The following is a 144,179-nucleotide window of genomic DNA, read 5'->3' as shown; positions in this document are numbered from 1 at the left end:
TGGCTGCATTCAAAAGAAATTCTGCTCATTCTTTAAGGTTTATATTAAATGCATTCTCCCTCATGGGGTGCTGTCCTGACCAAATCACTACCAAAGATTTTGATTTTTGCTATATTCTCTGCCCCCCTCCCCACTAAACTATGCACAGAAATTATTCTGTAATCAAGGTGGACTTTTTAAAATTGGCATTAAAATTTTATAATTATATCTGAATTTATCAGGAATATGTCTTGGTAAGTTTCAGGAAAATGTTCTAGGTTGGCACAAGTCAGGTTATCTGCAACTCTGTTGTATTCTATGTATGTATGTATGTATGTATGTATGTATGTATGTATTTATTTATTTCTCTCCCCTCCCCCCCCCACCCCAGTTGTCTGTTCTCTGTCTATTTGCTGCGTGTTCTTCTTTGTCTGCTTCTGTTGTTGTGAGCGGCACGGGAATCTGTGTTTCTTTTTGTTGAGTCATCTTGTTGTGTCAGCTCTCCGTGTATGCGGCACCATTCCTGGGCAGGCTGCACTTTCTTTCGCGCTGGGCGGCTCTCCTTATGGGGCGCACTCCCTGCGCGTGGGGCTCCCCTATACGGGGGACACCCACCCCTGCATGGCAGGGTACTCCTTGTGCGCAGTAGCGCGTGTAGGCCAGCTCGTCACATGGGTCAGGAGGCCCGGGGTTTGAACCGTGGACCTCCCATGTGGTAGACAGACGCCCTAAACACTGGGCCAAGTCCGCCGCCCTCTGTTGTATTCTAATAATTATTTTGGCAGGTATTTTTCCTTAATGATTTTAGACTTAAACTGCTTCATCAAGTTTAAAATTGAGGCTTTAATTTTTCTTACCTGTCCCATTCTTGTGTATGCATTAACTCTGTATAAGCAAATCTCTTAATTGAAATTTGAAAACCTGGTTTTTAAGGTGAATGGTTGAAATGCTAAATATGGGATTTCATATTGACTTTCAAGGATTCAGATTTTAGTGGAGAACATAGATTTTGCCTGCTAATAATTTCATAGAACATTAGTAGTTTATAAGATTTCATATGATCCAGATTATGCATAATGGTGATTCTGACTGGAAAGTTGGGGTGTTTTATTGACAGTCCTCTTTGGCAAAAGTGGCATTACATTAACTATTAATGATGAACTTTTAGAACATATCCTGAAGGAATACTTGCATGTATGAACACATTTATATCTTGTTATTGGGTATGAAACATAGGTGAATATGTATATATGGATGTGTGCATGCATATATATTTTCCCCCCACTCAGGAATATTTACAGCTGTAAATACTGCCTGTGCTTATTCTACCCAGTAATTGGGCTATCAGTTAATTGCCTTTGTTTCAAGTGTATAATCAAATTATGTTGAAAATAATTAAGTGAGTACAAATTAGTTCACAGACACACCTGAGCTTATTATGAGTTCTACAAGTCTTCACTTGATTTTGTGAAGCCTAGTAAACCTGAGCAATCTGTTCACCCGAAACAATAGCAGTAATTGTTTATGGTAATCTTGAGAACAATCAAGTCCATAGCAATAAAATGCATTTACTGTCCATGAACACCTAAGGTTTTATAAAACAAATTATATCCACACTACACTCTGAAATATGAGGAGAGTAAAGTTTCTTCCTGGGTAACTTGCTCCCCAGGGTGGATTGGTGTTCATTGTACTTCCTATTTTATGGGGAAAATGCGCATCTACTCAATGCCGCCCTCTGAATTTAAGTAAGGAACTGCATCAGTTCCAGAGACACTTTAGTTGAGTGGTTTACCTGAGTTTCAATCATAATATATCAGGGCTTCTGTTTCCCTATATGCTAAATTTCCTAGATCCTAAACTGGGGATAATAATGCTACCTACTTCGTAGGGTTATTGTGTGAATTAAATGAATTAATAGTAAAAATCATGCAGTGCCTGGTCCAGCTCCTGGCCACATTCTAAAATCATGCAGTGCCTGACACATTGAGTTCTAGGCAAGGTTTTACTATTATTTATTCATTTGTCAACCATTACAGAAAGTGCCAATAACTTGTATCCTTTTCTATGGGCATAAATCAGAAAATGTACTGCAGTTAAAAAGAAACTAAGGTATTTTCAGAGAAAGAGTTCTTGCCAAGCTTAAAACTCAGATGAGACAAATGACTTTCTGTTGTGTAAAGATCTAACACGATTAAATTCTGAGAAATGTCAACCTTTAATTTGAAAAGAATCAAAAATTTTTTTAGATTTATTTACTTACCTACCCCCCCCCCCCCCCCCCCCCGCCACTTGCTCTCACTGTCTACTCTCTGCACGTTTTTCTTTGTCCGCTTGTTCCCCTTTGTTGTGTCATCTTGCTGTGCCAGCTCTCCATGGGTACAGGCTGTCAGCTCTCTGAGGCACGGGCCAGCTCGCCTTCACCAGGAGGCCCCAGGAACCAAACCTGGGACCTCCTGTATGGTAGATGGGAGCCCAATCACTTGAGCCACATCAGCTTCCCAGGAATCAAATATTAAAGATAATGTCTGTCCTATAGTTATTTGGATGGCTGATTTTAAAAATTTATCCATCCATCCATCTATTCATCCGTTTACTCATTTTTAGCTTTTTTCAGACAGCTAATTTTCTCTTCCTGAATGGGTTAGTGGGTCTTTATTTTCATAAAAAAATAAAAAACCTGAGAAAATGTTTCATTTTATCATCTCTGAAGGTTCAGTTGTTTCATTTAGAGAATAATTGATACCACCTGTGATCTTGTTCTAATTCTTAAAAATTATTTTTCAATTGTTTGCTCCTAAATTGGAGCACTAGGAAATATATTAGTAAATTCTATTGTAATTGTCCATTATGATAACTTTGTATTATTAAAAGGAAATTACTTGCTGCCCCCCACTGAATTAAAAAGAATTTGAAATCTGACTGTAACATTAATAGTCCTGAGCATCTGGACTCATTCTTTCTTTCACACTCATTCCCTGAGTGACCTTTGTACTTCCTCTTGTCCTCTCTGTAGAGGTTCTTTGTTAGAAAAGACCAGTAGAACAAGATCATTGAAATTCATTAGATTTCTTTAAATTCACCTTCATAATCTATTGCTTTTACTGTTTTTTTTTTTTAATTTTTAAATTTTTTTTAACTCTAAAGCCTAAACTTCTTTTTAGAATTTTGGCTTATGTTGATTGCTATTAATTTATGCATGCTTCAGTATTCAATCAGCTTTGATTAAAATATACTGTATAGCTGAGGCTTTTAAAATTTCCATTGGTGTTAAATTGAGATAGTGTTAAAAAAGAATCAAAATTGATATTGTTGTGAAATTATAAAAATACCATACCTGATGTTTCCCAGTATAATGATTTTAAAATTTTTTGGAGGCTTAACAGAGTATTGTTTGATTTTGATACCATCCCCATATTATTAGGCTTATACTTATTTGGGGATTTAAAATGAACTTTCAGAGCAGCAGTAAAGTAAATGAAAAAACCAGCCGTCATTGGGGAGCAGATTTAGCTCAGTGGTTGAGCACCTGCTTCCCATGTATGGGCCCTGGGTTAGGTCTGTCTGGGATTGAAACCTGGCCCTGCCATTTAATAGTTCTGTGATTTTGAGCAAAAATTACTTAAGTTTCTAATCCTCAGTAAAGTGGAGATAGTAGTATTCCAAATTTTACTGTTTTGACTTTCAATTTCACAACATCTTTTCTCTTCCTTGGTGTTCACTGGTCTACATATTAAATTCCAAAACCTAAGTTGTTTTGGAGTTTTGCTTGAACCCTCCAAGTATTTATATGAGAAATGTTAACCTTTTATAGTAAAATAACAGTCAGTTATTAAAGATATTATCTGTCCTATGATTAGAGGAAATAATGGATTAAATGTTTGGAAAACTCCTGGCCTGTAAAGGCTACTTATATTTATCATTTTGTATAACTTAGAAGGTATGTTTTAAATTTGTTTTCCCACATTTCAGCTTATTTGCAGTGCTGAAGTTTATATCTCCTTTCTTTTTCCTTACCTGCCCTTTCCAATCTGAAATTGCTTACCTTTGAGAGGAGGCCAAACCAATTATACTCCTTAAGACCCTTTCTAACTATTTTCCTCTGAGTAGCGTCCTGGTGATCTTGACCACCTTTATTCTTCCCTGTTCCCTGTCCTTCCTTCCTTTTTTTTTTTTTTTTTTTTTGGAGGTACTGGGGATCGAACCTGGGACCTCATACATGGGAAGCAGGCGCTCAACCACTGAGCTACACCTGCTTCCCAATGAGATTTGGTTTTTTCATTTGTTTATTTTGTTTTGCAGGTGGGAAGCAGGTGCTCAACCACTTGAACTATATCCACTCCCTGTCAGTCCTTCTTTTGACCTCTGGTTGGTAGCTTTATTGTGGGAGGGTACTAATCATTTGTATTCTTGCTGCCTTTGTTTGAGATGGCACTGTAAAGGGTACTTACTCCCCACTCTTCCTGTGGGTCCATTTCAGTGCCGTTCATGTATTATTCTTCATTTATTTTAATGGGCTACTCTGCTCCATGGGACACCTTTGGTGAGTTATTTTATGGCAAGCAAAACTATTTTTCTGTAATGGCCAGAGAGTAAATATTTTAGGCTTTGTGAACCATTTGGTCTTTGTCACAATATCACTTTGTCGCTATGCAACGCTGCTGTTGTTTCATGAAAGCAACCAATAACAATACATGTAGACAAAATTTAAATGGATGAGTGTTCTGATAAAACTTTATTTATGGACACCAAAATTTTAAATTCAAATAATTTTCTTGTCTCCTAAAACAGTCTTCTTTTGTTTCCCTCCCCCCCAAGCATGTAATAATGTAGAACGTTTTGCTGCTTGTGGGGTATGTAAAACCACACGGTAGGCTGGATTTGGCCCACAGGCCATGGTATCTGATCGCCTCTGGTATCTCACCTTCAGTGCAATGTTGGAAGGGTATCAATAAATCATACATACTATTTTTGCTACCCATATTTGCTTCTTTAAAGCACTTAATTTTATTAACAGGTAGGAGAAGTATAAGGTAAGTGTCATATTCTGGTTATATATTTCTCTGTAAAAAATCACCCCCAAACTTAGTAACTTAAAACATCTGTTTATTCTTATTGCTCACGGTTCTGCAGTAGAATTGCCACACTCCTCTCCTGGCATCCCTTATGCAGTGCAGTCAGCAGTGGCTGGGGCTGGGTTGGAGTCATCTGAAAGCATAACTGGACTGGATGTCCAAGATGACCGACACATGGCTGATAGTTGATGGGGGCTGTTGGCCGAGAATTGACCCTCATGTGGCCTGCCTAGGTGGTCTGGGATTCTAACAATGTGGCAGCTGGGCTTCCAAAATATGTGACCTTGGAGCAGGAGTTCGAAGACATCCAGGTGGAAGTTGCAAGGCGTATTATGACCTGGCCTTTGAAGTTACACAACATCACTTCTTCCATACTATATTGGTTAAAAGCTTGCATTAGCACTAGCCAGGATACAAGGGAGGAACCTACGTGCAGAGGACATGAATGCCTGGAGGTGTGCTCACTGGTGATCTCTCTTTGAAGACTAGCTACAGTATATGGGACTATTCATCACTAAATTCAGGAGAGTGGCTACCTTTGGGGAAGAGAAGGATAAGTGGACAGAGGGGGAAATATAATTGGGGAAACATTGTTTCTTATATTTTATACTGGTGGTAGAAACATAGCTGTTGTTCTATTATTTTTATACTTTTTGTTATGTTTGAAATATTTCATAATAATAACATATACATTTTTTTCTTTTTAGATTCTGTATCACCATCCTTTTTTTTTTTGAGGAGGTACTGGGGATTGAACCCAGGACCTTGTACATGGGAAAAAGGTGCTCAAACCACTTGGCTACACTCACTCCCAGTATCACCATACTTTTAAAGAAGGGCTACCACCTAGAAAATCTTCATCAAAACTAAGTTTGCCTTTTGGGGGTAGAAGCTTTTTTTTTTTTAATGAAGATTTATTTTATTTATTTTTCCCCTCCTCCCCCAGATGTTTCTTTTGCCTGTCAGCTCATTGTTTTGCTCACCAGGGAGTACCGGGAACTGACCTCCCACAGGAGAGGGGAGTGCCCAGCAGCCTGAGTCACACCTGCTCCCTGTGGGCTCCAGCATCTGCTGGCTTGTGGCATCTGCTTGTTGCATCGGGGATATGGGGAGGGGGGGTGTCAGGGGTGGAGTCTAGCTTGTTGGGGCAGGAGGCAGCATCTGCTTGTCTTCTTTTAGGAGGCACTGGGACCCTGACCTGGGACCTCCTATGTGGTAGGCAGGCATCCAAGGGGTTGAGCCACATCCACTCCTCTGGTTAGCTTTTTATTATGGAAAATTTTAAATGTACACAAAAGCAGAATAGTAGAATGAATGCCCATCTACCCATCACCCAACCTTAACAGTAACTAACACATGGCTAATCTGGTTTCATCTATACCCCACCCAGTTCTCCCTCCTTTATTATTTTGAAGCAAATCCCAGCCATCATAACATTTCAGCCCGAAACATTTCACTTTGTATCTCTGGAAGATAATAATTTAAAAAAATAATAAAACCTTATTTAAGCACAATACCATCATCATGCCTAGAGTCATCAGTGATAATTCCTTAATATTATTAAATATCCTGTAAGTTCAAATTTTCAATTGTCTCACAAATATCTTAGTATTGTTTAGTTGTTTGTTTGAGTCAGGATCTTACAAAGGTACATATGTTTCCCAAGTCTTTTTTAGTCTATTGTTCTGCTTTCTCTGTTTTTGTGTGTGTACTTTGTTTTTGTTAAAAATTTCTGTTAGAGAAAGTGAGTCATTTGTTTGCTGATTGCATGCCTACGGTGTCATTTAATAGGTTCTTTTATTGTCTTCTTGTGAATTTGTAGCTAGATTTAGAATATCAAGAAGCTCCATCAGTCAGATCTTTTTTTTTTTTTTTAAACTTCTTCATGAGTCATTGTGTGTTATCCATAGCAGATCTTTTTTATTTGTATTTAATTTCTTTATTTCAGGTAATTTTTACTACATCTTTTTTTAGAAAGCCAAAAGCTCTATATGTTGGTCCATTAAATAAACAACAAGGGAAGCAGATGTAGCTCAAGCAGCATTGGGCTCCCGTCTACCATATAGGAGATCCAGGTTTAATGCCCAGGGCCTCCTGGTGAAGGCAAGCTGGCCTATGCAGCGAGCTGGCCCATGCAGAGTGCTGGTCTGTGCAGGAGTGCCGCCCCATATGGAAATGCCAGCCCGTGCAGGAGTGCTGGGCAATGCAGAGAGCTGGCACAGCAAGATGAAACAGTAAAAAGAGACATAGAGGAGAGACAATAAGAGACATAGCAGAATAGGGAGCTGAGGTGGCACAAGAGAACGATCACCTCTTTCCCACTCTGGAAGGTCCCAGGATTGGTTCCTGGAGCCACCTAATGAGAACACAAGCAGACACAGAAGAACACACAGCGAATGGGCACAGAGAGCAGACAATGGAGGGAGAAGGGAGAAATAAATAAATCATTCTAAAAAAATAAACAACAAAAGAGAAGAGTCTGATTGGGAAATAGATTGGGTGTGGAAAAGAAAGGTAATTATGTAGAAACTAAGATTTGGATAGTATCTAGATTTAAGTACAATATTTATATGAAATTCTAGGCCATAGTACTTTATATCCCTTAAAATAATTTTGAAAAATGATTTTCCTCCTTATCTATTTTAAAATTGGCATCTAACATTTTTACCATAAATTTAAACTGCTGCAAATGATGTGATTACAAATTTATGGTAAATATTGTCATTAAAAAACACCATTACATCATTCATTTAACTGTATCCAATGAAATATAAATAGCATAGCAATTTAAGACCTACTGTCATCCATTAAAAAATATATAAACACGATTTTAACAGCCAAATTTTACTTTATTCCTTAAACTCACTATATATATATTTCTTTCTCCTTCCTCCACAGAATTATATCATCATGAAATACATTTTAATGCTTGATTATTTTTTCACTGATCTCTGTATCATGCTTCCTGGCAATAAAAAATTACATAAATTTAAACTAATTATTTAAAAATTTTCTGTGACCATAAGTTTTTCAGTGCTAAGAAATTTTCTATTCACCAAATGCAATGAATGTCTCATGATGATGGAGGAGAATGTTGCTATGGGGGGAGTTGTGGGGTGAGAGGGGTGGGGGGTATATGGGGACTGCATATTTTTTTAATGTAATATAAAAAATGAGTAAAGACAAAAAAAAAAAGAAGGAATACAGTACAAACACACACACACAAAGAAATTTTCTACTGGATTAGGTATCTGTTTTAACTATTAGCAGCATAAAATTTATCTAAGCAGCATGAATTTATAAAATATTTGCTTATATTTTTTAAAAACTTATAATTATATTTGAATTGTATTTCTTAAAGTGATGATTAAGACTTTATCTTCTTGAATGAATATTATTTATTACTATTACCAGAATAAAACAGTGCTAAACAATTTTATTACCATTTTGCATTTATAATAATAATTTTCAGAAATACAGTTCACACGAAAAATGAATGTTGGTAAAAGGAATTTTGCTGTAACATTGCCGTTCAATTATTTGAACTGATTCTAATTTTTATGCCCCAAATGTTATAGAAATCTTATAAAAAATTACTTTGAATTATCAGCTGACAGCTGGACTATGCCCTCTTTCAATTTTATTCAAAGCAAAAGGGTTTGTTAATCAGGCTTTATAGCTGTTTATTTTCTCAAAATTGATGCTGGTAAAACTCAAACTGTCCCTTTTATTGGTGCCCCAGTGATTATTGTACCCTGATTCCATGCACCCTGGAAAGATTTAGAGTGAGAATTTTGCTCAATGAACTCTGAATGGGATGAACCCAAATAGACAGAGACCATGCCATGTTGTTGAAAAATTCGAGTTCCAAAGATAAAGAGAGAGTTCTGAAAGTCACAAGAGAAGAAATGTGTCACACAAAGAAAGCCTCAGTAAGATTAAGTGCTGACTTCTTATCAGATCGTGGAGGCAAGATAGCAATAAGATTACATATTAAAAGTGCTGAAAGCAAAAAATTCCCAACCAACAATTCTATATCTTGCAAAATGGTCTTACAAAAGTGAGGGAGAGAACAAGAAACAAAATAAATAAATAAATAAATAAAAATTTTAAATAATCAGGGAGAGATTAAGACATCCCCAGACAAACAAAAGCTGAGGGAATTCATCACCACTAGACCAGCCCTTACAAGAGTTGCTAAAGAGAATGCTGCTGGTTGATAGGAAAGGGCAGTAGACAATAGATCAAATCAGGCTCTTCAGTAAGGGTAAAGCCATTGGTAAATGTAAATACCACTATTATTATATTTTTGATTTGTAGCTCCATTTTTAATTCCTACAGACCTAAAATTGAAGACATAAAATATAATGATAAATCAGTGGTTTGGGACTGATAATGTATAAATATGTAATCTGTGGCAAGAACTGCACAATGTTGGGGGACAGAAGGGTCTAAGATCATTGTGTATATCATTGAGGTTAAGTTAGTATTTAAGCAAATGGGATTGCTAAAGATTTAAGACAGTTGGTGTTTAGCCAAGCCTTCCTTGAATGCCAGGAGCTAACCAAAAAAAAAAAAGAAAAAAGGAAAAAATTTAACACCATTCCCAAGCTTTGCAGACTGACCTGTGGGAGCCTTCTCCTCAGAGCTTATCCATATGATGAGTTTAAAGAATAGCTCAAGGCCAATGTATAGGGGCTACCCTTATCCTTTCCATGCATGCGTCTTTTCTTGGGCATGTATGTGTGGCCCTAGGGATTCTCCCTTTTATGCAGACACATATGTCCCTTCTTCCTTTTAAAACAGTTTTTTCATTTTTCTGGGCACTGTACTGTATTTCTTATACCCAGCAGTCCCTTACCTCAGGCAGCTACTTGATTATTGCCCAGTAAAATATTTCAGCAAAGTTAGAATCTGTATGCCTTTTCAGGGTACAGGAAGGCTCCCAATAACAGCTCCTATAAGCCTTTGATGCCCAGAAGCTTCACACATTTACATTTTCCTGACGATTCTCAAAGCTCTTGGGATGCAGCTCTTGATTAAATCACTCAGAGGAGGTGGTAGTCATAACTGGTTATCAGGATGTATTAAATACTTTTTGGTGATTTTCAACCAAGTTTTGGGAGGGGGTGGAGGTTATGGCAGCACTGAACTTATTTAATAGGCAGTTTAGAAACATGCTTAGGCACTTTGCAGTTAGGAGCACCAAAATAACACATCAGCGACAACAAAATCTTCATTCTTTTTTTCTTATTTTGAAAATCTGTTCGGAAAAATTTTGTTTCATATTTCATAAAAAGCATCAAAATTGATTTAGGAAACATTGTCTGTCATATAAATCTGCACAAATTCCATTGTTTTCTGTTATTATCGATAAAATCAGAACTACTTTGGATTTCCTTATACCAGGGATTCTTAACCTTTTTCGTTCCCTGGACCCCTTTGCCAATCAGGTGAACACCACAGATCCTTTACTAAGTCTACACTTACTGTGTATGATTTAGTAAATATATCACACCTGCACCAACACATCCCCACAAAAATGTCTTTTTGAATTTCAGTTCAAACTCTTGGACCCCTTGTTTAGAATTCCTGCCTTATACTCATGGCTCATTATCATTTTTAATTTGCATTGCATATTTTGAGAGGGAGAAATTCTATATAAATCTTATGTCACAGCTCTGATCATCTCCCTTGGTTTCTAGAAAAAAATATCTAACCTATAAAATCACTTCACTGTTCAAGTCTGTAGACTGTAACTGTCCTAATTATTATAATGTGTTGTGACTTTTAATTATATCAAACAAATTTTCCTTTATAAAACTGTTTTCATTAATCTTTTCTAACATAAAATTATTTTGAATACTGTAATGATTGCCTGTGAATATACCAATTAGCTTATGAAGCCTTAACATTTTGTCAGATTTGCTCTAGGTATTTCTTTCTTTGCCCCCTTCTAGTCTGATTTCTTTCCCATTGCTTACCCAGAATAAGTATATCTTAAAGTTGGTATTTGCTATTCTCAAACATGTTTTTATAGAACTACTGCATACAGTTGCATCTGTAAACAAGGTATACAATGGTTTTGCATGTTCCAAACTTCATATAAATGGTTTTATACAGTACATGTAATTCCATACCTTTTTTCTCAATATCCTGTTTCTGAGATTTATTCGTATCTTTATATATAGCTTTAGTTCATTCATTTTAACTACTGTAAATGATTTCATTTTATAAATACAACTTTACATAGGCATCCATTCTTTGTTAATAAACATTTATTTTTTTCCCTTTTTCTGTGTATTACATTTGAAGCTGACAGTCAGCATTGTGTAGGGGCTAAAAGCAGGGACTCAGGCAGTTTTTCCTAGGGTTTAGATTAGATTTCACACTTCAATAGCTGCACAGTCTTGGGCAAGTGACTTGCCTTAGTTTCCTCCTCTCCGAATGGAGGATAATGATATATATATTTTTTAAGATTTTTAAAAAAAATTTTATTTCTCTCCCCTTCCCCACCTCCTGTTGTCTACTCTCTTTGTCCTTTCGCTGTGTATTCTTCTGTGTCTGCTTTCATTCTCGTCAGCGGCACTGGGAATCTGTGTTTCTTTTTGTTGTGTCATCTTGCTGCTTCAGCTCTCCGTGTGTACAGCACCACTCCTGGGCAGGCTGTACTTTTTTTCATGTGAGGCAGCTTTCCTTGCAGGGCATATTCCTTGTGTATGGGGCTCCCCTACACAGGGGATATTCCTGCGTGGCATGGCACTCCTTGTGCGCATCAGCACTGCACGTGGGCCAGCTCACCACGTGGGTTTGAACCCTGGTCCTCCCATATGGTAGGCAGATGCTCTATCAGTTGAGCCAAATCCTCTTCCCGATAATGATATAGTCACACAATGAGGGGTTATATAACAGCTGAAACAAATGAACTACATCAATATGAATCTTAATGATCTATTGTGGGGGGTGCGAGCTGGGGATATATATATGGTTAGATGTAGGTTATTGTCAGGATCCAGACTTCATTGTTGGATACTGAGTTCATGGTGCTTGTTACATCATTATCACAATTAACAAACTAATAAGTGAATGTGGGCCATGCACAGATCTGTAAGGAGATTGTGTCATGAACAAAGGGTATTGATTAATCCAACTTGGACTTGAGGGTCAAAAATGAAATAAAATTAAAAGTAAGCAGATAATTTCAATAGTATTTAACTACATGGGGTTGTTATGAGTATTAAATGAGTTGGTATTTATAATAAACTCAGAATAGTACCTGGCACATAGCAAGTACTACACAAGGATTTGTTATATAAATAATATGCAGCAATGAACAGTATTGGAAAATCTCTCTTCAGATACTCTTGATGGAGTTTTTCGAGGATATGTTACTGGAAGTGAGTAGAGTTCCTATGTCTAAGGATATGCACATCTTTTAACTTTACAAGATATTGCCAGATTACCCTCCAAAGGATTGGTACTAATTACGTTTATCCCCCATCCCCATCCCACTGCCTCCCAAACTTGAGAGATGCCATTTCTTCATAATCTTTTACCACTTGAAGTTGTGAGATTTTAAAAATTTTGCCAACTTTTGATTGTGAATTGAACCTGTTTGTGATTTCATTTTATTTCAAAGTAGATATCCTATTCTATAAACTGCATAGTTAGATCCTTGGCTTTTTTATTTTTTTCCTGTAGGAGTCTTTGTTTTTTCTCATTAAATTGTTGCCATCTATATATATTCAGAATAAAAATCCTTTCTCTGTTTGGGTTGCAAATAACAATTTTCAGTCTCAGTCATATATTTAATCCTTGTTTATAGTGGTTTTTTTTTTAAGCTTTGTTTCTCTCCCTCCTCCCCCTCATCCCCCTGCCATTGTCTGTTCTCTGTGTCCATTCGCTGTGTGTTCTTCTGTGTCTGCTTGCATTCTTGTCAGCAGCCGGGAACCTGTGTCTCTTTTTTGTTGCGTCATCTTGCTGTGTCAGCTAGCTCTCCATGTGTACGTCACCACTCCTGGGCAGACTGTGCTTTTTAAGCATGGGGCAGCTTTCCTTGCAGGGCGTACTTCTTGCACGTGGGGCTCCCCCACGTGTGGGACACCCCATGTGTGGCAAGACACTCCTTGCACACATCAGCACTGTGCGTGGGCCAGCTCACCACACAGGCCAGGAGGTACTGGGTTTGAACCCCGGACCTCCTTATGGAAGGCGGATGCCCTATCTGTTGGGCCAAATCTGCTTCCCTTAAGTGACTTTCAATAATAAAATAATAATAAAAGGTTTTTTACCTTTCCACATAAATGTCTCACACATCATTGTTATAATTATCTCGCAGTTTTTTTCTTTTTAATTGTGAATGGTTTAATTTTTCCTATTAAATTTTATTCTTGTATGCAATATACAGGACTACTATTAGTTTTTATGTTGACATTATCCCTATAAATTTTAATGAACTATCTAAATAGTTCTAGTTGTTTATAGATTCTCTTCTACTCAGAATCCAGAAATGGCGTATACTCTGTTTTATCTTTCCTTTTCCTTTTGTTACTGCTTTGATTATGATCTCTAGTTGACTATCACTGTTTTGTTCCTGACTTTCATGGGAATGCCTTCAGAGTTATACTGTTATATATGTTATCTGTGTAAAATTTTTTTTAAAAAGTTTATTTATTTATTCCCCTCCCTCCCCCCAATTTTTTGTGCTCGCTGTCTGCTCTTGTGTGTGCTTCTGTGTCTGCTTGTCTTCTCTTTCGGTGGCACCGGGAACCAATTCTGGGACCTACAGAGTGGGAGAAGGGTGCTCAATCTCTTCTGCCAGCTCAGCTTCCTGGTCTGTTGCATCTTTTATTGTCTCTCCTCTGTGTCTCTTTTTGTTGCATCATCTTGCTGCTCCAGCATTCCTCATGGGTCAGCTCTCCGCTTGGGTCAGCTTGCCGCCCCAGCTAACTTGCCTTCACCAGGAAGCCCCAGGAATCAAACCCTGGACCTCTTATATGGTAGATGGGAGCCCAATTGCTTGAGCCATATCCACTTACCTGTGTAAATTTTTAATAGATACTATTTATCAAGTTAAGAAAAACTGGACAATCTTAGTTTGTTTTGCTAGATTTATTTTTAGCATTAATGAGTATCAAATTTATTGAGTAATTTTTGTGGATTGAGATGATCCTTCGGTTTCTGACATTTACTCTGTTGAAATAGATATAGTAATTCCTATTCTTATGTTGAATCATCCTTGAATTCCTGAGATGAATATTACCTTTTAGTGATTTGCAACTTGTTTTCATTGCTGAATTTGGTTTCTTAGTTTTACTTAGGAATTTTCATGCCTATTTATAGCTGGGATTAGCATGTAGTTTGCTTTGAGTTTTTTATCTGTTCATTTATTACTTTCCATTTTTATGTGTTTGGAGCAGATGGTGTCAATCAGAGGGTTTGACATCTTCACTAGAGGTCCTCTCTTATTCTGTGCCTCTTTTTTCTAGCACTGATCTCATTTACTTTCACAGTTTTAATTGTCACCTCTGTGTAAATGATTCCTCAGCGTCTGTCATAGCTTACCTAGTGCTGTTTTTAATTCTCCAGTTTGTCATTTTAGGCACTCGTTTTCCATTTCCATATTCAGTTACAAATAACACTATCCATTCTAAGATGTATTATCAGTGCTTTTCAGATTAGCTGAAATTTTGCCAAGCTTCTCTTCATTAGTGTGGATCATTACATGTAATACATCTTTAGCATATGCTAATAATTTAAGATTGACTATACTTTAAAGCCTCTTCCACTAAAGTTGATGCAATTATAAGATCTTTTATCAAGGGACATAAAGGCAATCAGGCATCAAATTTTGTTGGGGCCATTTTGTCTTTACATTGGTGTTTTCACAGATTAGACTTTCTGCCTGTAAAGCACCCATCTCTGAATTTCTGCATTAAGGAAAAGTAAGAACAATTTACAAGAATATGATTTGCTTGTCTGTTCCTCAAGATGATAGGTCTTCCTTTGTGTTTACTTTAAGGCAGCTGGGGCATCTCTAAGTGAATGGAGCAGCTGCATTTTTCGTAAGGATTTTGAGCAGTCTTGCCAAGAAAAATCTAAATGATTTAAAATGCATTTTCTATCCAGAATATTAACCAGCATTTTCCAGTAATTAAGAGAGAGGCATCAAAAACCAGGCTCACATCCATTTACTTGAGCTTTTTTGTTCTCACAATGCTTTGTTCAAAAAAATTAAAATCCAGTGATGAGAATGGCGAGCATTTTGATTTCAACCTATTTAGTGACTTCATATATAAATAGTTTGGTTAGTTAGCATTGCATTAAAAAAAGAACTCATAGCTTAAACTGTTCTTAGGGAATGATGGTATTTCCATGAATTACAAAGAGAAATTATTGACTTATCTGAAGTCCGTATATCAGAGTGAAATTCAGAATGTTTCTAGTCTACTTTTTTTTTTTTTTTGGCAGGGATAAGGGCTGAGTTCTTGTGGTAGGCTGAATATTGACTCTCAAAGACATTCAGGTCCTAATCCCTGTAACCTGTGAAGATTACTTCATATGGGAACAGGGACTTTGCAAATATAATTAAATTAAGGATTTTGAGATAGGGAGTTATCCTGGATAATCAGGGAAGGGGAGATTGTTCAAGTGAGGCTGAAATGTAATCACAAGTGTCCTTAAAAGAGGGAGGCAGGAAGAGATTCTACTACAGAAGATCGAAGGCAGTGTGATGACCTCAGCAAAGAGAGAGATTTGAAGATACTACTCTGCAGGCTTTGAAGATGGAGGAAAAGGCCATGGTCAGACAAGGAATTCAAGGAGTGCAGCTCTGATGCTGGAAAAGCAAGGGAGAGGGATTCTTTTCTAGTATCTTCTGAAGTACTGCTTTGCAGACACTTTGGTTTCAGCTCAGTGAAACTGATTTGGCCTTCCAGCCTCAAGAACTGTGAAAGAGTAACTGTGTTATTTACGCCACCAAGAGTGTGGCAATTTGTTTCCACGACAATAGGAAGCTAATACAGTCCTACACAATCTTGGATGGTGAAGGTGATATAGCTGAAATCAGCTCCCTATTCTCAAGTTTAATTATTTTGATTTTGTTTCTCTTACCACTCTATTCCTTTTGGAGGGTCCAGTGTGGCCAAGTTGACAACCGCCCCAGATACTGTTGGATAGTTTCATCACTTATTGAACACTTTCTGAAGGCCATAAATTCTTATTTGGGTTATTATATATTAACAGCAACCTTGCTAACAAGATATTATCATCAACTTTTGGCATGTAAAAACTATGGCCTAGAGAAGTTATTGCTTGCTTTAAGTTAACATGTAGTAAGTAGAAGAGTCAGCATTAGAACATAGGACTTCTGTTGCACCATTTTATGTGCTTTCCACTGGGAGATGGCTGGGTTGATGTTAACAATGTTGGCTTCCAGAATCTGCCTGCATGACTGTGACCTTGACCTAGGGCAAGTTATTGAACCTTTCTAAGTGTCTGTTTTTTTCATTTGTAACATGAGGGTAATAATGCTTATCTTTGGAGTATTTCCTAGACCCCTGTCATCCTTTCTTCTTTTCTCCTTCCCTCCTCTGCCATGGTTATCGAGGTTTTTACTATGCACCAGTCAGTCTGCTCTTCGCTGGGAAAACAACGGTGAACAAGAATGTTGTTGTCTTGCTCTTATGGAACTTAGAGTTTAGTGGTAATTCTTATAATATGGTGGTTTAAAGGCAATGAAGGTAAACACATGGATACTTTTGGAATACATAGAATGAATTCCTAACACCAGTGAGGCTGATAGGTATGGAAATTTTCTTGAAATGTCAAGCTGAGATTGAAGTATGATTACGAGTTAGCCTGGGGAAGAGGGCAGACAAGTGTGTTCCAGAAAGAGAAGGTACCATTTGCAAAACCTAGGAGGTGTGAGAGATTGTGATGCTTTCCAGGAACCAAAGAAGTTCCACCTGTGCCTGTGTGGGTAGTGGTGAGAACTGAGATGGGAATATTAAGGAAAGACACCTCATGAAGAGTCTTTCTAGTTACAGTAAGAGTTTTGGACTTGGTTCTGGGGCCAGTGAGAATCCACTGAAGGAATTTAAGGACATTGTCACATAATCAGATTTGTACTCTGGTTGCTGTCTGAAAAATGAATTGGAGGAGTTTAAGAATGGAGGTCAGTTTGGAGACAAGGAATGATGGAGGTCCAAAGTAGAATGGAGGAAGTAGAAGTGGATACAAATAAATATTTTAAAGAGATATTAAGATGTAGGGTTGACAAGACATGGATTTGGAAAGCCGAGGAGGGGGAGAAATTGAACTTGGTATCCAGGGTTTGGTTTGGTTAGCTCCTTAGTGCATGGTGGTGCCTGTTAGAGAATTCCAGGAAAGGAGGAGTGATGTTATACTAATACCCCCAAATGAAGCACTTTGTGTGCCAGGTACTATTCTAAGTGCTTTGCATAGTCTACTTTGTTTAACTCTTACAACAGCCCTTGAAGTAGGTAATATTATTTATTTCCATTTTAGAGATGAGGAAACTGAGGCACAGAGATTAATAACCTGCCCCAGAATACATGGTAAGGATGTACTGGTGCCAGAATTCTAATGAGGCAATCTGGCTCTAGACTCCAGGCTCTTGACCACAGTACCCTGCTGTATCTTGTCAGTGAGGAGCATGAGTTCTATTTTGGTCATGCTGGGTTTGAGTCATCTTTAAGACCTATAGATGGAGATACCCAGCAATTTGGAGTTTAGAAAAGAAATTTAGGCCAGAGAGGTAGAATGAAAGGAGGAGAAGGCCTTTTGGGAGCACCAGAATTATAGAGCCATTCGCAGGAGTCTGAGATTAGGCAAGACCAGAGAGTTAGAAAGAAAACCAAGAGAGCATGGGCTAGATATTCAGTGATGTCTTCATGGGGCAAGCGTTTTGAAAAGGAGGCCTCTCTTGTTTCTTCTTTCTGCTTCCCAACATCACTTGGGACTCCTGGGCCACAGTAGCACTCACTACTTTCTCCCTGGTCCCTAGGTACTTTTTTTTTTTTTAAAGATTTATTTATTTACTTTCATTTTTTCTTCATTTATACTCCCCTTCCCCCAGATGGTTCTTTTGTCTGTCTGCTCATTGTTTGTTTGCCTTCTCCAGGAGGTACCAGGAGCCAAACCTAGGACCTCCTACATGGGAGGTGAGGGCCCAATGGCCTGAGCCATATCTGCTCCCCATGGGCTGCGATGTCTGCTGGCTTTTGGCATCTGCTTGATTAGGTGTCTGCTCCTTGTGGCAGATGCAGCATCTAGCTCATTGCTGAGTCTGCTCGTATTCTTTGAGAGTCATAGGGACCCAAGCCCGGGACCTCCCATGTGGTAGGCGGGCACCCAATTAGTTGAGCCATATCCGCTTCCCCCTAGGCACTCTTGTCTTCTGCTTCAGCATGTCCTATCTCTTTAGGCTCCAGTTATATGTTACTGGATTTTTTCATGCCTCAGATCACATTGTTTGTTTGCCCTGTCCCATGCATCATTTTGGAAATCTCAGCATACATACCGTTTGTGGTGCTCATTCAGGTCATCACAATCCCTGTTCTATAATTCCAAGACCTTCCTTTTAACTCCACATCAGTCTTGGACCTTGCCCTATCCCTATCCTAAGCTTTCTCTTTATCAACCATCTCTCTTATACCCTGAAATCCTTTACTCTGTTAACTTCACCCTTGCTTTTCAGTTCAAACTGTTCTCTGTGCTCAACCAGCCAGCCCTCTGAAACCCAATCTTAAATTCCTCCCACTTTAACCTGCTTCCATGTCAAGTCCCAACATTGGATTAGGCCTGTGGTTGGCTGGTTCTTTTATTTTCTTCCTCTGGCCTCAGAACGTTGTTGAAGAAAATCATAGAACTGCATTGATTGATCTGCCAAAAAATCATTTTAGGTTTCTGAATCTTGGAAGTTCTAACTTTGTTTTAAAATTCAATTATCTATAAATGAATAACATAATTTATATAAATATTGAATGAAACAATAATATAATACCGTTTTTGCCAGTAGTTTAACATGATCAGCTATAGCTTTTATAGCTTTTATTTAGGAATGATACTGGATCTATAGTCTGGTAAATAAATACTTTTTGGCATTTTCTATATTAAATATATATTTTTTTAATTCCAAGGAAGAGAAATCCATATTTAGTCTTTAAGCTAGACAGTAAGATGTTTTGTATTTTCTTTAAATATGTTTTCTTAAGTACTGTGTATTTTTATAAGCTACTACAGACTCTTATTTTTTTAATTAAAAAATTTTTTTTGTGACCCAATGTTCTTAAGTCTTGCCCACTAAATTGTTTCTTAAGTAATCAACTTTTTCCCATTTCCCTCCATGGTAAATCCAGTGTAACTTTCAGCATGAGATATCCTGCTTTACCAAGCAGGACAATTTATTTCTGACAAAGGCCCTATTAATTTGTCTTATTATTGGCTTCTGCAACCTCACTGTATTTTAAAAACAATTTCTTTTAGGGTTTTTGATATATGAAAACCAATTCTCAGGACTCTTGTCATGGCCTTCTTGTACGAAGAGAGTAAGAAAAGTATTCTAAAGTGACATTGCCTTTTTCTCAACCTTTGTTTTATATCATTAGTTCACCACCTGTGAGGGTAAAATTACTAGCTCACAGAAAACTTCCTCATTTCCATTTCTTCCCTAACTTAGCCTGGCAGAACACTATTTCTAAATAGGGAAGTCTGAGTGGATTTGGGCAGCCAGGATAGAATTCAGGCTTCTGTGATAAAAGAGAAGTAGAAGTAGGGTCTGGCATTTGGAGGACAGAGTATTGTGTGCTTCTGTATTTAAGGAAAGTTAGTAGGGTTTTTGTTTGTTTGTTTGTTTTTGTAGTTGAGAAAGGATTAGTTTGGGATTTGGTCTCTACATGAGGTTATGAGGAACAGCTTGGCATTTGACAGTCTCTGGAGCCCAAACTTAATACTTCATTGAAAAAGCTGTACTTCCATCGTGCATAAATAATTCAATCCTCCACAGCCATTTCCAAATCTAAGACATTGATATTCCAAAAATACTTTTTTCTTAGAAAACCAAAATGGTAAGGCTGCAACCTTGTGAGCTGCTTATCTCAGTAGGAAAATGAAATATTTAAACTCAGTTTTTAAAATATTATTTGGGAAGCAGATGTGGCTCAAGTGATTGGGTTCCTATCTACCATAGGGAGGGTTGGTTCCTGGGACCTCCTGGTGAAAGCGAACTGGCCCATGTGGTGAGCTGGCCCATGCAGCAAGCTGATGCAAGCTGATGCAACAAAAAAGAGAGACAGAGGAGAGACAGTGAGAGACACAACAAACCAAGGAGCTGAGGTGGCTCAAGCAATTTAGTGCCTCTCTGCCACATTGGATTTGTTCCCGGTGCCTCCTAAAGAGAAGACAAGAAGAGAAGCAGACACAGAAGAATGTGCAGCGAATGGACACAGAAAGCAAACAGCGAGTGCAAGTGGTGGGGTGCAGGGGTAGGGGAGTGTGGGGAATAAATAAATAAATAAATCTTAAAAAAATATATTATTGCATTACTGCAGTTTCCAAATCAAAGATCTTCATTTTCATTCTTCAGTCAATTTTTAAATATTTAAATGACATGTATTCTAAGACTTTGGATAGTAACATGTACTGATTTTTATCTAGAAGAAAAACAGCATTTTAAAAAAATGCTGTATAATTACAAATGCATATAGTCATTCTGTGTTTTTGTCTTAGCTCCTTCTCCACTTGAATGCCTCACTGTCAACACGTTTCATCAAATTGGGATCAGTTCTTTGCAGCAACGAGATGGTTAGAATATTGCTACTTCTGTGATCTAATTTGTTGAGGAGTATAGTTGATCTGTTTTCTCTGGACTATAAATTTACTATTATAGTCAAAGGCACCTACCATAGCCATCCTGTGCACTGGGGACTTGTCCTCAGCCATGAGCCACATCACTATAGCGACATCATCAAACTCAGATATTTGAAAGGATAAGGAATTACTGTGCTCATAGTTTTTCATCATAGTTATATACCTTCATTTAACAACCTTTTGTACGCCCTCTAGTTATTCCTTTTTCAAATGACATTGAAGGAATAGTGATTGTTGTTGATTCCTGGGAGCATATCTTAGCCTGAGATTTGGAACTTATTTATGTTAGTCTTTTATAATTGGTGAATATTATTTTTACTATAGATACACAGAAATGGATTCTCCAGCAAATGTATGATGACTTGATGGTGTGTGCCATGAAGAAGGTTAATTTTTAATTTTATGAGCATATACCTGTAGTTATTTAAAGAGACTGAAGAATAATAAACTTTTACATAAAAGTGATGGTCTAACCCATCTTTAAAAATTGAATAATTGTATTTACACACATACCCTCTTAAGGTGATTTTTATTAGTTTGTTCACTTCATTTTTTAGAGAAAAGGTAAAAGATTTTCAGATTACTTGCAAAATTTATTTGTAAATTTAGTAGAATAAGTAATTTAACTTTTAAATTTTAAATTAGCAACACCAACTATTTTGCCGTTGTAGAATTATCATATATTTATTGATAATATTTTGATGTTCTTTATAAAAATTAAATAAACCTTCCCTTTTGAGGCAGACCCATTTTAGTAATAATTTCCAGTATGTAAATGGGGTAGAAAAAATGGAATATTGTTTTTGAGGTGAACCTCTGCTAAAATTATTAGGGTTGGATATATGAATATTGCAAAGTAACTTTATGTTATTGTTCCATATGTAGGTTCTGGTTTGTTTGTTTTTCCCCACCTGAATTATCTTAATATTTGTTGACTATGTCTCTGGGGCACTGTGACCCCAAATGTGTAGAGAAATTTGATAGCTAATTGATCTTTTTGATTTCTTATGATTTCTTAACCTCTTTTGGGTCTAGGCTTCCATTTGAGAATCTGAAAAAAAAGTTATGGGCATCTCTCAAGAAAAATGCACATGTATTCATATAAACACAAAATTTAGTATACAATTTCAGGTACTTTATGGATATAATTTAACAACTCCTGTCGTATTCATAGATACCATTCCTAATTTCAGAAATTAAGTATCCAACTTAATTTTTTTAAAGTTTTAATTTTTATTTCCACTGGGACTTTCCATTTCTGGAAAACTACTTTGCATTCATTCAGAAAATAATTATTGATCGTCAGTTTAGATATGTATAGATTTTAGGTATTGAGAGGAAGTCAGAGATTCTCAGGGAAACACAATATTATATGATCTGCTGCACAAATTTAGAGAAGGATAATCCCCCCCTTTTTTTTTTTTAAGATTTTTTTACTATTTCTTCCCCCTCCCTCCATTGTCTGCTCTTTGTCCATTTGTTGTGTGTTCTTCTGTGTCTGCTTGTATTCCTATTAGGCGGCTCTGGGAACCGATCCTGGGACCTTCCGGAGTGGAAGAGAGGTGATCAGGCCACCTCAGCTTCCTGGCCTGTTGAGTCTCTTATTGTCTCTCCTCTCTGTCTCCTTTTGTTGCATCATCTTGCTGCATCAGCTTTCCTGTGTGGGCCAGCACTCCTGTGAGGGCAGCACTCCTGCGTGGGGGTGCACTCCTGTGCAGGCAGCACTCCTTGTGCCAGGACCTCCTGTATGGTAGGTGGGAGCCCAATTGCTTGAGTCACATCCGCTTCCCTTGGGTGAACTCTTTATGGAGCCAAAAAGTTCGTGGATGTTCTTGGGTAACTGGGGCTTGAGTGAGGCTTAAGGAATATTGGTAAAATAAGTGGAAGAAATGGATCATGCTGAAAGCAAAGAATTAATAATCATACCTTTAAATCCTTGAATCCTTGTTTTGAAATTACCAGGTCTAGTTGGATGAATGTGTAGACTAATGTTTTTCAGATAGTAACATAATGACTTCCTTTAGAAGAAAAGAAAATTATTGTAGCTTTGCCAGTGTTGTCTTAAATTATTTTTATTTAGTGTTACCTAAATATGCAAAAGCATAAAACTTGGCCTGAATGGTTTATGCTTGTATCTCTTGTGCAACTATAAAAAACAAAATTGATTTACAAACTCCATACAAATAAAACCGTACAATGATTCTGACATGTCGCTGCAAACAAATTGCCTCTTAAAATGCAAATGTGGTACAGACCATTATGGCATAGGTTCTTTGAATTCAGCGTGTTCATACCACCAGGATTCAAATGAATTGCTTGCACTTTGGTTCTTTTTTTTATTGACTTACAAATGTTTGAAATATTACTACCTGATGTCAATTTGACTGGAAATCTAAAATGGGTACAGTAATTGGTTATGAAGCTATCATTAAGATTATAATTGGTATATACTGATTGTAATTTTAAAGATTATAATTGGTTATATGAATCAGAACAGTGTGCCTCTATGGAGAAACTGCAAAAGGACCCAAAAGACATTTCTAGGGTGATGGAAGTTTTATGTCCTTATTTGGGTATTGCTTTCTTGGGTGCATACATTTATCAAAACTCATCAAATTCATATCATTCTATCTAACTTTTACCTTAATAAAGAAAAAAAATTATAATATGAGTTAAGTCAAAATTTTAAAAATTCTTTTTAATAAGAATTCTCATATTCTGAGAATAGGTCCATGAACTTCAATTTGGGATGAACAGTCAAGGAGGACACTCGAGGCCACTGAATACCACTGCATAGGGCTTTGGCCCAAATCTGACTGCTCTTTCCTACCCTGGTAAACTAAACTTGACCATGCATGAACAGTGAAGACTCTACCCTGGAATAGAGGCAGCCTAAGCAGATCACTTTATACCACCAGGTCCCCTGTGCCATCTTTATTCTCACACATTTTAATTGGAATATGCCTGAGCATTCTGTTCTTCCCTCCATCTTTGGAAACACATGGTGGAAGACAGAAGAGAGTTACCTGAACTGTGCAGAAGGAAAGGGATTTAAGAGAGCAGCAGTCAAAACAAGGTTAGAGTTTATTAAATACTTCTGTCCTTAAAATCTCTATTTTCTCAGTGAACTCTTGTGGGGCTTTATCCAAAAACTTTTCTACGGAGATATCATAATTAAGGTTAGACCTCTTACCCTATGAGTCATTTCCTTTTCTGTGGGTTTCGCTTCTCGATGAAGCAGTGTGGTGGGACCTTATTTTCACTCATGCGTTCCCTACCTCTATGCATATTCAAAACAATTTCTTTTGAGCAAAACATGCTTGAGGCAGAAGTCTTAAACAATATGACAATTATGTCATTATCCTATGACATGAACTGCTTTAAGTTTTCCAGGTTTTAGGTAGGTGGTCATCATGTACATGGAAACATGATTTTTACCTAATTGTAATATGAGAAATCTTAGTTATCTATTATTGATCCCCACTCTTGGCAGCTTAAAACAATAAATATTGATTACCTCACACGGTTTCTGAGGGTGAAGAATCCAGGAGCACCTTAGCCAGATGTTTCTGACTCAGGAGCTCTTGTGAGGGTGCTCGTACAGTGTTAGCTGGGATTGCAGCTGCCTGTGAGCTTGCCTGGGGGTGGCTGGCAAGTTGGTGCTAGTTGTTGGTAGAGACCTCAGTTCCTCACCATGTGGACTTATCGATAGGGTGCTTCAGCATCTTCACAACATGACCTCCACAGGGACAGTGAGTGATTCTAGAGAAAAACGGAGATGGCCATGTCATCCATGACTTAGCCCCTAAATCACACCCTGTTATTTCTGCAGTATCCTGGGGAGGACTGGATCCTGAGATATGGTGAGTAAGAGACATACACTCCTGGCTGCTCGTGGCCAAGTGGTAGGCCAACATGTACACATTGGTTCCTATTAATGCAGTGATGAAAAAGAATATTTTTAAAGGGAAAAAGTGCTGCAATGAAGACAAAAAGGGTGCTGAGTTAGAGTGTAACTAAGAGGAGTCACTTAAATAGAATGCCAGGGAAGACCTCCGAGAGGAGGTGACATTTAAGCTGAGACAAAATAGAGAGCAAGAGCCAGTCATGAGAAGGGCTGGGAGAAGAGGGAAGAGCCCGTGCAAAGGCACTGAGGGAGGAAAGCACTTGGCTTGTCGGAGAATTGAGAGGAGGCCAGTGTAATTGAAAGGTAGTAGAAAAGAGGGTGATGAGTCAGAGTTGGAGAGGTAGGCTGGAGCCAGATCATCCAGGGCCTGGTGGATCATAAGAGTGGACTTTAATATGGATGCATTGGCATATTTGCATTTAGATTCCACTGCTTGTAACTTTAAAACCCCAAACAAGTAGCTTACAGGAGATGAAAGTTTAATTCTCTCTCTTATGAAAGGAGTTGTCTGGTATGAAATCCAGAGTAATCTGAGATCTAGGCTCTTATGGATTCATTTATTTTTTTTAATTTTTTAATTTTTAAAAGATTATTTATTTATTTATTTATTTATTTATTTATTTATTTCTCTCCCCTTCCCCCCGCCCCCCCCACCCCAGTTGTCTGTTCTTTGTATCTGTTTGCTGCGTCTTCTTTGTCCGCTCCTGTTGTTGTCAGAGGCACGGGAATCTGTGTTTCTTTTTGTTGCGTCATCTTGTGTCAGCTCTCCATGTGTGCGGCACCATTCTTGGGCAGGCTGCACTTTCTTTCGCGCTGGGCGGCTCTCCTTACCGGGTGCACTCCTTGCGTGTGGGGCTCCCCTACGCGGGGGACATCCCTGCGTGGCAGGGCACTCCTTGTGCGCATCAGCACTGCGCATGGGCCCCCTCCACACAGGTCAAGGAGGCCCGGGGGTTTGAACCGTGGACCTCCCACGTGGTAGGCGGACACCCTATCCATTGGGCCGTGTCTGCTTCCCTGGGATATATTTTGGATTTAAAATGTACAGGTCTTGGTAACAAGTGAGGTGTGAGGAAAGGAGAGGAGTGAAGAGTGAAAGCAATGTTCCTTGTTGGGGAACTCTGCAGGTAGTGGTGCCATTTATAGAGATGAGGAAGACTAGCAAGGGAGGGTGGAGGAACTGGCTTGGAGGGAAAATTAGGAGGTTGTTTTGGGCATGTTAGGGTTGAGATATCTGTAGAAGGTATCTTGTAAGCAGTAGTATATACATTTTGGGAGGTGAGAGCCTATATGTTGTATTTTTAGCTGAAGGGATATTTAAAATCACCTAGGCAGAGTATATAAAGAAGGAAGAGAAAAGACCCATGACCAAACTCCAAGGAATGCTAACATTTAAAGGTCAGATAGGGAAGGAAATGTCAACAGAAGAAAGTGAGAGAGTCGCCAAGGAAAACAGGAAGTATGCTGTCCTGGGGAATTGGAATGGCAGGCCTTTAACATGGAGTGTTTCAAGCATCCAAGGCTGCTGAGAAGTCAAATAAGATATGGTCAGAGGCAAGCGGACTTGGCCCAGTAGACATTTCATAATATCATGCTAGGCCACAGTACTGGGGAGTGGCATTTTCAGAAAGTGTTAAAAGTGTGTGTGGGGAAGCAGACTTGACCCAATGGATAGGGTGTCCACCTACCACATGGGAGGTCCGTGGTTCAAATCCCAGGCCTCCTTGACCTGTGTGGAGCTGGCCCACGCACAGTGCTGATGCGTGCAAGGAGTGCCCTGCCATGCAGGGGTGTCCCCTGCATAGGGGAGCCCCACGCTGCATAGAAGTGCGCCCCGTAAGGAGAGCCGCCCAGTGCGAAAGAAAGTTCAGCCTGCCCAAGAATGGCGCTGCACACACACAGCGCTGACACAAGATGATGCAACCAAAAGAAACACAGATTCCTGGTGCTGTTGATAAGGGTAGAAGCAGTCACAGAGGAACACACAGCAAATGGACACAGAGAGCAGACAACTTGGGGCAGGCAGAAGGGGAGAGAAAAAATATATATATACGGTCAGAAAAGTGTCCATTAGGTCTGGAGCATGGAGGTCGTTTGTGACCTTGATAACGTTTGTGCTAGAATGGTGGAGATTGAGGCTAGATTGAAATAGGTTCAAGTGAGGACCCAATAACACCTAATTTATGGGAGGAAAGCCTCTGAAATATGAGCATTCACCAGGATAGGAAAACCTAAACCTCCTTTAGATAATTGGGAGAGGCAGGTTGGAACCCATTAAATGAGTTTAACTAGGAGTTATTAACAAAGGGTTAATGAGCTTGAATGTAAATTAAAAAAAAACATTATTCTTGTGGGGACATGTTGGTGCAGGTGTGATGTATTTATTAAACAATACACAGTATAATGTGGACTTAGAAAGGGGTTTGTGATTTTTACCTGACTGGCACAGGCGTCCATGGGACAAAAAAGGTTAAGAAGCCCTGGTTTAACCTCTTGCCTGCTAGAGTGGGGTTGACGAATAGCTCTTGGAACAAAAGAACAATTTATAAAGTTATTGAATACTGAGCTTCTGTACCGACAATTGTCAGGTGTTGTGAGGAAGCTCTACTCTGCTATGTAGCTCATAAATACAGTCAGTTCAGTAAGCTCCTAAAAGGAGAAAAATCTGTTTGATATGTATGTGAAGACAACACAGATCTGATGGAGCCATCATTTGGACCCTCTTTAAAACCAGGAAATCCTAAGTGAAACTGGTAAAATGACCCCCAACTTTATAAGACATCATTTCTTGTGTTTGAAAAGATTTTAAAGAATAATAACCAAAGCTTTCTTGATGGTAACCAGCTGAGCCCGGCTAAAGTACACCTGCTTGAAACCATTTTTTTTCTGGGGAAGAGAAGGTCTCTAGTGTTTTCTCCACATTTTTTCTATCTAGCAGAAATGAGTAATACCCCTATGTTGAAGAAATCCCTGGCATCTGGTTGCAAGAGGAACCAGCCCCCTGATGCAATGATGTGAAAATAGTCCACCAGATCTTTATGTTGTAAAGCTGGTACTTATTTATATCTGTGAGCTAGCCGGCCTCTGTGGATTGCTGTGTCCCTGAAGTACTATAATCAATGCCACACTGTAGTGGTCCCAGGTCCCATGGATAGTTACTTCCTGAGCAGCTTGTACATTTCAGGGGCACCTTCTCTATTCAGAATCTTAATGTTCTCATGACTAATTGGGGAGAGAAGGCAGGACAGTTAGACCTTTAACATGATGTATTATTTCCTGCTCCAGTGGACAGTCCATCTTGCTGTGGAGAAGGTGAGGCCTTATGTTCTCCTCTGAACTTCTTTCTTCTCCCTCTTTTTAAGAAATGAAACGGGGATATTTAGAATAGGCCAAGCAGCAGGAACGCACATTTTCCTTAATGCAGTGGTCCTCAGAGTCTCATCTCCAGGTCAGCAGCATCAACATTATCTGGAATTTGCTAAAAATACAAATTGCTTTATCCCAACTCATGGCTCCTGTATCCAAAGTGGAGTTTGGGTCTGAGTATTCTGTTTTAACAGCCCTCCAAGTGATTCTGTTATATACCACAGTTAGAAAAGCACTATCTTAACCTGGGAGGAGAGAGATTTCAGACCACCAAGAATAGGGAAAATTGGTACAGATGAATGGGCATAGAACTCAGCCTGCGGTTGACTATGTTGTACATCAGTACAAATCTGCAGACTCTGAACCCACATTCTGAGGCCCTGGAGATGCCCCCAGTTTACTCATGTACTCATTGGAAAAGAAAGAAGGAAAAAGGGGGGTAGTGCTGCTGGAAGTGTGATTGGGAATGGAAGAGATATCTTGAATAAGACAAGTTAGGTTATAAAAGGGGAACAGAAAAATGACAAGATGGTAAAGTATAAAAATATATGATATTTCCAGAGGATGATAAATGTTCTTATTTTCTTATATCTGAGATCTTAATGTCTTTTTAGAGATAGAGTGCGACGGTTTGCTCGGTCGGTAGAGGTGGGGTCTGGCTGCGGACGAGGGGTCGGTCCCACTTGGGACCAGCGGTCGGTCCGGCAGCAGACGAGGGGTCGGTCTCACAGGGGTTGCGCGGTTCGGCTGATGGGGTCGCCCGGCAAAGCCGGCGACGAAGGGGTCGCCCGGAGAAGCAGGCGACGAACTGGGGACAAGGGAGGCCAGGCCCTTGTCGGGGGCTCTCAGGACTAGAGGGCGCATGGCAGAAGAACTACCGCGGAGACAAGGTAAACACGCAAGTCCACTGTTGAGGGAGAGGCAACAGTTTTATAGGGGCTGGGGAAGGCTGATTGGTTGAAGCCACGCCCTGTTCTGATTGGTTGCCGGCAAAAGGTCAGTGGGCGGTACTGGACGGGGGAGGGGTGGTGATTAGGGATTGGCTGTTGCTGTTGCTGGGGGAAGTGGCAGGGTTTAGTGATTGGTGGCTGCTGTTGCTGGGGTAGAGGGCAGACTTGAGTTTCCCGCCCACGCCTGGCTGTTGCTGCTGTCGGGGGGAGGGAAAAGGGCAGACTGGATTTTTCCGCCCACGCCTGGCTGTTGCTGCTGTCGGGGGGAGGGGAAAAGGGCAGACTGGAATTTTCCACCCTGCGCCTGCGCAGGGAGAAGGAAGAAGAAGGGTGCCGCCCCACAGGCATTGTGTGGCGCCATCCGGGAGGAGGGGCGGCCACGGAAGCATGGCTGCCGAGAAGGGGAGATCCGAGGGCACTCTGCGCCCATGCCGAGCTTCCTTCAGGGGTGGCGGTGGGCCCGACCAACCACCCTATTATGGGGGCAGCAGTTTGGAATTAGGCCTACCGCGGCCGCCGCCCCTCGCCAGGCCAGCAAACCACACTTCAGCCCGAGGGGTGACCGCAATAGAGGGCTTTAATTTTTATGCAATTTTCATTATTTCACTGTTTTGGTTTCTTTTTGACTCAAAAAAATTTTAAGAATCATTTTTTTCAGCAAAAATAGCCTTGACCATGTTAATTTTTCATTTAATTCAGTAACATTTGTAATACATTTTTGTTTTCTTTATTTGTGTTTAAGAACACTCCTGTTTGAATATTTGCGCTTTTAGGAGTGGACTTTCTTATATTCTCTTAGTAGGAAATGGGGAATTCCTATTCCTTTATATCTTTAATGTTTGGCTTTTCCCTGGAGTGGATTTGATGACTCTACTTTCAAGAGTCCTCAGTTTCTTCTTCCTCCCCATACATTGAAGGGTAATAATCACATGCATGCCATTTTTTAATGGGTGTGGCCAGATCGAAACCCCACTCCAATTATGTAGGGACCTATCACAAATGGAGCTGCACTTTTTCAGGGGTAGGGTGGGGTAGGGAAGAAGTACATGGATTTCCTAACAGTATTTCCAATGAAATCAGCTTTTTAGGGATCTCAATAACTTATTAAAAAAAATTTAAATTGGTAAATCTAAATTTAAAATTTTGAATAGGCACTTTTTATTTTATACCCAGAAATCTAATCCAGAGCTAAAAATGAGGATGTGTTCTTGAAAAATATGCAAAGTAAACTTTTATTGTTAAAACACATATGTATATTGTGCTTTTATAGTTCCACATCTTAGTACATGCAGTGTTGTTGTATCATCACTTTGCTGCTTTTCATTTGCTGAGTATAACTCATGTGTTGTTGACATCACATGCATGGCTTTCATGTGTAACAGATGGTTTAATTTCTTTTGATCTTTTCCTCATCAAGATTTTTATCATAGTATAAAATTAAGAAGAAATTGGTATAAAATTAAGAAGAAATTGGGGTAGATTTGCCAGATTTATCAGATAAAAATACAGAATACCTAGTTAAATTTGGGTCTCAGATAAAAATGAGTCGTATAAGTATGTCCTATGTGGCATTATGGCTATAGTGTAAGACTGAAAAAATTATTTGTTGTTTATCTGAGATTTATGCTTACTTGGGCAGCCTGTATTTTACCTTACAACCCTAAATTTGGTACTCACTTTAAAATTATAACTTCTAAACTTCAGTTGTTCAGAATTGCCCCAACTGTTAACTAAAAATTGTTTGATTAGTTACGGTCTTAGATAAAATGTGCAGTTTTAGGCACCCTGGAAATAATGCTGCTCTTTCTTCTCCTACTCAAGAAATCACACTGAATCAAGTGAATGAGAGTGAATAGACTTATAGGGATAATTTTCAAGACATTCTATATTTTTTCATCATAATTTTTGAATAGGTAATTCAGGCATATCTTATTTTTTAAAAAATCAGTAACAAATTTAGTACTGCATTATCAGTAACCAACTGTTTGATCCAAGTGCACAAGTGTGTTGCCACAATATAGTGGAGAACTGCTGTTCTGTTCCTGTGATGTACTGGGCTAGAAGGAGAAATAACACTGAGATTAGATGGAGAAACTGGATGACTTTTCCAAAATATCCCAAGATAATAAAATGCCTTCTTTATTTTATTTCTTGCAAGTTTCCAGGCACGTTGACTGTATTTAAAACAAATATTTAAAGCACAGTCCACAATCAAGTGCTAATGAGTCTGCTTTGTCTGAAGTGCCACCCTTCCCACCATGGAAGCGTGACAGCCTCCAGAACAGGATTCATGTGTCAAAGGATCTGCTCAACACATATTTAAGGGGATCTTCTTCATGCCAGGCACCGTATTTGGTGTTAATAACTCAACAAAGAAGCACATTTTAATTGTACCACCTGCTTGGCTTATGAGTATGTTTTAGGTTCTCAGAAGATACTTTTTGAATAGAATTACATTTTGTTATTTTTGCAATTTTGTGCTGTCTCCAGTAGTTCAAAAATGAGAGAAAACTTTATTACCTCTTGCTATTTCTTTAGGTAGTAGCACATTTAGAAAATAACTTTATTTTTTAGTGTTTTGTACCCTCCCGCTGTCCTCAGAGAGACCAGGTATTCCTATCATCTTGCTGATGAGGAAGCAGTGGCTTGGTGCTCCGTGTATAGGGATATAATCTGAGTGCCTGACTGGGTAGGGGAACAATCTAGTACTCCGAGTAAATATTCTTTCTCTTTCCACAGAGCTTCTTCTTCTGGATAGGAAATACATTTTTGCTCCTATCTTTTACATGATCCCATAAAAATTTATGATTGAATCTATGGTTGTTTTAAGGCTTCTTCTTTTTTTTTTTTTTAAGATTTATTTTTTATTTATTTTTCTCCCCTTCTCCCCCTCCCCCCCCAGTTGTCTGCTCTCTGTGTTTGTTTGCTGTGTGTTCTTCTGTGTCCGCTTGCATTCTTGTTAGCGGCACTGGGAAACTGTGCCTTTTTTTTCTTGTTGCATCATCTTGCTGTGTCAGCTCTCTGTGTGTGCAGCGCCACTCCTGGGCAGGCTGCACTTTTATTGTGTAGGGTGGCTCTCCTTATGGGGCACACTTCTTGCGTGTGGGGCTCCCTTATGCGGGGGACAACCCTGCATGGCACGGCACTCCATGCACGCATCAGCACTGTGCATGGGCCAGCTCACCACATGGGTCAGGAGGCCCTGGGTTTGAACCCTGGACCTCCCATGTGGTAGGCGTACGTTTTATCAGTTGAGCCAAGTCTGCTTCCCTAAGGCTTATTCTTTTTGTTTGTTTTTGTATTACCCGAATTTCCACTGTCCTTCACTTAAGAAAATAAAGGATGGGAAGCGGACTTGGCCCAGTGGTTAAGAAATCCGTCTACCACATGGGAGGTCCACGGGTCAAACCCTGGGCCTCCTTGACCCATGTGGAGCAGACCCATGTGCAGTGCTGATGCACGCAAGGAGTGCTGTGCTGTGTAGGGGTGTCCCCTGCATAGGGGAACCCCATGTGCAAGAAGTGTGCCCCTTAAGGAGAGCTGCCCAGCGCAAAAGAAAGTGCAGCCTGCCCAAGAATGGTGCCGCACACACGGAGAGCTGACACAACAAAATGACGCAACAAAAAGAAACAGAGAATCCTGTGAGGCTGACAACAACAGAAGCGGACAAAGAAGAATGCGCAGCAAATGGACACAGAGAACAGACAACTGGGGCGGGGGGGGGGGGGAGGAAGGGGAGAGAAATAAAAATGAATAAATCTTTTAAAAGAAAAGAAAAGAAAGGAGAACTAAGGTCAGCATTTTGGGGGAAAGTATCCATTTTTAAAGGTATCTTTTTAAAAATTCTTAACTTTTTATTTTGAAATACTTGCAAATATACAGGACAATTATGAAAATAATACAAACACCATAGAGTATTCTGACATATTCCTATCCTCCCAGATACCCAGATCCACCAATTTTTAATATTTTGCCACATTTGCTGTATTATTCTTTCTCTACAACAATCTATCTATCCATCTATCTGCCTGCCTGCTCACCTGTCTTTTATCAGTCCATTTTCTGAAAACTTGAACGTAGGTTGTATATAGTATGTTCCTTGAACACTTACTTTTTGCATTACGTAACCATCTTGAGTGCATTTATCAAGTTCAAGAGCATTAACATTGATATAAAGCTTGCAATCTGCATTCCAATTTTTCATATGTCCCAATAATGTTTGTGAGCTTGTACATTCTCTGACATTTTCTTTGTATTTACCATGGGACTTAAATTTAACATCCTAAATTTATAACATTCTCATTTGCTTAGACACTAACTTAACTTCAGTGGCATACAGAAACTATATCCTGATACCCCTCTGTCCCTGCACCTTTATGCAGTTCTTGTTACAAATAACATTCTTATACTTTGCGAGTCCAAAATTACGGTTTATCATTACATTTTTTAAAAGAATTTTTCTATTTATTTTTTATTTTATTTATTCCCCACCCCCCTGAGGCTTGCTTGCTGTCTGCTCTCTGTGTCTATTCACTGTGCATTCTTCTGTGTCTGCTTGTCACCCTTTGTTGTGTCATCTTGCTGCACCACCTTTCTGTGCACGCAGGCTGGCATGGGCCATCAGCTCTCCATGGACACTCACCGTCAGCTCTCCATAGGTGCGGACCAGCCTGCCTTCACAAGGAGGGCCTAAGGTGCAAACCCAGGGCCTCCCATATGGTAGACAGGAGCCCAGTTGGTTGAGCCACATTCACTTCTCTATCATTACATTTTATGCCTTTACCTTTTATGTCCTCTAGGAGGTAACAGGAGTTTCAAACCAAAAATACACTAATACTGTCATTTATATTTATCAAAGGATCCCTTACCAGAGATCCTTATTTCTTCATGCGGATTTGATATATTGTCTATTATCCTTTCCTTTCAACCTGCAGAACTCTCCATAGACTCTCTTGTAGGGCCAGACTAGTGGTGATGAACTTCCTAAGCTTTTGTTTAACTGGGAATGTCTTAGTCTGTCTCTCAGTTTTTAAAGTTTTGCCATATATAGAATTCTTGCTTGGGAATTTTTTTACTTTCAGGATTTTAGATATGTCATCCCACTATTGTCTTGCCTCCATGGTCTGATGAAGAATTGGCACCTAATCTTTTTGAGGCTTTCTTATATGTAACACATTTTTTCTCTCTTCAGACTTTCAGAATTCTCTGTTTTGGCATTTGACAGTTTTATTATAATGTGGTATGGTGTGAGTCTATTTCAGTTTAACCTGTTTGGAGTTTGTTGAGCATCTTGAATGTGTATGTTCTTGTCTTTCATTAGATTTGGGACGTTTTCAACCACTATTTCTATAAACAGACTCTTTGCTTCTTTTTCTCATTTTTCTCCTTCTGGGAATCCCACCTTGCCTATATTGATATGCTTGATGGAGTCCCACATGTACCTCAGGCTCTGTTCATTTTTCTTCATTCTTTTCTCTGCTCTCCAGATTGATGATTTCAATTGTTTTATCTTCAAGGTCACTGATTCTGTCTTCTGTTAGCTCCGATCTGCTGTTTAACCCTGCTAGGGATTAAACCTCTTTGTCTGGCATGGTCCTCCTCAGTCAAGGTCACTAATGCTTTAATCTTCTCATTTGCCTGGACCATAACATCCTTTTTCTTTGCAATTTTGTAATCTTTTGTTGAAACATATGCATATTGATATTTTAATATGTTATCACTGAAATTTAGAGTGCAAGGCATCTCTATCTTAAGTGTGTATCCAGCTAGTGTTTTGATAAAGCTTTCCTCATATTCCCAGAGCTGATGACAACAACAAAAAAATCCTTTCTTAGTCTGTGACGATTGACTTGTGCTAGTGCTTTCCTTTAGAGCTTCTCCATATGAGTTAAAAAATGGCTCAAGACCAAAGCATAGGAACCACCCTCCTTTCTGTGCATGCATCTTGTCTTGGCCATGCACATGTGGCCCTAGGGATTCCATTTGCATGGATACAAATGCTCCTTCTTCCCTAAGAAATAGTTTTCTTATAGTCCTGGGTACTGTACTATGTGTTCTAAGCCAGCAATTCTTTGCCCCAGGCAGCTACTTGACTGCTTTCCCACAATGCTCTGTGGACAGTTCTGGGAGCTACATTCTACATGTAAGACTTATGCAACATGTGAGTATGCAAAGTTTGCTTTGGTTCATTCCCTGAGGTCACCACCAGACAGATTGGGACCGAAACACATTCTCTAGTATATGCACAAGTGTTACTCTGGTCCCTTTAGAACTGGGAACAGGGTTCCATACTGGGAACATGGCCCAGCTCAGTGCTTAGGCAGTGAGGGGTGGGGAAGGACCAGACAGGGTGCTAGGAGAGCCTACTGCTTTAAAGTGCTTTTTTCTTGATTTGGAATTTATCCTGTTACTGCAGTCCTTTAACAGTTTTCTGGAGCTTTGAGAAAATTGTTTCTGCCAGTCCTTGCTGGTTATTAAAAGCTTCTGTGGAGGGACAGAGCCCCGAAACATCTCATTTCACCATCTTGATCAAGTTGGGGTCCAACGCTTTTTCTTTTTTAAGGGGGTTGAATATTGGATATAGAAGTAATTTCAATTCTCATATTTTCCTCCTCTTACATTGTATTAATCAGCATTTGGCATCTGTGGACTTAAAAATATTTCTACTTCATATCAAAGTTAATTATTACTTTCTAACTAAATTAAGCATTATCTTCAATACTACATGAAGCAAATGTCTATGCAATACATTTAAAAAATATTTTAAATACTCCTTATTTAGTGGAGGCTGTTGTTGGAAGTTTGAGCTGTATTTATGCTTTTAAATGGATCCTGAGACCAATTCTTTTTTAGTTTTTAGGTCTGTCTTAATTCCAAGCATTCTACTAACCATTTTTGCCTACAGTAGTTTCTTTTAAGCTAATTTATTCTCTTTTCTCTTTGTACTTTGAAACATTAAATGACTAACTTTGTTATGAAACAGGCTTGCACTAAGACCAGGTAACTGCTGTCGAGGTGACTGATTCTCAACTCATTTGATTAAACTTTTCTTTCTCAAATGTTCTCTGCTGTATTTGTACAAACATACATACTTTTATCTGGTGTAATATTTTGTGTCTTAGATTTAAGATGAGGTCAGGTTTTGGATCCCTGTTTCATAGACTGTTGGCAGTTGTTGTTTCAGGCACAATTATGAAATCATGCCCAATAAAACCTCTTTTTTACTTTACCCCTAACTTGACAGTATTAGGACAAGCAATTTTACACTAAGCTTTTCTGGTTTATTAATCTCCAACATCTAGGTTAGACATTCTTGGAAGTGCTGGATTGGGCTTTAGGCTGAGGAAGTGTCAGGGTTGTGTTGTTTCACACGTCCTGTCTCTGCCTTCCTCCTTAACAGAGCCTGTAGGAAGCTACGTGGGTGGGAAAGCAGTGAACTGCTCTTACGTTCTCAGTACAGCTGTTGGTTTTGCCTTGTGAGATAGACAGAGCCCAACATTAGACATCAGGTGGCCTAAATGCATTTGCTTTCGGGGGGAGCCCTTTCATCTCTTGCCTTTTATGTCTTAATTATAAATAGTAGGATCTGCTCTATTCTAACTCACTCTTGATTATTGCCAGGATAAATCTGAGATGATTTTTGAAGGTCCTTCCTAAATTCAAAAGCCTTTTACAAAAATAATCTTTTATTGGAGAAATGGGTTAATGGGCTTTCTACCTGAGGACAAAAGAATTAACATATTTTTAATTGGTATTTTTACAATTTAAAGTATTTTTTAAAACTATGTCTCTGAAATAGGGAGGTATCCTGTTGCTTTAAAATTTTTGCTGTGGTAACGTATATACAACATGGAATTTTCCATTATAACAGTTTTAAGTGTACAATTCAGTGGTATTAATTACATTTACAGTGTTATGCTGCCATCCCCACCATCTATTTTTTAAAAGATTTATTTTTATTTATTTATTTCCCCTCCCCTTCACTCCCACCCCCCGTTATCTGCTCTCTGTGTCCATTCGCTGTGTGTTCTTCTATGTCCGCTTGCATTCTTGTCAGGTATCACAGGAATCTGTCTCTTTTTGCATTATCTTGCTGTGTGAACTCTCCATGTGTGTGGCGCCACTCCTGGGTGTGCTGCGCTTTTGTCATGTGGGTGGCTCTCCTTGTGGGGTGCACCCCTGGCCCATGGGGCTGCCCCATGCAGGGGTGTCCCCTGCGTGGCTGGGGACTCCTTGCATGTGGCAGCACTGCGTGTGGGCCAGCTCACCACACAGGTCAGGAGGCCCTGGGTACTGAACCCTGGACCTCCTATATGGTAGGCGGATGCTCTATCAGTTGAGCCACATTTCCCCCACCATCAATTACCAAAACTTTTCCATCTCCCCAAACAGAAACTTAGTGTACCTACTAAGCAACAACTCTCCATTTACTACTCCCCTCAAACCTCTAATGTACTGCTATCTGTATGAATTTGTTAATTCTAGATATTTTATGTAAGTGGAATCATGCAATATTTTTCCTAGTTTATTTTACTTAACATTTGAAGGTTCATTTACAATAGAGCATGTATCATTCCTTTTTATGACTGAAGAATATTCCATTCCATCTTTTGGTTATTGTGAATAATGCTGCCCTGAGCATTGGAGCACAAGGATCTGTTCAAGTCCCTGTTTTCAGTTCTTTTGTGTATATATTTAGCTGTGAAATTGCCAGGTCATATGGAAATTCTATGTTTAACTTTTTAAGAAACTGCCAAACTGTTTTCCACAATGGCTGCACCATTTTATTTTCCCACCAACAGTGTATACGGATTCCAACCTCATGGTATACTCACTAATACTTGTTACTTTTAATTTATAAAATAAATAAAAGCCAACCTAGTGGGTGTGAAATGGTATTTCATTGTGGGTTTGATTTGCATTTTGCTGATGACTAATGATGTTGAGCTTTTCATGTTGTTATTGACCATTTACTTACATTCTTTGGTGAAATGTCTATTCAAGTCCTTTGCCAATTTATCACTTGGATTGTTTGTTTTGTATTTGAGTTGTAGTATCCTGATAGTATTCTGATAGTATTCCCTTATCAGATATATGATTTGCAAGTATTTTCTATCAATTTGCAGGTTGTCTTTTCACTTTCCTTATAATGTTCCTTGAGGAACAAAAGTTTATAATTTTAATGAAATCCAATATATTTTTCTTTTGCTGCTCGTGCCTTTGGTATCATAGCTACAAAATAACTACCAAGTCCAAAGTCTTGAAGATCTCCCCCTATGTTTTTTCCTATGAGTTTTGTGGTTGTAGCTCTTATATTTAGGTACTTGATACATTTTAATTTTTGTACATGGTGTAAAGTAGGGGTTCATCTTCATGGTTCTTGCGTGTACACAGCCAGGTTTCCCTGCACCGTTCGTTGAAGAGACTATTGTTTCCCCATTGTGTGAACTTGGTACCCTTGTCAAAAATCAGTCGGTCAGGGAAGCGGCAGTGACCCAATCAGTTGGGCTCCCGTCTACCATATGGGAAGCCCTGGGTTCGCATCCTGGGGTCTCCTTGTGAAGGCAGGCTTGCCTGCATGCTGCAGAGAGCTGCCCAGCCTGCAAGTGCTGCAGAGCGCCACCCGGTCCGCAGGCACCACGGAGAGGCGACTCAGCAAGGTGATGCAACAAAAAAGGGAGACAAGCAAAAAAAAAAAAACATAGAAGAGTACGCAGCGAATGGACACAGAGAGCAGACAGCAAGCAAGGGGTGAGGGGAAATAAAAAATAAAAATATAAATACAGACACAGAAAGAACGCACAGTGAATGGACACAGAGAGCAGACAGCAGACAAAAAGCCCCAAGGTGGTGGTGGGGGGATTTAAAAAAAATCAGTGGCCCATAGATATGAGGGTTTATTTCTGGACTCTCAGTTCTAATCCATTGTTCTTTATGTCTAGCCTTATGCCATAACCACACTCTTTTAATTACTGTAGCTTTGTAGTAAATTTTGCAGTGTGGAAGTGGGAGACTTCCAATCAGTGGGGGGTTTTTTGTTTGTTTTTAACACCCTTGTGAAGTAGGAAAAATGTTGTTATTATCAGTCCTATTTTGTCAATAAGGAAACTTAGAGTTATTTTTTCCCCTGACAGTCGCAGGGTCAGGAGGGGTAGCGTCAGAGTGACCCCTACCTCTGCTAACTCTTCATGCTCCTATGAGGAAGTCATAACCTTGGGCAGATCTGACCCACCAAGGTTTCATGTTATCCCATTTTAGCTGAGGCTTGCTGTGATTTGATACTGTTAAATATATTTTTAAATTAATTTCATACAGGTTAGCCCATGGAATTTTTTTTCCAAAAGGGAAGTATATGAAAGCCTTTGTAAAACAGGTAAAAAACAGAGCTGCTTGAATTGAAGCAAGAGATGAGGGGCTGGAGCCATCTTAACGAAATCTTTGCCCTCTCACTGGTTGTTAAGTGAAAACGACCTGCTCCCTACCCAGATAACGCTTCTATTAGCTTCTTGTCTCAGAGTTCCAAACTTCCTGGTGGCCCATAGTGTGTACCTAAGAGGGCCTTAGGGGCAGCAATCTGGTGGGGTGGGGGAGGGGAATGTGTGCTGTTTGCAAAGCAAGCTTCTTATTTTCACATGGATTGCTTGTTTATTTGGGAGGTGGCAGGGTGGGGTTTGTTCATACAAGGGGAGGGACCCAGAAAACTTGGTATTACAATGGAGTCTTAAATTATTCGACTTGACTTGTTTCCCCAAGTATATTGCTGTACAGGACTTCTCAAAGACCTTATGTAAGTCTTATTTGTATATCCCAGGAGGTCCTACACAGGTGCTCTGTAAATTTCCTAGTGAGCATATAAATAAAACATAAAGGAAGGTCCTTTAAAATAAAATAGTTTATTTTAAAGGCCAGTTTAGTGGTGGACTGTACTGTAAATATATTCTTCCATTCAACTAAGATGGTTTAAGCACCAACTACTTGTCTAGCATATAGTATTCTAGAGACTTGGGGTACTGAAGCAAACGAAACAGGCTCCTATCCTCTTGGCGCTTGCATTTATGTTTCAGTTGATAGAATACACACACTGGCTGTCACACACATGCATATGTAAACATTTAGAAGGATTAGTTAGTAAGAGTGTTTATTCTCATTAATACTTGCTTGAGGAAATTGTCAGTACATTTTACATATTTATCTTAATGAATGACTTAAAGCATATGTTATGAAATGATTGATAATGAATGTGCATGTAAAGATATGTACATATTCACTAGTTAATTAGATTGTTAAGATTTGGTTCCAGGGATCATACAGCTTCTCCCCTCCCCAAATTTTCTCCAAAATTTTGTGGCAGAAAGATTGGTAAAGGATTAGCTATGTTCTATGATTTCCATGTTCTACATTTATCTTTCCTGTGTAACAAAAATATTAATCACATATGAATTAAGCACACATTAATAATTTAGATCGCAATAAGTCAATGGGACAGTTGAAACCCTTTTTTAACATTCCTTCTTATTGCAGTGATCCCATAATTAAAATTAGCTAGATAGGTCATTGGCTTTCTTAATCCTTTACTTTCTTCATTTTTCTCAAAAGACTTATAATAAGGGTATGTATAAAGTGTGTACAGAATTTTCCTGATTTGTTTAAAATTCATATCCTTTTGGGGTATATTTTAACTGATATAATAAAAAAATTTCACGAGATTGATTTAAGGTGTGTCTTTAGCCTTGGTTCCTACTCTTTATTGCCGTATGGTATAGCAATTTAGAGCAAAGACTCGGGGGCCAGATGACTTGGTTCACTTCCCAGTTAGTCTTTGTTTGGGGGATAAAAGCACGCACTGGTGTTAGAGTCAGCTCAAAAATTGAACTCAATAATGCTTTTGTAATCCACCTGAGCCAGATGGAAGGTGAGAGTGCCCAGGGGCTCCCCGCGGGTGGCAGGGCATCCTCATGTCGTTCTGGGATGCTTTTTCTTGCAGCTGCACCTGGAAACAGACTATTAGCTCTTCATCTGGGAAATGGCTGCTTGGGTCTTTTAAGTATGCAAGGTTACAGAGAGCAGCAGATTATCATTGCGTCAGGAGTTTAGAACCCAAAGGTAAGACACTAGGAACAGACAACACAGAATGAAAGTTAGTGGAAACTTCCTGGAGTTACTATCATCCATAAGTTAAGATGTGAATCGACTGGGTAAAACAATGAAGTTTGTATACACTAAGGAAAAAGAAACTAGAAGTGCAAAAGATCAGGTGCTTTTAGTCAGTATCTCTGGTTATGGTGCTGTTTATAGTTTGAAAAGATTCCCTGAAAAGCCTTATCTTGGTAGAAGGAAAAAGAAATACCTAGAAGTTATTAATACTTTTATTACTGGCTCTCATTCTTTCATTTTCTAAGAAATTGTTTCTCTGGTTTTTCGATTGAGGATTTAAAAGTAGAGATATACTATTTTTAGTAATGTTTACTTATGTGTTTAGTTATTTTGATAGGTGTCCATGAAACTGCAACCTAGACATTAGTTACAGTACATCATAGGCAGCCTCCCAGGAAAAAACACCTTCCCCTCTTTGCCCCTTCCCAACCCTCACTACTTTGCCCCCACATTCCTTCCTTCTCATTGTCACTGGTCATCTTTTATGGTTATGTTGCATTTTTGCTCAGAAACCTTTCTTGGTGGCTCCCTTTTTTTCTAAAAAAAAGTAAAGCCTAAATTCTTAGGTTTATTTTCCAAATTACGTGTGTGTGTGTGTGTGTGTGTGTGTGTGTGTGTGGTGTTTTTAATACTCTGGCATATTTGCTCCTTTTCTCCTAAGCTTTTGAGGCAAGATCAAATCCCTGACTTAACCCTTACATGCTCACGCTGTTCAGCTCATACCATTTTCCTGGCCTCGAATGTCCCCCCTACCTTCCCCATTTCTCTGTCTAGGAGTATCTTTGCTTTAAGACCTAGCTTAAATATCACCCGTGAAGCCCCTGTGGTTCCACTCCAGGGTCAGATTTAATTCTCTTTTCCCTAGTGCTTCACAGCTTGTTACTACTGCTGACACAGAGTGCTCGTAACTATATCACTCAACAGGTGTTTTAGGTAGTTGAAGCTTGTTGATACCGCTCACCCTGACTGCGAGGCAGAGATGCTGGCTGCTGTGTCCTTGCATCCCTGGAACAGTGCCTGGGGCAGTGCCACACCCGCCTCACAGCTTTACGTGAGCAGTTGACTACTCATAAGGAGGTATGTATATTCAAAAACATTTTAGTGCTTTTATGTGCTGGGAGCTTCAGTGAATAAGAAGACAAATAAAAGAGGGTCCCAGTCCGGAAGCAGCTTGAAATTTAATTTACAAAACAATTATCCTCTGTGGTAGTTTGAGACTGTAAGTACCCCCCAAAAAATTCATGTCCTTTGAGCTAATCCATTCCTGTGGGTGTGAACTATTGTAGGTGGGGCCTTTTGATTAAATTAATTCAGTTGAGGGCTTTTAAGTAGATTATTTCCATAAGGCATGACCCAGGATGAATTTTTTTTTTTTTTAAGATTTATTATTTATTTACTTCTCTCCCCTTCCCTGCCCCCCACCCCCCAGTTGTCTGCTCTTTGTGTCCATTTGCTGTCTGTTCTTCTGTGTCCACTTGTATTCTTGTCAGCAGCACCTGGAACCTGTGTCTCATTTTGTTGTGTCATCTTGCTGCGTCAGCTCTCCATGTGTGCAGTGCTACTCCTGGGCAGGCTGCACTTTTTTCACCCTGGGAGGCTCTCCTTGTGCGTGGGGCTCCCCTATGCGGGGGACACCCCTGCGTGGCAGGGCACTCCTTGTGTGCATCAGCACTGCGCATGGGCCAGCTCCACACGGGTCAGGAGGCCCCGGGTTTGCACCTTGGACCTCCTATATGATAGGCAGACGCCCTATCCGTTGGGCCAAATCTGCTTCCCGTAGAATGGATCTTAATCCTCTGACTGAATTCCTTTATGAGCAGGATAAATTTGCAGAGAGCAGGCCACAGAGAAAGAAAGAGACTTGAGAGAGAGAGACTGGAGGATGGAATTTGCAGCGTGCAGAGGCAGAAAGAGATGAACCCAAAGAAGCTGGGAGATAAAGCCACAGATAGAGCAGGGGGAAGCTGAAAGCAGCGGACCCTGGAGGAAAGGAGAGACCAGCATATGCCACCACCGTGACCTGCCATGGGACAGGATTCCCCTGATGCCTTGATTTGGACATTTTTCTCAGCCTCAGAACTGTCAGCTTCTAGGTTAATAAATCCCCATTGTAAAAGCCAGCCCATTTCTGGTATATTGCCTTTAGCAAATTAAAACTCCCTCTATCGGAATGACAGGTACCACAGGAGAGGCATAAACTAAGGGTCCAAGGAGTACAGAAGCAGAAATCTACCTACCTACCTACTTTTTCTCTGATATTACTAAGGTTTAAGAGTAGGCAGGCCAGTAATTAGTGATTAATGTAGAAACAAATCCTAAAAGATTAGCAGAGAAATTTGGAGATAGTTTCCTAGAAACAAAAGTTTCCTATAATCAGAAGACTTTGCAGTCTTTCCCCATCCTTTTAAAGCTCTCTCTTAATTTGGTTTTGTGTACTGTGCATTCAGTTGCCTTTTCCAGCTCTCACTTTTTCTACTAATTTTACGCTTATAACAATGTGCTTTAAAGCAAGAGGAAGACTTTTTCCCATCCACTTGAATGATTATTACATCTTTTTCATTTATGATAGCTAAGAATGTGTGGTTTTTATTAAAGGTGTTTAAGTCATTTTATTTGCACCACTATTGTGAGTTTTAGAAAGCCCCAAGTATTTATTATACTTTCAGGCTAAACTTACATAAGTGCCAACTACTTCTGGAGTTAAGGAGTGATGTGGCCAAACAATCCTTCTTGTTCATAAGAATGATGATAACAGAGTAAAATAATAAAAAATAACAACACCTACAGCTATTTAAAGATACTGGAAAATGTCAAAAAGCAGACAGAAGCCTAAGAAGTGTTTAATCTCAAAAACCTGTGATGGAGTAGATTAGAATTGTGAGTTTGTGACTTACTGGCTCAATGGCGCCTTCTACTTGCCATAACTGTGGTGAAAAATCTGCAGTCTTGCTGACTAAATGTGACACCTGTGTGTGGGAGACCCTAGAGACCCAGGCCAAACAACAACAAGAAAAACAAGGTAAAGATCAGAGAGAAAAATAGGAATCTCTTAAAAGAGCTACCAGGAGACAGCTTTGTACATTTGCTGCTTGTTTTAACTAAGTGCATACTCAATAGTATTGAAGTGTTATGGACTTGATTTGTCAAAAAACAGATCAAAGCCAGGAAAGCAGTTGAAAAATTAGGGCATGTAAGGGATTGAATCATGTCACCCACAAAAGGCATGTTCAGCTTCCCACTCCCATTCTACAGGACCTTTAAAGGTGTTATTAGTTAAGATGTGCCCAAACTGAATGAGGTGGGCCTTAATCCCATATAGTAGAAAATATCTGTCATATCTGTTAATATATCTAAGGACTTGTATCTAGAATAAAAAATTCTTACAACTCAATAAGACAAAAAAAAAAAAAAACAATGAAAATGAGCACACAATTTGACTTCACAAAAGGAAGACTTTGTAAATGAAAATATACGAGTGGCCAGTAAGCACACGAAACATTATTATTAGGGAAAGGCAAACGTGTAAAGGTCTGTGCTTGACAGAACTTTTTCTAGTATCTACTACTTACCTGTTTTCTAGAAACTTCTGCCCAAACTTGTTGTAGTGCAGTTTTTCATTACTGCTTGGTTTTTAATCCTGCTTTCGCCTTAACTCCTAGATACTTCCTGGCTCAACACCCTCAGACTGAAGTTGGTCTTATCCCATTTCTTTGCCCTGTGTAGGTTTCTGTACATTCTACCTGGGATAGACTGAATCCTACAGACAAAAACATGGTAAACAAATCAGCACTTCCTATTCTCAATGCAAACTTTCCAAAGAATTTCAGTACTAGGCTGTTATTAATTTTAATTGTTATGCTCCCATTTATGCCTCTGTCTTCGTTTCCTTTTCTCCTTGGCTTTTGTAGTCAAAGGCTAAATCTATTTGGTCTTTCTCCCAGTAAGACTTTTTTTTTTTTCAATTTCTTTAAGTCATCTCTCCTTTTAATTCTATTAGAGCTTTAGACTTTAAACTTATTTAAATGATACTAGTTTGTCCAGAAATTTTCTTAGTGTTTTTACGGGTAGAAATTAAACAATTGTGGGTGAATTTATTATTTTTCTGAGTATCTTATATTTTATAAGGTTTTACTGTCTAGTTTTAACTCTAGCAGTCTTTGTACTAAGTGTGCTTCGAGTATTTTCTTGTGTGGGATAGTGCCAAGTGCCTATATGGGTAGGGTCCACTGTTGCATTTAATTAACCAACACATGTATAGTGCTTACTGTGTGCCAGGCATCAGTTTTAGCACTTATTGCAAGTATAGCTAATTTAATAGTCACAAAACCCTGTAACCTAGATTACATCGTGATCCCCATTTTATCAATGAGGAAACTGAGGCAAAGAGAAGTCAGGAAGTTTGCCAACGTCAGACAACTAATAAATAGCAGAATTGGGTTTGAAGGCAGAGGCTGATTTCTGGATCTATCTAAATTGAGCTGTGTTATATATAACAATAACATGCATATTAGTTTACAGTGTTATTACTGAAATGGATTAGAATGGGAAAGATACCTGCATTTTACTTGCAAATTAAGTGTGCTTCTTGTGTATGCCCTGATTCTACCAAATTAAATGTCTCTGTGAAATTTTTAAAGTTTTGGGCCTTATGTGATGAGTATTTTTATACTGACTAAGGCTCTTGCTAAAACAGTATGACAACTTTCTTCAAGTAGAGTGTGATAGGCTCATTTATGTCAAAATCCTGAGCCACAACTGAACTTGATATGCTACCCTCTACCATATACAAAATGTCTGACATATACCTATGTCACCATGTAACATATACAAAAATAACGTTTTTTAAGACTATTAATTCTACCATTAGCACTAGAAGCTAGTGTTCTTTACAGAAATAAATAATATTTGTGAGCTTTCAAAACTCTGAAAATTTCAAAGGTGGGTAGAGAATAACAAAGTTATGGTAAGGTGTGCTTATCTGGGCAATCTACTGGGCATACTTGTTAGCTTAGAGACTGTCCCACAAAACAGCCTCTCTGAGCTATAATCCAAAGTTCTGCCTCTATAAAATTTCAAATTGTTCCTGATGGCCTTACCAGATTTGAGAATAGTCATGATAATGGATATTAAAACTACAGATGCTAATGGTCTTTTGTATTTCACTCATAGATCAAATTTTGCTTTGTATTTATTTCTGCAAACTTAGCACCAGGTCTCAAAGAGAATGGCTTTGCTCCTTTGTTTTCTTAGCAGCATTTAGCTAGCATGAGGCTTTAGAGCTGGGGTCAGCAAACTTTTGCTGTAAAGGGCCAGATAGTAAATATTTTAGGTTTCCTAGGCCACACGGTCTCTGTTGCTCCTCTTCTAAGGTAGCTCCAGAGCAGCCTCAGACAAAGTGTAAATGAAAGGGTTGAGTTCTACAAACAAAACTTTGTCTGCAAGAACAGGCAATAGGCTGGATTTGGCCCCTAGGTCATTGTTTGTTGTCCTCTGCCTTAGAGAATCAGGTTAGCAAATTATTTAGCAATTTGAACAATCAGAAAGATAGGCTGCTTTGTTTCAAATAACCCCAAGATCTCAGTGGCTTCACACACAAACAGTTTATTTCTTGCTCACATATTCTAACCAGTTGGAATCAGCAAGAATTTCTGCTCATTCTGGACACTCAGGGATCCAGGCTGCTGGAGCCTCCATCTAGACTTGTGCTTCCGTGCAGCAGAGGAAGGGGGATTGTAATGATCATGAGCTGCCCCTTAAAGCTTCCACCTGGAAGTGATACATTTCATTGGTTAATGGCCATACCTAATTTCAGAGGCAACAGGGTGATGCAATCCTATCATGAACCTAGAAGGAAGAGAAATGGAATATTTGTGAATAACCCAAGAATCCTATGAAGAAGTCCAACATAAAAACAGATACATGCAAAGTTGCTAGGGTAGAAGGTGGGGGGGTGGGGGTGGGTAGGAGGTGTGTGTGGCTAGAAAGTTCTCTCAGGTACCCTCAGAGGTCTCCTAGAGCTCATGAGGTTGTAGATTAAAGCCTCTCATTGGAGAAGACCACCAGACTAGCAATTGGAAGTTCAGGGATTTGAAGGTGTGTATCAGAATGTGTTGAGCAGAATTGATTTCATTTTAGAGGTTGTAATTTTTGGAGCAATTCAACAATCTTGCTGAATTTTTATGTTCTTACCCTTAGTATCTTAAGAAACTCTTCTAGAATTTTATAGGAAATTCCATTCCTATGGAAATATTAAGAAGTTATCTATGCTCTAGTATGTTAAACGATTACACTGGTAAAGTGATAATACTATTAAAAGAACTGTGGAGACATTTCTTTTGTAGTCTACATATTAGAGATGTGTTGGAATATAAGGTCTAAATGGGGCAGCCCCTCATTCTTCGATGTGTGTCTTGCTACCAACAAGGTCTGCCAGATCTACTTAGAAAGTGGGCCAGGAAGGGCCGTTCTCAAGAGGGACAGAGTTCCTTTGCATAAACCAGGAAGAGACATGGTGCATGGTTTTGCACCTTGTTAAGGCACATTAACCTGCCCAGTTACGATTGCCCTGGGCTCTGAACAATATGAGTATAACAAATTCTCCTGGGTTGAAGAAGGGCGAGTAGGTGGAACTCAGAAATGGGTGGCGGAGTGGATCTAGTGTGGGAAGGACAGAAGCAGCACTTCCACACAATATTTTTAGGAAACTTTTCCCAAAAGGCAAACTGTTTCCTTAAAATTCACAAAACCTTTTGTCAAATGAAAGATGAAAGGTTTTCCTCTCTTCTGTGATATATAATGTGCTTTTTAAGAAACGAAGGTTAGTTTTCACATAAAAGAAGAAAATATTGATTAATGTAACCTGGCAGCCTACTGCCTCAGTCTCCCAATCCCGGGTTAAACAGCAACAAAGGAAACCAACTTAAGCCAGTCCTATAGGCAGTAAAAAAGATGCCCAAGAAAGAGCTAAGTCAGTACCAATTCAGCACTAAATTCCATTCCTTATTTGGCAAAGGGGAGCAGGTAAAAACTAAAATGGTTGAAATATGATGGGGGAAGTGGTTAATCACAAACTTTTGCATGGGAAAGTTAGATCTTCTCCGATAGGCTGTAACTTCTGAAGTATCCAGTCTATGGAGAAACAGAGGAAGGGCTTGCATGCTAGGCTTAGGGGTATAAATTGTGTCATTTTTCTTTGTTCGGGGCACCAGCCATGTTTTCTGGTTGTGCGCCCCTTCTTGCAAGATTGAGAATAAATTCTTTTCTTCTCCACAATCAGGTGAGCCTTATTTCCTTCCAGAAGAAGAGTTCTTTCTAACATGTTTGACATATTTTAATCCCATAATTTGTTACTTTATGCAACTGATAATTAGGAGCAGTGCTAAAGATATATTTTACCCTCCCTTTTCAAAGACCACATGTTACATGTTACCTGTTAAAGGGCAGTAAAACTTTCTCACAGGTCATTTTTTTTTCTCCTCTGTCTTTGGAGTGCTATGAATTTTAAAACTTATTTAAGTATATAAAACTTATCAAGTTTCTTTTGCAACATCTAAGATTTGTATCTTTTATGCTTAAATTTTGTTACATGTCATTTATCAGAAGTTTTTCCCACCTGCCAACTGAATTGTTTAAAACAAGCCACTAAAACATCAAAGAAAATTTTAGGAATAGGCAGTAGGTGGCAGCGTGGCATTGTTCTTGAAATAAAGCTTTGCAAATGACTGTATTGCAGCAGCAATTTGGCATTATTAAGGCAAAATGACTTCATATTTCATTTAGAATACTACATGTTAATCTACAACCCAATAGCTGTTAAGTGAGTTCTGAGCAAGCGATTTCTTTCTTTGTTATATAACTTGTATTCTATCATTTCAAGTTTTGGGTTTTAGCTTTGCCTTCTAGACAGCTAGTTTTCTGAGGTTACAAGTACTGCATCAAGCCTTTATCTCTTCTCTGAGCACAGTACTTAGCACATAATGGTGCTGCTAATTGATCATGAGTAATTTAGCTCAAAACAGTACAAGTGTTTCTCTATTTCTATTTCTGAATGTCTCTATTCAAAATCTAGTCCTTTCACTTTTCTGTAAAAACACACACGTACACACTCATATATAGATATCCCCTGATATCTTTGCTGCATATTATAAATTTGTTGTTGGAAAGCTTCATATTTGAGCCTTTCATGTTCTGCTTCTACCCCTTCTCACCTCTGCTTTCAGCCAAACTTACCAACAGTGTTGTCTGCTTGTTCTTGGCTATACCTCTTGCATTCCACTCACTCTGTTTTCCTCTTCTGCTAGGCTTTTGCCCCCTTAATGCCACCAAAATTACTCTTGCTAAAGTTACTGGTGATACCCATGGTGCTAAATCCAAGGAACACATTTCAAGCCTCATCTTCCTTGCCCTCGCAACTTTCCACTCTGGCCTCCCTTGGTTTGTAATGGGCCGTTCCTTATTTTCCTGTTTCTTCCTCCTTCTCCAGGGGTAACTTCTTAGTATTCATTAAATTCCTCCTCTTCTACTGTCTCAGCAATATGTAGGAGTTCCTTCAGTGGCAATAATCTCTGACATCTTTCTTTCATGTCCCACATTCAAACCATCCATTTCTCTCTATCACTGCGACGTCCACCCCAGTCCTAGCCCCTGACTGTTTTTGCATGGCTAATTGCATCATCTCTTAACTAGTTTGCTATATCTAGACTTGCCTTCCATCAATCCCTTTCTCCAAAGGGAAAAATCTAGAAAAATGTTTTGTTGTGTGTGTGTGTTTTTTTTAAGAATACTAAGTATATTTTTAAGAGATGGCTGAATCTTTCTTTTCATTTGGGTTGAAGATAAATAATTTTTTGTAGGATACATGTCATAGATTTTTATGTTTCTGTAATTGCATGTATTTGTGGTCAATGCCGATTAGATGGCGAAAGAGGGTTTCTCCAGAAAGCTTTTCGAAAGCAATTTGAACATGCCATTTCCCTGTGTAGAACACTTCCAAGGCTCTTCACTGCTCTGAAGTCCTAAATGCTCACTTAACGCCGTAGGCCTGCCTCTGTTTTCAGCCCAATCTTGGGCCATTTCCATGCATGCAGTGTGCTCCAGCCAGTTTTCTTTTTTTCACTTCCATGAAAGCCTCAGCAACCTGATTCCAGATGTTGGGGCATAGTGTTCTCTCTGCCTGACAGTTTCTTGCAGCTCCCAACCCCAAGGTCAGTTTAAAGGTCAATTTCTCAAGAATTCCTTCCCTGTGCCCACAGATGATAATAGATCTTCCTAGGTCTTCCTCCTGTGACGAGCTCTCACTTCATGTTGCATTTACTTCAGAGCATTATCACAACTCTAATTAAATAAAATCTTATCTAGTTATGTGTTCCTTACTAGACTGCAAACACAGTGGAGACTGTGTCTACTTGGTTCTCTGTTTTATACTGGCTCTTAAAATTTCTGAGTCATACTAGGCTGTTATAAACATACGATAAGCTGCTTTATTAAATGTCTCTGGATTCAGAAAAAAATTATTCTAGATGTCTAAAGTAAAACTTTTCATTGTCATAGATTATGCATCAATTTAATACATCAAGAACTTTGGGGAAGTGGACTTGGCCCAGTGGATAGGGCATGTGTCTACTACATGGGAGGTCTGCGGTTCAAACCCCGGGCCTCCTTCACCCGTGTGCAGCTGACCCATGCACAGTGCTGATGTGTGCAAGGAGTGCACTGCCACACAGGGGTGTCCCGGCTTAGGGGAGCCCCACACGCAAGGAGTGCGCCCCGTAAGGAGAGCTGCCCAGCGTGAAAGAAAATGCAGTCTGCCCAGGAATGGCACTGCACACACGGAGAGCTGACACAAGATGATGTGACAACAACAACAAAAAGAAACACAGATTCCCGTGCCACTGACAAAAACAGAAGCAGACAAAGAACACGCAGCAAATAGACACAGAGAACAGACAACTGGGGGGGGGGTTGGGGGGGAAGGGGAGAGAAAAAATAAAAATAATAAAATAAATCCTTAAAAAAAAAATTTTGGTTAAGACTATTGTTCCTAGAAATTTGTTTTAAATTATTCATGTCTCAATGAATTTTTTAGAATACCAACTATATTTTCAAGAGCTGGCATAATTTTTCTTTTCATTTGGATTTAAGATCAATAATTTTTTATAGGAAACGTCACAAATTTTTATTTATGTATTTTTGTAATAGCATGTATTTGTGGTCAAAGTTAGATGACAAAAGGGAATTTCAAATTCTAGGCATCCAAAAAATCTCATTATAAAAATAAAGATTTTGTTTTGTTTAAACCAGGATATCTGAAAATTATATATGACTTAGTCTGTATTTCTGTTAAGTATTCTAAAATTAATTTTTTGGAAGATTTATTTATTTTACTTTATTTATTTGCCCCCCCCCAACCCCGCCACTGATTGTTCTCTCATTTGCCTGCTCATTGTTTGCTTGCTTTCTCCAGGAGGCACTGGGAACCCAGGACCTCCCACATGGGACACACGTGCTCAGCAGCCTGAGCCATATCCGCTCCCCACAGCCTGTGTCGTCTACTAGCTCGTGGCATCTGCTCATTTAGGCGTCTTCTTGTTGCTGTGGGGTGTGGTGGGGTGCAGCCTCTGGCTTGTTACAGCGAGGTGCAGCAGGGTGCGGCCTCTTGCTCATTGTGGTAGGTGTGGGCATCCAGTTCGTTGTGGCAGGTGTGGGAGTCTGCTCGTCTTCTTTAGGACCCACCGGGACTGAACCTGGGACCTCCCATGTCGTAGGTGGGTGCCCAACTGGTTGAGCCACATCCACTTCCCGTAAAATTAATTTAAATAATAAAAAAGACATTAAGATATTTGCAGAAAAGTCTCATCATTTTAAAGTTAATAAATGTTGATCCTATTCAACCTTTTAAACTATAATTACTTCTATAAATATGTCCCAGTTTATGTTTAAATTTGAACACAAAGGAATATAAAAGATGGCTCATCATTATTATTTTTTTAAACTAAAATGATCTGTAATTCAGGATTCAATCTGAGAGTATTATTTTTTAAATATCAATTTACCTGGGTAGTTTTTCTTATTGATCTTTAAAATTCTCTTTTGGCATAAGTATCAAGTACATCCGTGCTACAGACCTCACAATTTTACTTTTCTGTAAGATACGTGATCTCTTCTATTATCTAATCTAGGGGGAGAAAAAGAGAATGGGTGAGGAGGATTTAGTGCGACTGGTGGAGAATTATTTGCCAAGAATTGTGTAACCAATCCCATAAACCAAGCTAGAATATTCTAAGGAAACTGTTGTGATGGTGATTAGACTTATAAATCTCTTTGCTCTAATTTTTTACAATAGAAAAATATACTTTAAAAGATAATTATTCATATACTTCAGAGAATAATATAGAACCTTCTGAGTTTTATTTAATGGTTTATTTATTTACCCAGAAATCTAAATGACATGTAGGAAAAAAACCCTATAGCCTTATAGTGGGGAAAAATTTTTTAAATCTGGTTTCATGCTATATGAAAGTATTTAATGAATGAATAGAAATATATTTTAAATGAGTAGAATCTTTGTCTATTGGTTTTGTTAGAAACCATGTTCTTATTCTAGAAATGGTTTGTTTTCTCTGGGATCTTCTGTTAAGAGATTGGGTGTGCCTGATAAGACAGTGTGAGCATGGTAAGCATAGATAAAACCAAGGGAAGGGACATCATTTTCTTTTTGTTTTTCAAAGGAAAAACAGATGGGCAAACCAGAAATTAGTTGAGATACTATTTTACATTATTTTACATTAATCAAGGTTCTTTTACTTTCTTCTAGCAGAAACCAATCTCAAACTAGCTTAAGCAAAAAATGGAAAATAAATGGCTCATGTAAACAAAAGGTCCAGGAGAAAATATTTTAGGTAAGGCTGGATACAGGGACTCAGATAGCTTTTCATGTGTGTGTTTCTTTCTCTGTGTTACTCCGCTTAGCTTATCTCTTCCAAGGCTCTTGCTTAGGTAGGCATTCTCCATGAATGGCATAGATGTTCACACGGCGCTAAGACAGAGAGAAATTTCTTCTGTTTTCTAGCATCCATGTATATCCCTGAACAGGGTGCCTCATTAGCTCTGTTTGGGTCACTTGCCATTTGTGGATTCATCATTAGTTCTAGGAAGATGGTCTACAGTAATGGGTAAACCTGGCCATATGGTTGCCCCACCACTGTGTGACCCTCAGATGAACAGATGTATTATGCGAGGTAGGGGTGAGTCCCAGAAATAAAAATGGGTATTCCGTTACCAGACTAAGAAAGTGTTGAGAGACAAAGCAAGATGGAGCCAGTACACAGTAATTATTAACATTTAATATGCACTTGTAGAAAATTCTGAACATACAGAAAAATATAAGGAGAAAAAAAAGCTGGTTTACAGCTTCACCATCTGGAGAAAATAGCAGTTAACCTTATATTTTATGTTTCATTTGTGTGTGTGTTTCAATTCCATAGTTGATTTTTCTGTTTCCTTTCAGTTCTATCAGATCTTGCATCATGTATTTTGAAGCTCTGTTATTAGGTACATAGAGATTTGAGATTGTCATATCTTTTTAATGAATTGACTCCTTCATCACTATAAAATCTCATTATTCATGATAATATTCCTTGATCTGAATATTCCTAGTATTAATTTAACTCCTTCAGTTTTTTCTTTTGCTTTTTTTCTCTTAGCATTTACATGGATATGTTTTTCTGGTCTTTTAACTTTTAACCTATTTATGTCTACAAATTTCAACTGAGTTTCTTACACACAGCATATAGTTAAGTCTTACATTTTTATCCAGTTTGACAACCTCTGTTTTTTAGTTGGAGTATTTAGATGATTTACTTAAATGTAATTATTGATATGATTTGGCTTACATCTTTCATTTTGCTACTCATTCACTCTTTGATACATCTATTTTTTTTTTTTCATGTTCTTTTCCTTCCTTCTTTTGGGATAATTGAGTATTTTTTTAAAAGATTCTGTTTCCTCCACTAGCTTGTTAGAATCATCTCCTCGTTTTATTTTATATTATTTTAGTAATTTTTACAATGTGCATATTTAATTTATCATAGTATGTCTTTCTTCAATTAAGTATTAGAACGTTACAACAATGTTTTCGCTTACTCCTCTAATTTTTGTGCATTCATTGTCATATTTTATTTCTACATATGTCATAAACCCCGCAATATATCATTATTGTTTTTGCTTTAAAGTCAGTTATCTTTCTGAGTAGATCAAACTATTTTAAAAACTACCTTTATTTTCTCATATATTTACCACTTCTGGCATTTCTTTCAGTTATATCTAAATTTTTATCTTTTAGTGGAGATCTAGTCATCATAAATCCTCTCTGTCCTTTTTGGTTTTTTGTTTTGACCTGAAAATGCCCACAATGCCTTTATTTCACCTTCATTTGTTGAAAATATTTTTTTGTTGTGTATAGAATTCTATATTGACTATTTTCTGTTTCAGAGCCTTAAACTAGCATTCCATTATCTCCTGGCTTAGTTTTAGATGAGAAGTCTGCTGTCATTTTTATTTTTGTTCCTCTGTATTTAATGTGTCTTTTTATCTCTGGTTGCTTTAAGGATTTTCTTGTTGCAACTGGCTTTTAGCAATTTTATTATGATGCGTGCTTGTGTAGTTTTCTTTTTTTTAAGTTCTGTTTGAGGTTTGTTGAGGTTCTAGAACCTGTAGGCTTTCATCACATTAGAAAAACTTCAGTCATTTCTCCAAATATTTTTTTATTGGCTACTGTCCCCCACCTTTTGTATTCCAATAACACATATTCCATTTGTCACTGATGCTTTGTTTACTTTTTTTTGGTCTTTTTTCTTTCTGTGTTTCGATTCTGCATAGTTTTTATTTATTTCTTCAGTTGGCTGATCTTTTCTTCAGCACTGTCTAATTTGTTGTTACTCTCATCCAGAATATTTTGACTCTAAATGTAATCCAGCATATGTATCATCTCTTAAGAATTCTGTTTGTATCTTTATATCTTCTTCTATTTCTATCTTTAATATTTAATATTATGGTCATGTTTTCTTTGATATCTCTGAGCATTATTATTATTTTTGTAACAGCTAGGGTAACAATTTGTCTACCAATTCTATCATTGATGTCATTTATGGTTCTGTTTCTACTGACTTTTCCCCTCTGGTTATGGGTCATATTTTTCTGCTTCTTTGCATGCCTGGTAGTTTTTTAATAGATACTAGACATTGTGAATTGCACATTTTCGAGGGTTGAATTTTGTTTCATTGCTTTAAAAGGGTTGGACTTTTTGTTCGGGCATGCAGGTAAATTACTTTCATATCACATTGATTTTTTAAGGCTGCTTTAAAGTTTTGGTATGGCAGGTCCAGAGCAGCCATTATTCTTAGGCTAATTTAGCCCCACTGCTAAGGCATGACCCTTCTGAGAACTCTACCCAATGCCCCCTGTATTACAAGGTGTTTCTGCTCTGACTGGTGGGAACATGAACTATTTCTACCCCTGTGTAAGTTCCAGGGATTGCTCAACCTAATGTTTCTTTCCTCTACCACATGACGTTTTACCCCGTGCATGCACAGATCAGTACTCACTGAATGAATCAGGTAACCTCTCTGCCACTGTCTGTGCCCCACTGCAGGTCCCTCCTCTCTGGAATTTGGCTCCACAAATTCTAGCTGTCTGTTTCTTCCACTCAGTAAGACTGCTGTGCTCTATTTGGGTTCTCCTTTTCTGCCCAGGAGCCTGAAAACTGCCTCCAGATGGTGAGTTGAAACCTCCTAGGACTGACCTCATTTTTTCCCGTTTTTTCAAGGATCGATGTTCTACACTGTTTGTTGTGCTGTCTGAAAACATTGTTTCATGTATTTTGTCCAGCTTTCTGTAATAGTTGTTTATGGCAGAAAGGAAATCCCCATAACAGAAATAAAAAATATGATGTAGTTGAGACCCTTTTATAAAAGAATATTTTCATTTAACGTTATAAATTTTATATCTATGTCATTAGTGTCGTATTACAGCCTAAGAACTTTCTATAATTTAACTGAGTCACTGTTTTTAGAATATTACACTTGTTCCCAGTTTTCCACACTTTCAAAGAAGGCCATGTTAAACATCTTTGGACAGGAATCTTTGTTTTGTGCTTCCATTTTTATTTCTTTGTGCTATATTTCTTGAAGTGATGTTATTGGGTCAAAGGATTTGAGAGTTTTAAGACAATACATCTACATTGCTGTTAAGTACTTTCTGCAAATGCTCCAATTTCCCATTGGCATTGTGTGATAGTGCTCATTTCCCCACACTCTCAACAGCATTATCATTTTATTCATTTTGTGGACACATATTGAATGCTTTTACAGTAAGGTGTGAGGTCTATTGCCAGGAGGATTATATAGAACAGCATTTTTCCCCAAAGGGCTCTTAGGTGGGTGATGGAGAAAGACAGAAAACAGAACAGCAGATTGTGATAAATTCTGGGTCCTTTAGTAGCATGGAGGAAGTGGTGATCAAATTCTGCCCACAGAGGTGAGGTTTTCATTAATATTTGAGGATAATCAGTTTGTAATAAGGTCAAAGGGAGATAAAATGTTAATCAGGATTAATGGGATAGCAAAGGTAACTAAATTGTGAAGCAGCATGGCATATTTACTCGTTTAGCTGGTACTCAGAGTGTGCTGGGTATGAGAATGTAGGAGGAAATAAAGTAGGACTGGGAGTTAGAGCGCAAATTGTGAAGGGATACTATGCATGTTCTTGAACAAATGAAATATACACCCCGATCTATGTTTTCTGGGTATACTGAATCCTTACATGTGGTAAAATTCTGTTTCTAACCTTTGACTTTGTTTTTCTTACTCATTCAGAGGTTTCCAAGGTCTTTTCATATCTTAGGTCCTATTTAATTGAGAGTTAGCATCTAGCAACAACCCTTTATAAATAAATACTAAATATGGCAACAAGTCTTTTTTGTTGTTGCTCCTTTGTTTCTTAAGCAAACAGGTTGAAGCATTGTCTGCTCTTATTAAATTCAATAGGCTGTATTCTTTTTTGTCTTCCTAAACAATAGCCAGTGTGCTTCTGTTGCAGCCCAGACCTGCCTGGAGCAGTACTCCTCCAGCTAAACCCAAGATCACCTCTCTCTGGGCTAGCTCTTGCTAGCTGAGGCTTCTTAGAATACAGGTCTCATCCTGACCATGTCTTGGGATTTTGTATCATAAAACCAAATGTGTGTTTGTTTTTAAAATTTTTATCTATCTATCTATCTATCTATCTATCTATCTATCTATCTATCTATCTATCTATCTATCTATCTATCTATCTATCTATCTCCCCCCCCCCCCAGTTGTCTGCTCTCTGTGTCCATTTGCTGTGTGTTCTTCTGTGACTGCTTTTATCCTCATCAGCGGCACTGAGAATCTGCGTATCTTTTTGTTGCGTCATCTTGTTGTGTCAGCTCTCCATGTGTGGTGCCATTCTTGGGCAGGCTGTGCTTTCTTTTGCGCTGGGCAGTGCTCCTTATAGGGTGCAGTCCTTGCGTGTGGGGCTCCCCTATGTGGGGGACACCCCTCCGTGGCATGGCACTCCTTGCGTGCATCAGCACTACTCATGGGCCAGCTCCACACGGGTCAAGGAGGTCCGGCGTTTGAACCGTGGACCTCCCATGTGGTAGGCAGACACCCTATCATTGGGCCAAGTCCGCTTCCCAAAACCAAATGTGTTTTAAGCAAAGTTGAGTGCATCATACAAACAGGGTCTTTGGAGCTAGTTCTAGTTTTGTAGCTTGGCTGAGTGACTACCAGTTTGAGTGATTTTGGTCAAATCACTTAGCTCTTTCTTATGCTTCTTGGTTAATGAAATGGTCTTCATATTTTCTATTATTTTTAAATTTCTATGAGGGTACAAGCAAGAATTTTAAAGAAGTTAAAAAAGATAAACCAAATTCCTTCATTGTGAATATAGAAATTAATTTTGTGTTTCCTTTTAAAAGCAACAATAAGCTATATTTCATAATGCTGTAATTTTCCAGCTTACCAAAGTATCTTGAGTAAACAAAATTCAGATTATTTTAACTAGTTAATTATTTTCTCACCATGATGTGGCAACTTAATTTCTAAATAAAATATTTGGATTACTTTTCATTTATCTTATATGCTTAGCGGATTTTAAAAGTTGAGCTGTTTTACCATGAATATAGTTAAAACAGAATGCTTAAATTGTTGTGGAATTTAAGAGAAGTTCAATTATTTGAGAATAGAGAGGCCAGGACTCAGGAATGATTTTGAGAAGGAAAAATGGTTTATTGACGGCCGGCCGGACTCGGGAGCTTTCAGTTTGAATCCCGAGCCCCGAACAAGATTTTCAAACGTCTTTTATACAGAGAGGAAAGGCCAAATGGTCCCTTTGTTTCAGTTCTCAATAGGCTTCAATTAGCATATATCTCTTTCACATCTTAGGTAAGCTTTTAGCAAGGACTCCAGACATTTTAGATAAGCCTTGGTTTTTGCATTTCCCCTAAATACTTAAAGTTTATAGCCCTTGCTTTGTTAAACATTTCCTGGGACTGGAGCCTGCTGGCCATGGGCTGTAGTCATTGCCTGATAAGGTGTAAAAACTCTTTAATTTATTCTAACTGGAGGAAGATGGATCTGGCATTCTGTACGAAATTGGATGAAGTTTTCATATGGTTAATAAGATGTTCACTCTGAAAGAAACAAACTTAATTAAAATTTTGGAATACCTGTTTTTAAAAGAGGACACATTGGATTACAGAGGTAGACAAGGTTAGGTGCCTATAAAGATGGCATTCCTTAAAAGCTGGTGGGAACAGCATATATATTCTTTTTTAAGTTATCCATCTTTAGAGAGAAATTGCAACAGACACTTAGCTTTGTCTGAAGACACATTCCAAGCTGTTCAATGATTGACACTCATTCACTCTGTCAGATGCTCCTGGTGAACTGGCACTCCTTGGGCAACTGGCTTCACGCAGGATTAGAACACTAATTTGGAAATACTCTTAGTTTTCACCTGTGGGAGTGATCAGAACTACAGAATAAAGATTTTTACACCTTGGTTTTCATTGTACAATTTCTAGCAATTTTGACTTGTTCAATAGGTGACTCACCATCAGCAAGCAAGCCTCACTTTTGCTAACTTGAGACTGGCTGAGACTGCCACCTTATTCTATAGACATGTTATTAACTGTTTAGAAAATGATTTTACCAGGAATTTAACATGTCTAATATACTTCTGCACTTGATCCAAAATAGAAAAGATAACATTACAATTATTAGGCATATATTTAGTACAGGATAAAAGTACAGCACTTAATATTAACTAATGTATTACTTAATGCATAAGGATTCAGAGTTGCCATTATTAGTTTTGAGTTTCAGGTTTGTAATACTTTACATGTTATTTCTCCATGAGAGCAGGCCATAATGCCAATTGTTTTTAAGTTTTACTTACAGTCTCCTGGTATCATGGCTCCACTTAGCATGTTCTTCAACGCAGTGAGCAAGTTGCAGCATCCTTCCAGTTTTCCAGAGATTTTCCAGTATTCTACTAGCCTGGTGCATAGTGCTCTCTGGCACCATGGAACAGTGCCAGTCTGGAGGCGATATCCATTGTACACTTGGCTGTACCGAGTCATTATTGGCTGCAGGAGCTTGAAACTGCAATATAGTTTCCATCAACTTCAGGAGCAGAACCAGAGACTGATATAGCACATATTTTCAATTGAGGGGTCAGTGACCAGCCTAGCCAATAACTCACATGGAGAGGCCACCTGTAATGTATACAAGGCCTGGTTCGAATGCACAAGAGTTTGACAATGTTAAAGTTTATTCCTTGTTTTATATATATTTTAAACAACTTAACGCAATACATATATCAAATGACTATTTACTTACACAATTTTACTATGAAGATAACAGTAGGTGCTTTACTTTAGTAATAGAGGAAAAATATTATTTTTCATTGTTAGAATGAAAACAATTTTTCCAATAGAATCAAGACAACTTTTTATTATCATTTACTTAAATGTGTATTTTGCAGTGGCCTTCAGACAGGTTTATTATCATGAAGTTATTTCTGCTACCAATACCAATCCAAGTTTCTTTAGTTAACAATGACTTCTACAACTAGAACTATTTAAACATTTTCAGTTTGGAAGATGTTTTACAAACTCTTTATAATTGACTATAACCGCATTGACTAGACACCTCATGTTTAAATAAACTTACTAAATTACAATTACCAATGAAAGAAATTTACTCTTTATTTAAGAGAGCATATCTACAATCTTTTCCCTTTAGCCTAATTTCACCAATGTGAACTTACAATTTTCACTTACAATTTTCATTACCGTAAAGATTTGTACATATGTTAATTTAGTTTATAAATTAACTATGGGAGATTACACTCAAGTTAAATAAAATTGAAACCATAATAGTTTATGCAAGGAATGTTCTCTTTTTCCCTTACAGGAAGCTAAAAACTTCTTTTCTTTAAGTTATGAAAATTATTAATTTAAAAGCATAACTGACTACCAGGTTTTAAAACACATGCATACTGACTTCCAGGTTTCAAAACACATTACACAATTACTTAATTTTTTTAAAATCATAACCCAGGAAAGATCTCTCCATAGTTTTTATGGACTTTCCTTTACTTACTGAAATTTGTTAATAGAGCCACTAATTACCTTATTTTGTTGGAAAGAAATCTTCTGGAAGAAAATAAGGCTCACCAGATTGTGGAGAAGAAAATACTTTATTCTCAATCTTGCAAGAAGGGGCGCAGAGCCAGATATGGCTGGTGCCCCGAACAAAGAAAAATGACACAATTTATACCCCTAAGCCTAGCATGCAAGCTCTTCCTGTTTTTCCATAGATTGGATACTTCAGAAGTTACAGCTTATCTGAGATTTAACTTTCCCACGCAAAAGTTTGATTTAACTGCTTCTTCTATCACATTCCAACCATTTTAGTTTTTACCTGCTCCCCCCCTTTGTCAAATAAGGAATAGAATTTAGTGCTGAAATGGCACCGACTTAGTTAGCTCCTTCTTGGGCATCCTTCCACTGCCCATAGGACTGGCCTAAACTGGTCTCCTCCACTGCGGTCCAACCCAGGAGTGGGAGACTGAGGCAGCAGGCCGCCGGGTTACATCAACATTTTTCTTCTGTGAAAATTAACCTAATCTTTGTTTTGTTTTTTCCGATTTATGGCTGACAAAGGTTTAAACTGGGAAATTACCAGGCAAACTGATTCTTAATTCCCTAGCCTAGTAGATAGGTTTAATCTGCCACACCTAGTCTTGCCTTAAAAGCTCTTGCAAAGAGGAGGCCCTTTCCCAATTGTTTCCATAATCAGATTTCTATGACTTTCTCATCCTGCTTAGTTCAATTTGGGCTTTAAGAATATTTATAAATATAACTGCATATTTAACCTCAACAATTTGAGCAAATAGGCAGACATGAATAGTTTGGCACAACAACATGACTTTAGTTACTTTAAACTTTTCAAAGACTTTTGAAACTCTTCTTAATTTGCACTATGACCATGCGCAGTTTACCACAAGAATTTTCTTTCTTACTTAATGGATTGTAATAACCAAAATGTTCTCAATGCCTTAGCACCATTTTGTTTTAGAACTTTATATTTTACTTTGAAATTAGCAGAATTTTGGATAAGTAACAAGATTAATTTTATATATATTTACTGAGGCTATTTGAAGCCTCAGGGAGACAGACTGCTTTCTCTCATGAATTGCCACTCTTAGGAACACTGACCGTCAAGGCAGGAGACTTCTCCCCCTCCACCCCCCTTTGTCTTTGGAGATAATAAAACTCCAGTGGCCATTTAACCTTATTCTATCAGGCAGCAATTTATTTAGTTTACACTTGAATTCATGAGAGAAAGGGTTACTAATACCAGGAGAGGAGACAGTGATGTCCCAGCTCTTCTCAATTATGAAATAACCATAGGCAAAGGCAAAGGGTGAGGTTAGGCTTGAAGTAACCATAAACAAAGGAAAGGTTAGTGTAGAATTTACACTTAAATAATAGTTTCAGGCTAAATTCACCCAGCTATAATCTCAGTTATTGTCTTTCCACTGTTTTACAATATAAATGCATTTATAAATGATTTTAACTCTTAGTTACAGTTTTTATTAATTTTTTAAAACCTATTAATTTTATAACACCTTTAAATACCTTTCATTCAACTTATAACATATTAAATGAACTTAACCATTACTTTAATTTTTCCTTTAAAGTGAAAGAATAAATCTCTTGCAGTTAGTTTGAAATAAAAGGCTACTTTTCAGGATTTGATTTCTAGAACATAAAATGTTCTTTTAAAAGAGGTAAGACTCTTCATCAAACACTGAGGATATGATGAGGTTAAAGCACAAGAAGCTATTGATAAATGATTTTCTTTATATATTGATCTTACTCAATTTAATCATAAAAATTTCTCTTCCACAAACCTTCTACACTTTCAGTATTCATTCAGGTTCTGTCCCACACTCTACTCTTTCCAATAATCAATCATTTTATCTTAGGACAAAATCATCTTCTGTTTCCTTAACAATAAAAACACATTCCATATATCCCACATACTAAGTTACCAGGCAAACTTCTTACAACATATAATTGCCATTAATACTAACCAAGTTTGTTAAAATAATGAACTTTTCTTCACTTTAAATACTTAGTAGCATGTAATACCAGAAACAGTTTTTTTGGAAGCAAGTTGGCAGGGGAGATTGGCTGCCGAATAAGTTTGTTATAAAATTGCCTTTTATTATTATTATTATCAATTCAGTTTTGTTAAATAATGACTTTCTGCAATTAGCCACTTAAATACCTTAAACAATGCTTTGTAAAACTTTTATAATTATTTATACCCTTAATACAAAGTTTACCTTCACAGAACACATTCTCTTACTTAAGGTTACTACAATACCTTCTAAGAACCTGAGCAGAATGCAAACGTATTTTGGCTTTGACACCCTAAGGAGGGAACTTTACTGCATTTATTCTGATTCTGCTTTTCACCTCCTTCACTTCCCCCCCTTCCAGGCAGTCGGGTGCACAACAAACAGGAATGCGGCTTATGAATAGAAGGGTGGACTCACTGGAAAGGGGCAAGCCGCTCCCCCCTTTCCAGCTTTCAGCCAAAATGGGCAGACAGAACCTACTCAAATTTGGCAACTCTCCCAGGGACCCAGCCGCCCTGACTGGGACATTCCCAACAGACTTGGGTGCTTGGCGCGGACACAGATGGCCTCCAAGCCGGGGCAAAGGGCCAGACCAGAGACAAGACACCAGAACATGCACAAACATCTAGACTCCTCAGCTTTTGCCCCAGAATCATTTCACCCCCTTGCCAATGGCAAGGGAGGGCTCCAGCTCAGCTGTAATTCTACTTCATGTAAGGACACAACTCCAACACTAACATTGAGCTGACACAGACAGAAGCACAAAGGTCACTAATCTGACTCACAAGTTTATATATTTATTTTCACCACGGCTGCCCCCACAGCCATCACAAACCTCAGAACACTTAACATTTGGTATAAAGCAAATTCATTCACAAATTAGCACCATAACAAAAGATTTCAGCTAGACTTTTCCACTGTTTAAACTTTACACCCAGACCAAGCTCCACCAGAAAAGCCGATCCATTTTCCTGTAACCAAGTTTTGTTTTCCTTAATCTAGACCAATTTCCAGGACATTAGGACTCGAACCTATAAATGCCCTTCCTATTAAAATCGAGACTCCACTCCTTTAGTGGACATAAGACAAGTACCAGATTCTAACATGCAGTTAGACAAACCCAAAACACCAGGGCTTTTCCCCGGTTTTCCTCCTTTTCCCAAGCCTAGAGAGAACGGCTTCCCCCCAGCCTTCTGGGGCTACTAGGGTTCTCTCGGGAGGTGATCAGCCTCCCCTTCCTAGCAATTAAAGCTAGGGCCTTCCAGACTCTGCTCACCCGGGGAGTCTTACCTTCTTCCCTGTTCGGAGCTCTTTTTCGTTCCCAGAATCTTTCTCTTCAGACCTTCCATTGCCCCTTGATTTTGTCGGGAAGATTCTGGTGGAGCCCACATCTTTTCTGGATTAAATTTAATCCAGGGGCGCCCAGATTTGGGGTTCACCCGAGTCCTCCCGGCTTCCTCGGGGATTTGGAAGGGGCAGCAAAATGCTACCGTCTCTGGCCTTCATTTATTGTCCCTTCGTGGTCGCCATTAATGTTGTGGAATTTAAGAGAAGTTCAATTAATTGAGTATAGAGAGGCCAGGACTCAGGAATGATTTTGAGAAGGAAAAAAATGGTTTATTGACGGCCGGCCGGGCTCGGGATTCAAAAGCTCCCGAGTCCGGCCGGCCGTCAATAAACCATTTTTTCCTTCTCAAAATCATTCCTGAGTCCTGGCCTCTCTATACTCAATTAATTGAACTTCTCTTAAATTCCACAACAAAATGAGTGTCATATTCTTCCTTAAAGGAACTCAAGTTATAAGAATTAAAATCAGGGGAAGTGGGACATGACTCAACTGATAGAATGTCTGTCTACCATATGGAAGGTCCAGGGTTTGATACCCAGGGCCTCCTGACTTGTGCGGTGAGCTGGCCCACATGCGGTGCAGTGGCGCACAGAGTGCTGTGCCACACAGGGGTGCCCCCACATAGGGGAGCCCTATGCACAAGGAGTGTGCCCTGCATGAAAAAAAGCGGCAGCCCACGCAGGAGTGACACCACACACACAGAGAACTGATGCAGCAAGGTGACACAACAAAAAGAAGCAATTTCCCAGTGCTGCCAAGAGTGCAAACGGACGCAGAAGAACGAACAGCAAATGGACACAGAGAGCAGACAATGGGAGTGGGGAAGGGGAGCAAAATAAATAAAATAAATCTTAAAAAAAAAATGTATTAAAATCAGATTAGCTTTCCTGGTCATGGACTCCCCTAGCCTCTTTTTCTTTCTACTTCTGCCATAATTCTAGAGCTTTTACTTGTTTTGTAATAGGAGATAAGAGAGAAAGTCCACAGAGGCTGTATATTATAATTTTTGGTTTAAAGTACTATTAATCTGATACTTCAATTGGTTTTTGTGGTTTGTTTTTTTTTTGGCTAAAATGAGCTTTTTGTGTGCTATTTTGAGTGAAAACCACTAATTTTTTTTAAGTAACTAAGTACATTTCGAGTCCTAAATAACAGATTTGTGCTTAAGTTTTGGGCAAATGTCTCTGTAAAATTTGGAGACTTAACTTGTATAAGGAGCGTATTTGAAGTGTCACATGAATGGTTTATGATATCAGTTATGGCATTCAGAGACAATTGATGAGGTTAGGTTTACTGGTCCTTAAGAGAAAGTGCCCCTAGATTGTTGTCCTTACAGTTCTAATTTTATAGATTTTTCTGCTAGGACTTCCTGCTACTCTCATCTCACATTTTTATTAACTGATTCTAGTATGATGTGTGCTAAGACTTCATGAGTTTATTCAAAATAGAGATAAATTCGTAGATGAAGAATCTGAGGAAGTCTCAGAGAAAGGGCCCTGTATGTTAGGTAAACAGGATTTAGGCATTTCCAACATGTTGAATGAGGAGAGGCCTTTCCACCAAGTCTGTGTGTGGATGTGGAGTGGGGCAGATGATTGGAGAAACTAGAATATGCTTGAAATGTGACCCCTGGGGGAGCGGAGGGGTCTCAAGCCATTGGGCCCACATGGGAGGTCCTGAGTTCAGTTCCCTGTGCCTCCTAAAAAGAAGACAAGAAGCACAAAACAGACACAGAGAGCAGACAGCAAGCACAAACAACAAATGGGGAAAAATAAATAAATAAAATAAATCTTTAAAAAAAAGAAAGAAATATGACTCCTGGGTTACAGAGATTCTAAAAACACCTGCACTCCCAAAATTACATATTGAAATAATCAGATTCCTTATTAGCTGACTTTTTTTACTCCGGGTAAAAGCCATAAATAAAAGTTGGTTTGTGAAAGAATTTTGGGATATTTGACTATCATTTGTATGATTTCCCTCTTTTTGGTCAATTATGTATTTTAGAGATTTCAACCCAATCCAACTAAACCAAACAAACAAAAAACAAACATAAATAGGAGGCCAAAATTTCTAAAATAATTTCAAGGATTTTACATTATTCTGTAGGATGGAAAACTTGTTACCCAGATTGTCAAGTAAATTGCAGATAACCACTCCCCACTCAAATAATTAAATTTGAATGTAATGCAAACAATATTATAATGGAAAGATACCTATTTCATTTAGGTTCAAATACAAGAGTTTATAAAAGTTTCATGAAACTTAGCCTATTTCTTTGCCCATCTTAAGTTGAAATACGCTCCCCTTTGTCTTTGATCCCCAGACAGGAAAGATGGACAAAATTTGTTAGGCAAAAAGACAGCCAACACCAAGTGGCAAGCATGGATGTTTCAACTCGAGAGAAAATGAACATCTGAAAGTTAGAAAAAGGTAGAGAGAATCAGATGTGGACCCTTCAACTGGTGTGGACTTTTAGGATATTGTTCTGATAATGCTTTTTTTTTTCCTCACCACTTTGCATATTTGTAAATATCACCTAAAGTTACCCAGAAAACCAGAGCGCTAGAACATCATTGCCCCACCCCCACCCTAGCTCAATTTCTTTATCCTAGCTTGGTTTCATTGGATTGGTGAGCTAAAATTTAAAGTAGCAAGTTATGACCATATTTTGGATTTTATCTGAATCTATGCATTTGTTTATATTTACTTGAATATTTATGTCCATATTGCATAAGTTTACATGCTTTGAACTTCTCTATTTATTAGAGCATTTCCTTTGCATTAATCAACTTAATATTTTCACTTATTATATAATCATTATATAATGATTTCTTGTGTTCAATAAAAATAATAAAACAAAATTACAGCAATCCAATGCATCTAAGAACATAAATTATTCTTAACCAAAGAGTAGCACTTAAAAATAATTTTAAAGGAGCCTTGTGACTAATTTTTTTTCAGTCTGGGAGAGTATATTTTCACCCTTTGTTTAATGTGCAGTTATTGCATGAAATAAAATATCTTTGGCATTGCTGTATTTAATTAGTTTCTCTAGTCACATTAATGAATATCTTTTAAAAAGTATTGTGATGACAGCATTGTTTTGCATACCTGCATAATTAGATTATAAACCCAGCTAAAACCATACAATCTAGGTAAAAATCCCATTTGATCCTTTTTTTGGTTAAACTTTAAATATGTATTTTCTTTGAACTTATTTAATTTAGGCTTAGTGTAGAATATATATATACTGTTCTGTCAGGAAATACCAACTAGAGATGATAACCCCCAAATCAGTCATTAAAAATTCCCACAGCTTTAATTTTATATAATAAACACTAGCAAGGTAATTGTATAGTTTTAAACAAAAATACACTATCTTAAAATTCATGCAGTTTTAAGTCTTTTATTTTCTTTCTCTTAACAGGTGACGGTTTTATTAAAAAGCAAATATTTTGTACTCCATTGAAGTATGACATAGAATTTTAAATGCTATATAAAGTGTTGCCATAAATAAATTAGAAGAGATTGAAAACATAGTTGAAGGGTTAGTGTCTTGCGGGTTGTGGGAACAATTTGACTTTTATCTAAATGAATATATGGTATAAGAAATATAAAGTAATATAGCACTAAGTTTATTTTTTTTCAAGTTCACTGTATTTGAGCTGAACATTTAATGCAGTATATACAGTGTTTGAAGGTAGTAATTGGTGGTGGTGGTGGGGATTAGGTGTTTGCGAAGTCTGGAATTACAGCAGGTTGGTTGGGCTCTTCACAAGGATCCATGTGTCTGAAATTAGAATCCTTGGCTGAAACTGGAGTCTGAGGCACTTGATAATATTTAAGGATGAAGGTGTTATTCCCCAGTTCGTTTACATACTTTTGGAATGTAAATTTTAACTTTCTGCAGCTTTACCCAAACTAATTAAACACCAAGTTGAAAAAGATTTATATTTTAAAATGTTAGCAGAGTTTATCATTGGATGATAAGATTACAGGAAATTGTTACTTTTTCTAAACTTTTCTATATTTTCCAAAATTTCTATAGTGGATATATATTAGTTTTACCATAGGAAAGGCAGTTACTTAAAAATGCGTCATTTATTTTGCTTTTTTACTTTTCTGTGTTCTTTCCTCATCACACAGGTAGTATTAGTCTAATCTACTTCCTGCCCGCCCCTTCCTGCCACCTCAAACTTGTTCATATCTTAATATTTCCCATAGTAGAAGATGGCATCATCTGACACCAATTGTTTATGTCAGAAACTTGGGAGTGATAATGGATTCCCCTCACCCTTATCTCCTTTATCACTAAATCTCTGAGCAAATTCTATTTTTTCTACCTCCAAAATCTCCTTTATATTTGTCTGTTTCTTGTTGTCATCAGTGCCAGTTGTCCTGGCACAAACTATGTCCTCTCTCACGTGGGTGACCCTGGCCTCCTAACTGGTCTCCCTGCCTTACCCATCCTCCACTCAGTCATAAGACCATGTCCCTCTGGTTAAACCTCATTCTACTAGTCATGACCTTAACATTTTTACCATGACCACCCTTTGGGCCTGCCTCTCTCGGTTTTCCTGTTCTTCTCTCCCCATTCGAGACCTCCTTGCAGTTTTCTCCAACACACTAACCAACCTCTCTCTTACTTCAGGGTCTCGTGATTGCTTCTCCTTTGCCTAGGATGCTCTCCCTTCTCTTCCGGTGCTGGCTCCTTCTCAGCCTGGAAGTCTCACTCAGAGGTCCTTCCTAGACAGGGCTGACCTGGAATGCGACCTAAGCCAGCCCATCTCGTCCCACAAAGTCTTTTTAATCACTGCACTCTGCTTATTTGTCCTGTGGCACGTTCACAGTCCTTAGTCATGCTTCTTTGCTTATTTATTTATTTATTTTATTAATTTCTCTCTCCTCCCTGCCCCCCATTTTCTGCTCTCTGTGACCATTCGCTGTGTGTTATTCTGTGACTGCTTCTATCCTTATCAGCAGCACTGGGAATCTCTGTTCCTCTTTGTTGCGTCATCTTGTGTCAGCTCTCCGTGTGTGTTGCACCATTCTTGGCAGGCTGCACTTTCTTTTGCGCTGGGCGGCTCTTCTTATGGGGCACACTCCTTGAGCGTGGGGCTCCCTGATGCAGGTGACACCCTCGCGTGGCAGGGCACTCCTTGCGTGCATCAGCACTGCTCATGGGCCAGCTCCACATTGTTCAAGGAGGCCTGGGGTTTGAACTGTGGACCTCCCATGTGGTAGGTGGACGCCCTATCCATTGGGCCAAGTCCGCTTCCCTATTTGCTTATTTATTATCTGACATTTTCTTATAGAACATAAGTTCCATGAATGCAGGGACCTACCTCTGTCTTGTTCATTGCTGTGATGCCAACGATATCCATCATAGTAAGTGCTCAAGAAATAATTGTACATCAAAATAGTTTGTAAGTGCTTGCATTTTTACATGGATCTCTAACCCAAATATTCTGTAATAAAAATATAAAGAGGAATATTTAAACATGTCTTTTCTTTAGCTATGACAGTATATTGATTTTTTTCCAGAGTCCTCATGTATATCCAGCACATTTCACACCAAGCTGGTAATCAGAAAGCAGATATGATCTTCAACAGATAAGAAACTGATATTCAGATTAAATGGTTTATGCAAATTCATATGCTGGTAAATGCTACAATAGGAATCACAGAGGCTTGTAGGTCCTTTAAATATACATCCTTCTAATGCAAACCAGAATCAGAGGCTTCTAGAGCTTAAATGATGAAGGTTACACAACTAGAACTCTTGACAAAAAGTAGGAACTAGGAAAAAATAAAATCTGAACAGAGTGTGCAAGTCACTTCTAGAACTCACATTGCATTATAGCATGTGAGTCTTCTGCAACTGAGGAAAATATATATCCATTTTTGTAAGAAAAAATGTGATTCTCCATTTTAAAAGTATGTACTATATATTTTCACATTTTATAGCACTTTGAAATCTATTCTTGTAGTGCCACAGGCTTTTTTTCAGAAAAGATTTCAAATATACCTTTTAGGTTTTTTTGTTTTTAGGTAATTTGCTTTTGGACACTGATCATGGTTGTTAAATATTCAAAGACATCTATAACGTTTGTGATAAATATTACATGAGCTTTTTGGTCTCCAGACATCACCTCTTTAACTCTCTGTTGCTATGGATTTTCATTAGTATTCCGTGGAGCTTGGTTGCCATAGAAAACATGTAGTTGTAGAGGGGTTGCCATGGCAACTTTTCACCATTATATATTTTCCAATATCAGCTAGCTGGAGATGATAGTGAATCTGAATGATATTTATTTAAAATCAAATAATGAAAAATAAAAGAAACAGATTACTTCAATATCTTTGTTATCTCCAGTTAATTTAAATATGATGCTGTTACTGTTTATTCAAATAAATTAAACAGAAATGAAAGCATATTAACTTGAATGCAGTCATTTCACTTGAACTCTGGAGATAGTAAAATTCTAAATTGCCTTATGTGTTTGTCATGCACATAAACTCCCATGTAATAAAACTCCTTGTCAAATAAGCGTTAAGTATGGGTTTTACCTGATTCCTTCAGGACCTTGAACAAAGCAGCTTAGGTACACGTGAAGAGACAAAGGCAGGAAGAGAATATTTTATCTTTGAAGTGGAATTCAGAAATAAAGGAAATCACCTGGTAGCTCATTGCTCCATGTGGCCTTTCAAATGAAAAAGAGGAGAGAAACTATTTTCAGTAAAACAGCAAATGCCTTGGTTAAAGAAAAGTTTTAAACATGTTATTTGAAAACATTTTGATATATCCAACCCTTTAGCAATCATTTCAAAATTCCTAACCTGTTAGAAACATTAGGCATATTATGTCAGTTGTCTATAAATAACCTTCCTTATTTTTACTGAGGAGAAAGAAACCTGGATAGTGACTCATTATCATTTTTTTCACAGGGGTAAATAAAAAAATTCTATCAATTTAGCAAATTATACCTATGGATTAATAATAGAGTTGAGTGAACTTCAAGGTTTACATTTTAATTTTGTGACCCAGCTTCCATTTTCTTTTAATTGGAAAGGTTTGCTCTAAAGTTGTGGGGAAACCTATAGTTAGGACTGCTTACATTTGTTTTCTTGAAGCTGGATAGCCTGGGAGCTCTGCAACTACCTTCCCCTGAAGCTGGATGTTCTCGTGGGACTTGTAAAGATAGCCCATTCTACAGTAGCGTAGAGCCTGAACACAGAATCATAATTCAGCATGTCAGAAAACTGGAGAGCCTATGAATTTTTCCTGGATAATTATGGTAAAATGAGAAAAAATGGTGAAATTAAATAGTGTTTTATCAAGTACCGCTTGCATAGAGGGTTTGAGAGGAATCATTTTAAAAAGCTGATCTTTTCATCCATGGTGTTATTGTATCAAGTAATCCTCTTGTAAGGAATGGCTTTAAGTAAAATTGAGAGTAAAATACCCTGAATTGCTGAGATATGGTATTCTTAGTCAATGCTGTTCCCTATAAATGGCATTTGACAGAGAGCTAATGGCCCTAATAGTTTTACAGATTAGAGAATTAGTAATGTAATGGGTATTTTCAATCTAGATATAGGATGGGATATTTAATTTTGGAAGTAATAAAATGAAATCTTTGGCATTTAGGGAATTAAGGGTTTATTGTTGAGAATGCATTCAAAATGTTATTGTATGTGGTCATTTTTTTCTGACATAGGATGTCCCGGAGCCACAGGCAGCAGTGTCACAGTTAAAAGCATGGGCTTTGGAGTTAGACTGTCTGGGTATGAATCCCGGCTTGGTCACCTACTAGCTTTGGTGATCTTTGACAAGCTAATTGACCTCTCTGGGCCCTGGTTTTCTCATTAATAGAATGAGGATAATAACAGTAACTATGCTATAGGGTTGTTATGAAGATTAAATGGGTTTACATTAGTAAAGTACGTACAACAGGGTCTGGGACACAAAGTGCTATTTAAGTAGCTGTTAAAGTGGAAAAAAAAATTAGTGAGTCCTTGGGCTGATTGTTGATGGCTGATCAAAGTGTGAACTAAGGACCAAGCCAAAGGCTGATTCATGTTAAAGAAGTTAGATAAACAGTATCATGAAGAATTAGCAAGTTTTATTTTTTTTCAGATTTAAAATTGAATGCAAGATGTTGAAACAACAATACTAGCCTTTAATAATGTAGACAAAGTTTCCATTTCCTACCAAACCTGCTCAGCAAGGTCCACTAACCTTGATTATGCTGGTTTTTGGCTCCTAGATAGAGGTTTCTGGTAGCAGAATACAGGTGCCTTTCTTTTCCCCCAGGGCCCGGAGGTAATGAAGTCAAACAGAGTTTATCCTTTACTTGATTTTTGTTCTCCTTCATGGAGTCAATATTGAACAGAAAAATAAAGCTCATAGAAATTTCAGTCTGATTTAATAAGTAATGTCTTGCTGTAGCTAAATTCCTTGTGTGGTAATAGACGAGAGTTGCAATTTAAATTGGATGCCATAGCTAATTCACAGAGAATTTCCAGCTCTCCTTTTCTTTTCTTTTTTCCTTAAAGATTTATTTATTTATTTCTCCCCTCACCCCGGTTGTCTGTTCTCTGTGTCTATTTGCTGCATTTTCTTCTTTGTCCGCTTCTGTTGTTGTCAGTGGCACGGGAATCTGTGTTTCTTTTTGTTGCGTCATCTTGTGTCAGCTCTCTGCGTGTGTGGCACCATTCCTGGGCAGGCTGTATTTTATTTTCACGCTGGGTGGTTCTCCTTACGGGGCACACTCCTTGCGCGTGGGGCTCCCCTATGCGGAGGACACCCCTGCGTGGCAGGGCACTCCTTGCGCGCATCAGCACTGCGCGGCCAGCTCCACACGGGTCAAGGAGGCCCGGGGTTTGAACCGCGGACCTCCCATGCGGTAGACGGACGCCCTAACCACTGGGCCAAGTCTGCTGCCCCAGCTCTCTTGTTTCTTGTTTGATATCATCCTGGACTGTGTGAACCTTCTACTATTTCTCTGTTTTCTTTTAAAATTTCCTGTCTACAATCCTTTGCCTCTCCCTTAAATTTGATAAATCCTGAGGCACCATTCTCCTCTGTCTTCCTATATTTTCTAGTTCTTTTGGTAGACTTATCCAATCTCATGTCCCCACTTTTATTTCTACATGGGTATTTTGAAAATGTAAGTCACCACTCCGATATTTCTCCCCTGTTGGTCCTCAGTCTGACTGCATGCTAATATTTCTACTTGATAATCTGCTGTAACTTCACATAGGTTTGTGGCCCTAAGCCCTTTGCACCCCTTAATTTACCCAATTCTGTCATTTCATCCCATCCCAACAGGGTCCTTTTTTTTTTTTTTACTAGTATCTTGTTTTATTATCTTGAAATAGTTTCCAATTTAACAGAAAAGTTGCAAAAGTAGTACAAGAATTCCCATATACCCATCACGCAGGTTCCCCACGTTAACGTTTTAATTGTGTTTGCTGTTTTGTTTTCTATGTGTGTATATATATATATTTACTCTGAATGGAGTGCAACTTACAGATACATTTTCCCTTCACTCTGTATATTTTGTATTAATAAAAACAAGGACATATGTTATATAGCTGTAGTACAATGATCATAGTCAAGAAATTAATATTATACAGTGTTTTTAATCTATAACTCATACTTCAGTGAGACTGTCTTGACTAATGTTCTTTATATATATGTGTGTGTGTGTGTATATATATATGTATATATGTTTTTTTAAAGCTTTTTTCCTATTCCAGTTTCTTGTCCAGGCTCATGTATTTCATTTAGTTGTCATTTCCTTTTAGTCTACCCCAATGTAGAACTTTATTTAAATTTTCTTGTAACTAGATTTGGGTTATTAATTTTTAGCAGCCATATTCCAGAAGTGATATTGAGTCTTCTCAGTGCATCATGTGAGGGAGCCCATCACATCTGCTGTTTGATTCCTGAAGATACTAACTTTAATCACTAGATTAAGGTGGTTATCTGCCAGATTTCTCAACTGTAAGTTATTGTTTTTCCTTTTTTAACTAATAGGTATCTTTGGTGGAAATAATTTTGAGACCAAGTTGATATCAAACCATATTGAAATCAAACTTTCACCCAGTTAGCTTTCTCATCCATTGATGATTCTTTTGTTTTTTATTTTATTATTTTTAATTTTTTTTATTAAGATAGTTAGATTGCTTGAAAATTTTAATAGTTATGATTGTTACCAAATGATAAATTTTCTTTTCCTGGCATTCTTTTTGTTTTTATTAGTTCGCTTTTCTTCTGTAATGATATTTCCCTTTTTCCCTATTGACTGTTTTTAATCCTTGCAGATCCCTTACTCTCTTGACCGTTCTGTGTGCATTTAAAGAGTCTTTTTTAAAATAGCATATACCTCATTCTCTTTGTTTTTATTGGGTTATCTTATCTGTTATACTTGTGGCAACTGGCCCTCCCACTATTTCTTCAGGCAACTCCTAGTAGGTTTTCCAGCCCTCCCCAAAGCTATTGTCAAAATTATCAGCTACTTCTATCTCCATCTTTCCAGATCCAAAAGTTTCCTGCCTTTACCTTTCTTTCCCTCTCAGCAACATTTGCTACAACTGACCTCTCTACCCTTCTTGAGGCACTTTTTCTCCTTGGCTCTCTGACACCATTCTGTCCTCATTTTCCTCTTGTTCCACTGGCCTTCTCAGTCTCTTTTGAGACCCCTCTAAATTCAAAACTTGGTCACTCAGAACTCAACTTCGTAAGTCAATCTTGATCACTCTCTTGCCATCACCATGTTGTAGCATGCATCAGAATTCATTCATTTTTATAGCTGAGTAATATTCCATTGTTTGGATATACCACGTTCTGTTTATCCATTCATCTGTTGATGGACACTTGGGTTTTTTCTACCTTTTGGCTATTGTGAATAGTGCCGCTATGAATATTGGTGAACAAGTTTGCGTTTCCATTTTCAGTTCTTTTGGATATATACCTAAAAGTGGAACTGTTGGATCATGTGGTAATTCTGTTTAACGCTTTGAGGAATGGCCAAACTGTTCTCCACAGCATCTGTACCATTTTGCATTCCACTTAGCAATATGTGTGGGTTTCAATTTTTCCATTTGCTCACAACACTTATTTTCTATTTTCTTTCTTTAAAAAAAAAACAAGCCATCCTAGTGGGTGTGAAATGATATCTCATTGTGATTTTGATTTGCATTTCCCAAAAGGCTAATGATACTTAGTATTTTTTTCATGTGCTTATTCACCTTTGTATACCAACTATCTTTTAAAAACAGTAGCTCGACAGCAGACTTTGCCCAGTGGTTAGGGCATCCGTCAACCACATGGGAGGTCCACGGTTCAAACCCCGGGCCTCCTTGACCCGTGTGGAGCTGGCCCATGCGCAGTGCTGATGCACACCAGGGGTGCCCTGCCAGGTAGGGGTGTCCCCCACGGACAAGGAGTGGACCCCATAAGGAGAGTCACCCAGCGCGAAAGAAAGTGCAGCCTGCCTAAGAATGGCGCCACCCACACGGAGAAATGACACAACAAGATGACACAGAAAAAAAGAGACACAGATTCCCGTGCCACTGACAACAACAGAAGCGGACAAAGAAGATGCAGCAAATAGACACAGAGAACAGACAAGTGGGGTGGGGGGGAAGAGGAGAGAGATAAATAAATAAATAAATCTTTAAAAAATTAAAAATAAAAATAAAAACAGTAGCTCCTCTTACATTTAAATTCTACTGGGATGTTAGCATCTCCCAGGCACCAGGTCTTAATACTTTAGGAGATCTGCAAATTCAATATAATTAACAATGGTTATGTCTCATGCTTTACTTCAGGGGAATTTTAATACTGTTATAAGGTTTCTGAACTTGGATGGTAAAATATAGTTCATTCATTTCTAAATCAAAATTTAGTGTTTCCTTTAATTTATGAATATAGAAAAGAACCTCGTATATTAGATATTTTGCTTTGTTACCAATAATAATTATGAATATTTTCATAATACTTTATAGTTGTTGTAGATACTTTAAAATATCATTTATGCTCATACAAGTTTAAAATTACTATTGTTCTTTAACATGCCACTAGATCTTACAATCTGATGCATTAATAAAGAAGCACATTTATTACTTAATTACAAGTATCTTTTAAAAGGATGTTTTGATACTTTATTTCAATATGCTTAGTTTCCATCTTATTTTATTTTATGTCTTTAAAAATATTATTCTGAGAAGGAGTACAGTGGGTTCATTAGTCTTCCAAAACAGTCCTTGGGCCAAAAAATGGTTAAAAAGTTTTTCTTTTCCCATAACATGTCCTCCTACAAAGGTTAACGGCCATTATAGGCTTTGGAAGGCACTGCTCATCTATATGTTTATTTATTCATTCAGTATTTCAAAGGTAACTATTTCTGTCTTAGGCATTATTTCAACCAAAACATTATCTTACTTTTTAGAATCAAAATGCCATTGTTTTATACCAAGAGCCATGGGATTCTTTGGAAAGCTTTTAAATAAAGCAAAATAAATGTAAGGAAAAGATAAATTTGTACATGTGTTACCTTCTAGTATGCTGGCAAATGACACAGAACTAAATGAGTTTGCCAGCACTTTATCAAACAGGAATAGAGTAAAGATATTAATAAACTAGAGAGGGGAGATAGGAAGTAAGGGGCGAGAATGAGCCAGGTATTATCAGAGACCTGCTTGAGTACATTATCCCTAGTGGCTCTTTAGGTATAAACTAGGTACTTTGGAGAATAAACAAATTTTGATCATCTGTAGCCACACAGAAGAATGTTTCCAAGCTCTTTCTGTCATCCATGATTTTAATTGATTATATTTCTTACCTTTCGCCTCTATATTACTTTCTAAATAAAGGAATTACCTGGGCAAAAATGATTTAGTTGAATTACATTTACCGTCTTGAAATTCATAGAAGGTTTCTTGGTTTTCTTTTGCTGCATAACAAACCACCCCAATATGTAGTGTCTCGAATGGCAATGTATTATTCTCTATCCTGGTTGGGTGGGGTTCTTGCCTGGGGTCTCTTGAGTGGTCTCAGTCATGTAAAGACCCCACTGCTCTGCATGTCCAAAGTGCTTCTGCACTCACAGATCTGGTGCTTCAGTGCTCCTCCTGTGGCCCCTCTTTCTGCAAAGCAGACGGGACTTTATTTTCCTTTATTTTTATTTTATTTTTTAAATTTTATTTTAAAATTTTAAAAAATTAAAAAAATATTTTTAAAAAAGTTATTTAGATTACACAAAATGTTACAGAGAGAAATATAAAGGATTCCGATATGCCCCACTCCCCACACCTCCCACCCTTCCCCACATTAACAATATCCTTCATTAATGTGGTACATTCATTGCAATTGATGAACACATTTGGAACATTGCCAGTAAGCGTGGGTTATAGTTTACATTGTATTTTACACTCTCTCCCACTCAGTTGTGTAGGTTATGGCAGGATATATAATGGCCTGTTTCAGTCATTGCAATGTCATTCAGGACAATTCCAAGTCCCAAAAATGTTCCCATCTTATACCTCTTTTTCCCTTCCCTGCCTTCAGAACTTCCAGTGGCTACTGTCTCCACATCAATGATATAAGTTCTTCCATTGCTAGAATACCAGTAAGTCTATAGTAGAATACCAGTAGGTCTGCTCTAGTCCATATTTTATTCCCCAATCCTGAGGATTCTGGGATGGTGATGCCCATTCCACCTCTAAGTGAAAGAGGGCTTCTGTCCCATATGGCTGATGGATGGGGCTCTCTTGCTTGCAGTTGTAGACTTTCTTGATTCCTTGTTGTGGTGGTTGTGCATCCTCACCTCCTTCTTAGTTGACCTGGGTGAGTCCAATGAACTGGAGAGTAGGTGTTACAACACTGCTTAGGCTCAGGGCCCACCTGGCACATGGACAGACCAAAGATTCAAGTCTCTTGGACATACACATACCAACTCCAGCACCAACTATAGGTTCAAATAGAAGGGACAGAAGATGTACATGGAGAGAAGTCACATCTGTGTAGAACTCTGTCACACTCAGGAGTACATACTCCAAAGTAGGGCCCACTGGCGAGGCACCCAACTCCAGAGCTATCTGCTGTGACTTTAGGACCTGGGTATCTCCAGAGCTCTCAGGAGCCCCACTATTTGGAGTAGTATCTACTTTGGCTGTCTATGAGATCCTGCTGAGACATGCATAAGTGTTACCTCTGGGATGACCTTCTGACTCACTTTGAAGTCTCTTAGCCATATAAATGCATTTGTCTTTACCTTTTCCCCCTTTTATTTAAGGTCTTTTTCCAGTTGCATTGTTCATTGGTGTTTGGTAGTAATCCCTCAGTGCCAGGGAGGCTAATCCCCTGGAGTCATGTCCCATGGTGCAGGGAAGGTAATGCATTTATATGCTGAGTTTGGCTTAGAGAGAGGCCACATTTGAGCAACATGGAGGCTCTCAAGAGGTAAATCTTAGGCACCCTGCAACACTATGCTAAGTTGCAATTTCAAGAGCAAAGGCTTATAAGCATTGTTGTCAATATCAGGTGCTCATCAATGGACCGTTCTTCTTCACTAGCCATTGCCCTGCACCTGGGGGATTGCTGCTGTTCTATTAGAGAATGTGGCAGAGCTCCCCAGGATGAGGAATTCAATGTTCTTTTGGTTATTGTGTGACTCTCTACTCACTGTGATAATGCCCCATGAACATCTGAACACATTTACGTACCTTATGTGTCTACCCAGGTGAACTTCCTCCCATGCATCCGCCATTTCTTACACCCCACACCAATGATCCTCCCTTGCCACAGTCTTAACCTACTGTGGTCCATAACTTCTTTCAAAAATGAAGCCAAGAGTATCGCTAAATACAATTAATAGGAAAATGAAATAATGGTAGGTTTAAACATAAGATATAAATATGTAATAAATTAGGAAAATTAAAACTAAATTAAAATTTAAAAATTGGGGTATTAAAAAAATGAAAAAATTTTTTTGACATTTTGCCTTTCACTACTGTGATATCTGTTATCCTATATGTACACTTTCTTCCATTTCTTCCCCAGTGTCTTACTTTTTTTCATTTTGTCCTGAAAGAAGTTTTACCTCACAGTAAAGTCACATACAGAAACTCTGGATTACTTATATATTACCTTGAAAATATAGGAAATTCCCATAAATACTCCTGCCACTTTCCCCCATTAACAACATCTTTCATTAGTGTGATACGCTTGTTACAATTGATGAAAACATATTGAAGCATTGCTACTAACCATACGTAACCATAACGATGGTCTATAGTTTACACTTTACACTTTGCACTGCCAATTTGATAGGTTTTGGCAAAGTCTGTAATGACTTGTATCCATCACAGCAATATCATGCAGAAAAATTCCAGTGCCCCAAAAATGCCCCGTGTTACACCTATTTTTCCCTCTCTCTCCCCTCAGAACCTCTGGTTACCACTGTCTTTGTATCAGTGCTACAGATTCTTCCATTACTAGCATAATAATGTCTACTTTAGTCCATAGTTGCATTCCCCCCTTAGGTTTGTTTGTTCCTCAGTCTTGAGGATTTGGGGATGGTGATGCCCACTTTGTTTCAATTTGAGAGGAGGCTTAGATCCCATGGGGCAGATGGATGGAACTGTCTTGCTTGCAGTTGTAGATACTCTCTGTTTTTTGGGATGGGTGTCGTCCTTTTGTTAGTTTTCCTGGGTGAGTTTGATGAGCTGAACTGGAGAGTAGGTGTTGGCTGCAACTCTGCTGAGATTCTGGGCTCAACCAGTATATGAACAGACCAAAGATTTAAGTCTCTGGAACATATGTTTAATGGGTATAGTGCTAATTATTGGTTTAAATAAAATGGGCAGAGAAACCATGTGTGGGAAAATTATAAACAAGTCTAACACCTTGATACAGAGTTTTTGTTGTTTCATTGGGGCTTAGTCACATAGGCATGGTTAATCACAGAGCTATAACTGACTGCCTATGTGTGTAACATTAGGCTCCAGTTCCTCCAGAGATAAAGCTGATAACACACAGTCCAAATGTCCTACCATAAATCACATTGTTAGCATAGGCTATCCAAGTGTGTTCCAAGGCCCCCAGATAAACAAAGACACTCTTATCAAGCAGGGTATTCCAAGGGCAAGAGATCACCTTTAGGAGCTGAGGGGAAAGCCAGATCTTTCTAAGGGCAAGGTTAATCCTTTACTACATGGTTGCTTTATCTTTTTCTCTCTTCGTTCTATCCAACTTGATGTTCCCAGACAAATCTTTCCAATGCATAGTCTTACTCATGTCACTTTACTGTTCAGCAATTTACAGTGACTTCTTAATATACTTTTGTTCCTGCATTCCATATGTAGCATTTGAGACCAGTAAGCTTTAGAAATTTAACCTAAAGGATCTTACTGGGTTCTTCTGGTTCGAATGTGATAAATAATCTGGTAGAATTCATTTATTAATAATACCTGTTCTATACCCACTTCTCTTTCCCATATAAATCCCCTCCTTCCCATTGCCAGGATTCCAGTAGGCCATATACAGAGAAAGATGACATTTTAAAAATATTCCTTCATATAATGAGCTAACATATATTTAATAAGCATGCATTTATTATAAACGTGGTCAGGTGTTAGGGATATAGTAGTAAAGAAAGAAATAGTCCCTGCTCTCATTTTCTTCCTTAGGAGAGATTTTAAAAATCTAAGGCATAGCTCCTGTTAGTTTAGTTAAACTCTAACTTATTAATTTCCCTGACATGCCTGTCTAATTAGGAAAGCTAAATTGATAACATCAACAGCTAATATTTATTGTGTGCTTACTGTGTGCTGAGCCCTTTACATCCATCACCTTATTTATTGTAACAGACCTTTTGGTAGCAACGTAATCATCATTAGGTCATAGGTAAGGAAATTGGGGCTAAGTTTCAGGTTTTCCACCTTTGGAGTCTGCATTTTTCACCACTGTGTGATAGATTAATACTACACTGAGTAAACCTTACCGCCTTTTTGCTGCAAGTGACTTTACTCTTGCATTGTTAGTTTAGTCCAGCCCTGTGATCAAACATAGCTCTTGCCTGTCTATGCTTTAAGTTGCCCCTCTGTTATCAGCTGAGTGAATGGATCAAAGTCATTAGCCACCTAGAGCCATAGCACTTATCCTTGTTCTCTGCTTTCCAGAGCCTCTTATATTGCATGACTGTTATCTTGGGGGAAAAAGGATAAAAATATTTTTAAAGTGAATACAAGTTGCTAACAAATATTTTACTACTTGGAATTTTCTAGTAGCTCATTCTAAATATATTAGTTGGTTTGAGTTCAACAAGTGAATCATGACTTTTCACAAAAGTTGTTGACATTATGCTTCTTAAACCTGCAATGAACTGACATGTGAGAGAGGAGCAGTTATTTGACAAGAAGTCAGGAGAACCATTGATTTGTCAGTGAGGAATTGTTTCACTGCTCTCTAATGCAAGAATATTGTGAATGTCGAACATCTCAGTTTATTCAAGTGTCTTTTAAATGATATATTTTGAAGTCTATATGCTTTCTGAGCTTTTTAATAGACTTATTTTCTGAAGGAAATAAAAATTGAGTGTCAAACTTAGCATAAAACATTCTAGATTTTTAATTATCTAAAAGAGTAAAGGAGGGAAGCGGACTTGGCCCAGTGATTAGGGCATCCGTCTACCACATGGAAGGTCCGTGGTTCAAACCCCAGGCCTCCTTGACCCATGTGGAGCTGGCCCATAACACGCAAGGAGTGCCGTGCCACGCAGTGGTGTCCCCCGTGTAGGGGATCCCCACGCGCAAGGAGTGTACCCCGTAAGGAGAGCCGCCCAGCACAAAAGAAAGTGCAGCCTGCCCAGGAATGGTGCTGCACACACAGAGAGCTGACACAACAAGATGACTCAACAAAAAGAAACACAGATTCTCGTGCTGCTGACAACAGAAGCAGACAAAGAAGACGACGCAGCAAATAGACACAGAGAACAGACAACCGGGATGGGGAGAGGGAAGGGGAGAGAACTAAATAAATAAATAAAATAAATCTTTTAAAAAAAAAGTAAGTAAGTAAATAAATAAATGAGTAAAGGAGATTGCATTGGTTTCTATAATTTCTTACTGTTCCTCACAAAAGTCTTCTTTAGAGTTTCATTCCAGGAGACAATTCTCTTTGCATGTAATGGTGGAGGCATTTGTGTGTGTTAATGAACACATTACTGTTGTGTTGCCTTGTATGGTTGCAGTAAAGAAATATTTACTCAAATTGATTTTCTCTGATTGAGCCAGTGTTAATTCAAAACAGTAGGTTGAAGGATAGGTTAATAGAATGACTAGAATATGACTATGAAAACAGACTTGGGTTTGAATCTTGCCTCAGTCATGTCTAACTCATGTAACTTTGGGTAATGAGTCTCTCTAAGCCTTAGATTCTTTGTCTAATCTCTGATTCATTTTATTTGAGGAATTAAATGCCTACTAGCTCTAAAAGGTTAATTCTTGTTTTATTTGTTATCAGACAAAGTATTAGTTTTTTCTTGTTATTCATTTAAAAATCACCACTTTAAAAGAATAAGTGGTCTCCATAATTAGCATTATTGCTAACTACAAAATAGGCACTGCAAGGGAGAATAAAAAGCAATTAAACAAATGATGATTCTCTTAACAGGCTGATTCTGGCATTCAACCTATAAAAGTTTTAAATTCACATCTGATTTTTGTTATCAAATTTCAAGTCTTTGGAAAATACAAGTTATTGAAATTCTGCAGACACTAAAGCCTTACAACCTGGATTCAAATCTAGGCGCTGTTCCTTATTTAAGGTGTAATTTGGGACAAGTTTCTTAATTTCTCTGTGCTTGAATTTCTTAGTATATAAATTGGGCATAAAAATAGTACTTACTTTACAGGATTGTTATTGAGAATTAGATGAGATAACACTTGTAAAGCCTTTAAAACAGTGCCTAACACATAGTAAGCATTGTACAAGGATTCTCATATTTTATATCCGATGCTACAGATAAAACTTGACTTCACTTTTTTTTGACTTGACTTTTTTTTGAAATAGAGCATTATTTAAAAGAAACCACAGTCATAGTAAAAGACGTTTAATCTTTTTTTTGATCTAGTACATATGTAAATATAATAATGTTCAATCCTGTTTTTATAGATTCAGACATGATTTGATCTATATTTCCCTGCTTGTTACCATAAGAGATTACTCAAAGAAGAATCCAATCTTACTTATATTGGGCCTTTGCTCTAACAGATACCTGTGACCTTTATGGGTCTGTAGAGAAGGAGAAGGACAGGAGGGGCCATGTAAATATTCTATTCTGTGACGTTGTCTTTCTACCCTACTTTCTACCACAACCTTCATCCCATCTGCTAACTACTAAGTGTTTTCTCCAAGAGTTTTTATTTTGCTTCAGATTCCTGCCCTTGTCTAGCTTTGTGTTTGTGCCTTCAGTGGCCCAAAGCTATGGGATTTCCTTTTTCTCTCTGTCTAGTAGATGACTGATGAGAAGTCCTAGTTATATCTCTGGTATGTCACACTGAATTTAATCTCTCATGGAAATGTTGATGAAAATAGAAATATTTCTATGGGCGCAGTATGGGCAATCTACATTTCTTCAGTGAGCTGAGAAACCAACCATCCTTTATTGCAATGCTTTTATATGATATTTTATAAGATCTAAACAAAGAAGTTGTATGCCTAGTTTGGAACAAAATATATTGTTGGGTTGGAGACTGTAGTGCGTGGACGTAGCATGATTGCAATGGAAAATCAGAGGCCCTGGCACAGACAACTTGACTGTGACTCCAGGCCTCACCGGTAGCTAGGTGTATGACTTTGGGCAACTTATTTTACCTCATTAAAATTCAGTCTTCTCTGCTGGATGGGGATAAAAATAGCTAATCTCAAAAAGCTAAGAATAGGATACTTTCTGAATATTACAAAGTGAACCTATTTTAATCCAATAGCCAACAAAAGACCATAGAAACTTTGATTTTCTAATTAGTTAAAAGACAAGGATATGTGTTTTCACCATTACTTTATTTTTTTTTAATTTTAATTTTATTTTATTTATTTCTCTCCCCTTCCCCCCCACCCCAGTTGTCTGTTCTTTCTGTCCTTTTTGCTGTGCTGTCTTCTTTTGTCCACTTCTGTTGTTGTCAGCAGCTTGGGAATCTGTGTTTCTTTTTGTCGCATCATCTTGTTGTGTCAGCTCTCCGTGTGTGCAGCGCCATTCCTGGGCAGGCTGCACTTTCTTTTGTGCTGGGCGGCTCTCCTTATGGTGTTCACTCCTTGCATGTGGGGCTCCCTACATGGGGGACACTCCTGCATGGCACGGCACTCTTTGCACGCATCAGTACTGCGCATGGGCCAGCTCCACACAGGTCAAGGAGGCCTGGGGTTTGAACCGTGGATCTCCCATGTGGTAGACAGACGCCCTAACCACTGGGCCAAGTCCACTTTCTTTCACCATTACTTTAAACATTGCTTTGGACATTTTGACCCAGATAATAAGGCATACTCTCCCACTCCCTGAACAGAACAAAGCAAAACAAAACAAAACAAAACACAAAGTTATAACTGTGGGAAAAGGACATCCCAGGAATAACTATAATGGCAAATTATTTGGATCCATATTAAGAACAAACAGATATGAATAACCAAGAAAATTTTAAAAAAGAAGTTGGAGACATTTTTCCTACTAAATATTGTATGTTTGATAAAGTTTACACTTGTGGGCACAAGAATTGACAGATGGATCACAGGAGGACAGTGGAGATTCAGGTCTATAGTTGTTGGGTTACTGAACAGGTATGTCGTGCTTAGGCCCTGAAGTGAGTGCTTCTTGTACATTATCTGGTTTAATCTTTACAGGGCAGCGACATAGGCATTATTAATTATCCCATTTTAAAAATCAGGAAACTTAGTGTTAGAGGAGTTAAGATAAAAGCAAAAAACAAAAACAGCAAAACTGCCCAGGTGTTAAAACTGATTTTAGAGCTCAGGTTTTGATGCAAAACACTTGCTCTCAAAAGCAAATCTTATACAAATAAAAGAGGCAAGGATGGCTTATTTCACCAATGGTCTTGGGAGTAATGACTGGGAATGGAGGTGGTCAGAAATCACTCATCTCACTCCATACCCACAATAAATTCTACATGGATAAAGGGTAAAAGGTGGTGGCTAGGGGCAAGGAAAAGAAAATACAAGTGAATATTAATTAATATTGAACTGAAAAAGAACTGTCTAAGCATAAAAGCTGTGGAAGAAACCACAAAAGAAAAGATTGATAGGTTTGACTACATAAAATTTAAACTTCTGTACATCAAAATCATTATAAACCAAATCTAAAGGTTAATAACAGTCTGGGAAGGCAAATGAAAATATTTTTACAATCACAATATACAAATGATTATTATCTTTAATGTAAAAAGAGCTCTCACAAATCAGTAGAAAACCACAAATATCCTAAGTGAAAATGGCCAAAGGCAAGACAGGAAAATTACCATAATTAATTTTAAAAATTGCTCAGCTGTAGTAAGAAAAAAATTAAAATAAAAATACCATTTTCACTATGAAATGAAGTTTTTAATGAAAATATTAAGATACATTTGTGAATGTTTAGAGAAGTAGATACTGTTATACACTAATTGTCCTTTTAATGGGCAGTATGTAAAAAGTGCCATGAAAAACGGTCTTTGTTCAGAAATTTCATTTTGGTGAATTTCATTTAAGGAAATTAGCAAATATAAAATCAAGTTTTTTTTGTACAAAGATATTGTTGCAACATTAGATGTGCTAGACAAAAGAACCCAACCAACTTAAATCTTAAAAAATGTTTGAACAAATTTTGTCATATGACTATGAAGGTTAGGATGCAGCTATTAAGATTGTGTTTTCAAATTATAATGTAAAACTGATTTTAAGTAAAATGTAAATGTATAAATTATTATAATTATGTGCAAAAATGATTCATTGTTAAGGGGAAATGTCAATATACACTGAATATGTGGCATAATCCAAACCCTGCTTACTGTATGTGTGAACATGTATATTGAAAAGAGAACCACACAAAATATTACTTTTTCTCTAAGTGGTGAGTTTAAAGAGCTCACTGCCTCATGTGCACAGAAGTCAATGCCATGACATCAGTATTTTGAGAAAAGAAAGTGCTGTAATGCAAGGTTGCCTGGCATGGAGATAGGAGTGCCTGCTCAAATCTGTCTCCCTGAGTCTGAGGAGCTTAGGGTTTTCTTGGGATTCAAACAAAGGAAGGTGGAGGGATCACATTGATATTGATTGGTTATGTTTTGCCTGAGAAGCACTTGAAAACTGACAAAAGCCAGTTGGGGTATGCATTTGGTTACAGGTTACTATAAACTTGTAAATTGCTCAGTAAACATTAGATAACAAGTAAAGGAATGGATAAATTAACACAAACTGTATGTGAGGGGCAAAGAGGGCATTTGGATATAGGGATATTATAAATCCCTCAGTTAACATAAATTACAATAAGTAAATCTGTTGTAGTCAGCAGTTACCATAACTCCACAAACTGGTTTTCCTGTCCACGATTTCATTGTGATTGTTTTTTTATTTTCTGTATTTTATAGATTTTCTAACAATGAATGTACCTTGCTTTTATGTTTACAGCTATTAAAACTACTGTTTTAGAAGTTGTGATGATACAAACTTGAAATTTTAGATCTAATTTTTTATGATTTGATAGTGAAATTTTAAATTGGCAAGATAAATAATTTTTGTGGTGTCAATTTTAATAGCTTTTGGTAAAGTTGAATTAACTATACACAAGAGTAGTTAGTGCTGAAGGTACAAAGTAGAATGTTCCTTTCTTCACATTCTTCATATTTAAACTTTGGTACCATTTGGAGTAATTTTTATCTTGCAGATATTGCTATATAACCTAATAAGAAATGAGGTGAATACATTTTTTTTTTTTCTGATGGAAAAAGTTAGCATTCTGTAAAAGCAGATAGCTTTCATCTTCATCTTGGGACACCTGGACTCAGAGTAGGCCCTTAGTTTTGTATTTTGAAGTTGTACTATTATAGGAACCATATCATCTGTTGCATAATCAGGCTTTTGACTTTTACATGACTTGCTATTCTGCCCTTGGTAAACAATATTTAGGGGAATGAAATTTGAAGTAAAATGGGTTTCTCATAATAGCTGTGAAGGATGATGGTATTGGAAAGATGCCAGCATTTTCACAAAGAGGAATTTTCTTTTCACATTATCTTTATTTTAACTGTTATAGTTGCGTCTCACAGGCATATTCATTTCAATTTCAGGCTCATACTTTTTTTGTATTTGGCCCAATTTCACTTAAAAAATTCTGTTCTGATTATTGATGTCATTGATTTGATATACAGACTTGAGGGGTTTTTCTTTATTCTGTAATATCTAAAAATTTTGTTTAGAAATCGTCTGTTATAATCTACCATGTTTATTTACTCTTTTTCTTTGTGTCTCCTTTTAAAGCACTTGCTTATGTTCATTAATTCATTAAATATGTCTGCTTTAAAACTGCTTTCATGGTAAATATATAACATTCTTTCATGTCTACTAAATGTTTGTTTCTTTGTTTTTAGGATGACTTTGGATCCTACTATTCACGAAGCTCTAGAAAGGTAAAAAAAAAAAAAAAAAAAAAAATTAACCCCGAACACTGTACACATGTTTTTTTCTCTGGACAAGTTTTTCTTTCTTTTATGCACATGTAATGAAATGAAATGCCACTCTTTAACCACTTTATTTTTACTTTTTAATTTGAGAACAGTTTGAAGACTTGTAATTTTGCCACCTAGTCACTTAGACAAGTGTTCATGGTAGGATGTTACCTTGGGGTATTTACTGTGTGCCACATGTGGTCTTCAGCTGTGCAGTATGAGCCTTGATTTTTGTTGTCTAAAGAATAGCTGCATCTCCTGGAGATTGATACAGCATCCATTTCTCTCTTTATGATGCCATGAAAACTTGATGTTTGGTTTAGCTCACCAGCACATTCTCTCCTGTTTGAAAAATGTACATGGGAGTTGTCTTTGTTTGCCAGGGCCTCTATGGCAAATACCACACACTGGTTGGCTTAACAACAGGAATTTATTAGATCACAGTGTCAGAGACTAGCAGTCCAAAATCAAGGTCTTGATAGGCCATGCTTTTTTCCAGAGTCTGTAGCATGCTGGTGCTGGCTAGCCCCAATCCTCGGGGTTCTTTGGCTTGCATCTCAGCCTCTGTCACGTGGTAAACTCTCTTCTCTCTGGCTTCTACTGACTTCCTGTATTTGAATTTCCTTTGTTTATAAGAACTTCCACCATTTGGATTAATGCCCACCTGATCACTTGGCTTCATCTAAATAGGATCTTGGAAAATTCTATTCACAAATGAGTCCACACCTTAGTTAATGACATCTTCAAAGGGTCTTATTTACAAATGGGTTCATACCCACAAGAAAGCAGTGTGGATTAAGACTTAAATTTGTCCTTTATAGAGTATATAATTCAGTCTGCAATAGGAATGCAATTATGATCAGATGTTTGTTTGATAGAACTGAAATTGGAACAAGGAGAGCCAATTTGGTCATTGTAATACTATAAGACATTTAGCTGTGATAACCTGATATGTCCGTCTCACCTCAAGGGATGTCCTGTTTAAAGGACTGCACAGACTATCTTTCCCCTATAAAGTGATGGGTAAATGCTGCAACTCTCTCCTCAGTTACCCATCTTCCTGGAATCTCCACCATGTATCTTTTCATATGCTTGTTCATAACATCTACTGTACTTTCTGCTTTTGTTTTGGGAGGTATCTATTCTTTTCAACTGGCGTGATAAGGTAAGGGTTAGGACAGACTGAATTTGAATGCCAGCTCTACTTGTCCTTGTGATCTCGGACAAAGAGCTGAATTGTTCTATGTTTCATTTTCTCACATGAAGATAGATGAACATCTACGTATAGGTTTGTTGTGAGAATTTACTGAGATAAGTAAAAGAAGCACTTAATTCAGTGATAAATGTCAAGTAATATAATTCACTTTGTTATGATTAGTGTTTTTTCCTCAGGTGACTTCTGCATTTATGTGTGTAGATTTATTAGGTTGTACCATGTGAAATTGCCATTTTGGTAGGTCAAAAATAGTCGGGCACCATTTATTTCATATGATTAAACCCAGTAATAATTAACTTATAGTTCTGTTGCTCATCTATAGAACCTTTAGTTATTTTGTTTCTTTAACACATATCACTACCCCAATGCTTTGAAATATATATACATTTAAATTATGTTCCTTAAATATGCTTTTTTATTTAGTGAAATGACTGAGTAATACTGGTAATTTTCATGAACTACTCCTAAGAATGAGAATGTAGCCTATTGAGATATCACATTGATTCAGCAGGCATTTCTCACCACATCATCAGTAGGGTTCTAGATCAGCAAGATGTTGTGATGTTGCTGATTGCATGCTTTGTGTTTCAGTTGGCAAGCTGAAACCAAATTTAATTGAGTGCTATACATAATTTCTTCTTATCCAGGTATAATATGTCTTACCTTTCTAAGTACTTTTGCATTTTTAGTGTATTTTCTTTTCCCAGTAATTCAAAGGGGGAGGCTTACTGTCTTTTAATTTTAAAAATGCATCATATATTAAATAATTGGACCAAGGCAATAGATCTAGGTAGTGGCTAAAGAGAGAATTGAACAGAGACCTTCATAATTTCAAAACCAGGTGGAGGTTTTTAGAGGTCACATCCAAAACTCTCATTTTATGTAGTTAGATAAATAAAAGTCTGAAGAGTTTGTTTGAAATAATACTGGCAGAATCAAAACCCAAATGTGTATCTCCATACTTCACCACTCCTCTTATATTTCCAGGATTTCGTGGTGGTTCAAAATCATTCTTTGATGGAGTTTCAGAATTCTAAATCTAATATAGATAATAACTGATATGAAATTTGGAATGAATGGAGCATGAATTTTACCAATTCTCTGACAAAGAACAAAAATATACATTGTCAAATCTCAAGATGGAAATAGTTTAGCTTATCTTGAAAGATGTTTAAACCTTATACGAGAATGAAACAACTATTCATGTGTGAATTTAGAACTTTTTCTCCTGTTCTACCTCCCCTATGTACATGCAGACCAACCTCTTTTGCCTAGTCTTTATTCATTTAAACAACTTCTATAATAAATCTGTGATTATGCTACTGTCCATAGAAATCTTTTCCAAGTGTTTTACATGCTGTCTTTACTGAAGTACTGAGATCCCAGAAGACTCGGGCAGCTCTTGGGAAGGCCAAGATGAAGTTATTACTTTAGAGACTTGAGCACCTGGAATTTAGTACATCGAAACTGTCTAGGACATAAAGAGGCAGGAAGTTGATGCCCTTTATTTTCAAAGTGGAGAGTTTCTTGTGCTTTACCTTTTTGGCATCTTGGGAACATCTCTTCTGGTCTTTATCCAGTGTGGGCATAAACTCAACTGTCTGGGTGCTGTGGAACACTGTCGGGCCTGCCAGCTCAGTTTGCCTTCTTTCTTCCTTGTCACAGTATCAAATAATGTACCAGAAGTAAGGGATCTGAACTCTAGAGAAGTAGCTCACTGCTTGGCTCCCACCCCAGCTCATCCCCCTCCCTTCGTTTAATGGTCCAGCTCAATTTGCCAGCTAAATGATGTCTGGGGTCTGAGGAGGGTAGACAGAATCATTTTCAGAATCTCTGTCATTGAATCCTCTCACCCAGTGAAAATATTAAGGTTCTCCTGGCATCAGAGAATAAGGAGATAGGACTTCATAGTGTGCAAATTGCAGGGGTGACTTGGAAGAATTCTGAGTTTAATAAGATAAGAAAAACATCAATAAAAACTAAAGGAAAACCATTTATTACATGGGGCATCTGGTTCTTTATCATTTTCTCCTATCATTTTGTATGAATCAAATGGCAACATTTAAGAAACCAAGGTCACTTTCTAAATCTTGTATGCTGAAGGCTTGCCTCGGCTAGCATTTGATTTAGATGCTTGTAAATGTAACTTGACATCTGTAGATAGGTGTGCTGTCGGGAACGTTCGATTTACTTAATTAGAAAGGATGAAGAAAAGCGTGAACCTCTGATAAAATTCTTTTGTCTTTGAATTGTGGAATATGAGTAATCAGGAACAATGCTGCATCCTGTCAGGCAAAGCCTGAATCCTGATGACACAATTCTAAGAACTGTCAGATCTGACTCATGCCCAACTTAAGGTTATAGGTTACAACGAGGCTGCCTAAAAATACGTGGATGATTTCTATTGTTTTGCCCAAGTTTGTTTTGTTCTACATTAAGAACAAATCAGTTACTGATGCCCACATGATGCGCAGTGATGCCGTCCTTAAGGTCTTTATGTGGCCACCTTGTCCCCTGGATGAGACAGATTTATATCAGGTTCAGATGTGAGAATGCTCTGGTGCATCTGCTGTCATTTCACTCAGCCCCAGGACTGATCCAATGGCTCAACTCTGTCCCTGCCTGTTTGCTTCTTCATGTGGGTCCTTCTTGAAGGTATGTGGTTAGTAGGAAGAAAAGTCTCCCATTTCATTTTGGAATATCAGTCTCTAAACACCATTCCATGACATGCAAGGAAGACATGTTTGCACTGATTTCTATTCTAAAGAGAACAATGTTATTCTAGGCCCTTTACAAACATGTTAGTGATGCAAATGAGTGTGTGTGCGAGAGAGAGATTTGGAAGATTAAAAAATTAATATAACAGTCAAAATAGAGTATACTATCTATCCATTTACAATTTTAGATCGGAGTCTGACTGATTGGTTACTAGTTAGGAATCATGAACAAGTTGCTTGACCACTTTGTTCCTCAGGTTTTCTTTTCTAAAGGATGATAATAACAGGTACCTACTGCAGAAGGCTTGAAGTAGTTGGTAAAGAGCAGAGCCCTGATTTGAACTGAGATTGAACCGGCCCCCAAGGCTTGCCCTTTCCACAGCCACACCGCCTGCTGATCCATGCGACTGAGGATAGGGAAGTCCAGGAAAATGGCTTAATGATTTCCAAGTGAGACATTTGAAGTAACGGCCCTGGTTGGCCGCACCTTGGGAAGTGAGCTGATGGCTGCGCTGACGATAAGGACTCTGCGAGGCAGGCCTTGCCCCAGCCGGAAGATTCTCCTCTCTCAGGACACTTTTCTGGCTGTTCTCTGATTTAGGTCTAGCCTTGCTCATCGCAACACGTCCACAATCCGACTTCTACCTCACCTCCTATCACCCACCAAACATTTATATTCACTAGATTTGCATCGGAACCACTAAAGCCATATTGGTGAAAGTTATTTACTTTGCTTGTTTATTTCAACTTTGATCCAGTGTTTTGAATATCCAGCTATAATTTGAGGCGTGTATAACCTTCTGAGGGAAGAGTCGGCAATTAAGATGTCAGCCTTGTCAGGCTTCCTGAGCGCTATGCTGATAGGTACTTGGAAATGATATACATAGAACATATGCTAAATCCTTCTGGCATGTAAATATGTTGCTCTTTAGCGGAAAGTTTCCAGGATTGAATAGGCAGCCTTTTGCAATGATTTAGGTCTTCTGGGCAGGAATCAGCCTCTCTTAGTAAGATTTTTTTTATATTAGAAAGGGAGGCTGTGTGTGGTATAAGGAAAAGTGAGCTTGAGAGTCAAACTGACACAGGCTCAAAGTTTCATCCCATCTCTCCCTGTCTGAGTGCCCCCAGACAAGTCAGTTTACTTCTCTGAGCCCTGGTTACCCATCTGTAAAATGGGTGTGATGCTTACTTCATGGGATCCTTTACAACCTCAGCATGGTGCCTAGCACAGAGCATTGATGAGCAAATGTCAGTTCTTCACCTTAACCTAGAAGCGAATGCTTTAAATTCTTACTTTCAACGAATGCATATATGGGGAAAGATCCTAATTAAAGAAGCCTTTTCTTATATAAAGACTCATTTCCCATTACAGTCCTATTTCTGTTGCACTTTAAATAAAGGTTTATGCCTTTCCATTTCCCCAGTACTTGTGCATGAGATAAGACTTAAACTCAACATATAACAGCTTGTCGGGTGGGCTCCATACATCTGTTACGTGGAAGTGTTCTTCCTGCTGGGTCTGGGGTGCAGTAAGAGTTACATTTTCTAGTAGACTTAGCTGTTGATGATTCCAGGTCAACTGTTTATGACATAGGTGATGTGTTTGAAATTGTGCAGTCAGTTGAAATGACTAAGGTGGCAGGTCAATGCTTAGAGCCATTGAAGAAAACACTTGTAAGCTGCCTAGGGCCTGCATTCCACTGCATTTCCCCCCCCCCCCTTTTTTTTCTTCCCCTCCACCTCCCCTGCCTGCTATTTTTGCTGTCTGTGTCCATTCACTGTGTAATCTTCTGTAGCTATTTCTCTTTTTGTCTTCTCTTCTAGTCTTTCTCCTCTAGGATTCAGAGGGATTCGATCCTGGGGACCTCTGATATGGAGACAGGGTTCCTGTCAGTTGCGCCACCTCAGTTCCTGGTCTCTGCTGTGCTTCACCTTGACTCTTCCCCTAGTCTTTCTTTTGTTGCGTCATCACCTTACTGCGTGACTCACTTGCATGGACACTGGCTCACCACATGGGCACTTGGCTTGATGCTCTGGCACTCGGCTCACGGCATGGGCAGTTGGCTCACCATGTGGACACTCAGCTCTTTACACAGGCACTTGGCTCTCCATGCAAACACTGTCTCGCCGCGCAGGCATACTTTCTCTTCTTCTTTTTCTTTCTTTTTTTCTTTTTAAATGTAACATTAAAAAATATATATTTATAGAAGAGGTCCCCATCCCCCTCATCACACTCTTCCCACATCAACAGTCTCTTTGAGCATCGTGGCACATTCATTGCATTTGGTGAATACATTTTGGAGCACTGCTGCACCACATGGATATTGGTTTACATTGTAGTTTATACTCTCCCCCAGTCTACCCAGTGGGCCATGGCAGGATATAACAATGTCCAGCATCTGTCCCTGCAGTACCACCCAGGATAACACCAAATCATGAAAATGTCCCCACATCTTATCTCTTCTTTCCTCTCCCTACCCTCAGCAGCTACCATGGCCACTTTCTCCACATCATTGCTACAGTTTCTTCCATTACTAATCACAATAGTTCCATAGTAGAGTATCAGTAAGTTCACTCTAATCCATACTGTATTCCTCCATCCTGTGGACCCTGGGATGGTTATGTCCACTCCACTTCTATATCGGGAGGGGGCTTAGATTCCACATGGATGATGAATGCAGGCTGCAGGGATCGAACCTAGGTCCTCCCACATGGTAGGTGGAGGCCCTATCACTTAAGCCACGTCCACTTTCCCCACATCTCCCTCTTCACTCTTCTGTCAGCTCTGTGCTTCTCTCTTACCTACCTGCTGAACGCATAAACGTGAGTTCTGCAAATGATGTCAAGCATGCCCAAACTCTAACAGTTCATGAGTACCATCTTAGCAAGGGTTTTTATATTAACTAATCAGCTACTAGTCATACTCTCCAGTGTCTAAAATTGACAACTGTTCTTTCACTTTTAAAAAAAATTAATATTTATTTATTTTAAATTAATTTATTGAAATATGTTACCCATACACAAACATACTTAAATAATAAGTGTATCATAATAGTTTTGAACTTACAAAACAAACATATATAATATCATACAAGACTCTGATAATTCACCCTACCACCACCACCTTACATTGTTGTTAAGCCTTTTTAACTAATGATTAAAGAGCATTGTGAAAATATTACTACTAAACAAAGTATTTTTCCCACAACCCTCCCTATTATTATCTTTATATCACTTATACATGAACATACATAAACAATTAAGTTTATAGTAAAAGTTAGGAACTAACAAAGCAAACATCCATAACATCAAACGGGTCCCATACATCAACCCTCCACCAACACTTTGCAGTGTTGTGAGACATTTGTTACAAATTATGAAAGAATATTGTCAAAATATTACTACTAATTATAGTGTTTATTTGATATTTGGTGTACTTTTTCCCCAACCCACCCTATTATTATTTTTTAAATATATTTTTTTATGACAGAAGTTGTAAACTTACAAAACAATCATCACATGTTCAGAATTCCCAAATAGCACCCATCTGTCAACACACCACACTGTGGTGGAACATTTCTTACAGATAAAATATCATCTGATCGTTACCATGTCCATAGTGTACATTTAGCACACATTTTCCATACTGCCCCATTATCAACACTATATCTTTGGCATAGATGCAAGTATATAACATTATTACTGCTAACCACAGTTCATAGGTCACTCCAGCTGTATATTTCCAGTGCTTCTCCACAGTCCAACTACCCTGCAGTAGTGATATACATTTGCTCTAGCTCCCAAAGGACACTCTTGCATCTGTACCATCAACCACAATATTCACCCACCTCTTGGTTTACGATGCTATTCAGCTCCTAGATTATTCTCTAGTATTCTGTCAATTCGCACTTACATACCTAGACTACCATTTTCAGCCACATCCCTTTTTATAAACTAGCTATTATTAACTATTCGTTACCATCCATTCTATACATTTTCACATTTTTACAGTAAAGCTAATTAAAAATTCTACATACATTAAACATCAGTAGTCCATCTCAGTCCTTCTCTTATGTCCTTCAAGAATCTACCACCTACCACCAGGTCTTGAAGATATTTTCCTACAGTTTCTTCTAGAAGTGTTATGGTTCTTGCTTTTATTTTTAGGTTTTTGATCCATTTTGAGTTATTTTTTGGATAAGGTGTGAGATAGGGGTCCTCTTTCCCTCTTTCAGCTATGGATATCCAGTTTTTTCAGCACCATTTTGCTGAATGGACTGTTCTGCCCGAGCTATGTGTTTGACAGGCTAGTTAAAAATTACTTGAACATATGTGTGAGGATCTGTTTCTGAACCATCAGTTTGGTTCCATTGGTCTATGTGTCTGTCTTTAGGCCACTACCATGCTGCTTTTACCACTATAGCTAGGTAATATGATTTAAAGTCTGGAGATGAGGGTGCACTTTTCCTTTTTATGATGTTGCTGGCTATTCAGACCCCTTATCCTTCCAAATAAATTTGATAATTGTGTTTTCAATTTTTAAAAAAAATTCTGGTGAAATTTTTATCAGGGTTGCATTTAATCGTATATCAATTTGAGTAGAATTGACATCTTAATGATATTTAGTCTTCATGGAATGTTCTTTCAGTTATTTAGGCCCTTTTTTATTTCTTTTAACATTGGGTTGCAGAATACAAGTGCTTTACATTGTTGGTTAAGTTTATTCCTGAATATTTGAGTTTTATCTGTCATATTTTATTGTCACCACTCTTTTGACACTTACAGTTACTTATATTGATATAATCTTCATTTCTAGACTCTCTTCCAGTCCTCTCTCGCCTGTTTTTTCTTTTCAGGCTCTAGCACACTCTTTAGCATTTCCTGAAAACCTGGTCTCTTGGTTAGAAATTCTCTCAGTTTCTGTTCATTTGTGAATATTCTCATCTTGCCCTCATTTTTGAAAGGCAGTCTTGCTGGATGTAAAACTCTTGGCTGGAAGTTTTTCTCTTGTAGTATCTTAAATATATCAGACCACTGTCTTCTTGCCTCCATGGTTTCAGGTGAGCAGTCAGCACTTAATCTTATTTAGTATCTCTTATATGTTATGCATTGCTTTTCTCTTGCTGTTCTCAGAATTCTGTCTTTGTCTTTGGCCTTTGACATTCTGATTAGTATGTGTCTCAGAGTTGGTCTATTCAGATATTTTTGGATGGGAGTATGTTGTGCTTCTTGGACATGGATATCTATATCCTTCATTAGGGTTGGGAAATTTTCTACCATTATTTCTTCAAATATTCCTTTTGCCCATTTCCCTTGTCTTCTCCTTCTGAGATACCCATGACACATATGTTTGCACATCTCTTACTGTCGTTTAGTTCCCTGAGACCTTGTTCAATTTTTTTCTTTTCTTTTCTTTTCTTCATCTGTTCTTTTGTATGTTCACTTTCTGAGGCCATTTCTTCAAGCTCACCAATCTTTCTTCTGCCTCCTCAAATCTATTATATGATCCCAGTGATTTTTTTTTAATTTATTTTTTTCCCCTTCCCTTCCTCCCTCCCCCCCCCCAGTTGTCTGCTCTCTGTGTCCATTCACTGTGTGTTCTTCTGTGTCCACTTGTATTCTTGTTAGCAGCATCTGGAATCTGTGTCTCATTTTTGTTGCATCATCTTGCTGCGTCAGCTCTCTGTGTGTGCAGCGACATTCCTGGGCAGGCTGCACTTTTTTCATGCTGGGCAGCTCTCCTTACGGGGCAATCTCCTTGTGCATGGGGCTCCCCTATGCAGGTGACACCCCTCTGTGGCACGGCATTCCTCACGCGCATCAGCACTGCATGTGGGCCAGCTCACCACATGGGTCAGGAGGCCCTGGGTTTGAACCTGAGGTATCCCATGTGGTAGGCGGACACCGTATCAGTTGGGCCAAATCCACTTCTCTCCAATGATTTTTAATTTCATTTATTGTGCCTTTCATTCTCATAAGATCTGCTATTTTCTATGTATGCTTTCAAATTCTTCTTTGTGCTCATCCAGTGTCTTCTTAATATCCTTAATCTCTTTAGCCATCTCATTGAATTTATTAAGAAGATTTGTTTGAATATCTATGATTAGTTGTCTAAACTCCTTTATGTCATCTGGAGGCTTATCTTGTTCTTTTAACTGGGCCATATCTTCATGTTTCTTGGTGTGGACTGTAATTTTTTGTTGGTGTCTTGGCACCTGGCTTACTAGAGTATTTATTCTGGGTGCAGTTTTTCTCTTTAGTTTAAGGCTTCCTGCCCTTTTCTCCTTGCTGTTTGTGCAGTAGGAACCAAGGATGTAATTGGTGCTATAAGCTGTGGGGACTCAAGCTGCCCTCATTGACTCAGGGACCGATGAAGCTTCTCCCAACTTTCTGCTTTGCCAGGGGTAGGGACAGAGTCACAGCTGGGGTAGGGACAGAGTCACAGCTGTGTGGAAGAATCCAAGTCATGCAGGCCTAGACTGTAGTTGCCCAGAGAGACTGATGAAGCTTCATGTGCCTTTCTCCCCTGCCTGGGATGGGGATGGAACTGCAGGTATGGGCAGCAATCTATGCAGTGCTGGTCCAAGATGACCACAGTTGCCTGACTTCTGATTATTCAGTTTGTGCCAGCCAAAGGTACCCACAGTTATCTAGATAAGCTGGTACAGGGCTTGCCAGCCTCCTCTCTGCCAGAGGTGGGCTGGCCTAGTTTAGGACTGCAGGCTGATCTGGGTGAAAGAAACTGGTTCCTGTAGTCACTGTGATTTTCGGTCAGCCCGGCTTTTCCTAAGGCTGAGGTGGAGTCAAAATCATGGCTACCAGCCTCTTTCCAACTTGGGCTAATTCACACCCTAGCTGTTCCCAGGATTATATCTTAGCCAGCCAAGTCTACCAATCAGAGGCTGAAATTGCCAGTCAACTGTCTGCTTCTCCCCTACTTTTGGGAAATGGAGCTTCCAATTCCAGCCACAGAACAGCTCCTGGAGTGGCTTGTGCTTGTTCTTAGGATTATACGTTAGCCCGCTGAATTTACTCATCAGTAGCTGAAGTTGGTGCCCAACTATCTCTTCCTCCCCTGTTTTTGGGAAGTGGAGCTTTCAATTCCAGCTGCAGAACAGCTCCTGAGGCAGTTTGTGCCTCCAGTGGAGGATGGGCACCGGCCTCCATGGTGTGGAGCACTCTACTAACGAATCTTCTCTGCAGATGGGCAGTCTCCTCCTTCCTTTCCTTCAAAGATGTTGCAGGCTGTCTTTCTGACCTCTTGAAGCCCCCAAACAGGTGCTTCAACTAGCTGCAGAGAGCTCTGGATGTTTACTAACTGCCCTATAGGAGGAACTGATTCTAGGAGCTCCTTAATCCGCTGCCATCTTGCTGGTTGTTTTTCTTTCATTTTTAATTCAACAGATACCTGAGTGCTTTTAACACTCAAGGCATAATTTTAAATGAGAAAGCAAATATTTTAATCACCAATGAGAGAAGACTTTTCTCTCTAGAAACATACACCTTGGAAAGAATGCTCTGTATTTTTTAAAAAACTAACTCATGAGACCAATTACTTTGATTAATCAAAAAGTTTTGAAATTATTTTTAGTGCTTGTGTAGTTATGTCTCAAAAGAAAATGTTCCCCAACCCAATTTATAGTTGTGTTTACTTTTACTTTTGTTCTAACTCCACCATTGAATTACTAAGAAATACATCATTTTTTAAAAATCCGAAATATAGGGAACTAAGTAATGACTACCCTTCATTTTTATGTTCCTTTTCTAATTTTCAATGTTGTTACCTATTAACACCTAGCACTAAATTCCTGTTAATATGAAGTCTAATGATAAGTTTGCATTTTTATTTTCCCAAGTGTTTCTTTATAGATGGAAATAACTTGTAATTTCCTACTTTCTACCAATAATTTGAAACACTGCAGACAATCTATAGCAATATGACATTGCTACTAAATGACTTGAAGAAGCAAAGTGTTGTATAAAGGGAGAAAGAGAATTTAGCAGACTATGTAGTACTTTCTGTTACTTTAGGTGACAGTATTTTATTTGTATTTTTTATTTTTAAAGATTTGTTTATTTATTTTCCCCACTTCCCCTCCTCCCGCCCTGCTGTTTTTGCTGTCTCTGTTGTCTTTTCTTCTTATTTTCTCCCCTCTAGGATTCACTGGGATTCAATCCTAGAGACCTCTGATAGGGAGAGAGGTTCACGGCTAATTGTACTACCTCAAGTTCCTAGTTTCTGCTGCATTTCACCTTGACCCTCCCCTTATCTCTCTTTTGATGCATCATCATCTTGCTGCGTGACTCATTTGTGAGGGGCACTGGCTCACCACCTGGGCACTCGCGCAGGCACTGGCACACTTTTTCTTCTTCTTTTTCACCAGGAGGCCCCTGGGATCAAACCCAGGTCCTCCGTATGGTAGGTGCTCTATTACGTGAGCCACATCTGCTTTCTGTATTCGATTTTTAGACCATCTGTATGAAATGGGCATTGGAATTCATATTAATAAAATGTAGGGATAAAGAAGTTGGAGTTTGGCTTACGTGACTTGCACAAAATCACATAATTGACTTACCTGTGACTGGATTCTGGGCCTCGGCCTGGTGCTTTTTCCACTGTACTACTCTCTGATTCATTCATTTTAAAGACCATATGTCCCTATGCATGTGGTTGCTTTGAGAGAAGCAAGCCAGCCCTGTTCCTTGGTGGCTTGGACATTAAACAGTAATGGGTAGAATTTGTAATGAAGTATTGAGAAGCTAATTCCAGCCCACTAATACCTATGAACAATTCTATGCATGCCTCTGCTTTTCCCTTCCTCAAGAGCTTTTGAATCTGCGGATTCGCCACACCTACTAATGTTTATTGTTGGTTTATATCCTTTGAGGAACCCGGATGAAAGTGAGCTTGTGTCAGTCAGTTGTGCTGATGCCAGATAAGTTCACTGACCATGCTTACCAGGTTCACCTTTTTCAAATGAGCTTCTACTGAAATGAATCGCTCATATTAGGGACTTGTCCAGTGCTGTGATCAGCTCTAGGCAAAGGATGCTGGAAGATTTAAACTATAACAATATGTTTATTGGAAAATTAAGATAGTAAATCTTAAAATTTTCCCTCTTATTCAGCAACAATCTTGGGAACAACATAGAGGGTAGACTATAAATGGTGGTACTTACAGAATGAGGTTCACTGTCTACCTTCAGACTCTTGAACTTAGTGATTAACTTGACTTTGGATAAAAGGGGGAAATGGAAAGGACAAGTGAGTTTATATGGCTATGAATCTCCAAAAAAGAGTTGGGAGGTCATCAGAGGGGTGATGCTTATGCACACCTCAGGAGAGTACCAGAGACAGCCAAGGTAGATGGAAACCCAGGTGCTGGTTCGCTTGAGGGCTGCAGTGACCCACAGGTTCTATGGTCATGGCAGATGGCTCTGGAGTTCAGGGCCATGTGAGTTGGAACTAATTTGGAGTTTGTGTTCCTGAGTGTGATGGAGTTGGACGCAGATATGACCTTTCTACACATGCCTCTTCTGTTACTTTTACCGGACCTGTGGTTGGCATTTGGGTTTGTGTATACTCAGGAGACCTGAATCTGTGAACTGCCCATGTGACAGCCAGGCCTTGGGACTCAGCAGACTTGTGGCTTCTACCCTCTGGTTTGTTGGACTTACCCTGGCCAGTTGACAGGGAGGTGAAGGGAGCCAAGAGTGCCTACAGCTGAAAGCAGGAGAATTGCATCCATCATCCATGTGGAATCTTAGCCCACTCTTGATGTAGAGGGGGACTGGACATAACCATCTCAGGGTCCACAGGATGGAGGAATATAGTATGGATTAGAGTGGTTTTACTGGTGTTCTGCTGGGGAACTATTGTGATTAGTAAGGGAAGAAATTATGTAGTGATGTGGAGAGGGTGGCCACAGTAGCTGCTGATGGTAGGGAGATGGAAGAAGAGATATGGTGTGGGGGCATTTTCAGGATTTGCAGTTGTCCTAGGTGGTGCTGCAGGGATGCATGCTGGACGTTGTGTGTCCTGTCGTGGCCCACTGGGTGGACTGGGGGAGAGTGTGGATTACAATGTGGACCACTGTCCATGTGGTGCAGCGGTGCTCCAGAATGTATTTGCCAGATGCAGTGGATGTGCCGCAATGATGGAAGAGGTTGTTGATGTGGGAGGGGTGGGGTGGGTGGGGTGGGGGGTATATGAAGACCTCATAATTTTTGAATGTAACATTTAAAAGAAAATAAAGAAGAAAAAAAATAATAGAACAAAAAACTTCTGTGGAGATTAGTTCTTTGGCCTCAACAATAAAGCACACTGTTCTTCCAGTAGGTTTTGGAGTCCTTGTTTCCTGTATGGAAGATGTCTAGTTAGAGTATTGGTGGTGACTACTTATAGAAAATGTTGTAGAGGGTCTTACAATGTTAGAGGCTAAACTAAGGAACCTCCTTCCAGATCTTTGGTCCTAGAAGCTCTGAAAGCATTATTCTATCTTCCTTGTTTGCTTTTGCAAATTTAGGTAACCTTGAAAAATATACTGAGTAGTTAGCTTCTATTTCCACAGCTCTGGCTTGAAATTTCTTACAGGCTAGAATTGCTGCTTAGCTTGGTTGCTATGCAACCAGGAGAGGAGTTCACAGACTTTGTTATAAGCCAGCAATCAAATAAGAGGCAATATTTTCTTTTTATTATTAATTTTTTTTTTGATCAGCTCTTGTTTTTTGGTATTTTATGTTTTATCCTTCGGGAGTTTTTATTTGTAAAAATGTGTTTTAAGAGAAACTTTATTTGTTAAAGGCAATTTGGTTTATTTTGATACATAAAAAGGTATGCAATTGGTGTTGAAATTAGTCTTTGAGGCAGAGAAAACAGTTTTTATAAAAACATGATATAGTTAAACACTGTTCTAGGTAATGTTTTATTAAGAAAACACACAAATAGCTTTGCATTCTTCCTATTCCAAGTTTTTATTTATTGTGTGCACACTGACATAAATCAGTGACTTTGAACCTGCAGAACATTTGATTCTCTTGCCCTTGAAAGTCATCACTGAATAGATCTTTTAGATCCTTGTTGTCAGGATTTATTCTGACTGAATTTGTTGAAAGCCACCTCTTAAGTAAATCCTTTTTGACCTTTACAGATTTTGTTTTTTTGACTTTTGCTGATTTTGTCTTTGAAATATTAATGTATTAGCTTTTAGAGAAGTGTTTGAATAAATCTTGTAATGAGCATTCTTATTTTCAATTATCCATTGATGTTTATTGGATGAGGTTTAGTGGAATGTCTCAGAGCTTTTCTCAGTACTCTTTACAGATGTAGAACTGGAGGTGGGGGAATAGGATGATATAAATCTTGTCCCAGTGTCCCAAAGGACACAAAGATGGATTGTAGAAATGGCATATCAATGAGCTTGATATTGATATCTGGAAAAATTGCAGTCTGAGTTATGAACTAATAGCTGGTGATGACTTAGATGTGCTAATAATTATAGGCCAGCATGATTTCATTAGGAAAATTCATGTGAAACTAAACCCATTTTCTTTCTAATGGTTTTACTCTACTGGTGGTTCATGTACTACTGCAGCCACCAGATACAGATTTTAGTAACACAACTGATGTCATTTCTTATGCTAATCAATATTTTGCCCTTGCAATCTCTACTTCTTATGCTTTAGAATTAGCACTTAGCGTGTTTTTTTTCTTGTAAGTGGCTTTCTTATTTGAGGAAATGAAACAGAAGTTTGACATGACTGTAAATGTTTTTGAAACTCAGGAATAAAATATTTCCAGATAAACATTACAATTTGCAATTTCCTCTTTTAATTTTTCCTTTTGCTTTTTATCTCTTAAAGATAGTATTTACCACTTTCTTGCATTCCGCCATGCTCACATCTTAAGAAACAGTGAGTAAGCATATTCAGGATGCACTATCTTTACCATTTGTGCTCTCCCAAAGTAAGTGGGGTTCAGGTAGGGCCTCTGACACTGCTAGAGGTATGCATATGCTCAGTGATCCCGGGGACAGTCCTAATCCTTTGTCTTAGTTTCAGCATCTTCTTTGAGTTCTTTGTAGAAGAATGGAGAGAGAGCTGTTTACATCAAACCATAAATTAAAGAGTAGTTGGGAATGCTGCTTTCTTTCATTCCTGCTTTCCACAAGCATTTGCTGAGTAGAACCCTTAATTAGTTTGAAAGACAAATGGGGCAGATGCATTCTATATCACTGGCTAAACTCTTATACTGACCTTTTTTTTTTAGATCCATTTTGCTGTCTAGTGAAGTCTGTGTACCCTTTGTTAGAAGACTTTAAATACATAAAATAAAATACATTCTAACGAGGTCAATTACATTGAAATAGTAATCAAAAGATAGAACAACTTGTGGTAAAGTAATAAACACAACTACTTATTAACGAATTAAGTAGCAAGATCTAGCAGAGGGTCTTATACCAGTTATGTTTTTGAAATCATTATGAATTTAAGCAATATTTTGAGATAGCTGCCTAACTATAATTTGATGGGAAAATACCTGTGATTTTTCTCAGTGACAAAATCTCTGGCACAGCTAATATTACTGTGGCTCATACCATACCTATATTTATAATTGAAGGAAATGGCAGATTTCGTTAGATGTTGATGAAAATAAAGATGCACTTTTTTACATCGCAGGTCTATCCACAGACCCACTGGGAAGAGTCCATATACCCCAATTTAGGAACCCCATTTCCATGTTCACCATTGACACAAAACAAAAAGTAAAATACAGAGTTACAGTACATTCCTCACAGACTGTAGCTCTTGAGGGTTATAATCTTTGGACTTGTTTCAATGGTATATGTAACTCAAGCTATATTTAGCATGTAAAATAGCAGAGATAAATAAGTTTCCAACATATATCTTCCATGTGTCTTAATTATGAATAGAGTAGAATAGTAAATCTCTACAGAAGATGCCAAGTTGGCCGGGCCCTTTGCCAGGCTTCCATTATGTTGCTGAAGAAGGATAAGAAATGTAGCCACATTTAAGCAGAGAAATGTCATCCAGCAGCATAAGGGGCCAAGGGGAAATGGTCACTTCATTAGTGCATAATGCCAATAGTCATCCTGACAAACTTCTGTACAGATAATAGTAGCAATTTCATAAGTGAGGATTAAACATGCTAATACATATATTGCACTTAGAGTCAGGTACTCACATATTTTGAGACTTTTTACCCAATTAACAGATATTTATTGATCTTCTACTATGTTCTACGCGTTGTTTGGTGAGTAAGACAAATCAGACAAATCTACCGATTTGTGTAAATCAGTAGGAGAAAGAACATCTTTGGTAGTATAACAAATTCATAAAGATTTATCTGGGTAAATGTTGATATTGCTGAGAAATCTTTGGCCTACTTATACTGACTAATGGTACGTTTTATAGCATCTTTCTTACTGAAAAATGTCTTTGTGGCATTGTAGGTATTACATATCTAATTGTTGGAATTTCTATTCAGTATATGCTTTCTTTTTTTTCAGAAATACTAATTTATATTGAGAAAGAATTGTAATAGAAAGTCCATGTGGTTAGCTTATTCTTCTCCCTAACGTTAATGTATTTGTTAATATTCTACAAAATTTAATATTACGTGTTACAAAATGAAGGTAGCATAATCAGCATATTCTACCTGTGGACAGATTGTGTGTGTGTGTGATATCTGTTGTCTGTGTACACACAATTGCTTGCTGAATTGTTCTTTAATCCCCTTGCCCTGTTAATATCAATTACATTTTTGCCTATATTTTCTTTTTTATTCTCCAAAGATTTATTTTTATTTATTTCTCTATTCCCCCTTATTGTTTATACCCACTGTCTGCTCTCTGTGTCTGTTCATCTTCTTTTTAGGGGGCATTAGGACCTAAACCTGGGACCTCCCATGTGGGAGGGAGGCACCCAATGGCTTGAGCCACCTTCACTCCTGCTTGTTGTGTTTCTCATTGTGTTTCTTTGTTGTGTCCTTTCGTTGTGTCATCTTGTCATGTCACCTTGTTGCATCAGCTCACTGTCTTGCTCATCTTCTTTAGGAGGCACTGGGAACTGAACCTGGGACCTCCCATGTGGTAGGCAGGCATGCAAATGCTTGAGCCACATATACTTCCTTATATTTTCTTTTAACTTTAAAAATATTTAACACTTAACTCCTTAATGTCTGAAATTTATTTTGTAGTATGATGTATAATAAAGCATCACAATTTTTGTGAATTCTTAGCAGAATACCCAAATAATTCATCATGTATAAATTCATGTCAGGGAACTAACACTCACAAAAAGGTTTATAAACAAATATTTTTATTGCAATATTATTTATGATAAGAAAAATTATGGGTGGATCGTCAAATAAATTATGATACATCCATAATTATGTAAGCGTGAGTTTAAAAATGTTTGACAGGGTACCTGATCCCAGTAATATGATGGTAATTGAGAAGCACAAGATACAAAACTGTATAAATGATATCATGTCTTTTATTATAAAATCTAAAGAGATGTTTCTTGCATTTACTTTACTTCAACTTTACATGGGCAAAGGTAAAGAAAGGCAGGAAAAATAGATATTTAGGTAATGTGGCTGTTCGTTCATTACAGTCAATGAGCAGAGATCATGAGACACGAGTCTGCCTTTTCTTGGTCAGTCTCAGTAGCTGTGTGCCTCCTCCCTCATGAGGGTCTCATATTGCAAGCATGATATGAGAGGTTAAAGAGATGTATATTCCAGACAGTATGGCACCTAAATACAAATCAAGTACAACTTCTGGTGCTTAACCAAAGAAAAAATAATTTCCTGAAGAAGTAACTGGTTTTGTTGGACTTCTTAAAAGAAAGCCTTGTATTGTGGCATTTTGTTTTTGTTGTTTTTTGAGGTACTGGGGGATGGAGATTGAACCCAGGACCTTGTATGTGGGAGGCTGGCGCTCAACCACTGAGCCACATTGGCTTCCCTGAGTTGGCTTTTTCATTTGTTTTGCTTGTTGTTTGTTTCTGGTTTTTCAGGAGGCACCAGGAACCAAACCTGGGACCTTTCATGTGGAAGGCAGGTGCTCAATCACTTGAGCCACATCTGCTCCCTGTATTGTGTTTTATTGGTGATTTAATAGTTTATTATGAGTCCTTTTGACAATTCTCAACTTTAGCCTTATACCACAGAACCTAAACTTTGCATAAATGAAACTCCAGTTTTATATGTATGTAAGTACATGAAAGGCTGGTAGGGAATACATAAAAATCTTAATAGTCCATAACTTTGTGTGGTGGGATTATACATTTTTATGTTTAATACTCTAATTTTCTTATATTGAGCCTATATTCTAATTATACCCAAATGCTATTTAAAAATAAATGTGTGAGGCTTTTTTGGTACTTTAGAGTAGGAGATGGGCTTTGAATACCTTTTATATTCATCTTTTCCAAATTACTTTAAATTCAATCCAAATTTCTAATGGTTGACTAGACTAGGCTTGATTTCCAAGTGCTATATTTAGATTTCACAGACTGAAGCTTAGTATTTTCCATATGAAATTGGTCATTTCAGTTTTTGAACACTCAGGATGTGTTGAATGGATGTAGGTGATGGGGAAGTGGAAAGAAAATGCTGCATATGTATTTGCTCCGTGGGTGGCTGTTAAATGCTGAAGAGTGACCTTTCGGCCAGTCCTGTGCCATACCTGTGCTCAGAGTAAGCCTTTGATATTTCAGACATTAAAAATCTTTGGAATAATAGGCAACTTCTGTGGTAATAGAAAAACAGCACAACGATCAAGTGTTTTGGTTTTAGCAGTAGTGAACTGAAATCTGTTTTGTGCACGATCATAATGAAAGTGTACTCTAGTTGTCTAATATATTGCTAGGAAGATGAAACTCTTGGGAGGAACTGAGGATGATAAAAGACTGAGGATTCAAGAACTGAACAGAAAATGATAGGAATTCTATTGTGAGAGGGGTCTTTTCACATTGTTGCTCAGCATTATAATGTTAGTTAGGAAGGGAGGAGAGGGAGACTACTCTAGGTGTGGAAAACAGCATAGTGAAAGATGCAGGTGCAGGGAGGGACATGGCAAATAAATTGAAGACCAAGGAAGCTGGCCTAGGAGATGGAAGGGCTCAGTTTTGAGATCCATAACCAAAGGAATGGTGTCTAGTAGTTGGTAGGGAGTTGTGCCAGTCAGGGTTGTGGCCAAGAATAGCTGGCACACTCAAATCCAGGGAGAATTTAAGGGGCGTTTTACAAATATATTGACAGGAGGGAGAACCAGCAAGATGGTGGCGGAGTAAGGAGCTTCTAGAGTCAGCTCCTGCTGCAGGGCAATTAGTAAACAGCCAGAGCTATCTGGAACTAGCTGAAGCACCTGTTTGGGGTCTCCAGGAGACCAGAAGAGCATCCTACAACTTCCTTGAAGGAATGGAAGGAGGAGATTGCCCATTTGCAGAGAAGATTCATAAGTAGAGTGCTCCATGCCACGGAGGCCAGTGCCCATCCTCCACTGGAGGCCAAACCACCTCAGGAGCTGTTCCATGGCTGGAATTGAAAGCTCCACTTCCCAAAAACGGGGGAGGAAGAGACAGTTGGGCACCAACTTCAGCTACTGATGGGTAGATTAGTGGGCTAAAGTGTAATCCTAAGAACAGCCAAAATTTGAACCTGTCAAAGTCAGAAAGAGGCTGGTAGCCACCATTTTAGCTTCACACCTGGCACCAGAGGAATTGGGGCAGATTGAAAATCACAGTACTGATGGGGACCGGCTTCTTTCCATCCAGATCAGATTGCAGCTCTAGCTGAAGCCCCAGCCTCATCTCTGGCAGAGAGGAAGCTGGGGACACCAGCACCAGCCTCTCTGGAAAATTACTGGTCAAGCCCTGGAGGCTGGTGATAGTCCTACTTTGGCAGTACAAGCTGCCCCAAGAGTTATTCTGTGGCTGGAATTTGAAGCTCCATTTCCCAAAAACAGAGGAAGAGGAGACAGTTGGCCACCAATTTCAATTACTGATTGGTGGATTTGGCTGGCCTAAGAACAGCTAAAGTTTGAACTTGTCCAGATCAGAAAGAGACTGGTAGCTGCCATTTTGACTCCGCCCCCAGCATGAGGGGAAGCCAGACTGACCGAAAATCACAGTGAAGGTAGGAACCAGTTTCTTTCACCCAGATCAGCCTACAGCCCCAGCCTAGGTGTCAACCCCACCTCTGGCAGGGAGAAGGCTGGTGGGTCCTGCATCCAAGTAACTGCAGGTACCTTTGGCTGGCACAGACTGAATAATTGGAAGTTATATGGGGCAACCTTGGTCATCTTGGACCCACACTGCAGCATAGGTTGCTGCCCACAGCTGCAGCTCAATCCCTACCCCAGGCAGGGGAGAAAGGGATGTGAAGCTTCATCAGTTTGGGTAACTAGAGTCTAAGCCTGCACAAAAGGGGTTATTCTACACAGCTGTCACTCTGTTCCTACCCCTGGCAAAGGAGAAAGTTGGGAGAAGTTTCATTGGTTCTTGGGGTAATGAGGGCAGCTTGAGCCTCCACAGCTTATAGCACCAATTACATCCTTGGTTCCTACTGCACAACCAGCAAGGGAGAAATGGCAGGAAGCCCTAAACTAAAGAGAAAAACTTCACCCAGAATAAACACTCTAGTAAGCCAGGTGCCAAGACACCAACAAAAAAATTACAATCCACACCAAGAAACAGGAAGATATGGCCCAGTTAAAGGAACAAGATAAGCCTCCAGATGACAGAAAGGAGTTGAGACAACTAACCATAGATGTTCAAACAAATCTCCTTAATAAATACAACAAGGTGGTGTATTAGTCAGGGTTCTCTAGGGAAACAGAATCAACAAGAGATATCTGTCAATAGTATGCGATTATATGAGTTTCCCATGTGACCATGGGGATGCACAAATCCAGGTTCCACAGGCAGGCTGCAACCAGGGGCTCCAATGAAAGTCCAGTGAAGGTTCTCGATGAGTTCTGGGAGACATTGACTGTCCAAAGATGATCTCAGAAATTCTCACTCAATGCTGGAATCACTTCCCCTTTTAAGGGATTCTAGTGATTGGATAAAGGGTCACTCATTGCTCATGACAATCTCCCTGATTGATGCAATTGTGATCAGCTATTTATGATTTACCACTGCAGTAAAGCCAACAGTGCCTAAAGTCCATAAATGCCCAAGTATTAGTTAACCCAGTACTTGCTTGACCAAACAAGTGGGCACAATTACCTGGCCAAGCTGACACAATAGCTAACCATCACAGATGGCTAAAGAGATTAAGGATATTAAGAAGACACTGGATTAACACAAAGAAGAATTTGAAAGCATACGTAAAAAATAGCAGATCTTGTGGGAATGAAAGGTACAATAAACGAAATTTTAAAAACATTGGAATCATATAATAGAATATTTGAAGAGGTAGAAGAAAGGATTGGTGAACTTGAAGAAATGGCCTCTGAAAGTGAACATACAAAAGAACAGATGAAGAAAAGAATGGAAAAAATTGAACAAGGTTTCAGGGAACTTAATGACAGCAAAAGACATTCAAACATATGCGTCATGGTTGTCCCAGAAGAAGAAGAGAAGGGAAAAGGGACTGAAGGAATATTTGAAGAAATAATGGTAGAAAATTTCCCAACCCTATTGAAGGACGTAGATATCCATGTCCAAGAAGCACAATGTTCTCCCATCTTGGGCAGGACAGTCCATTCAACAAATGGTCCTGAAAGAACTGGATATCTATATTCAAAAGAAGGAAGGAGGACCTCTATCTCACACCTTATCTAAAAATTAACTCAAAATGTATAAAAAGCCTAAAAATAAAAGCAATAACCATAAAGCTTCTAGAAGAAATTGTAGGAAAATACTTTCAAGCCCTGGTAGTAGATGATGGATTCTTAAAGGAGATAAGAGGAGGACTAAGATGGACTACTTATGTTTAATGTTTGTAGCGGTTTTAATTAGCTTTACTGTAAAAATGTGGAAATGTATAGCATGGATGATAACACATAGTAACAGCTGGTTTATAAATGGGGATGTGGCTGAAAATGGAAGTCTAGATATGTAAATGCCAATTAACAGAATGCTAGAGAATAGTCTAGGAACAGAATAGCATAGTAAACCAAGAGGTAGATGAGAATTGTGGTTGATGGTACAGATGCAAGAGTGTCCTTTGTTAGCTAGAGCAAATGTACATCACTTTTGCAGGGTGGTGGGAATGTGGAAAAGCACAGAAAAGATACTTCTGGAGTGACCTATGGACTGTGGTTAGCAGCAATAATGTAATATTATTGCATCTATCCCAAAGATGTACTGTGTTGATAACGGGGCAGTGTGGAAAATATGTGCCAAATGTGCACTATGGATGTGGTTACAATCAGATGATATTTTATCTGTAACAAATATTTCACCACAGTGTGGTGTGTTGATAGATGGATGCTATTTGGGAATTCTGCACATGTGCATGATTGTTTTTTACATTTACAACCTCTGTCATAAAAAATATATTTAAAAAATAACAAGGTGTGTTGGGGGAAAATACACTAAATATAAGGTAATGACTATAATTAGTAGTAAGATTTTGACAATATTCTTTCATAATTTGTAACAAACATCTCAGGACAATGCAAGGTGTTGGTGGAGGGTTGATGTATGGGAATCCTGTATGATGTTACACATTTGCTTTCTAAGTTCACAGCTTTTACTATATCCTTATTGTTTATGTATGTTCATATATAAATGATATAAAGATAATAGTAATAATAAGGGGTGTTGGGAGAAAATACTTTGGTTAGTAGTAATATTTTGACAATGCTCTTTAATCATTAATTAAAAAGTTTTAACAACAGTGCAAGTTTTAGTGAGATTCAATAGTCCTGTATGATGTTTATATGTTTGTTTTGTAAGTGTAACTGTACACTTATTGTTTATGTATGTTTATGTATGAGTGATATACTTCAATAAAGTTTTAAAAAAATTTAAAAATGTATTGACAGGATATAAGGAAACAGGGCATCTTTACTGTCCCTATGTCCACAGCGGCCAAGAGACTGAGCAGTTCCTGGCACCCAGAAAGAAGTTCCAATGACTATGGAGATGGCCTGAGAGGAGCTCTGCCTTCAGAGAGGAGTGCAGCCCACATGCCCCACAGGGAGGGAACCAGAGGAATAAATCATCCTACTCATTCTCCTTCTCCCTCTGGTCTGCTGCTGGTGTTCTCCATTGGCCAACTGGAAGGCAGAGGCCCATGGATGATCCATACACCCTCCCCGGGCCCAGAGCTGTGTGGAGAAGGATGGAAAATGCATTTGCAGGGGCAAGGGAAGAGATCTGGCTCAGGGGTCACAGTAGGGTTTGAGCAGGAGAAGGATTTGACAAGTGTATTGTTTTATGAGATGAGCTTGTGAACGGCAAATAGAATTAGGTAGGGTAGAAACTGGAAGCAGAGAGAATCATTCAGAATTTGTTTCAGGACCCTTTCATTAGGATGGGGACAGTGGGAATTTAGAGGAAAGTGCTAAAACCTGTAGAATTTTAAAGGAGGAAATAAGAGAATTAACATTTTTTCTAATTACATTCTTATTAAAGATATTAGACATGTTCTAATATATCTAATATTTAAGCAAATCCAATATACAAAAGTACATTTTTGAAAACAGTAAGTTAAAAAACTTATTTACATAAAGGAAAACAAAAAAGAATCTGTATCATGTAAATGGTTTCACTTTAAATATGGAATTTTCCTGATTGAAAAAATGTAGCTGTTTAAATGTATTCTCTAAACTCTTATTAGCATTCCTAACACTGAAGTGAGCACACAAATAAAGGAAAATAGTAACATTTTAAATCACCTCTTCTTTTATAGATTCCTAATGAGTGGACCAGGAGACTAGAAACGCAAAACTTATATCAAGAAACTAATTTATTGATACCTACTTTTTTTCTTTCAAAACTATGTTATCAAGTCTTTCATAACCACACATTCTGTAAAACAACATTAACTTACTCACTATCATAGTTTCTACATTTTATCTAAAAGGATAAGACTTGTATTTTATGTGTAGAAAAGTTACATTTATAGCAGGCATATTTTTTGTTTGAGGTATATCTTTGGACTAGGATGATAAAGTAAAAGCCTCACCATGATGGAGTCTTTGTAGCTTACTAGGGCTAGTCTGTTGATTTTATTTTCAGTATGCGTGCTGTCTGGTTTCTTTGCAATCACCTTTGCAGGAAATGGTAATTGCTCCTTTTAGGCCACCATTAGCAATCATAGGCTGATTCTGGTTTAATGGCATCTTTTAAATCATCCTGCTATTTTCCAAAAAAGCTAAGAACCCACTGAAATCTCTAGTTTCTGAGGCACCAGAACTTTAAAGAGAAAAAAATGAAATATGCAGACCTTGAAATTAAACGTTGGCCTGTCAACTCAATCAAATCCTAGGAAGATCAATTAAAGCAAAAACAAAACAAAACAAAACAAAAATGAATAGGTAAAGAGCTCCACATTTCCAAGTTACTGCCAACCAGAGAGACATGGAACTTAAAAGGCAGGAGAGGACAGATTGACAGTTCACACTGAATACTTTCTTTACACGTAATTTTTCAGCTTGAGCTCTTAACCTTTTTAATATTCCTAACAGCATGCCTGCAATATCATGTACACATCCCTGCTAAGAAGCTCTGCAAGAAAAAGAAGAGAAATTTGAGAGAAATGCATGGATTTTACCCGACATGAATAGGACTGTAATGCAAATAAGAATGTAACACTTCTGGGATTGTCAATTTTGCATATGTGAATTTGTTCTACATACTGTGTGTTCTCTTAATAATTAGATACTGGGGAACTGTTCAGAAGGAAAAACAAATGCTTGAAATAGATTTTTAACAAGCTGTGAAATGGCTGAACACTCAACCATAATGAAACACTATCACTGAAATTAAAATTTGTCAAAAAAATCCATTGTTATGATAGTTACTAACTGCAATATTTTATATATCAAAAATACTTCTTCCAAATAAACATGGAAGCAGTTCTAAGCTCTATTACAGCAATTAGCTTATTGTGGGATACATTAGAATGAACTTATATTTTTACATTTTTCTTAGTTTGAATAGAAGTGAAATCTGTAGTCTAGGAATTAGCCTTAGATTTTGTTGTGGCTATAGACCCTCTTTAACTGTCTTCAGATAAAAATCTTGAGATCGGGACAGAGACTGAAGGATAGGTAGAGAGAGTTATGTAGGTATATCGACAGGTTAGGAAGAGAGAAAGAAGAAATTTTAGATTATCCTCATGTTCCATATACAAATTAAAATAGGTAATTCCATGATAAACTTAGATTATATAAACCCCCTCTATGAATATCAGTGATTTACCCAATGCAAAGATAAAGGGAAGAAATCTCAATGAAACTTTGTACCCCAGTGATTTATCCAAATTTGCATAGAAAATAGGTATTGGTTCTAGGTCATTGATCTTTAATGGATAAGTAACTTGTTTCACTGTAATAGCGTTTGAGTCAAAGGTTACAGCCATTTCACTCTGAGAAATCCATATAGACACCTTCATTTTTCTTGATATATATGTGTTTTTTTATCAGCTGAAAAATAAAGGGATTAAAATTTGAGTGATGAGAACTGAATTTTACCACAGTTCCCTTGAACAAGAGTATTTTTCTAAGAATACTTCCAGGAAAAAATTTCTTTAGTATCTACTTAATTTCCTTGCAGTCAATACACATTTGGCCAGCTTTCACAGTCCTGAAGGAAATTAACAAGCATTGTTCATACTTGAGGAACTATTGAGGATGAACGGAAAACAATAGAAACCTAAAAGGTTATAATTTTTGTAGCATTTTCCTTTTCCTGATTATGGATTAGAGAGTTTTATTTGCTACATGGAAATGATTTGAAGGCTGTAATTTACCCTATAGCTGCATTGCATTGTACATTTCTACAGTAGCTTCAAGAATTCAATTCTCTTTATTGTGTGTCCTTAGAGATTAAGACAAGACATCCTGAGAAAGAGATCTATGAATAACATTTTACATAAGGCAATAATTCCTATGTTCTGATGAAAACATGCTCCTTCACTTCCTGGCTACAGGACAACTACAATGTTGTGTAAGGTTGGGGAAAAATTTTTGTCATTTTCTTGGTGAGAGTTAGTTAGTAGGTGTATAAATATCCTTGCGATTGTTACATTTATTAAGTATCAGTTATTTTTTCTAGGAACTTCTGGAGCCCTTGGCAACAGCTTTTACATGGTATTCATCTCAGCGAAGAGGTCATTCATATCTCTTAACTAAGAGAAATGCTAAGTAGATTCCAAAGAGAGGGAAGGAAAAGGAAAAGAGTTTCCCATTTTCTTTCTACCCCTCCACCAGGATCTGTGCTTTTGGAAAGGTTAGAGGGGATTTTACCTGCATTATTTATGGTGTTACCTTTGCCTATACCTCTTTGTAGTATTTAGTCAGTTAACAGTCCAGAGCCTACCAGAGCTGTTGGAAGGAGTGTGTGAGGGGAACATTGTCGTATGCTTGTCTGTCTTGAAGTAGTTAAGAACAAATTTTGAGTAACCCAATGGCTCAGTTATTCACTTGACTCCCCTCTGATCCCTGTGTGCTTTACTTTGTATGTGGACTTTATATGTAGATGTCATGCACATTCAAGTTTAGTAATCTTGGTGTTTACCTTCTAGTTCTTGGCCATATACATTCTATAATCTAAAATCCTTTAGTATATTGTTCTTGGATGCAAAGAATAAAATGATTCTGGCTAACTTAGACAAGAATCTATTTGAAGGATATCATTGCAGTTTGTAAACTGAATGGAAGTCTGGAGAACAAGGCTTGGAAATATGGAGGAATCAAGGGAGTGTGAGCAAGCTGAGTATTCATAATATAGCCATGGTAATGTGACAGGAAAAATTCCAATTAGGACTTCACCAATGGAAGTTGTCATGATCACTGCTGGACACCAAACCCCATCATCACTTCTGTAAATAGTATGCTTCTGCCCTTATGTTTTTTCTCTTGCTCTCTGGCACACATGTGTCTTATAAGGCATCTAGGATATTTGCTGGGTCTTCAGCTCCATACAGCAAGATGTTATCAATGTGTTCAACAGTTGTGCTATCTTTTAGCTTGGTGAGATGGTCAAAGACCTTGAAAACAAAATGATGACACAGAGCCAGAGAATAGATGCAATCCTAAAGCAAGATGCTGAAGTTGTTACAGCTGTCCTGACCAGGTAAAATAGACTGCTTCTGGTGTTTCTGCTTATGGAGGTCTAGCATTTGCCAGATCACTTGTTGAGTAGTGGACTCCAGGGGCTGAATGTTAACTTGTTCTGGTAAGCAGACCATGTCTGGAATGATAGGTGGCAGCATAGTCACCACCTGGATAAATATATGATAATCTTTTGCTGTTTTCAAGATCTATTTGTTTTCTGTACAATTTAGGAACCAGCTTCTCAGCACCTCTCAAGTCTTTCATGCTGTCATGAATCTCTGCCCTTCCTTCAAGGATGTTGTAGTACCTTGATTACTGTTTTGTTCACAAGAAGGCCTTCCCTTTAGGAGTTCCAAAATAACTCCTACAACTTGGTTGAGTGAGTTTTCTTCTGAGAATATCATTATTAACTCTGCACTTTAGAAATTAGGAAATAACCACTGGATGGGTTTGCGGTCCTGTGGGGCTTAATGTGAGGTAAATTTGGTCAAGACTTCACTTATACCTTGGTCCCTAGAAACCTCCACCCTGATTGCTGAGCTACAGTGCTTTGTGCCTAGACTTAGGGTTGGCTCAGAGCTAGTGTCTCGTAATTCTGAAGAGATCTGTGCAGTTTCCTTTCTTCAATGCCTTTGTCTGCTATATGGACACAGGTTCCTTTGAGGAAGGCTAGACAGAAGATTGATGAACTCTACTTAAGATGTTACTGAAGATTGTTCATTACTCTAAAGTTGACCCTAAAATATAGTAAAATAGAACCACTAAATCTGAAATGTATTGATTTAAGATTTTTATATTTCAGATCTATTTTTATAATCAATTTTGTTGAAATGTATTCATAGACCATACAATCCATCTAAAGTGTACAGTCCATGGCATTTGGTATAATCACAGAGTTGTTCATTAATCACTGCAATCAATATTAAAGCATTTTCATTACTTCAAAAATTAAAACTCCCTACCCCTTAGTAGTCATCTCTCAATTTCTCTGTCCTTCCCCTGCCATACATAAATGCTAATCTATTTCTGCCGCTATAATTTATTTTTATTTAAATTTTGTAGAGATAGAGTCAAACAATATATAGTACTTTTTGTCTAGTTTCTTTCACTTAGCATACTTCCTTTATTTTATTTTTTTTTACCATCAGTGGAAGATTATTGATATATTACTGTACGCTACTGTCCATAGTTTATTTTGGTTGTATAGCCAACCCTCTTGTGAAAAATAATTATGACTAATAGTGCATATATACTAATGTTTTTCTCTGAAAGAAAAAAATGTATGTTAATATTATAAAACATTAATAATAGGGTGTTATTTGGGCAAAAATATTTCAGATCTATTTGTGTGAACTGATTGTCATTTCCATTTATTTTGGCCAACCTTCTATTCAAATCATTCTTAATATAGGATCTGCTTTCACTCTAGCCTAGAAGAGGCAGGAAATTACATATTTATTTCCTTTCCCTCCTCCAAATAGGCTGGATAGGTATTATCTTCTGGGGATGTGGTACTCTCCATTCCTAGCAAGTGAATAAGAAACTAAAAAGTACACGAGATGGAAACCACCAAGCTGTTCTCTGATAGGTTTTAAGTTGCATCTGTAGTGTTAAGCTGAGAGTATGGTCGACTGCCAGGCTTTGGATGCCAGTTTTACTATTTTCTAACTGTGTGACTTTAGACAAGTCATTAAATGTCACAAAGTCATTTTTAGAAAAGGCTGTGGTTTCTTTAGCAATAACATTATTTCCAGACTTCGGTAGGGTTCTGATCTGTACCCTTCCAGTTAGTTCTATGTGCCAGTAAGCTTACCCAAAGGTCTGTGAAGATCTACCTGTCACACCTTATTATTTTCATGGCTTCCTCATTCCCTGGGCTGGCTCTCTTATTCACTGGTGGCTGTTGGGAGGCAGCTTGAGACACTAGAGGCAAGGCCTTGCTCTTACTCTGATCTTTGCCCCAGGGCTGAACCTCAATGGTCCTTAGTTCCTCAAAGCCTTTCCCAGGCTTCTCTCTTATTGTTTGGGGTCCTGAGGCGCTAAGCTTTACTATTCTGGCAGTTTTCCCCACATTTCTGGACTTGCTTCCACTCTTTGTTCTGATAATTATTGCCTGAGCGCATGTCTTTCTTCCAAAACCTTGCTGAGTGCTGCCAATAACATCCAACACACACAAAGCATTGGGGCGCTGTAGGCATGCGATCTGCCTTCCGGGTTACCCAGGTGAGTTTTACCAAGTGTTTCACCACTACAGACGCCAGGGATCTCCAGGTTTCCAGCCTCCAGCATCAGTTTCCTGTCTTCCTGCTGCCTGACTTCTACGCCAATTTTAGATTTTTGTTATGGCAGCACCTCGCCTGAAGGTACTAATTTCTGTATTCTTTAGTATAATACTAGCTGCTGTAATAAAGACAGTCACAGAATTAGAGAATTTAGAACTAAAAAAGAACTTTAGAGATCATGTAGTACATCCAGCTCCTCTTCATTTTAGGAATCAGGAACCCAGACAAGAAAAACCTGAGGCTTACCCAGAGTCATAGTGGCCTAGACAGTGCAGATACCAGCCCTGAGCTTAGTTCCTGGCATATACTTAAAGGATATCTTTTCAACCCAATTGGGAATGTTTAAGTTAGTCTGTGTTAGGGCATCATTAAGGCTTACATAAAAAAGAGAAGAGGGAGCCAATTGGAAACAATTGGAACTTCAGGAGAAATGCACCCCGCCTCCGCTCCCCAGTAGGAGTAGATGGGAAAATCCATATGACTTCGTTATGTCCTTTTTGTATAATTTCATGCACTTAATCTTAATAAAAATGTAAGGGACATTTTGATAATACCATTCTGTGACAGCTTGTTTTGATGTGGTCTTAATAATAAACCATTTAAAATTTAGCTTCAGAACACTACCAAGTATTATAAAGAAAAAAAATTAAAATTTTGCTCATCAAAAAAAAAAACACAACGAAACACGACACACAAAAAACCTACTACCGAGTAATTGGTCCAACAGATGTCCTTTTATCCCTAATTCCCAGTCTTCCTCTCACCTCATCTCTGAGCTTCCAGGGTGGGATCATGACTGTGAGGAGATGGGCAAAGGGTAAGGAAAAGGATGGGTTGAGGAAATAAAAGCCACTGTCTGTACATTTTCCTGCAGCATGGGGGCGAACTGCCGAGCTTTCTGTGTCAATGCCTTGCCCACAGTGAGACTTCAGGTGTTGCCTAGGATGACACTTTTGGTACAGAACAATTTCCAGCATATCACAAAGCTCCATAATGCTGCTGTTCAGTAATTCAGGGGGTACTTAGGAAATACTTTTTCTGTAATAGGGGCTATGGTAGGTACTCAGGTACAAGCTTTGTTCCAGGAGCTTATAGGAAAAGTACTTTATTACATTTCACAGTATCATGCTAGGCCACAGTACTGGGGAGTGGCATTTTCAGAAAGTGTTAAAAGTATGTGTGGCCATAGATGGAACCCTGATGGAGTACTCTATCTTCTCCATACAGACAGAGATGACAAGCTTGGAGTCTGTTCTTCGGGATTTTTTCTATCCTCCAAGTCTAAGGAAGACCTGGTCAGAGTTCCAGGGAATGTGTTCTATTCTCTTGTTGGGGGACTTTTTCAGTTTCTGGATGAGCATATCTCTAGTTTTTTAAGTTAAAGTTGGTATGAAAGTTGGGTTTTCTTTAGAGGAAAATTTTTACAGCCAGTATGACTGCAGTATAATGATGAAGAGATTAAATATTGGGAGTGCTTTCTTAATAACTTTGTAGGATGGTAGTGAATATTCCCAAAGAATACATTTTCACTTAGAATCACACAATATAGGTTGTCTCATGCTAACTTTAATTTATATGGAGCAATTATTAAAAATATGTTGTATACAAAGGAAGTAAGAATTGGAATTTGGATGTATTTATAGTAACAGTGCTAGATTTGAACTTACTAAAAAATGGTGTGTTTATGCTGGTTGTCGTCTGAATAGGACTTTAGAGAAACTAATTTAAATATCACTTGGAGTTTTTCAATAGCTTATTCATTTTTTATTTTAATTTAGTATAAAGGTTTGGGTTTTTCAGTCCTCCATTTCTTAGACCTAAAAATAAATTCTTCATTGATTATCCTGATAAAGTGAATATGGTCGTGAAAGTAACATTCACAAAATAAGAAATGAAAATGATCTGTAGATGTGCAGAAATTCAACCTTTCTACCAATAGAAGAAATGCAAATTAAAATACAGCATATAGGGAAGTGGACATGGCTCAACTGATAGAGCATCCATATACCATACGGAGGGTCCAAGGTTCAATCACCAGGGCCTCTGAACCATGTGGTAAGCTGACCCACGCTCAGTGCTGCCGCGTGCAAGGAGTGCTGTGCTACGTAGGGGTGCCCCCGCATAGGGGTGTCCCATGTGCAAGGAGTGCACCCTGCATGAAAAAAGCGCACCACTCAGGAGTGGCCGCACACACGAGAGCTGACACAGCAAGATGATGCAACAAAATAGAGACGCTGTTTCTCAGATTTGCCAGATAATGCAAGCGGACACAGAAGAACACTCAGCGAATGGACACAGAGAGCAGACAACCAGGGGGGACAGGGAGAGAAATAAATAAAATAAATCTTAAAAAAAAAAAAAAAAAGATACAGCATATATTTTTCCTCTTCTCAATTTGGCAAATATTACAAAAGACTGATGCTAATTCATGTTCATGAAAGTGCTAGTAAACACACATCCTTAAACATTGTTGAAAAATGGTTAAATTGATAATGAATGATAAACTCCAGAGTTTTCACTGCTTATTGATGTTATGTTCTGGATCATCTTATCATGTCTTAGATTTATAAACCATTTAAAATTAGAAGAGTGGAAACAAATATTGCTCCAGCAGTTAAGTGCCAGCTTCCCACATGGGAGGTCCATGGTCCAGTTCCTGATGTCTTTTAAAAACAACATCCCCCCTCCAAAAAAACAGCAAGCAAACAAACAAAAATATCAACTCAGGGGAGCTGATGTGGCTCAGTAGCTGAGTGCCAGCTTCCCAAGTACAAGGTGCCAGGTTCAATCCCCAGCCTTGGTACCTAAAATATATATATATGTGAGTGTGTGTGTGTATGTATAAAAGAGTATTTTGGGGTCAAAACATTGATACTAAAAATTATTCAAGGGTGGGGATTGAAATGGTGCAGCCACTGTGGAAAGGAATATGGCAGTTCCTCAAAAAGTTAAATACAGAGTTACCATATGATCTAGCACTTCCACTTTTAGGTATATACCTAAAGAAAATAAAAATAGGATCTCCAACAGATACTTATACACCAATGTTATAGCAGCGTTATTCACAATATATAAAAGGTGGAAATAACCCAAAGTGTCCATCAGCAAATGAATGGATAAACAAAATGTGATAAATTCACACAATGAAATATTATTAAGCCATAAGAAAGAATGACGTTCTGAGACATGCTGCGACATGGAAGAACCTTGAAACATGCTCAGTAAAATAAGCAAGGGACATAGGACACATATTTTATCATGTCACTTATTAGAAATGCCTAAAAATAGTAAATTTGCAGAGATCTGGAGCTAGAAAGCATATTAGAGTTTACCAGGGGATGGGGTTTGAGGGAAGTATATTTGGTGGATATGGAGTGCTTGTAAATAAAATTAATAATAATTTTCAAATCAAGAATGATTATAAAAGGATTTGCATCACTTCAAGAAGAATGTGTTCTCACTTGTCTTGGTTGGAGTAATATGGGTCAAGGGACATGGCAAATCCAGAGTATCATAGCAATAGGTATAAACTTATTTTAAAATTAAGAATGTTGCCTTAATGTTATAATTATTACTTCCCAGTAATCTGAGGATTAATCAGGGCATGATGAAAATATCATTTGCTGGAGCCCAGATCTGGCTTTAATTCTACCATAAGGTTATGTGAAGCAACATCCTGTTTCACAGGTGTGCCTGCAGGTAAACCAGGAGCCTTCTGGAGCATCTGTCATGATCTTCAGTCCACAAACTCTCCTGGCAATACCAGTTCCCCTTTCATTGTAATTTTGCTTTCACTTTCTAATTTTTGCCACAAGAAAAATTTCTCAAGTCCATTACTTTTCCTGTTCGATGAAAATAGTTGTTTCAGACCTTTATACAACAATGATTAAGCAAAATGAAATAACAGACAGGAGATATGCAAACATACTTATCATTATATTATGATGATTTTAGTTAAGGTACCATTAAAATTAGGGTAAAGATTTGAGATCCTGTGATATAGGGCTTATATCAAAAATTTTAAAAATTAATTCCTTTTCTAATCCTTTTTATTGTGGTAGACAGAAGAATAAGGGTGTCAACATTTTGGTTGGAAAGTGGAGAGTTGAGAGGTTGCTATTGTGAGTGGATGTTTGATTACAAGGATATCAGTAGAGCTGTATCTGGATAGCTTTTTTTCCCCTTAAATTTAATATAATGTAATATTTATTTATTTATTTGTATCTGGCTAGCTTTTGTATAACTTTTCCATGACCATTAAAGAAAATCTACCAAAACTCCTAAACCCATTTGGGTGTGGACTCAAACGTTAACATCCATACTTCTCGATCATTTTAATGCTAATGTTACTGGAGATTACCTTTCACAAAGTAAGGCAATGTCTTTAGAATCTGTCACTATGGTTCTTTTAAAATCATTTAGGATCTTTATTGTTAATAAGTAAAATACATGGATTTAGGGAAGATCAGAAGAATGATTCATTGGTCCATTGCTTCACAAAAGGATGCCTATCTGGCACGGAAATATCACCAGGCTTCTAAAGAGAATTGTTAGCTGGTGAAAGAAAATCATACCCATGAAAATGCAAAGGTTCAGGGGAGAAAATAAACAAAAAGCAAACCATCCATTTACCAACTACATTTCATAAACATTCTGTCTGTCCCTGTTTTACTAATCCACTTTGATTATATCATTATATTTTAATAGGCACATGGCTGAATAATCTGGAAAGAAAGAACACCCAGAACAAAACAGGAAAAATCCTGCTATGGACCTGCCTGAAGGGTTTCACTACATTGTCAAAAATTTAACTAGCATAATAAAAGCCGTGGTTTCACAGATATTGCTTGCTTAGGGCAAAGCTAAATTTTTAAAAATTCAATTTTAAGAAAGTATTAGTAAATAGTCAAAATGGACATTGGATGTGGCAAAAATCATATAGGCATTTGAGAATGTACTGAAATTTGGGACTTGATTCGATATCTCATGCAGAATCTCCCCATGCCTCATACCTTCCTGAAGTATTAGTTACTCTGAGCAGACATACACCTTAACCATGTGTTATTTTCCAATATGAAAATGTAAGGCTAGAAACTTGAATACATAGCAAGTTTCTTCAGATGTTTTCACTTGCATTAGAACTATCAAGATATTGTAAAAATCGTAATGGTTTTGGGGAGTGATGCCATCAAGATGGCAGCATAAGCCATCCCTGGGAATATTTCCTTTTAGAGACAGCTAAATAAAAGGGCAGATTCAATATCCTTGGAATTCTGGAGGATGGCAGAATATTCCACAAATGCTCAGTTGAAGAAAAAACAAAAAATCCATAAAAAATAAAGAAATAGAAGAGTGTCTCAGTCCTGCCTGTTCACACCCTTCCCCTATATGCAGTCCCATGAGGTTTAAGAGATATACAATGGTCATGCTCTGGCGTAAGTACCTTCTGCCATGGTGTCTGACCACAGAGCTACCCATGGCAGTGACTTAGACTCCCATGCACATTCAAACACAATGTCCCAAGGCCACATAATCCCTGGGTGGGCCCTAGTGGTCAGAGTACATTAGCATACAGAAATCACAGTGACCTGTGGTGGAATGTTGGCAAGCCATGCACACTCCCAGCCTGGTCCCTAATTGCTGGCGCATCTAAATGAACATTGACTCCACCTGGCTCTATGGGTAGACAACTCTTATGTACAAGTTACTGAAGGCAGAAAAGCTACATGAGAGGGGAAACTCAACTGCTGTAAGGCAGGATGAACCTAAGGGGGAAAGTCAGAGTGAAAAGAGGGAGAAAAAAAGTGGGAGAGGAATTGAGCAAAACATAACTGTTGGGGAGGAAAATTTGTATAAGAAATATATAAGTTGGTGCAGAAGTAATTGTGGGTTTGCACTGTTGAAATTTGCCATTTGATATTGTCACATATTCTTAAATAAATGTGGATATGTTATATATCATTTAATGTGCATTCTTGCTTTTTTTTTGCTAATGACTTATTACTTGCTGTTTATGTTTATTTCAGATCTTGGAAATGATGTTAATAAAATGCAAATTTGGGGAAGTGGATTTGGCTCAACTGATAGAGTGTCCGTTTACCATATGGGAGGTCCAGGGTTCAAACCCAGGACCTCCTGATCCATGTGGTGAGCTGACCCATGTGCAGTGCTCATGCGTGCAAGGAGTGCCCTGCCACACAGGGGTGACCCCATGTAGGGGAGCCCCATGTGCAAGGAGTGTGCCCCACGAGAAGAAAGCTCAGCCTGCCCAGGAGTGGCGGCGCTGTACACACAGAGAGCTGATGCAGCAAGATGATGCAACAAAAGAAGACACAGATTCCCAGTGCCACTGACAAGAATGCAAGTGGACACAGAAGAACACACAGTGAACAGACACAGAGAGCAGACAGCGGAGGTGGGAGGGGGGCTGGGAGACGAAAGAAATAAATAAAAAATAACATAAATCTTTAAAGCAAAAAAAGCAAATTTGAGCAAGTTCCTTATTTGCATTCAAAATGGGTCATAAAGCAGTGGAGACAACTCACAATATCAACAATGCACTTGGCCTAGGAACTGCTAATGAACATACAATGCAGTGGTGGTTTAAGAAGTTTTGCAAAGGAGAGGAGAGCCTTGAAGTTGAGGAGTGTAGTGGCCGGCCAGCGGAAGTTGACAATGACCAATTGAAAGCAGTCATTGAAGCTGATCCTCTTAAACTACATGAAAAGTTGCCGAAGAACTCAATGTTGACCATTCTACAATCTTTTGGCATTTGAAGCAAATTGGAAAGGTGAAAAAGCTTGATAAGTGGGTGCCTCATGAGCTGACTGAAAATTTTTAAAAATTGTCATTTTTGAAGTCTCATCTCATTCTACATAACAATAATGAACCATTTCTTGATCAGATTGTGACATGCAATGAAAAGTGAATTTTTTATGACAACCAGCGATGACCAGCTTTGCTCGGTGGTCGAACTGAGAGGAAGCTCCAAAGCACTTTCCAAAGCCAAACTGGTACCAAAAAAAGGTCATGGTCACTGTTTGGTGGTCTGCTGCTATTCTGAACTACAGCTTTCTTTTTTTTTTATTATTATTGTCTTTTTTTAAAAAAGGTACATAGATTATACAAAATGTTACATTAAAAAATATAAGAATTTCCCATATATCCCACTCCGCACACCCCCCACTCCTCCCCCATCAACAACTTCTTTTATTAGTGTGGTACATTCATTACATTTGATGAATACATTTTGGAGCACTGCTACATAGCATGGATTATAGTTTATGTTGTAGTTTACACTTCTCCTAATCCATTTATGGGTTATGGCAGGATGTATAATGTCCTGCATCTATCCCTGCAATATCGTTCAGGACAACTCCAAGTCCTGAAAATACCCCCATATCACACCTCTTTTTCCCTCTTCCTGCCTTCAGCAACTCCCATGGCCACTGTCTCCACATTAGTGATATAATTTCTTCCATTGCTAGAGTTACAATAATTCTATAGTAGAATACCAGTGAATCTGCTCTAATCCATATTTTATTCCTCTATCCTGAGGACCCTGGAGCCCACTCCACCTCTAAATTGAGGGGGGGCTTAGATCCCTTATGGCTGATGGATGGGATTCTCCTGCTTGCAGCTGTTGATTCTTTCAGTTCCTTGGTGTGGTGGTTCACCATCCTCACCTCCTTTTTAGCTGACCTGGATAAGTCCAATGAACTGGAGAGTAGGTGTCACAACTCTGCTGAGGCTCAGGGCCTAGCTGGCACATGGACAGTCCAGAGATTAAAGTCTCCTAAGCATATACCAACCCCAGCACCAACCACAGGCTCAGTAAAAGGGACAGAAGAGAAGTCACATCTGAGTCCAATTGCACCACAGTCAGGAGCACATATTCCAAAGTAGGGCCAACTGGCAAGGCACTGAACTCCAGAGCCATCTGCCATGACCATAGGACCTGGGTGTCTCCATAGCCCTCAGGAGCACCACTACCTGGGGTTGTATATACTTTGGCTGTCTCTGAGATCCTGCTGAGATATGCGTAAACACAACCCCTCTGATGACCTCCTGACTCTTTTTTTTTTAAATATTTTTTTTATTTATTCCTCTCCCCTTCCCACCCCCCCCCCCCACCCCAGTTGTCTGTTCTCTGTGTCTATTTGCTGCATGTTCTTCTTTTTTGTCCGCTTTCTGCTGTTGTTAGTGGGACAGGAATCTGCGTCTCTTTTTGTTGCATCATCTTGCTGCATCAGCTCTCCATGTATGTGGCGCCACTCCTGGCAGGCTGCACTTTTTTTGCACTGGGCGGCTCTCCTTATGGGGTGCACTCCTTGTGCGTGGGGCTTCCCTATGTGGGGGACACCCCTGCATGGCACGACACTCATTGCGCGCATCAGCACTGCATGTGGGCCAGCTCCACATGGGTCAAGGAGGCCCGGGGTTTGAACTGCGGACCTCCCATATGGTAGATGCATGCCCTATCCACTGGGCCAAGACTGCTTCCCCTGACTCATTTTGAAGTCTCTTAGCCATATAAACTCATTTGTCTTTACCATTTCCCCCTTTTATTCAAGGTCTTTTTCTAGTTGCATCACCCACTGGTGCTTGGTAGTAATCCCTCAGTGCCAGGGAGGCTCATCCCTGGGAGTCATGTCCCATGCTGGAGGAAAGGTAATACATTTATATGCTGAATTTGGCTTAGAGAGTGGCCACATTTGAACAACATGGAGGCTCTCAGGAGGTAACTCTTAGCTATCTTGCAGCTCTAGGCCTAGTTGAAATTTCAAGCATACAGGCCCATAAGCATAGTCATCAGTGTCAAGGGCCCATCATTGGCCCATACTTCTTCACTGGTTTTTGCCCTGGTACTTGGGGGATTTTTGCTGGTCCATTGGTGAATGCAACAGAGCTCCCCAAGATGGGAACTCAGCATTCCCTCAGTTGTCGTGTGAAACTGTACTACTATAGCTTTCTGAATCCTGGGAAAACCATTACATTTGAGAAGTATGCTGAGCAAATCAATGAGATGCACCAAAAACTGCAATGCCTGCAGCTGGCATTGATCAACAGAAAGGACCCAATTTTCCATGACAATGCCTGACCACACATCACACAACCAATGCTTCAAAAGTTGAACAAATCGCTTCTTGGCCTTTTGGCTAAGATCAAGTGTAGTATCTGTTCTTATCAGTTTAATATCTGATATGTCCTCTATCTGAGGACAATGTAGTGAACGCATTTTTGGAGTTAGGAGATGGAATAGGGGCTTGCTCTGTCTACTCCATGCATCGGCCTGGTATTGCAGTACCTCCAGGAATGGGGCACCCCTTCAGGGGTAAGAAAAAAAAAAGTTGAACAAACTGGGCTACAAAATTTTGTCTCATCCACCATATTCACCTGACTTCTCACCAACTGACTATCACTTCTTCAAGCATCTTGACAACTTTTTGAAGGGAAAATGCTTCTAAAACCAGCAGGATGCAAAAATGCTTTCCAAGAGTTTGTTGAATCCCAAAACTTGGATTTTTGCATTACAGGAATAAACAAACTTATTTCTCATTGGCAAAATTGTGTTGATTGTAATGGTTCCTATTTTGATTAATAAAGATGTGTTTGAGCTAGTAATAATGATTTAAAATTCACTGTCTGAAACCACAATTCCTTTTGTGCCAACCTAATAGAACAGTTCAGGCCTCTTAAAGTAGTAATGGGGAAAGGAAATCACCTGGAAGGGAAACAGTTGCACATTATAGGGTAATTTTAATAGTTATTGCACATTCTTAGGGCAAGGGGCAGGTTCATCTTGGGAAAATCTGGACATATATACATGGGCTGCTCTAAAGTTTCAGTATAAACTGGAGCAAGCACTGAAGAAGAGCTTTAACACACAGACAGACTATGCTAAAATCCTAGACATGAGGAAAAAACTGGCATCCAGAGTTTGTACATCAAAATAATCAAATGCCCAGACATCAACAAAAGATCACAAGCCATACAAAAAAACTGGAAGAAATGGTTTGGTCAGGGGAAAAAAAGAAAACACCAGAGGAAATACAGACAGTTAATAAATAATCAAAGATTTTCAGTCAAATCTCCTAAATAAATTTAAGGAACTAAAGGAAAATGAGCATAGCTATACACTTAGTTTGGTTTTAGTACTAAAGGATATAAGGAAGGAAATATGTGAAGAAAAAGAAGAATTAGAAAGTTTAAAATGAAACATAACTGAAATCACAATATTGAGATAAGAAAAACACTAGACATTCAACAGCAGATTTGAACAGGCAGAAGAAAGAGTCTGCAAACTAGAAGATAGACAATTGAAATCATACAGTCAGAAGAGCAAAAAGAGCAAATGTATTAGTAGAGTTCTCTAGGGAAACAGAACTGATGAGAGATATCTGTAAATATTAGAAATTTTATAAAATTATCTCATGCAACTGTGGGGATGCATGAGTCCAAATACCTTGTGGTAGCCTGCAAGCCAGGAACTCTCATGACAGTCCTCAGTGAGTTCCCCAGGATAAACTAGCTGGGTGAAGTAGAAATGGGAACTCTGCTGACTGCAATATCACCTCTCCTTTTAAGGCCTTCAACTGATTGGCTGAGACATCTCTCATTGCTTAAGACAGTCTCCTCAATTGATCTACATGTAATCAGCCATATATGCAATCAACTCACTGATGATTTAAGTACATGCAATGTCCTCACAGTACAATTTGGCCAGTGCTTGCATAACCAAACAACTGGGTGCTATTACTTGGCCAAGTTGATAAGGTAAGCCTAACCATCACAGGAAAGAATGAAAAAAAGTGAGCAAAGCCTATGGGATTTAGAAGGAGAGGAGAAAGAATAAGGGACAGAAAGAATATTTGAGGAAATAATGGCTGAGCATTTCCTAAATTTCACAAAAGACATATACATGTCTAAGAAGCACAATGAATTCCAAACAGGATAAACTTCAATAGACCTAGTCTGAAATACTTTCTAATCTGAATGCCAAAGATAAACAGTTAATTCTGAAAGCAGCAAGAGAAAAGCTATTTATCACATACAAGAAATCCTGAATATGACTAAGTGCCAATTTCTTATCAGACGTTATGGAAGCAAGAAAGCAGTAGTATGACATATTTAAGGTACCAAAGAGAAAAACTGCCAGCCAAAAATTATTTATCCAGCAAAACTGTCCTTCAAAAATGAGTGAGAATGGGAAGAGACTGTAGCTCAATAGATTGGGCTCCTGTCTACCATGTGTGAATCCCTGGGTTCCCGTCCCAGGGCCTCCTTGTGAAGGCAAGCCGGCCTGCTCCTTCTGAGAGCTGATGGCCTGTGCTTGCGGAGAGCTGATGGCCTGCACCCATGGAGAGCTGACAGCCCACACCCACAGAGCTGGTGCAGCAAGATGACGCAACAAAGAGAGACAAGCAGACACAGAAGAATGCACAGCAAATGGACACAGAGAGCAGACAGCAAGCAAGCTGCAGTTGGGGGGGGGGGGAATAAATAAATAGTAATAATTTTTAAAAATAAGTGAGAATTTAAGATATCCATTGAAGCAAAAACTGTAAGAATTTGTCACCAAGAGGCCTACCCTACATGAAATGCTAAAGGGAGGTCTTCAGGTTCATAGGAAAGGACAGAGATAGTAGCTTGGAGAAATATAAAGAAGTAAAGATCTCCAGGAAAGGTAATGATGTGGGTAAATGCAAAACCCAATTAGTATGGTATCCTCAGTGTGTAAAAATAATGCTATTCTTTATTTCCTATAAGATTTAGAATAAAATTGAATAAGATATCCTATTTTTAGGATATGCAGAATATAAGGAAGTAGTATGTGACAAAAATGACATAAGTGAAATGCCGGGGTATAGGAGCAAAGACTGTATGCTGTTGAAGCTAAGTTGGTACTATTCAAATGAGTAGGATATAGTTCTTGGGTTAATGCAATATAAAATATATACGGAGTAGCAGCCTGGTGTCAGCCAGGTGTACCATAGTACACCTTTCAAACCTTGACTCTGGTTGTCTGCATGAACCCTGTTTGTGCTCAGTATCCTGTGCCTTGCAAGTAGTGACACCAAGAGTCTGACTTCCAATTCCAGCATACGAGGTGAATGATTGCAGCAATTACCACTTGGCCAAACAACTGCAATGGGTTACCCAGCTTATAAAAGATTTTATGTTAGAGATCATCACAACAAAGTTATGGTGGACTGCCACATCAAGAAAGACAACCTCAAGGTAGTACATATTTTTGACATGGAAGATTTAGGAGATAAAGCTGTGTAATGCTATTGTTGCATGGGACCTCTGATATTAAGAAAAAAGAAACTTAAATGGACAGTTTTGATACTGCAAACTAACTTGTCATATCGTTACCTGAATGTTTAATTCGAATAAATACCACTTCTAATTCACATCCCCTAGGTTCTAGATGTAGTATATTGCAAGATGCAGCTTTCACATTCATGGCATTTGCCTTGCTTGTTGAAACATCATGGTGCACATTTGTTTAAACAAAACAAAAAAGGAAAAAAAGAAAAAAAAACACTTTATGGCCCCTGGATTTTTTTGGTCTTGTAAGGAACCATTTCTTTACATTTAAAATAAGGACAATGGAATATAATCGTATGTTGACGTTAACATATTAAATTATTCTTAAACTCATGTTTATGCAGATTATACTTACAAATTTCAAAGAAAAATTATCATCTCTTCATATTACTTAGTTAGCCCAGAAAGTAAAATGATTAACATTAATCTCTTAATACAATCTAGGAAAAATCTTGTTATGACCTTGATTTTTCTTCTTGATAGTAGTTAGTGATACAAAATGTGGCTTCATTGTTTTCATAGTTTTTGACCAAAATGAACTATGAATGTCATTCTTTTTAATTATGAGTGAGCCAGTCAAGAATGAAGGGACATTAACTTCTTTGTATTCATCTTCATGGATTTTGAATTGATCCATTAAAGAATCCAATAGTGGAAATGAAAAAATAAAATAAAATATGCACAGAAGGAGGAATGAGAAAGGGATCAATCAGTTATTCAAAAGAACAACTATACACAAAAGAAGGCTGAAATAAAGGAAAAGGGGGACCAAAAAGTTGCAAACTGTATAAGAAATAAAGGACAAAATGGCTGAATTCCTGCCTTATCAATAATTGTGCTGAATGTAAATGAATAAAATTTCCCAATCAAAAGACAGAGATTGGCAGAAAAGATAAAAAAGCACTATCCAACTATATGTTGTTTACAAAAGACTCACCAGACTCATCTTAGACTCACAGACAAAAATAGGTTGAAAGTGAAAGGATGGAAAAATATATTCCATGCAAAAAGTAGCCAAAGGAGACCTGGGATAGCAATACTAATTTCAGAAAAAATAGATTTTAGTCAAAATCTGCTGCAAGGGACAAAGGGGAACACTGTATGTTAATAAAAGGGTCAGTCCACCAAGAAGAATTAACAATCATAAACATTTATGCACTTCAAAATACTTGAGGAGGGAAGCAGATTTGGCTCAATTGATAGAGCATCTGCCTACCACATAGGAGGTCCTGGGTTCAAACCCAGGGCCTCCTAGCCCATGTGGTGAGCTGGCCCATGCACTGCGCTGATGCACGCGAGGAGTGCTGTGCCATGCAGGAGTGTCCCCCGCATAGGGGAGCCCCACGTGCATGGAGAACTGCCCTGCGTGAAAAAAAGTGCAGCCTGCCCAGGAGTGGCATTGCAAACACAGAGCTGACATAGCAAGATGACACAACAAAAAGGCACAGATTCCTGGTGCTGCTGACAAGAATGCAGATGGATACAGAAGAACACATAGCAAATGGACACAGAGCAGAAATGGAGAGAGGGGGGAAAGGGGAGAGAAATTTTTTTTAAAAAGTAATTTTTAAAAAAACCATAAAATACTTGAGGCAAACACTGATAAAAATGGAGAAATAGACTCCTCTACAATAATAGTTGGAGACTTCAACACACCACTTGCATCAATGAATAGGACATCTAGACAGATCAATAAGGAATTAGAGAATGTGAACAATACCATGAACTAGACCTTACAGACATGTACAGAGCACTGCACCCCAAAACAGGAGAATAAAGACTCTTTTCAAGTGCACGTGGACCATTATCCAGGATAGACTACATGTTAGGTTACAAAACAAGTCTCAGTAGATTTTAAAAGATTGAAATTATACACAGTATCTTCTTTGACCACAATGGAATGAAGCTAGAAATCAATAACAAAGGGAGAACTGGAAAATCCACAAAAACATGGAAATTAAACAACACGCTCTTAATCAACAATTGGGTTAAAGAAGAACTCCTATAGGAAATCAGGAAATATAATATCTTGGGACAAGTGAAAAAAAAACTCAACATATCAAAGTTTATGGGACACAGAGAAGGCAGTGCTCTGAGGAAAATTTATAGTCCTAAATGCTTACATTAAAAATGAAGAAAGAGCTCAAATTACACCCCTAACCCCATACCTGGAACTAGAAATAGAACAAACTAAACCCAAAGTGAACAGATGGAATGAAATAACAAAGATTAAAGTGGAGATAAGCAAAATAGAGAATAGAAGAATAGAGACCCAATGAAACCAAAAGTTCTTTGAAAAAAATCAATAAAATTGACAAACCTGTAGTTTGACTGCCAAAAAAAAAGGGAGAGAAGATGCAAATAGGTAAAATCAGAAATGAAAGGGATATATTACTACCAACCCCACAGGAAAAAAGATAAAAGGATTATGAAAGAATACTATGAACAATTGTATGCCAACAAATTAGATAGTGTGCATGAAATGGACAAATTCCTAGAAGCACACAAATTATCTACACTGTCTCAAGAGGAAATAGAAAAACTCAGGAGACCAGTAACAAATAGAGATTGAATCCATGATGAAAACCTCCAAACAAAGAAAAGCCCAGGACCAGATTGCTTCACTGGTGAATTCTACCAAACAAAGAAAAATTAATGCCAATACTGTTCAAATTCTTTCAAAAATTGAAGAGGGAACACTTACCAACTCAATCTATAGGCCAGCATCACTCTAATACCAAAGTCAGATAAAAAATCACAAGAAAATTACAGATCAGTAGCCCTCATAAATATAAGTACAAAAATCCTCAACAAAATACTAGAAAACCAAACACATGAGCACATTAAAAATGTATACACCATGATTAAGTGTGAATTTTCCCAGGTATGTAAGAGTGGTTCAGTGTAAGAAGTCAATATAATGACCACATTAATAGATAGAAGGTGAAAAACACATGATCATCTCAATTGATGTGGAAAAGGCATTTGACAAAAATCAACATGTCTTCCTGATAAAATCACAAAGAAAACTAGGAGTACAAGGAGACATCCCTAATATGATAAAGGGCATATATGAAAAACGCACTGCTAACATTATGTTCAATGGTGAAAGGCTGAAAGCTCTCCCCCCTAAGAGCAGGAACAAGAGTGCCCACTGTCACCACATGTTATTCATCTTGCCAGTGCAATTAGGTGAGAGAAAGAAAGAAGACATCCAAATAGGAAAGGAAAAAGTAAACCTTTCCATATTTGCAGAAGACATGATTCCATACATAAACAATCCTGAAAAACCCACCAAAAGCTAGTAGAGCTGAAAAATGGATTCAGCAAAACAGTGGGGTATTAGATTAACAAGCAAACTTCAGTGGTGTTTCTATACTCTCGTAATGAACAATGTGAAGAGGCAATCTAGAAAAAAATTCCATTTACAATAGCAACTAAAAAATCAAATGTCTAGAATAAATTTAAACAAATTTGTAAAGGACTTATGCATGGAATACTACAAAATATTGTTAAAAGAAATAAAAAAGCACCCAAATAAATGGAAGAACATTTTGCATTCATGGATTGGAAAACAAAATACTGTTAAGATGTAAATTCTACCCCAAGCAAAAAGCAGATTCAGTGTAGTTCAAATAAAATTTCCAATACACTTCTTTGCAGAAATGGAAAAGACCGTCATCAAATTCCTGTGGAAAGGTAAGTGGCTCTGAATAGCCAAAACCATTTTGAATAAGAAGAATATAGTTGGAGGACTCACACTTCCTGATTTTAAAACTTATTATGAAGCAACAGTAGTAAAAACAGTGTGGTACCAGCAAAACAGACTCAGACCAGTGGAATCAAATTGAAAGTTCAGAAATAAACCCTCACAACTTTAGCTAATTGATCTTTGACAGGTTTGCCTATTCCACTAATTGAAGAAAGAGTAGTCTCTTCAACAGATATTGCTGGGATAACTGGATATCCATATGCAAAAGAATGAAGGTGGACTCCTACCTCACATCATATGCAAAAATTTACTCAAACTGGATCAAAGACCCAAATATATGTACTATAGAATAAAACTGGAAGAAAACATCGGGAAGCATCTTGCGTTAGACAGTGGTTTCTTAGACTTACACCAAAAGCACAAGCAATAAAAGAAAAAATATAGATAAATAGGATTTTTAAGCAAGATTTATTCTTTTTACTTATTTCTCTCTCCTTCCCATGCCCCCCCCCCAAGTTGTCTGCTCTCTGTGTCCACTGCTCTTTCCTCTGTGACTGATTCCTTCCTTATCAGTGGCACTGGGAATCCGTGTTTCTTTTTGTTGCATCATCTTGCTGTGTTAGCTTTTTGCATGTGCGGCGCCACTCCTGGGCAGGCTGCACTTTCTTTTGTGCTGGGCGGCTCTCCTTACAGGGTGCACTCCTTGCGCATGAAGCTCCCCTACGTGGGGGACTCCCCCTCATGGCATGGCACTCCCGCGTGCATCAGCACTGTGCATGGGCCAGCTCCACATGGTCAAGGAGGCCCAGGGTTTGAACTGCGGACCTCCTACGTGGTAGGCGGATGCCCTATCCATTGGGCCAAGTCCACTTACCGATAAATAGGATTTAATCAAAATTGAAAACTTTGTATATCAAAGGACTTTATCAGAAAGTAAAATGACATCCTACAGAATGGGAAACCATCAATTTAATAAGAGTTTAATATCCAGAATATATAAAGAACTCCTACAACTCAACAACAAAAAGATGAGCAGCCCAATTTGAAAAAAATGACACAAATACTTGAATAGACATTTCTCCAAAGAAGATATACAAATGGCCAATAAATACGTGAGAGACAGTGCTCAATATCATTAGCCATTAGGGCAATGCAAATCAAAGCCACAACGATGTACCATTCTCTTACACAATAGAAATGGCTACTACTTTTCTAAAGGCAGAAAATGAAAGTGTTGGAGAGGATATGTAGAGAAATAGGAACACTTGTGCATCGTTGATGGGAGTGTAAAATGGTGCAGCCACTGTGGATAACAGTTTGACTATTCCTCAGAAAGTATAGAATTACCATATGACCCAGCAATCCTACTTCAAGGTATATATCCAGAATCATTGAAAGCAGGGATTTGAACAGATATTTGCACACGGGTGTTCATAGTGGCATTCACAATTACCAAAAGGTGGAAGCAACCCACGTGCCCATCAATCATTGAATGGATACTTACAATGGAATGTTACTTGGCTGTAAAAAGGAATGAAGTGCTGATGCATGCCACAACATGGATGAATTTTTTTTTTTTTTTTTAGGAGGTACTGGGGATTCACCCTGGGACCTTGTACATGGGAAGCAAGCGCTCAGCCACTGAGCTGTGGCTCTTTCCCATGGATGAATCTTGAAGACATCATATTGTGTGAAGTAAGCCAAACACCAAAGGACAAATACTGTATGGTCTCACCTCCATGATATAATCATAATATGCAAATTTGCAAAGTCAGAAATTAGAATACAGGTTGCCAGGGGCCAGGTGAAGGAAGAGAATGGGGAGTTAATGTGTGGTATGGAGTTTTTCTTTGGGGTGATGGAAAAGTATTGGCAATTGACGATGAGGCAGTGAACAAGAGTGAGGATGAGGCAGTTTTGGTGGGGCACCAAAGGACCATCTGTATTCTAAAAAAACCCAAATGTGTGGGAAGAAGCCTGGCCATGTTTGCTTATGAAGCTGCTTCCCCTGTCTTGACACACTTGTCCCGGTTCCCTCTCCGCAGGCCTCCACACAAATAGGGCAAGGTAAATACTGGAATTCCAGAGTGAAGTTTCCATGAGATACACCAGAAGAAACCTACTTAAAAATTTTTTTTCTAAATTCAAGTAAACATACAACTATTAAAGCAGGGTTTTTTATCCTTTCTTGTTCCGTGGACCCCTTTGCCAGTCAGGTAAAAACCACGGCCCCCTTACTAAGTCCACACTATACTGTGTAGTATTTAATAAATATATCACACCTACACCAACATGTCCCCACAAGAACAATGTTTTTTTGAAATTTCGGTTCAAGTTCATGGACCCCTGGTTAAGAACCCCTGTATTAAAGCAAGTTTTGCTTACCACTGATTATCATCTCCAGCCTCACTTGGGCTTCACTTTACACTCTCTGGGAGATCCTGGTATTGTGGAAAAAAAGCACTGCAGAGAAGCAGTCCATAGAGGTCCAGCTCTGCTATGGTAATTCACATGCTTCCCTCTCAGGGCCTCAGGTGGGTAAAGAGAGGAACACATCTCCAAGTATTCAGGATGGTTTCCAGAAAGACAGCTTATTTTCCTGTAATTTTTTCTTTAAGAGTATCTTAAATATTGACTGCTAGTGAATCCTGTTAAGGATATGCTGTTGGTAAGATTTAGCCACTGCCTTAGCTTGCCAACAAGCAGTGTAACTTACAGTAAGTACGTGACGTCCCAGCCTTAAAAATAAAATTAGACTATTCATATAGGTATTTCTGCTGGTCTTCAATAGAAGGTTGTTGTTTTTTTAACTTTAATATACTGTACTTTAATTTTAGTCAAGAAAAGATACTGTGTTAGTGTTTTCACGTGAAGTTATGCAGTGTATAGCTTACAGAAGTTGGCTTCCTCCCATCCCAAGCCCCACTATTACTCCTATGGTAAGCCACTTTCATTTTAAAAATAGATCTGTTCTACGAGACCTAACTTGGCCCTGGTTGTTGTCCTCTTATGCGAGTTATTTGATTTAAAAATAGAACTGTCTTACTAGATCTGTATCAACTAGCTTATGATCATCTCTATCTGGAGTAAACTCTCATTAGGCAGTCAGTTACGTGGAGTCATGTTTGGGAACCTTATAGTCCAGCTACGGTTTGTGTATGTATGTTTGGTGAAGTGACAGAATGGGCTTTGTTTCTAGATTGATGATTTCAGGGTATTTAGCTTATACATGTTTTTCCTAGGCTAAATTTAACTTCTTCTAAGGGCTGGGGGAGTTTGCTAATTTGGATAAAAGAGAGATTACCACTGGAAAGTAATTAAAACGTAACATTTTTGGATAAAGTGATCATCTTTAGGATGTTTTTGGATCAATCAGATTTCTGTTTTAGCCAGAGAAGTTTTAACTTAAAATGCATTGCATTATTTCAAGCATATTAAAAACCATCAGTATTCTGTGAACACATATTTTTAGAGTACAGGTATACAGAAACACCATTAAACAAGTAATATGTTTATTAATTTTCAACTGCCTTAATTGTTCAACCTTTACATGAAATTTTATTATCCAACTTCACAGAGTAAAAATATGTGTTATATTGTTGAAATTAAATTACTGTTGATTTTATGATGATTAAAGCCTTAACCCTAACACAGGAAATTCTTTTTGCTTTATAGAATTTTAGAGATGGAATTATTTATTCTGTTGTAAGCCTAGAATTTACTGAGTTACAGAGAATGAGTATATAATGTGATATATATTATATACTTTTATTATCAAATTATAACTTAATTGATGTACTTTAAACAATTCAACATTTTAAAGTTAATTTTTGAAATTGAATTTTCTATCAGATCTGATTATACAGTGTGAAAACTTGAAATATTTAATCAGATTTGTTTTAATTTCAGGAAGGATACTTTCTCCTTAAAATGATTTTTTGTAGACTTTTGCCACATAATCCTTTCTTTACAAGTCCTGTTTTTTATCTATCTAACCAGCAGAGAGCACTTTAGCTTGTAACATGAGTGTAGTATATCTAAATGAATACAGTCAAGATTGTGCTCCATCAAAGAAATGGGCAAACAGTGACCCCCAGTCAAAGATTCATCCATCTTCTGTGAACTCAAATCCATTCCATCAATTCCTAAATTTTGCTTCAGTTTAAACACACATCTGTAGTTTTAATATTAGTACAATGACATTTTCCTCAAACACATCCTTGTGCTCTGTACTTGGCCAGACAATTTCATGATAGTTGTATTCTTGTATGTTTTACACTCTCAGTTAATTTGTAAATTTGTACCCGAACAGACTAAATTTAATCTCAATTTTTGTACATCCATGATTTCTATAAAAGAAGCTCACACCTATGGATACTAGTAAGTACTTGTTGAAAAAGACTTTTCTGAGGAGGCGATGAAGAGTCAGTAAATCTTCCGACTCCCATAATCAAAGTGAGGATTCTACTATAGATGGAGGTTATCACAGCATTCCTTGACTAGTGAAGAATGCAAGGAGAGGTGGGAAAGTCTGACTTCAGGCCACTTGTTTGGACTGTTAAGCTTATATAGCATTTGTGTAAAGCACCTCCTCCCTCAAAATGCACACATCCAACAAGCCAGGCTTGCCAGAATGAAGTAAATAGGTGAAACGGGTGTCCTCAGAGCTGTGGGTTCTCCAGACTTCCCTACGTTTTGAAGATGAGCAAGGGCTGACTCACTGATGTTGAAAAGTTTATTCTTACATATTATGATTTTTCACCTTTTACTGCATGATGAGAGGAACATAATGGAATGGCAGCAGGAAATGGCAAGTGTGGGTAGGTAGCAGTTCAATGTCTGAGCAGAAACTCCGAACACAAAAGTTAGGTGCCTGATACCATACAGAATTCTGGCCACATCAGACTTATTGAGATGTGTATTATTATAATTAAATAATATGCGATCCTAATGGTAGAAAGTAGCTCAAATAGCTAAATCACAGTTCCTAAAATTCCTGTGGCTTTCTCAAGGGTAATTTGCATCCATGTCTCTGGCCTTCTCCATCATGGGTGAAACCATCCCAGATGTCCCTCCTGCCAAGGTCTTTCTGGGTGGTTGGTTTCTCCAGGCATACGGGTCGGAATGTTCATAACAAGTAGACATAAACCCCCTTCTGTGATAGGTAAAGAATGGGAAATTGCTTACTATAAACACGTCCATCCTTTTGTTTCCATATTTTAGCATCATTTCCTTGTACCAGTGTTTGGTCCTCCAGCTTACATCACTTAAAATTAACCCTCCGTGAGTTGCTTTCTCTGCAAGGCCATGCTTTATATTAATTTTAATTGAATTTCTCTGGAATAAAAATGTTAGGGTGGGGAAATAACATGATTTATTTCTGGCTTCTGTTCCCTGAGGGATTGATCTGACCCTGCCCCCCACTTTCTTCTCCCCTTAACACTTGTTTCCAACCCCACCTTCCTACCCTCAAATTGCGTCAGTTATCTACTCAAAATGACCCTTTTAAATCTTGGTGATTGCCTCTGCTGGATCCTGGAAGCTTCTTGAGTCAGGATGTATCTGGTACTTTTCAAAAGATGCTTAAATGACAGCTTCTGATGGTTGCTAAGTTCAAAAGGATGGAAGATGTTATGAGCGAGTTACTGCCCAGGTGTGAAGCCTTCCAGGTAGACGGGCTCTGGGGCGCAGGTGGAGGCCCCGTAGAATGTGGGTTTGTGGTGTGGTTAGGGCAGCTGAGGAGTCTGTAATGTGATCTGAGACCTGCGCGGCCTTAAAAACAGTCAAGAAGCACGGAATGTTTCTGCCACAGAGACATTTTGCTCTGAGTATTCCCTGAATATTCTGGAGGTTCTCTTGCTGGCCAATCGGTTGGTACACACATGGTATAGTCAATAACTACATATGAATAATGACAAATCAGGTACGGGGACTTTCTGTGATTAACCCTTCATTAGAAATTTTAGGTGAAGATTGGCAATTTGTCCATCTTTCTGCTTGTCATATAAAGTAATCACCTAGAAAGTGGAGCCACTGATTTTTCCAGTGATAGTAGGTCTCTTTTATTGTCTGAATTATTGAGTGTGTTTTTTTTTTTTGCAAACAGTAACCTGATCTTTTATCACTCTGACCGCAGTCTCCTCTTCTGGTATGCCTGATGTATTCAACACATGTGTTAGAATGGGAGGCTATCAGCAGCACTGAGAGCAATTTACATTCAGCTTCCCAGCCTGCAAAAGCAGCAAATCATCCTCTGGGAAGGCTTTAGAGACTTGTCAGCAGTCTGTAGCTTATTTCTGTGTGTGTGAGGGTGTGTGCGTGTATGTGTGTCTCTCTCTTTCTCTTTCTCACCATTTACAGGCTGGAATCACTGTGGAGGAACAAGCAACAAAGTCTTGTCAAGATTTGTCTCAGGGTAATGATTAGTTAAGAATGAAAGGCTAAAATATTGATTTTCGTTAGAAGAATAATTGACTGTTTGATGTAGAGAACACCCAGTTTCTTCTGGAGGAAAGCTGAGCAGGGCTACATTAGCCGCCGGCGCCTCCGAGAGCAGCAGGAGCTGTGTTTAAGCAGCGGCAGCTTGCCTGGGGAGCACCCGTAAATGGACTTTGGTCTCAATGCATTGACTCTTTGTCCTGGTTTTGGATGTTGGAATACGGGCAGCGATCTCCTGTCCTTTAAAAACTCACCTGATTTAAAGGAAAGATGAGTGAAGAACCAAAGGAGAAAAATACAAAACCTGCTCATAGGAAAAGGAAAGGGAAAAAGGTAAGAAATGAATAAGCAACATGTTCTCTGTATTGTTCTCCGGCTCTGGGGAGGAAGTGATCTTCAGGCTGGATTTCTTAGAGATTGGCTTCAGATTTTAAGCAGCTCCTAGAATCAGCATGCTTTTGTTTTTCCAGGCTATTAATGGGTGTGTTCTGTGTTGGAGAAAAACATCACAACTCAGATGCATTGCTAAAATATTTAAACAGTTAAATATAGTCATTTAGGTTTCACTGAAGTGGTGTGTTTTTCATAGTGATATTCAGGATTATTAAGTAAACACATGTCCTAATTATGTGGGTGGGTGGGTTTTTTTCCCCTTCAAATTTTCCAGAATGCTTGTTAATCAACAGGGTACAATTACTAATGAATATTATTATGGTATAGATGTTCAGCTTTAACACATATTTAGGAAAACTTAGGGAAACCTGTAGTCATACTTTGAAATCACAGCATGGAGGTGAACTCCATTTTAATTATTGATCAGCTTATGGCTGACAAATCTGCACATTTGCGTTCAACTCTTCAACTGTCCAGTCAAATGCCTGTTTTGTCTATTACAAATTATAAAATTAATCTTGTTTTCATGTAAATTGGAGAATCTCCAAGATATCAATAGGGGATTATTGTAAACCTGTAGATTCATTCTGGTTTCCTTGAATGTGTATGCCTTAAAATGTGCTCCTAACTTTTTAATACATTTTGAAATGGGAGGAAAAAGGTAATTCCCTAGGACTAGCATAGTTTTTGATCCATTGTGGTTTAAAAACTGGCTTGGTTTTAGGGCGTGCCTCCGGTGAGAAAGACAGTTGTATATCTGTAACAAAGAAAAACAGATATCTAAAACAGGATTATAGGTCATAGCTATTAAAGGAAAATGTGCTATAAACCTGTTTATCCATAACCAAAATCTTCAGACATTTTAATTCCTAGGTCTGTTATATATACTTGTGCCTCTTTAAAAGGCTTCCTTGAGCCAATGTAAGGTGTGCCAAGCCCGTGGACCTACAGAGAATGTCGGTTATAGTAGAAAAGGTAACGATTTCAACTGCTCGTTGACTATATCAGGCATTTTAAAAATGCTCATAATCCATTTGTTATTTATGAAATGATTCATTTGAATACGGTGTCTTAAGGGAGCCACTACCCCTGGACGACGCTGAGAACACGCTTGTGTATATGCCAGCATTCTAGGGCAGTGGTCCAACATCCTACCAATCCATAGTGAAGCTGTGCAGCCTGGCTGAAGTCAGCCCTGACTTCTCGTACATTGTCTCAGCAGGGGCTGATGATGTTGCAGAGGTGCGCTTTCTGATTTCCCTGGGGAGCAAGTTGCAGCTGCACAGCACAAATGATTTGTCGAATGCCTGGCACAAGTGGCGCTGGTCTCAAGGAAAACTGTCAGCTTCGCTCACGTTTATGAGCTATCGCCTTAAGTGTCTGACAGGCTGCACCGTGATCCTGAACATGGTGTGTCAGAGAGAGCCAGGCAGACATCATGGGCCACGACAGTGCAATTCAGATTACAGTGAGCAGTGGCTCGGTCGGTGAGCTTTACGTGGAATCCTTTAACAAGGGCCTTGAAATTTTTCCAGCTGTGTTCCTTTTTCTCTCATATAATATTTATTCTGCCCCCAGCTGGTCTCCATTCCATCCTAGACTCTCCTGACTGCTGCCATAGCAGTCTTTATGAATGCCTTGATCATCATGCTGCCCCAGGACCTTCCACAGTCTAACCCTCCCTCCCATCCCAGGCTTTTCTTCCCTTCGCCAATTATTGATTCCTATGTGACTCCATCCCAACTGGTGTTCTTATCAGTCCCTGAATTCAACCATTTCTTCTAATGCTTGGCCTTAGAAGCATTTCTAGGCCAACCCACTGGGTGGAATCTTACCCATCCTTGAAGGTCCCACCCAAATCTTGTCCTCTCCTTGAAACTGCTTGTCTCACCCTAGTTAGAAGTCAATCAGTCTTCTGGATTGACACAGCATTTTATACTCTCAGGAGCACTTAATACATTCTATTTTATTATATACCTATCTTATTCCCTTGACCCGCTCAAACCTTCTAGTATACCCCAGAGTGGCCCTCAACATGCTGCCTTGTATGCATTTGGTGCTAAATAAATGTTCCATTGAATTAACTCTACCAATTTACTGACCAGAGTTTATCAATAATTTTCAGTGTTAGAGCAGATACATATCAAATAAAAGATATCTTTTAAATGAGCAGGCCTTTTCTCTACATTTTCTATGGTTAAAGCTTGCAACATTTGTGTTGCTGTTTATTTAAAAATATGTATTTGTTCCATATCCTTCCAAACCAAATATTTCAGAGGGTCTCTGGGTGTTCCAGATTACCAATTCTACAGCATTCGTGTGTGTGGTCAAAAGAAGGCATTTGAGATGGGAAACACATGCAACATGACAAACTATTTCAACATGTTCCCCAAATATTTAAAATATTTCTTAGTTATATATGGAATTATTTCAATATAAAATTTAGTGTGAAATCCTCTTTTTTGGTTTTAGTGGTTTATTTCAAAATGGCCTTAAAAATTACGTGCTGATATTGAGTGTTTTTAGAAGATTAAGGCATGTGCATAGGGGCATCTGGGTATAAAGTCTCTCACGAGACATATTTAGATTTGAATCAGAAGATAAAGGTGATGAAATCAATATATTCTTCCTTTGTTGGCACAAAGTATTTTGTATTTTGCACAGGAATATAAAAATTCATACTGATATTAGGAAATGT

At 38.3% G+C, this 144,179-nt stretch overlaps 1 non-coding gene across 1 annotated transcript; it reads left to right on the top strand.

The window, feature by feature from the left end:
• Nucleotides 1-127,743: 127,743 nt before the first annotated feature.
• On the top strand, nucleotides 127,744-127,934 carry LOC111759956 (U2 spliceosomal RNA). The gene has a single exon (XR_002793783.1). It is a non-coding gene; the product is annotated as a U2 spliceosomal RNA (small nuclear RNA).
• Nucleotides 127,935-144,179: the final 16,245 nt, after the last annotated feature.

The sequence above is a fragment of the Dasypus novemcinctus genome, chromosome 6 (assembly GCF_030445035.2).
Source record: "Dasypus novemcinctus isolate mDasNov1 chromosome 6, mDasNov1.1.hap2, whole genome shotgun sequence".
Classification (NCBI taxonomy): domain Eukaryota; kingdom Metazoa; phylum Chordata; class Mammalia; order Cingulata; family Dasypodidae; genus Dasypus; species Dasypus novemcinctus.
This window is presented reverse-complemented; position numbering and strand designations above follow the sequence as displayed.